Source organism: Podarcis filfolensis (genome assembly GCF_964270895.1).
Source record: "Podarcis filfolensis genome assembly, chromosome: 1".
NCBI lineage: Eukaryota > Metazoa > Chordata > Lepidosauria > Squamata > Lacertidae > Podarcis > Podarcis filfolensis.
In genome coordinates, this window is record NC_139604.1 from 87,084,633 (window position 1) to 87,225,457 (window position 140,825).

The following is a 140,825-nucleotide window of genomic DNA, read 5'->3' on the forward strand; positions in this document are numbered from 1 at the left end:
GGTACTGATTTAAGTCTTTTAATTCAGACATTAAGTGTGGTGCTTTTAAGGATGCTGATGCTTCTATTACCACTAGTATTCAGTTGTTGCTGAATAAGTGACTATCCTGGAGGAGGCTCCTTGCAAAGTGCTGCCTTATCCACAAGAGTGTCTCCCTAAACTCAAAGCTGTGTGCACAAAGTGTGTGTGCTAGGGCTCCTCCATTTGGGATTAGTGAAGAAGGATGTGCTGGTGCATTCCACGTGCACATGTGATGGTCTAGAACAGGCTGTTGAGAATTTTTTGACTAAGCAGAATTAAGAATTTTGTGTTGCAAGGTTTGCCTGGTTTTGCTTGGCAACAAAATATTCTCTTTTCCCCATTGCACACTTGACAAATGAGACACTGAAAGACGAGTAGATACTTAGATAATCTCAGGTTGTCTTTTATTCACTATTTTCTGCATTTCTGCTATGATCCATTCCCGGTATGACCTGAAAGACAGAATGAAGGATTTAGTGCTGCAAGCAAGCATGTATGATGTTTCAACAGTGAATTAATACTTCCCCTTTTTTTTTTACTATAGATATCATGACTCCTACATTTTCATTTAGCTAATAAATTAGACTACTGCAAAGCCTAGTCTACATGGAAAGTAGAATGAAATAGTGGAGAGAGTGGTGCCATTTCAGACTGCAAGTGGGGAATGCCATTCTTGAATACTATTCCACATATAAAGCTCCCTGTAAGCAGAATGCTAACACATCAGGGCCCTGTCCCTTCTGTATGGATTTTCTATTTGCAGAGAGATGTAGCTTTTGTTTGTTTGTTTTTTGGTGTAGGAGAATATTAAAAACGTGCCTTACACGTACTCTGAATTAGTATAGTCTAGTCTTCTACCTCATTGAATGGCATTCTAACTTTCCTGAGAGTGAGCCCTACAGGAAGCATAGGGCTAGTACAGCTTGTGTTTCTGGGAGCCAGAAGCCAGAATTTGTAAATGAGCAGAAGGTTTTGTGTCTGGTCTTTTATCTCTCTCATTCTCCATCCCTTTGCTGCTAAACCACCTGCTTCAGAAGCATCTGATTGCTACAGAATTACTTGCCTCCACATCTGGACTCGATGAAAGCCATTAGTTCAGAATTCTACTGTGGAACTGCAGAAAGCAAAAAGAGAAATACTAATTGACAATGCTGCAACCAGACAAAGTGTATTTTCTTCTTAACAATGACTACTAACTTGAGTGTCCCTGATCCAGAGGACTGTAAGCACAATGTGCTGCTCACTCACTACTGTAACTGCATTTCTCATAATGCTGGATATAGCTAGGTAAAACTGTTACAGCACAATCTCTCTGTTTTTATTTATTTATAAGCAGAATTTCTATACTGCCATATTATAAAATATCAAGGCAAGTTGCAGCAACAAAATACAAAACACCATTAAAAAACAATATATATATATATATATATATATATATATATATATATATATATATAGAATTATTAAAGTGAATAGTTAATTGAACCCCTGCTAAGAAAGGCATGGGCATAGCGGGGGGCAGCTGCTCCCCCAAATGAATCAAAACCAATACAAATCTGAGTTTTGCTCCCCCAACAAAAATCTTGGCTATGCTCATGAATAAAGGTATGCAAGAGATGCTGGAAAGTCAAAAGCGAGGGTGCATCCTGAATCTCTGCTGGAAGAGGGTTCCACAGCATGGGACTGGTGATATTAAATGCTAGGCCTCTGTAATCTGGGGGACAGCCAACAGCTCCTCCAAATATGGGAAGCCCCTTCTACCTTGTGTGTGGGTAAAGTACTGTACTCTCCACTACCCATCATGTTTTATCCTGACACAGTCATCTTTATCCAGCAGTTGACTTGCTTGTGCTGTGCAGTATGGGATATCACTGGATACAGGTAAGGTGGCCTATATAATATATGAATGGAGTGGGGTCAGCATAATTGAATACTGTCTTCCTCAATCCTTTATTGCAAATGAAGATGCACACAATACATATCCATGTATGCTGCTATGCACAGAAAATAGACAAAGCCCCGTATACATTTTGGGAGCACCGCCCACAGCGTTGTTCTCTGCATGTTGCTACAACCCTCTTCTGTGGATTGGAATTTGCATAGGAAAGCTCCTATGAAACAATGCTGAAAGCTAATATACCTACCTGGCTCCAAGACAGACTAATAAACTGCAAGGAAGCATCTAATCCAGTCAACTCTGCATAGGTTGTGCTCAACATTCACTCTTATGAAACAGCTTCATTCCTACTCGAGTCATGGAAGAAACATTGAAGCTGTCTTTTGACCCCAAAGGAACACCACTAGTTAGCTATTGTTGTTTAAAGGGACCCCTCAAATGTTGGAGAAACTTTTTTTGCTTAAGCTTAGAGTACTGAGTGTGTGGCATCCTCCTTATTACCTCTGACATCCAGCCGGCACTCTATTTCAGCTTCACCACATTCATTCACAGCCTTGCAAGTGTAGAGGCCTCCATCAAATGGGCTGGGCTTCCGGATTTCCAAAGTCAACACTCCATGCTTACTAAACATGCGGTATTTGGCATCTCCAGAAAGGTCCACTTTGTTTTTGAACCAGAAGATTTTCGGCTAAGTATATGATAATAGGAAAAGCAAAGATGAAACATGGGATGAGGGGTACCACCAACTGAGAGACCAGTGGAATATCTACATTTCTTTGAACCTTGTAAGAGACAAATGTTTCATCTGAGCAGCTTTGTTCCAAGGAATACCTTGCAAAGTAAAAATTATTGAAAAAGACCTGGGGATCTGCTGACGAGGTGGTTCAGGCCCACCAATGCCTCAAAAAGGGGAGGGGAGTCCATCAGCATGAAAGTCCTCTTCCTATTAGCCCTCTTCAGTCAACAGATGCCACAGGACTTTTTCATTGGCTGTATCCAACCACTTTCTATTATGCGTCAGTACTGTTCCTGCAGTCCACTCTAATTCCTTCCCCTCTTCTTTTCTTGCTGCTCTCCACACAAGGTGTGCAGGCTCTCTGCTCTTCCTAGACATGTAATGTTGTAACCTGCCCTGGCACCTGATAGTGAAGGGTGGATTATAGCAGCAGCAGCTGCTGCTGCTAATATTAATGTCTAGGCTGACTTCTGGTCCTGAAATCTTGCAATATCAGCACATAAGCTCGCTGCAGGTAAGAGTATTTCACCTGCTCTCTCTTGAGATCTCCCTGCTATTTAGCAGCTCTCAACCCCACCCACCCCATTTCTGGTCCACCTGCCTGTAAGCTCCCCCCCCCCCGCGCTTCAAAAAATATAATTTATTCAGCCAAGTCAACTGGAAGAATGGCATTATTTGCTCACTAAGGGTACCAATGTTCCCCTCGCTCACTTAACTGCATATTGAGAAAAGAGGTGTGTGTACCTTTGGGCTTCCTCTTACAGCACAGCTGAGCGTAGCATTGTACCCAGAGATCACGGAGCGATCTGGAAGAGGGTGAGTGAATTTTGGTGCTTCAGAGAAATCATGTTCTTTGTAGTTGGGGGGTTTATAATCTGTGCCTGTAGTTTAGGGTGGGTAGAAACAAAGTCAGACGCACACTTCTTTTAATCTTGCCCATGATTTAACATAATTTTAAAATTGGCAGCTGAAATTATACTGAAATATTAAGAACCAGGATGATATCTTCTGCCTGTCCTTCAGATTTTTTTTTTTAAAGAGAAGGAACATCCTCTAAGGTGTTCTACTTCTCTCTCTTGATATATCAGCGAGGCAGCAGCCTTTATTTAGCACATGGGTAGGAGAACCTAATATGAATGGGTTGGGAGCTCAAGAGCATTTCCCCTTTCCATCTTCTATCACTGCATCCCCCTTCATTTCAGGTCTCCTGCCCTCCTAGCTGAAAAAGCAAGAGGGCAGGAGACTCCACTCTCCACTCCTAAATTCCTCTGCCCCCCCCCCACCTTACTTCCCCTGTCCTACTCCTTGATGCTGGCTCTCTTCTTCTTTTCCCTGTAGGAATGAATGCTGGCCATTTACATATAGCATTTGGAACATCAATAGGGCAGGGTCTCATCCGATTCCTACCCCCTATTGGCTCCAGCCATTCAGAATCACACTTGTTTAAGGTCTCCTTGGAGTGGCAGAAGGTTCGCAACTAGCTGTTACTCTTCCCACATCGTGCTTTCACACATTCCTCCGACATCATGCTATAATGAGCTTTGGAATTTTTTGACATTCTGCCATCTATATTTATGAATGATAAATTTCAAAGCCAAATTCTACCTTGCATTACAGATTATGAATTGGAATGTTTTAGCCTTGTTTGCATTTGCTGATTGCTGTGAGTTTGGCAGGCAGCTATCAAATACTAATGGTTATTGCATGTTACTTATCAAATAATTTAAGAACACAAAGTTCCATTCCATGTCAGCTGTCAAAGACCAAATACAATGGTGTGCTAATCATCAAATACCACCGCTTTTGAAAACTACCTTCCAAGAAACCTGTATTATTTCAACACATATCAAGCATCTTGTCCACTTGTCTCATGTCTAAAAGCACAGGTCTAAACAGTTTTCCCATTACCCTACTCTTTCCCCACGGAAAACCAGCTCTTAGCTGTAAATCGGAGCAAATTTCAATCCGAATAAGCCCTGAATTGCCATTTGCTCTGAATGAGTGCTAAAGAGCAGTTTTCCCTGTGAGGGGTTGGAGGAGAAGCAGCAGCACAAGAGGCAGTGTGGATAAGTCCTTTGTTAAGATAATGGCCGTGGCCAAGTCAATTAAGCAGCCTATCTGCATTACCAAAGAATTGACCATGTCGTCATAGGAACAACTAGCTAATAGTGCTACCCAAAGGAGGGATGGGTCTCCCACATCCTTGAGCACTCTTATTTACCAATGACTTGTATACAGAAGCATGAAGCTTCTGAACTTAGGGCTTGAGTATAGCTATCATGACTAGTAGCTATTGATAGCCTTATCCTCTATGAATTTATCTAACTGTCTTTTTTCCCATCTGAAATGAACTTTATTTGCACAAGAAACATAACAGGACCAGTGCCTTTCTCTCCAGGCAGTGGACATTTAAGTTCATTAAAACAGTCTTTAAGTTGGTAGTTTCAAAACCAACTTTAAGCTTATGGTAGTGAATCCTACAGTTCAACTATGCACTATGTGAATTATTATTATTTTGCCACAATGTGCAAGTTGATTCTTTCTGAGCAAGACTTGATAATGTGCATGATAATGTTATCTTTAAAAATGCTTTCTACAATTACCCAGAACCAAATCCACTTCTAATTTCCTAGAAATCTTATTAAACTGGACACTTTTCCAGTCAAAGGCCAATCTTAGGAACAAGATACATATTTTCATTTGAAAATCAGTTTCAAATTGAGTCCTGTGACTCAACCACTTCTTGATTTTTAATTTACCAATAAGGCCCAGAGAACTTGATAGCTTTGCAACCAGTATAATTTGCTTTAGTTCTTCAGATCCCCTTCCTGAAAACGTCAATTTAGGTACTCTCTGTTACCTGTTTTTTTAATGTAGGCAGAATTTTTGGTGTTGGCAGCATTTTCACTCAGCCCATACAGATTTTCACTGAAGACCCGGAAATAGTACTCATTTCCCATGATCAAATCTGATGCTACACAATTAGTGCGCCGATAGTGCTCAAAAACTGTGTACCATTCCTGAAATGAAATAATCCATTGTCAGAAAATCAGATCTTGTGAAGGTCACAGTCTGGATTTTTGGAACATTATGTAGAATTACCAAAACATGTTCAACACAGGCAGGTGAAATACTGGGGTGCAGCTGGGGGGATAGTGGAAATAGCGGGATTTCCCCATCAGTCTGACTGGCAACCCAGAATTCTGGCAACCACTGTGTCAGAAATAAATCCAGTGACTGCCACTGAGTATGTTCGTGTTTTCTCAGCAGTGCAAAAGACCTCCAGTCATAGATGTTAAAGTCATAAATAGGAATGGAGGGAGTTTCTCACATCTTACATTTTTGCTTTTGCCTATCTTGTAATTGGAGAAGGAACTGGCAAACCACTCCAGTATTTTGCCAAGAAAACTCCATGGACATAAAAAGGAGAAGCTTTGAGAAGAAAGTGAGTTTCCAAGGCATGCTCTGGTTCATGGGGTCACGGAGAATCGAACATGACTAAGACTACTAAACAACAACGAATCTTGTAATTTATCATGGATAAATAGTCCAAGTGTGGCTTCTCAATTATGCCCCGCTTCTATATTTTGTGCAGCTCCAAGCTAGCCACTTGTATGGAGTGCAATTGCCTAAAACCACCATTCTCCTGCTGACATGATTTTGAGTCATGAGCTAAGACTCAAGGTATTACGGTTTCACTGTACATACTTTAGGGTGGATTCATACACTCATTCAGCCCATTACCCTTACCATTGTTTTTTTGTCTGCCTTCTGGACAGTGTATCCTGTGATTGGAGCATTGCCATCATCCTGGGGTGGTTTCCATTCCAGCGCAACATTGAATCCCCACACATCCACAATCTTTACATTCTGAGGAGGACCAGGCTTGTCTACAGAAAGTCATAGAAAAGGTATTCAAGATCTACCACTCAGTATCTTCAGGAAGAAAAAGGAGCAGGACTTAAATCGTCTACTGCTAACTGATGGCCATTGGTAATAGACAAACATCAAACATCAAAAAATGTTCTGTTACCTGAGCCAGTGTCCCAAAACAATATTGGCAAGATAAAGACTAACTCCTGCAGGCTGCTGTATAGATCAATGCACACATACCTTCCACAGACATTTAAGGTTGACATCTCCAATTAATATTGCTCCATTATTTGCTCCCACTTTGGCAACAATTTGCAAATGAATGCCAGTTTTTGTTAGCATTGCCATAACTAATAAAGATTCTCATTTATTGTAACCATGGCTGTTTGGAAGCTTAGAATAATTAATAATTTCTCTTGAAATTCAGTCCAGCATATCATCACTTTAATTTATGTCTGAATCCAAAAGGCAGCAGCATATGTCTATTGGCTACATCCATTAATCCCTTCTTAGCAAGACACCTGTCAAAGAAAGTTAGCTCTCTAACAGACTCTCCAAATGCTCTGTGAGTAATTCACTAGTTACCCCTGGGAATGTTGGACTGGGTTCTCAGCCTTCCAAATGATATGTACACCACTTCACAGTAACTGAATCAGTTCTTTCAGTTCTGCCTTCATCTTTTCTGCTCCCAAATCATACAGATCTGTTATCACTGTTTTATATACATTAGAAATTATTATTATTATTATTATTATTATTATTATTATTATTATTAATATCACAAAAAATCAAACTAGAAAGTTGATAGTACTGGGGAGGGACAAATGTAATCTGAGCGAAGCAAGCCTTAGACAACCAGGCCTCTCACTGAGGATTAAAATTATACGCCATGCTGCTGCAAACCTTGCCTATTAGCACTGAACTTGCAACTTCCTTAAACCAGAATTAGAGTCAAACTGTGGCTCTGTGTACACATTACCGACCTAAAAAGCATCTAGGTTGTTTTCCCACCCTCAATTTGGATTGAAGCTGGTTTGGGGGAAATCCATCAAAACACAGTATTTTGTAAGAAATGACAGGATATATATGATTGTGGGAAATGCCGTGTTTACACTATGTCCCAAACCAGTGATGGGAGCGTACTGGATGCAGGATAAGCAGGAGTGTGTAAGCAGCCTACATGTGTTGTGTGAATTTCATGGCTCCCGACATGTTTTTGCACAGGCAAAGGATGAGGCCTTTCACCCTGTACTGTGGCTCTCATCCAAATCTGGCATCCTTATGGATATTTTTTCACATTATGTATGTAGTTCAAATCTTAGAGAGCAGCAGAAAGAAACTCACAGCGCTAATCTTACATTGGTTATTACAGCTGGGAGCTGTGGCGTCAGTAATGTTAAGCAGGATTTACACACACACATGGAATAGCCTTTGTAAGAAATTTTAATAGCCAGCTGGTTTTTATGGGATCTGAAGGAGAAAATGCAATTAGCTGAACTGATGCTGTTAAGCTGCTTGAGTGACGTCACTCATTGCTCTCTCTCTCTTTATAAATTGTGTAAGTGGCTTCTAAATTTTTTTCTGAAGTATTGTGCATTTTATTGCTGCCAAGCCTCCTGCTGCCAAAAAGGCTGGATAAAAATGGGCCACACTGGAGGGGGTGGCTAGAGATAACAGAGTTCATGTTTTTGTCAGTCACTACATGCAGTCACAGCTTTTTTGAATTCATTGTATGCAGACGTTCATTGTCCTGGTACTGGGGAGTCACCCTTTGTGTACACGTGGGTGTTCCCATTCATTTCAGTGACAGAAGCTGCTCCATGCGTCCAAAAGAAAATATCACTTGACATTTGTATACAGCACTTTCAAGTAGTCAAATTGCTTCACATGCATGAACTGTGATCCTGACCTGCAGGTCCAATCAGGCTGGCCAGGCATCACTATTTGACTGACAAGGCTATGCACACCTGACCGACACCACATATGGGTGGGGAGGGGGAGAGATGGCAGGTTGGAGGGGGGTGGTAAGCAGCATCCTGCCCACGATATGGCACTTAGAAGCCCTGATTGGTGAGACTTCAAAATGCAACCCAGGCTATTTGAAAGCCCTTTCCAAGGCTGCTCTGCTCATTCAAACTGGCTTTAAACCTTGGAGGTTTAAACAAGCAGCACAGATGGAAAGTACAGAGTCTCATTCTCTGCCCTGATTTCTGCTTTGTCCACCTGGAGGCACTCGCAAAGCACTTTGTAAGCCCCAATGATCATCTGATCATAGGGTCAACATGCTTGCATAGGGCTATGTCTTTGCCCTTATGGCTTTGTTTGAAGCCATGTGGGCAACGCTGCCCACCTGTTAACTTGGCCTGGTGGAGGGAGACAGGGGCCAGAACCAGTTCCCCACTCCTACTGTAAGGTAAAGCAACATACAGTGGTACCTCGGGTTACAGACGCTTCAGGTTACAGGCGCTTCAGGTTACAGACTCCGCTAACCCAGAAATAGTACCTCGGGTTAAGAACTTTGCTTCAGGATGAGAACAGAAATCATGTGGCAGCAGCAGGAGGCCCCATTAGCTAAAGTGGTACCTCAGGTTAAGAACAGTTTCAGGTTAAGAACGGACCTCCAGAACAAATTAAGTTCTTAACCCGAGGTACCACTGTACTGCAGATCAGGGAGGGGGGAAATTTAGGTTTAGGTGCCTTAGGCCATCTAGTGGGTTCCTGGCAGAGATGATTTTAGAAGTAGCTCAGTCTGTTAGCCACCATACAGCTACACTTGCCTTTTTTTATAAGAACAGGAGCATTCCTGTGAGTACTTGAAGTGCTGTACATACACCTGCACCAAATCCCTGCATTAAAGTGACTGTGTTTAAATGGGAAATTCATAAGACTCCAAACAGTTCCTTACCCATTATCTGAATGGTAATAGTAGCCTTATCTATCATGCTTTCTATTTGCACCTCTACTTCATATATTCCAGAATGGTGGCGCTCAGCCTTTCGGATGAAGAGAATGGTGTCTGTATTGCTGTTTCGAATTCCCACCTCCTTAGAGTCTATTGGCTGACCATCCTTTGTCCAGATAACTTTAGGTCTAGGTTTTCCCTGCAGAAGAAAAAAATGGAAAGCAAAGCTACTGAGTACTTGGCACATAAAGTGCAAAGGAAGTCATGTTGGGCCATTCCAAAATGCAGAGCTGGACTAAACTTTTAGTAGGACCAACCAAAATGTCACAATATAGTGAGCAAGCTTTTGAATCCTCCAGTATTCTTCCTCAGCTTGGATGCTACACAAAGCAGTAGGGTAGGAAAGGGAAAGAGGGCAAAGCAAACAAAAAAGAAAACACTGGCTTGGTTATTGCCATCAGGTCTGTACTCAATCTCAAAATGGAGTTTGCAGATTGGATTAGTCTGCTAGGGACTGCAGGTCTCTGCTTGCCCTAGCAATGGCCAGCCCCCACTTTTGGAAACATAAAGGCCAGCAGTTACCCAGACTGAGCTGGCTCTTTGTTTGTCTTCCCTACCACTTCCTGCTTTGCATAACATCCAGCCTGATAAAGAGTTCTGGAGAACTTGAAAGCTTGCTCACTATTCTTTGACATTTTGGTTGGTTCACATAAAGGTTACTGCCCAGCTGTGGATTCTTGAGTAGTTTGTGCCTTTAATCCCCTATTTCATCTGAAGAAAATTATTATCTCTTGTTCAACTATTCCGTTTTTGCTCATTCCCTGTATCATTCATTTGACACTTTTGCACATAGTAATAACACACACATAAAGACATCAGATCCCTTTTATACCTGTCTTGTCTGTGACATGGTTGACTTAATAATTCTCACCTATATTTGCTCCCTGAGAATATGTCAAAACTTCATCTCCACAGTGTGGTGTGGTTGGATGAGACAGCATATTTGTTAGTGTCAAAATATTGTCATTTGGGAACTGGGAAAATGTGATTAGTCTCTCAAGCACAACTTTTAAGATAAGCCAAGTAAATCCTCCATAATAAGTGAGCAACATTTGATTATCTGAACAGACCTTAAAACCGATATATAGGTTTTGAAACCGTATGACTGTCAAATTGAATGAGCTAGGAAAGCACAGGACTCCAGGTTTATATAAGCCATGTAGACTATTCTGAAGTGAACATTGTTTTCTTATTCACTGAAATGGAAACTGCATCTCTCTCTCTGTGTTTAATGATGCACAAAGCTACCCTTCCATTAAACAAATAAGGAAATCTGGAATGGGGCAGGGGGAGAGCTCCTGAAGCACAGTGGTCTGCCGGGAATTGCCAGATTGAAAGGAAGAGTTTGAATAGCAGATTCAATCGAGTACCTGGAAAGGAACGACAATGTTGATTGTATCGCCCACTTTCTTCATTAAAGTCTGTCGGAGATTGCGTGGCAACCAGATTTTGGGACGCTCTGTGGATCAGAGGATTATGAAGTCAGGGTTTTTTCTCCAACTTACTAGGTATGTCATATGTATCAGAAAAATTGAAGGTCCACTGCAAGCAATTAAAGTTTGTAGAAATCCAAGAAATTCTGAAAGAAAGCTGTCGTGATCCTACTAGGGATACTCAGTAGCTGAATATGATTCTACATTATTGACTTCAAATGAGTTTGTACCAGTGGCAAATATTGTAATGATATCTGAAAAATAGAAGCCATTGAACCTCTTTATACAGCAGGGCAGAAGTATACAGCCATTATTGTTAAGAGCCATGCAATTAACATGCATAATCTCTTGTGGGCCACATGGGGCCAGGATGATCACCACCCCTGACTCTTTTCTTTCAGGAGAGGGAAAAGAGAGAGGAGGGTGGGGAGAGGGTTGTTGGTAACAATGTTGACATTCCCCTCCTTACCAGCTGCATGGATTTAGTCAGAGCGCCACATATCACCTACCCCTACGATAGGGGACTCTGGGATGTGTTCTAGGGCATGGCTGGCTGCAACACTGGACAGGAGTAATTGATGCTGCAACATTTTGTTATGGTTTGCAGAGTTGGCTGTCTCCAGTGATTGATGTTTTAGAGCAAGGTGGATTGAACTCCCACCATCCCCAACCACTACTCATGCTGACAAGGAATGATGGGAGTTGGAGTCCAACAACATATAGGATGATCACAGCTGGGAGAATGGGGATAATAATGAGTTGTCCGTTTCCTTGTGACTCACTGAAGGAGGTTCTCTTTATCTGTGGCTGCTACTCTGTCTGGATCCCCCTGCTTTTAAGTAAGTCCCTCTGGGTTTGGGATGCCCTGTGCTTGTAGTTTAATAATAGTGCTCTGGGTCATTCTGGTGTTAATAGAATCCGGGTCACGTCTTTTAGAACTCCAGACAGAAATAAGGATTGAGAAGTTATATCAGTTGAGCCGTCTTTCTGGGTTGCAGCCAACTGAATTAGACCACTTGTACTCTTGGGCTACAGACAAGGTGATGATTAATGACCGAGATCATGAATGTTCACCAGACTGACAGCCGGCTGTTTGGCCTCACTCCCCTAAGCAACAATCCACACCAAGCATGAAATATCAGAAATAAATGCACAGTAACCTCGCAGGGAGAAGGAGAGCTGTACTGAGGAAGAAAGTAATTTTAAAAAGCTGTGTGCAATTTAAATATTAATAAATAGGGACACCGGTTTATCGCATATCAGAACCAAAGTTCCACAGGTTAATACAGATCCATACCCCAGATCTCCAAGAGGTGAGATTTCAGTGATTCTAGTGCTGGCTTTCCCTAGATACTTACGCAAGATCTCTCGGACGGTAACTGGCTCTTTTGTAACAGCTGGCTGACTTGCACCTGCCAGGTTTACAGCAGTGATGCGGAAATTAAGTTTGTCTCCTGTGACCAAATCTTTAACCAGGACAGAGGTGCGCTCAATCAGGCCATGAAGTGCTGGGATCCATTCTGTGGCTGCAAATGCAAGATCACTTACTGTTAGGCAAAGCTTTTCAAGCAGAGGTTTACAGAACTATGCCTGAAGGCACAATCCCAAGCATTTTTACTCATGTTTTCTATTTGTGCTGCTGCTTCATATATTCCAGAATGGTGGCATTCAGCCTTTTGGAATCACAGCTAAAGCTTTTGAAATAACAGCTAAAGCACCTATGGCATCCAATGCACTATAAGATACAACAACTTCACAAAACGTTTCAAAGACATGCAAGATTGTGATGATCACAGAAATATAGGTAATCATTAATTCCTTTAAAAGGGAATCTCTGGGGCTTGACCCTACTGGAGAACAATATTTCTGTCCCCGTTAATCTCTGATGTTTGAAGACAGATGCACGTTGCTTTTCATTCTGTACCAATACCATCCTCCATCTCCTTTATCTGCCCAAGGCTACTGCCTTTCTCAGTTAAAAGCTGGCTAAACTGATTATCCTAGAACCTAGATAACACTCACACCATCCACTTCAAGTACCCTTAAACAGCAGCAGCCTGCTCTTTTTTTTGCCACCTGAGGCAAAATGGGAATTGCCACCTGCTGCTTCTGCACTGTGCCTCCATATCCAATGCCACCATGCCCTGGCTCTTGATGAACTTGGTAGGAGCTGGGACACTCCTCAAAATATTGCTGCTCGGCTTCTCTGCCTCAGGGTGTGGAAGACAAGTGGCAATGCCGCATGCCAGAATACTGTACCTCTCTCTTGGTGGTATAAGCAGCGGGGCCAGCGTAGCGCCACTGCTTGCACTTTTGCTGCCTCATGGGTGGGCAGCTCTGCTTTTAAGCCACTTTAAGACTCATCCTAGGAACTTTCTAGTAAGGCTCTCCTTGCAACTCTAAGCACCGTGGGTTTTTTTAACAGACTCCACTTCCCACAATCCTTTTGGAGAAACCATGACTGTTAAAGTGGTGACATCCACACCATGCATTTAAAATATGTTTACAGCATATGGTGCTTTCCACCAATCCTGGGACTGTAGTTTATCTCTCAGAGAAATACAATTCCCAATACCCTTAAGTTACAGTTTCCAGGAGTCATTGGGGGAAGCCTTGGGCTTTTCGTGTATGATGTGCATGTGACAACAATTCCGAAAGCACCAGGGGCTTACTCACATCCTTCTTTACAGTACTCAATGTTGTAGCCATCCAAGCCTCCTGCTCCAATTCGTTCAGGGGGCCTCCACTTCAAAGTAACAGAAGTATCACAAATGTCTTCTACAGTGAAGTGCGTTGGCTCACTTGGAGGAGCTAAACAGAATAGAAAATCCAGAGCCTTTGGGTTATTTTTTAAGTGCTAATAATATATTGTAGCATTCATATTAAAATTATCAAAATGGCGTACAAATGCTTAAAACTTCGCAAGATAGAACAAGCAATACAATCTATATCCAGTTAAAATGATTATCATCACAAAATACCTGTCAGAATAAAAATGCTACCTGTGAAGAGAATCCCTGCAACGGATTGTTGACTTCCACAAAATGTGGATCATAGTCCTGCATTGTACTTTTGTTGATTTAATATTTATTTATTCCAAAGGATAGCAAGGCTCATATTGGGATACGTGACTGATCTTTTAAGATACGTTCTGTATATCCAGCCTAGAGCTTTATAGGTTAAATTGGGACTGGAAGCTGTTCAGCAGCCAATACAATGTCTACAGGGTAGGACTTACAGACATTAAAGAAAACTTCATCTTTTGCTATCTCCTCTCACTGCTGCTTTCACCAGCTTGGCGAAGCTAGGCTCCTCCCTCCTTGTGAAGGCCATCAATTCCAAACGCCCTGTGAGGAACAGAAGGTTGGATACAAGCAACCTGCTGAGGCCTGTTTGGGAACTGTGAGCAGCCTAAGGCAACACATCCATCTGCTCTTTGAGGGGAGGAGGAGGTGCTATATTTTTACTAAGAACTGGTGCCTTTTCTTTTTCACTTCCAATCCCATTTCTGTAAACCTGAAGTCAGGGAGCCTTTTTCCATTGAATACTGGAGTAAGAACATGAGAAGAGCAATGAGATCGGATCAATGGCCCAACTTGCCCAGCATCCTGATCTCACAGTGGCCAACCAGATACATATGGGTGTTTTGGAAACCCAAAAGCAGGACTTTAATTTGCTTCATTGTCTTTTTAAGTCATCCAGTTCAGGGGGTATCACCAATTTACCACTTGTGGGAGCAAATCAATGTTGTTGGTGATTGGTTCCTGTCAGGAGCAAGGCTACTGCATTCTGCACTAATTGCAGTTTCTAAACAGTCCCACAATAGCCAGTCCTTGCAGTCATGAATTCATAGCTGCTAAACAAATGATGTGGCAATTACTAATCTTCAAAGTGAGATATTAGGAGGGAAAAGGCATTAGCAAGAGATTAGAAAACATCATTCTCTAGAATGAATTCTTGTGACACAAAGGTTTTCTGCTAAATTTATAACTGAATGAGACACCAAGCTTCTGCTTGAATGGCTCTTGATGAATGCATTTCAGACAAAATTAAAATATTGGCAAAATGATATGGATATATAATAGGCACAAGAGCAGTATATATAAATGGCCTTACAATTTTTTTTCACATTTATCCTATTTCAAAAAGATATTAGGATTGTTTTTGTGTGCACTGCTTAAAATGCAAATAAGTGGTATAGAAATGCTGTAGGTTAATAAATAGCATAAGACTTCATAATTAAGCAAAATAGCATAAAAAGAACTAGATGTACCCTAATTACAAATAGTGATTTACTTCATATTTCTGTACCTCACAACTAGCAAATGGCCACTAACTAGACCTTGATGCCTTATGCAGCCAACAAAGAATATAAATACAAGGCAGCTGTGGTCCTAGTGCTATAGGTCCTGAATTCAGTAGATGCACAGCAAAAGTGCATATCAGTGCACATCAGTTGGTAGTAGGAATTCTGCTAAGTTAGGGGAATGCCAATCTCCTGCTAGCTTTTGGTCTAAGACAGGGAATACAGTATTCAGTTTTTGAACTCACTTTGAGGATACATTGATGAGACCAGTGAAATTCAGTATGCATGGGCCCCAGGTATGACACCAGTAGGATCCATAAGTCCTAATGGATCTACAATAATTTCTGTGTGGTATGTGGAAAACCCCATAGTTCCTATATGCAGTGCTCATCTGTCTGCTCTTGGCCACAGTAGCCCGGGGAGAAGAGTGTTCATGTGTGAACACTGGGAGGGGAACATTTAAATGCTGCCCTGTGTGAGGCCATTTGACACCTTCCCACCAGCCCTTGCGGTGTTGGCTTAAGCTGGGCATTGGGAAGGAGGTGCTGAACTCTACCAGGGTCCTAGAGCCCTCCTTCCACATTCCCAAAACCCAGTAAGCTCTTGCCTGGCTTTGGGAAGGAGACAGAATTCTAGGACCCTGTCAGAGCTGTTACATCTCCTTCCCAAAGCCAGACAAGTGCTTACTGGGCTTTGAGAAGGCGCCTTCCTTGGCTGCACACCTGGTGCAACCATGCAACTCACATTGCCCTAAATCCGCCTCTGCCTCCAAAAGCCAGTGGTGGGTGAGGCCAGAGGCAAAAATAAGTGGAGAAACAAATATAAATTTATACAGTACAGCAGTTTTGAAACTCACCCACTCCACTGTACCCTCCATCCAGACAAGAGGCATTATAAGAGTTTAAGGATTCCATCCAGACAAAAACACTTGGGGTGCAAAGCAGGGGCAGTGAGGGGTGCAGGCTGGGGAGAATTGCAAAGGCCTGGAGGATCACCGGACCTCCAGATCCAAGGTTCCTCAGCCCTGACACAGGGGGACTCCAGAGTCTATCCTAATTTGTGTAAATGCGTATGTGTGAAAGAGTGAAAACACTATGTGAGTTTTGTGTCTGTGATTCCAGAATATATAGGACAGGGTACAGCAGATATTTGGGTTACATACAGTATAGGACTATCCAAATATTATAGTATGCCAACTATATATATATACCAACTATACAAATTCACATTTGGGGCAGTGGGTCAGTTTGGAGAAGTTCAAGATTATTACCTACATGGTCAGAATTGGTATTTGCCCTTTTGAAAAGTTTCCCTGTATCTAAAGATGCTGTGAATTTAAGAAGTACCATTTCCACCCTTCAGATTCCACTGTGCAAAACCAAGCTGTTCTGCTCCTTGGCAAAACATTTCACAAAGACTGCAAAGGGCCTGTCTCTACATGCAGTGACAGATACTCAGTCATTTTGGTTCATTTTCAAATCATTTAGATTTTGCATATTTGAAAAAATAACAATACCTGAAGTAATTTCCCCCCCATGCCATGTGTGTGGTTATCATAAGCCAGGGAAAGCTGTGGTATTTAAACACATTATGTGCATTATTTTAAATATTTCAAAAATACAGAATGTTCCCTACCACATAACACCATTTAAAAAATAAATAAATATCACATAGCAGATGGAGAACCTAATGTTAGCATCCCACATCATCCTGCTGCAACATTTTACTCACTTCTTAAACTATAATTAAAGCCAAATATTCAAAACAGTCTTTAAAAGCATGTGCATCACACATAGGAGTATGGGTGGATTACCACATGACGCATGTTACAAACCAGTGCCTCATCTCCATAGTTGTAGGATGGAGCCTTATTTCTAATCAAGTATATCATTTCTTATTGCAAGAAAACCCTGAACCTTTTAATTCACTTGATTCCTGTAGAGGTTCTTGTCTTTCTTCACTCTGCACAGCCCAACTGTTGAGTGTTGGCTGAAGATCAGAATTAACTGCCTCCTCCTGCTCTTTATCGTTCTCTGTTGGCCCATCGCTGGGGTTTTGCAGTGGCACATTCTTTTCTTCACAAAACTCATCCCCTTCCTTATGGTCTTCTGTGAGCTGAACCATCACTTTAGTCATTTCTGTTGCTGTTCTACCTCAGGCGCTCAGATTGTTCTTTCCTCCCTCAAAGACTCCCACAGTTTGCTTTTAGTTCAGGGACTGATAGAAACACCGTGGGGTCATCATGATTATTTATAGAAAATAATTCCATGGATATTTTCTTAATCAGCTATCCTTGCAGCTCCGCAGGGGGTGGGAGTAATGAAGCACTGGGTGGGATACGGTGATATTTGCACCCATAAGGGAATGGGGGAAGCTGAGAGGCAATGGGAGGTCACTGTCAATTAGTTCCCCTCTCTCATCGAGACCCAGCTTGCCTCTCACACCTCTAATTTTAACAGTTAGAAATTCATCAGCAATTTCATGAAATTGGAACCTTGCTACTCCCATTTGCGAAGAGGGTTTTAGAAAAAGGTTAGAAAAGATAAAACAGATCAAGAAGGAGCCACCTGTCTGACAAATATGGACTCTGTGTCCCTACTGAGTGGAGAAAGAGAATGTAATTGTGTGCCCATGTGTCTCTTCATCTCCTTTGGATGTTTGAGAAGTAACACAATGTGTGTTGACACTCACCAATTGGCATGAAGGGCTGTGAGGCAGCACTGGGCCGGGACATACCAACCGAGTTGACGGCGTAAATTCGCATCTCATACACAACTCCTTCAATCATTCTCTTCGCTTCATATGACAGGTCCTTTAGAAGGTCAAAGTTCAGCCTCATCCACCTGTAGCTCTTTTTCTTCTTCCTTTCTAAGATGTAGCCTACAAAGTGAAAAAAGACACCATGGATAGAGAGCCTGTTCTACAAGAGACACAAGTACAGCCATTTTGCTTTTACTGCACAGAAACTCCCAAAGCAGACTCTGTTTTACCAAATTTACATTTCAGAGCTTCTCCCATTTAGTTGCTCTGTACATAGGTTAAGGGAAGCAGTAAATTAAAGAATATTTTGCTGCTCAATCACCTGCCCTTTAGCTAATTACACAATCAATTCCATTTAAGTGTGTGGTATTACATCCACACTAACATTTCCACAAGCCAGCCTTGTACTAGGGAATTCTCCATCCCTCTCTTTGCTGTAGCCCTGTTGCAATCCCTGAAAAGCATCTTCTATTGATCAGGGTATCCTCAGCAACAGCACAGGGTGTGGTGTGGTGGATGATGACTGGAAGAGGGGTGGAAAATTCTTTGGTATGAATTTTTCTATGCTTGTGCTAGGTTGGGTGTACCCCAATTTTATACTACAAAAATATACAAGTTTGTGCCATTTTTATTGAATGAACAAAGAACATAACTTACCATTTAATAAGAAAACAAGGTGAAAGTAACATGGTTGGAAGGAAAGACTGTCTTTAATATTTTCTCCTTCGTTCCCTACTAGTTCTTAAGATGGGCATAGGCAAACTCAGCCCTCCAGATATTTTGGAACTACAACTCCCAACATCCCTAGCTAACAGGATGGGTCAGGGAGTTGTAGTCCCAAAACATCTGGAGGGCCAACTTTGCCTATGCCTTTCTTAAGATAATCAGCTTTGCCTTTAACTCACAGCTTTATGGATTTAACATTTGCTCTGGTTTATTAAGCCATTTCAGATTTATTTGCTTAATCTACTGGCATGAAACTGGATCCTAAAATTGTTTACTCAGAAATGTCCCGCTGTTTTCCATGAGGCTTACTCCCAGGTAAGCATGCCTAAGACTGTACCCTGAACCAACTAAGGCCTGATCCCTAGAATGGATACAATTCAAACCTTGTATGGACTATTTTAGATCCACTCTGGATCCCAGTAACAACCGCTCTCCTGCCTAATGTGCTAAGTTCAGCTGTTCGTCAAAATGCGACGATAACATTCTGTGAAAGAAAATCAACACTGTTAATCTCACTTTTCGGAAATGCTGACGACATTGTATAAAACGCATACCTCTGAGGCATTTTAGCCGCCTTACAACGATTCTGGGAAAGGACTAGCTTCTTAAGGAGAGTTGAACTGAAGGAAACTCTAATGATCACAGATGGACTAACAACTTAGAATAGCCACTCATCACTTGTCAAGAATATGGCTCAAGGGACCAAACTCTACAACAAGGCCAAGTACCAGACCTTTTTTTACATTTACTGCATCAAATCTATTACAGGACCTAATAACGTCAAAAAGATTATTAAGTGCTCACTCACCTGCACATCTTCTAAAATAATATATAACATCAGCCACCAGCCCAATTAGGTCAGTGCTTAATTAACAGTGCAATTCTATACACGTTTACCGAGAAGTAAATTCAACAAAGTTCACTTGCCTCAGAGATATGCTTTGGGCATTAAAAATAGAACCACACAGAAAGCAGTGGGGGAATGTTTCAGTCTACTAGGACACACTCAGACTTTCATTTAAGGGTAGCCATTTCCATGACTAATTACAGCAAGAAGACACAGAACTGAAGGTTACGAATGAATTTGATAACAGGTGGTCGTCGTATAGTGCAACTTGACACACTATTACTTAGAAGTATCTCACTCAGAAGAGAGTGGCATGGTGGGGTGCTGCTGAAGGCCCACCCTTCTGACAACATCACAGCTAGTTACCTGGATGAGGTACGGGTAAGGCAAACTCAGTGGTGAACTCATGCCTGAGCAGGTGTTCTGTCATGACTGCTGGACTGACTCTTTCGCTGTGCCCACACAGCGCTGACATCATCAGTAGCCTGCCCTGACCCTACAGTCCTGGTAAGTGGTAGCAACACTGCTGCTGGGAGAAAAGCTCTATGGCACCACCCTATCATGCTCACCACCCCTGATCCCACTGTGTTCAATGGGGCTTTCTCCTTAGCAAGTGTATTTAGGGTTACAGCCATTTTCTATAGATGATGTTAACAACACCTTTTACTATGGATCAGGGCTTTTTTTTTTTTTAGCCAGAACTTTCTGGAACTCAGTTCTGGCACCTCTCAGGCAGGTGCTATTGCCATTTATAAGAGAACAAGGGAGGTGTTCATGGTGAGTTTTCTTTTTCTAGAAAAATAGCGCTGGTTGATTTGATATAATAAGTGAATTCCTTATGGAATTTACAAATGCAAAAACTGATACAAGCAACCTCTTGATTCACTTCTTTTGTTTAGAATACTATCTAATGAAAGCTTTTATTTTATTACTGGGATTACCAATCACACATTCCCCGCCTCTCCCTGCACACACTTATTAATTATAAATTATTATTTCATTTCTACACCACTTTATATTTTCATACACTTTACATACCAACAGCTGGACAATACACCTCTCCCTCATTCTCACAAACCACATATACAAGCTCACCACGTCCACATACAGATCACACATCCATATCTCCCCCTCTCCCCCCACATGCCACATACACATATCTCCCTACCCTCCCCCTTGAGCATCCACACTCAAATGCAGAGAAATTTTCCACAGGTGAAAGAAGTACTTGCTATTACCAGATAAAAATCCATCTCTCCCCCAAATCCCCCCAAAATACATGAAGGCCACCAACTTTGCGCCCATGGACACAGGGTTGGTGATCCCTATCCCATTAAAACCAGGTAGCCATTGTAAAATAGCACTTTTGTGGGGCTTTGGCTAACATTTCACCCAAAGTTTGGCAGTGGTTTCAACGGCTGAACCATGCCAGCAGTGTGTGTCCTTTAACTTCAGCTGGTTCTGGTAACAGTTTCATCCTGTCCTTCTATCTTGATACTTGATATTCCCATTAGTGACCTTGTTCAAGGGTATTCCATTGAATGTGCCCCAGAGTGAGAGCAGCTTTGCACATTGCAGCACTGCCAGAGGAAGTAGAAGCGGTCTGAGCTTCCTCTTTGTGCGTTTCCTGAACAACAGCTGAAATTGGGAGAAATCGGCAGGCGTTTATGTGGAGCACATGCTTATCAGTAGTCCAGGTTTCCACTTTGAGCACCCCTGAGAAAGATGCAAAAGCTACCTATTAGCCTATTTGCAACTGAGCCGCCTTCAAATATTGTTATTAACATATGCCTTTAACTACTCAGGCCTGGATACCTGGGGCCTTGCCTCGTACAGATGTGTTCAGTCAACATTATCAGAGGATGCCGTGTTTGTTGTGCTATGATGGACTGACTGCTATCTAGCAGCAATGCAGAGGCAAACCTTTATTGCAGTGATGCCTCTGGAATGCTACCCAGGAGGCACCAACTTTGGCGTATTTCAGATGCTTATTAGAAACTTACTGCTTGGTGCTGTACGCACGTTCATATTCTGAATAATTTTACTTGTTACTGCCTGTAGATATTTGCAGACAGGAATTGTGTTAGAGCAGGGGTCAGCAAACTTTTTGAGCAGGGGGCCAGTCCACTGTCCCTCAGACCTTGTGGGGGGGGGGGCTGGACTATATTTTTGGGGGGGAAATGAACAAATTTCTATGTCCCACAAATAACCCAGAGATGCATTTTAAATTAAAGCACAAATTCTACTCATGTAAAAACACCAGGCAGGCCCCACAAGTAACCCAGAGATTCAGATTTATTTTAAATAAAAGGATACATTCTATTCATGTAAAAACACGCTGATTCTTGGACTGTCTGCGGGCCAGATTTAGAAGGCAATTGGGCTGGATCCAGCCCCCGGGCCTTAGTTTACCTACCCATGTGTTAGAGTTTTGACTCTTCTTCTTCCAAACCAATTCAAGGTTTGTTTGTTTTTATAGCAAGCGAGCTAAAACTTGATTAAACAGAATAAATAAAATGCAGTTCCCACTCCAGGTGGTCCACAGGAAGCAAGACTCACTCCCCACAAATCTTCTTTCAGCGCTGGTGGGGTATTTAGTAAACCACCCTTTCAAGAAATAGCAGCAATGCCCATATTGTCCTCAAAATGACAGAAAAACTAGATATATGGGAAATCAAAGAGATAATTGAGGAACTTTTGCCTATTTCACAGTGTCATGATTATATTGTAAAATATAATAATTCACAGTACAAATGTATTTCTGGGAATGTACAGAAAATCCTTCTCATTCTTAATACAGCCTCGGCCCAGTATACTTGAAGGAGCGTCTCCATCCCCATCATTCAGCCTGGACACTGAGGTCCAGCTCCGAGGGCCTTTTGGTGGTTCCCTCACTATGAGAAGTGAGGTTACAGGGAACCAGACAGAGGGCCTTCTCAGGAGTGGCGCCTGCCCTGTGGAATGCCCTCCTATCAGATGTCAAGGAAATAAACAACTATCTGACTTTTAGAAGACATCAGAAGGCAGCCCTGTTTAGGGAAGCTTTTAATGTTTGATGGTTTATTGTGTTTTTAATATTCTGTTGGGAGCTGACCAGAGTGGCTGGGGAAAACAAGGCAGATGGGTGGGGTATAAATAACAAATTACTACTACTACTACTACTATCATTACTATCATCATCATCATCATCCTTCAGGTGATGTTTTCACTATAGCAATTCTTACCCAGTACTGGCTGTCCTCCATCATACTTTGGAGGCTGCCACTGCACTGTACAGTTATCTTCACCAACATTAGTGATTTCGGGAGCCTCAGGAGGGTCAGGTACATCTGGAGAAAGAAAGAGAGGTAACAAGATTGCCTGTTTCCTTCAAAACACGCATGCACACCGTATTTCTATTGCTAGTGTTTAATTCACCACAGAATCTCTTCCTATGGAACTTGCTGTCACAAGATGTAGTAACAGCCACCAGGTTTAAGAGGGGATAACACAAATTCAGAGAGGGTGAGGCTATCAATGGCTACTGGCCATGATAGCTATACACAGCTTCTGAGGGTTATGCCTGATAATATGTGCATGTGCACCACACATTTAAGGCACATGGCTTTAAACAAAGAATCCTGGGAACTGTAGTTTCTTAAGGGTCCTGGGAATGGTAGTTCTGTGGGGGGTTAAAACAGTTTCCAGGATTCCTTGGGGGAAGTGATATGTTTTAAATATATAGCATATACACAGCTTCAGTTGCTGGGGAACACAAAGAGGAAAGGGCTATTGCATGCAAGTCCTGCTTATAGGCTTCCTAGAGGCATCCAGTTGGCCACTGTGGGGAAGTGGATGGTAAACAGACCTTTGATCCGATCCAGCAGGGCTCTTCTGACGATTCAGTATTCCCTATTCACACAACCAGATTTACTCCTTCATTTTAGAGGTTCCCATATGAATGTGCTGTAACCCTATTTATGTTTCTAACAAACTGCATAAAGCTCCCTCCTCATTGCAGGAAACATTCTTCGTCTTGATGCATTTGTCATTGCAACTTTTATCTAAAGAGTCTAACATTAAGTAGCTTTTTAAGAAAGTGTGACCTCCTGATAAAACAAATGCATGAATTGCACAGCTGATTTTGGGATAAATTCAAGTATGATATATTGCTTGGTCAACAGGGCAAAGCCACATCTTTGAAGCAATTAATGAATGAAGGAATGAAGGAAACAAGAGAAAGACAGAGACAGTGAATCTCATCTAAAAACTCAGTTTTCTCATATCTCTTCTCCTCCTGTCACAGAGAGAGGGCAACATCCATTTAAGAAGGTCACTGTGCTTCATGTTGTGTTTAGACAATGAAGACAACTACTTATTAGGGCTGCACTGATCAGCTAATCTGTCCATTACTCCTTTTGATTGACTATACTACCAGATGGCAAGTTTTCCCCCCTTTCACTCTGCCTGCTATGTGGCACACTTGGGAGTCCTACTTGCCACAGTAGGCCAGAGGGACATTGGCAGGAGAAAGATCATCTGCAGGGTCTCCTGCTCCATTGGAAAATGTATTATTCTATCAATGGTTGTGACTGCGTGTTAGGCTGGCAGAGAGAAGACTTGGCTCACTTGTACCAGGCTTTAGAAAGTGCCCATCTGCCTTGCTTACCAATCACTTTGACAGTGATATCAGCTGTATCTTCCCCTGCTGGGTTCTTAAGCGTAACTCTGTAGACTCCCTCGTCTTCCTTCTCAGCTCCTTCAATGGTGAACACACAATGGTCTTCATACATCTCTACACGGACTCGGCCTTCGGAATCAGAGAAGACCTGTGAGCAGTTATGGGGTGAAAGGTTGTTATGTTATGTTGCTTCCGTTCTTAGACCGAGGTAAAGTTCGCAAACCGGGACACTACTTCCGGTTTTGCAGAGTAAACCAAATAGTTCATAAACAGGGCTGTTCTTAAACCGAGGTACCACTGTATGTGTCATTGATCTGCACTGGGAACAGATTGAGCCACTTGTACTTTCTCCCTCACCAGCAGAGATCTGGGAAGACCAAATAGTTCCTGGTAGTAGATCTTAACTGATCCACACTGGATTTGGATGGGTGACTACAGACACTCCCTTCCTAGTTATCACAATGTGATTTTGGATGGATGGAGTTCTGAAACACTTTCTGGTTTTGTTCTTTGGTTTCCCTATGCCCAGTTTTAGAAAGGGCTCAGAGGGATCCTGCTCTAGTACTCTTCTAATACCAGTGTGAGATTACTGCCACTCCACAGATCCTTGCACACAGCAGCAGGCTGTATACACATGATTCTCTGCTCCCTCCCTCCCTCTCTCCACAAGGATCTCTGCACATTTAGCTGCGGAACAGATAAATAGTGCTTGGCTGGCAGCCCTGTAAGTTTAGAAGGGCTGCTCAAGTTCAAAAACTCTGAGTCCAAAGAGAGACAGATTTCAAGGAAATACCTTAAACAAATATTGTAAAATAGCAATTTGTTATGCAAGAGATCAGCTTTCCTATTTTCTCCAGCATTGTTAATTACTGAATTCATGACAGAGTCACCAAGACTCTTTATTAAGAACCAGATATCTCTGTTTGACTGGTTGAAGAACAAAGAACTTGCCTTGTTGTCGTTATTTAAATCTCCACCTGTGCCTGTAATATCTTTGGATGGGTCACTTAGCAGCACTAGCTCGTTGTTCTGGAAGAGACACAAAACACAGGAAGAGTGGGGAAACATCTGGAAGGCACCATGTTGTCTAGCCCTGAACTAGGAGATATAAGCAAGGAGATACACAATTTCTCCCCCATGAAGTACAATGGCAAAAGGAAGGGTAGCTCTCTGCAGTGATTGCTATAAGAGTCTCCCTTCAGGTTTTAAAAAAGCAGCAAGCCTAGTGCCATATGCAGTTACCATCTACTGAATCAGGCCATTGGCTTATCCAGCTCAGTCTTCCTTCTAACAAACCACAGCTTTTCAAGATGGAGGTCTTTCCTGGCATTAGTATCTGAGACCCTTTGAGCAACAGAATCCGTTCCAGAAGACTGTTCGACTTCCGAAACGTTCGAAAACCGAAGATCAAAGGGCGGTCAGCAAAATCCATTGAAAAAATGGAGAAACGGGCCTTAGAAGCTGTTCAACTTCTGAGGCGCGTTTGAAAATGGAAGCATTCACTTCCGGGTTGTTGGCATTCAGGTTCTGAATTGTTCGTCAGCAGAGACATCTGAGAACTGAGGTTCCACTGTATAAGGAAAGGAAATTAAAAAAGAAAGAATAATAATGAAAGCTGAATAGAAAATAAAGGTTGGATGTAAGGAATTAAACCATGCAGAATCTCCTTTAAATGGCCCAATATTTTAAATAAATAAATAAATAAACATTGAACTAGCAGGTTCTGTGTGGGTTTGCCAAGTCACATATCAGAATTCCCCCCAAAATGTTCTAGGGCTTAAATAAAACCACATGTTCTGAAGATGTGCAGAAAAGAATTGTGGTGTCAAAAGTTGTTCCCCAGTTCACAAAAGACCTGTAAAGAATGGGAAATAACTGCCATATACCCCCTCCTCTTATTCACCTTAAGCATGTGCAAGTTCTAATAATGTCCACTTGAAACAATGTGGGGGCCAAGATGCGATAAATGCTGACAGCTGGAAGTGTCTGGCCTTGCCAACAAGCAAGCGGGAAAAGCCTGTGGAAGGAAGACCCTCAGGAGGTGGGTTGGACCCTCAAAGCAACTGCCACAGAAGGAGCATTTCTCCCCATTCCATGACCACACACCTTGTTTGACAACATCAGGATTTCAAAGCGACAGAGAAGCCCAGTTGGTAATAAGGGCCACAAGAGGTCAGCCTTGCACTACACAAATAGAAATGTTAAAAAATGAGAGGGCCTTGAGAATCTTAAGAGATTCCATTCCATTTTCTCCCATTACTCTGTGGTCCAGAATATTCCTTTGAACTTCCTGCAGTTTTTCCAAACACATAATGCTGGGTGTTTTACTTTATAGTCCTAAATCTCCTTCCAAGTCTCATTGAGGGTAAGTCTTCTGCATTTTATAAATTCACACAAGCAATCGAAGCTCGCAGCATCCTTGTTCTTCAGATGAGCTCTATACGGAAAAGTCTAGCAGAACTGCTGCCAAGATGCTTCAAAAAAGGAAATGGTCCCACAAGAAGAAATGGGATTCTAAAGATTTCTATATGCAGTGAAACCCCAGAGGAAGGGGTGTGCTCTGCATGCAAAAGACTTGGTGTTCAATCTCTGACTTCACTGGTTAGGGCTGGGAGAAACCCCTGTCTGAAACCCTGGAGAGCAAACATTGGGATGGATCAATGGCCTGACTCAATAGAAAGGAAGGAAGGAAGGAAGGAAGGAAGGAAGGAAGGAAGGAAGGAAGGAAGGAAGGAAGGAAGGATATACATATGATCATTCCCTCACAGATTGATCCTCCATTGTTGAGTAACTGTTTGGATTAGTCACAAGAAGCAATGATCCATGATAAATGATCAAAACATAAACAGTAGCATTTCCAAGTGTTCATCAGATGGGAGATAAGTGCAATGAACATAAATGTGGGAACACATCCACTATCACAAGGGGGGTTGACCTTGTTGCTTGGACCGCTATCCTCAACAAACGCAGAACTGAAGCTGCTTTGACCATTTTGAGGTTGCCTTTTTTTAAAGTGCTTACTTGGAATGGTAAATGTTATATATTTTTTATTTTAGAACACACATTAAAGTCAATATCTTTTCAAGTAACAATTTCTTTTTATTTTATTAATCCAGTTATAATTCTGAAATAAAGTAAGGCATAAGAACATACGTGCTTGAGCTGAACCATCTTGGACAGGGTGACGTTTTTACCTTGTTTACTTTCTGCCAGATCACTGTGGGTACTGGATCTCCTGATATGGGTACATCAAGTCTCAGCTTGTTTCCCGCCACCACAATTATGGTGTCAGGAGACTGGCCCATGCAGTCCAGGCGGATTTTGGGAGGTTCTGCAGCAAAAGCATAGAGGCAAAGAAGCATTTTCTAGTATTACTGAGGATTACTCAAAGATTCAATTTTATTTTGCCTCTCTCCCATTTCACTGACTTGTGAATGGCACATATTGCCCTTACCGTGTCTAGGCACAAAGTCAATCTTAACCTCTGGAAAAGAAAGAAAAAGAATAAAATGTATCTGAAAGTTTTTATTTTATTGTCTATTATTTTTATATCCTACCCTTTCCTCCACTCAGGAGAAGAGAGTGGCTAACAACACAAATTCAATCAATCAATAATAAACCATCATCAGAGCCATAAAATCACAATAAAACACAGTAAAATCAACAACAACATATCTTTAGAACTGCACCCCAAAGTCAGTTCCTCTGCTGGATGTGAAAATGGACCATTCATAGGCTCATTTTAAAAATGCATAAACAATAACCTCTCATGATGTAAAGCTGTCAACATTAGGAGAAGCAGGTAAGAAAATCAGGATACAGTGCAAGGAACGTTGTCCTTAATTTTTGCCCAGAAGTGATTCATCTCAGAAGTTCTGGTGCCTTTATGACAACAAATGACTGTACTTTGTGAATACTTGGGATTATATATTTTCTATCTGCTGAAATAGTTCACACACTATCCTGTCACATGCCTTTCACCACCAGAGCTGCATGCTTGTTGTGGGACCAGGCATCGGGCTCCCCATACCCCAACCCATATAAATAAGAGACCAATAAGACTGGCTTGGGGTCAAAACAGGACACAACTTTATTGAACACAGATGAAAGAGGTTTGGCTTGGGCATGGGGCCATCTAAATACTTCTGGCTCACCAGCTGGAAGTGATGTGTGGTCAATCCAGGTGGGGGTTCCTAAGACTTACATAAAATAGGGCAACCCCCACAGGGACCATCATCTGGGGGTTTGCTTTTGGGCCTGGCCCTGCCTCAGCATGCGGCTACAATCACTCCCCCCCAGATCCCTTTAATGGGATACCCCAGTGTTTGGAGGGGCAAGTGGAGATTACAGCCTCCCCTCCATCCAAAACAAAGGATTGCCCCAATGCCCAACTGCCAACTGAGAACAGCTAGTGCCCCAGATGTGGGCTGCTTAAATGGGCAAGGATCTGAGGGAAACTAACCCACTCCGCCAGCTCCATCCCCTGGCACAGCCCAAGTCCCAGCCTGCATCCTCATTGGCCAAAGCAGGCTAGGATCTGGTTCCTGATAGGCGGTGGGGGTTAACTTTATATATTGGGTTAACTTATGAATCTTTACCAAACACAAATAATTTTCTTATGTGAGGGTACAATCTCACCAAAGTCAAGCACTGAAGACACATTAATTTAATTTCAATGGGAGAAATTTAAGCACATGTTCAGCTCTCCTGTTGAAATTAAAAGGACAAAAGTGCTTAACTTTGTCTGAACTGTGCTGTAAATAAGAGCTGAGCTACACTTTTTACATTGGACTGCAGACAGGAATATTTTTGAGTGCTTCCCCATATACATAAGCACATCAAGGAGAGGCTTAGGCTACCCCCCCTTAAAAGCTTTTTTTTTTTTAATACAAAGAAGCATTCAAAAATATAACTCTCCCAGCTGCAATTTGGAGTTGTACCATCCAGAATTCTACTTTCTTCAGTTCTGGCTTCTTTTCTCTTGCTAGTGCTACTTATCTTATATTCAGCCTTTCACTTGATATTGTGCCTTCTTCTATCATCCCGTATGACCCTGTTTCTATAATCAACACTCTCACACATTCCTGACTTTTCCTGTATCCAAACTGCCTCAGATTTGTCTCCCCAGTACACACACAATTAAATTTATTCACCAATTTGCATTTCTGTTGCTGCTAACTTAACCATGTCATTCGTTCAATGTACATAACACAGAATCCTAGATCCATGGAGCTGAGAGAGATAAAAAAATTAACTACTCCAAATGTTTATCCTTAGTCTGGATTCTCCATACATCAAACCATCTGTCATAGTTTATATCAATCCCTTCCCCTCAGACAATTAATTCACATCAACTAGCTTATAGGCAAGTATGAAGGAGTTAGCACACTGTCATAAATTTCCACAGGAAAGAAAGCATTTTGTGAAACAATGCTGATTGCTCAAAGAGATCTTTCCCATTGGCTCAGGTAGCCCAGATTTCTATTTCAGGCTTTGTGGTGTTGCATCAATGCAGGCGCACAGTATGCTATATTTAAGGCATGTACTTGCCAGTACAGGAAGGCTTAGGAATGGTCAGAAGTGACCTGCACATTTCCATAGCCATGACCATCTGTCCTAACGCTTCTCCATCTGGCACCTTCTCCTTTTTTACAATGAAATTCTTGAGACATTAGATAGCCACCACCCTTCTCCAACCATTGGCTTCAAGACCTCTACTGGAATTCCATCTGACTCATGTTTCTTTTCATTTTTAATTTGAACAGCTGTTTCTCCATTTGCTCAGTTGGATGGAGGCACTTCTTGTTTTTTGTTTCGTATTAGGTGTGCACTTGCACACACTTGACACTCAGCATACTTGAGCCTATTCCTTTTCTGATCACTGCTAGTCCAAACTGCAGTCCAGGGTCTAGAACAGGGCTGTGAGATAATTTCTTTCTTTCTTTCTTTCTTTCTTTCTTTCTTTCTTTCTTTCTTCGATATTTTAATAAGAAACTAATTCACAACTATACATAACACAAAGCACATTTTATTATTTGAAATTCACATATGTCTGAATTTTGTAGAGCAGCTTTCCATCCAAATAATAATAATAATAATAATAATAATAATAAGAAGAAGAAGAAGAAGAAGAAGAAGTTCTTGTTGTTATTTATACCCCTGCCCATCTGGTTGGGCTTCCTCAGTCACTTTGGGCAGCTTCCAACAAAATATTAAAATACAGTAATGCATCAAACATTAAAAGCTTCCCTAAGCAGGGCTGCCTTCAGATGTCTTCTAAAAGTCTGGTGCATGTACTGGAGGAAAAAATGCATTAAATGTATACAACCATGAAGTAATATACATTAGGGGAAAAATTGCTTGCAAAAATGTGTATCTGAGTCAAAACTGTATACCAAGGTGTTGGGGGAAAATTGTACTAAAAATGCTACTAAACTTTCATGAGGATTTTTTCTTAAATGGGCACACTGCTGTGGAAATGTGGAGGATTTAAGACTGGATAAATAAGAAATGGAAAGAAACCAAAACAGACAAATTTTTCCACATGCCCCTAATGTGTGGATGGACCAAAGCTAATCCTGAACAGTACAATCTACATCCTTTCAAACAGTCCTATAGAAAAGGTTAATGAATATGGTTTGTACTAGTTGGGCAGGGGGGGTCAGACATCACCAATGACACAATGATCAACAATTAAAAACCCTTTATATTTTGAGCATATATATCTGCCAAATGGGAATGAAACTGAACAGTACCTATAAAAATGAATGAGAGCAGAAGCTATAATGGATTTTCCATATAAACGCTGAAATAAATTGCTAGCACAGTACTGTTTGTCCTATGACTTGCCATAAAATAATGGGAAGGTAAATGCACACATTGAGCACCTACAGACTTGAGGCTCTCCATTTATTGCAGTAGAAGACTGTGTACAAAGACTGGTCCTCTACACCAAAAACAGTACCAAAGCTATTCAGAAGAGATTGCTGGCTTGGAGTAAGACTTTCTTGCAGATGAGCTATATCAGGGGTCTGCAACCTTTAAGACAAAAAGAGCCACTTGGACCCGTTTCTGAAGAAAAAAAAACTGGGAGCCGCAAAACCATTGCATGCGCGCCGCTGCCCTCCGATCTGAAAGCGGGCGGGAAGGTGACGTCGGGACGGTGCGTGACTAACGCACACACTGCCCCCATGCGACGTCACAGCCAGTACAGCGCCCGCCACAGTGGGGAGTGTTGGGGCACACAATGCGCCTCCTCCCCTCCCCGGAGCCACAGCAAAGGTGTAAAAGAGCCACATGCGGCTCCGGAGCTGCGGGTTGCTGACCCCTGAGCTATATCCTCCTGGAAGAATGCCCCTGCCTATTATTATCAAAACAAGGATAGATTTTCCTCTTATGGGTTTTAGAATTAGCTTCTAGGAAACAACAGTTTATAATGCTGGAATTGTTTCTATGAACTAAATTCAGAAACAACCTTTACACCATGGTGATAATCCAATGCACAGTTATGTGCACATAAATTCCACTGAGATCAATAGGCTTAATTGCACCTAATTCTGCTGGTTCACAGCCAAAACGATATGAAAGTGGAAGCTACTCATTATTGTTGTGTGCGCTTTTCTCTATATATTTAATTTCAGTTTAATTGTGGCACCCAGTGTTGACCTTCCCATACTTTGGTCAATACCACAATTCTTTTCATAACTTTCTCTATTAAGGTATAAGATATTTCTCCACAGAGTTCCTGTGGTGCTACATAAGGCAATTAGAGGGATTAAAAAAATCAGTTAAAAAGTGGGCTGACATTTTAAATAATAACATTTGGCTTGATCCAGCCCACCACAGGCCTAATGCCCGTGCTTGGAGATATCCCTATTAGTGTACAGAAGAACCTTATTTCACCCTTACTGCCAGAGTGGACACACAGAAATGCACAGTACTAAGGTGCTTTGAAGCTCACGCATCACCAAGAGAAAATCTCCCGTTTCATCTTCACACAAAGTGAACATTCCCACCAAGAACAGAAATTAAATTCCAGACCACTTACCCAAGAAACGAAGATGGGCTGAGAGATTATATGCAAATCCTTCGGGTATAAAAGAATAATCAGCTTCGTCCTCTGGAGTTACATCATCAATGGTTAGTTTATGGATTCTGATATTGCAAAAATACAAAATACAAGCTTTGTTTGGGTCCATTCACCTCTGTACAGGACAAATCCCATCCCCAGAGTAGATGGATAGGTAAGAAAGAATGCCACATGGATATATACGTATGCATATTCTATATTATAATAAGTAAGTATAAATAGTGTGGAACCTATATCACAAACTTTATTAAGATGTCACTTCATTCAATTCAACTTGACTAGTGTTTCAATCCCGTGAACTGCAGGTGCGGCACCTGTGCTCAAAGAGATCCTTATAAGGCATACGAAAAGCCTAATTTCACTCCTCCTCCATGATATCCATACACAAACACTGTGCTGAATCATTACAGGTCATGGTAGGGAATAGTGTGCCTTCAGCACACTTGTGTCTCCCTCTATGCTCTGCTTAGTGAAGGAATTCACTTTTCTTGGCCAAATTGAAGGAGAAAAACTTGAGAACTGTAGACACACCTCCCATTCCCTATAACAACCTTGCATACTGTCTGCACATACATGTCACAGAATAGGAGAATCCATCCTTCTATGGACTGCAATGGGCTTGGTTGAGCTCTAGGTATATTACTGTATGTTTGAGGGCATTTCATAAAGTAGCAGCCATTTCCAGTATACATTATGGGCAATTGTATTACCACAAATGCCACAGTGACCGGAATGCAAAAATCGTCAGCCTTCACAGGGGCTTGTCTGAAAACTGGAGAAAGATCTGTTCCCAGAGATTCGTGAATCATTCACTGCAACATAACCACACCCTTTGTACAACTCTTCCAAACTAATACACACACACTCCTCACGTCAATTTAAACACCCACAAAGCACAATACAAAGGCATTCCCAGATATTTCCTTATCATTCAGAGGGAAGGTTGCATTCTCCCTCTGAGTAAAATTAGTATATAATATTGGGTTATATACAACTGCTCTCTCTCACCACATACCATCTTATCACATATTCTCTCCACCCGAAGGAAAGTACTACTACTAATACCACCAATTTATTATTGCTACTTCTATTACTATTAGCAGCTTGTTACTCAAGCAACTTACAGCAACCTGGCTTAATTTTCTGAAGCATGACTTACCTGCCAATATGGGAGATTTTAGTCCGCTCATTTGGAATCACCTCCTTCCCATTTTTCAGCCAGATGCCTTTCACATTCTCGTCAGAAACCTCACACTTGAACACAGCCTGGTCCCTTGCCTTCACCGTCAGGTCTGCAATACTTTGGTACACCTCCAGCTTCTTCTCTGAGATCACGAATTTTGCGGATGGAGCAACACAAACACCAGAAGGTCAGAGGTCAACCAAGAACTGAAGCTGTGGATGTGTCTTTTACAAAAAGAAGAGGCTAAAGGAACTGTTTTGGGAAAGGTGAAATAGGAAGAGACATCCAGAGCACGTGGGACTTTAACAGGACTTGATAAGCAAGCACCTGTTGTTATCAGGATATCTATTACATCCGGCACATGGGCCTAACAATCCCCATAATATGCTTTGAAGGCCTGCACAATTAGCTGTCCTACAATTAGCCATCTAGCTATCGGCCGTTTCCCAGCCACAAAGTGGTTTACCAGCCGCCATACATTATAAAAAAGTTCCTTTTGTATCTCACCTTGCACGATCAATTCAGCAACAGACTCCCCACCATTAGTCTTTGCTTTGTAATGCCCATTATCCTCCTTGGTGGATTCATTAATGATGAGGTAATGCTTTTTCCCATCCTTTTTGAACCGGTATTTGAATGCTTCTTCCCGGGTCAGCTCCACTCCATCCTTCTCCCTACAGGTATGAAATATTGTTACACCTCTCCGTAACGCTCAGCAACAGGGCAGTCGACTCCTGTTCATATAGCACAAGTTCATGGTCCATGGGTATGTTACCCATGATCTTTGAAGGATTATCAGAAGTAGTGGATGCACCTGTGAACCTGCACATCCAGCCTCAGGCTGGGCGGACAGGATTGGAGACATTTTTTGGTACTTTTGTGCAGGCATGCTCATCAAAATGCTGTCTTAGCTTCCCTGTGTGATTCTAGTGAAACCAGATGTCTCCCTGCTTCTTCATATGTAAAATCAGCACAAGTTTATTCCAAGATATGTGGTATGGAAAGAAAAACCTTCCATGTGGATGAAATTTGAATGTAGCAGTCATAGGGCTAATTGTTTATTATTATTATTATTATTATTATTATTATTATTATTATTACTTCAGTTTATTATTCACCCTCCACATAGGGTCCCAGGTTACAATAATATATAGCACACAAACATTATATATGACTGAATATTCACTCTCGTAATAATTTTATGGTTTTGATTTTCCTTTTCAGAAAGGGAAAAATATTTTCTCCATGTTGATTTCATGTTTGACGCCAACAAGGATTCATTTCTGGTACTCTTGAAATGATGAAGAATGATGTTAGACCCTGAACTATTTTAGAGGTTTGGTGAAAATTTGAGAGTTCTTCCTCTGGCTTTGACTCCATTTAAAGCTGGGACAGCTGCACTTCTACCCTTGTCTGCTGCCCATTCCACAGCTATCAATACTCTATAATGAGTATTTATATTTCAGGGAGCAGCCATGAGCCACAGGATCAGATAGTGGCAGCTGCAATATGTTTTGGGAAGGATTAGATACTCCCATACCCATATACACCCACACACCCCACACAGTATGATATCTCCAGACATCCTTATATGAACACCAAACAACAAATGTACATCTGTGCTATATTTTCACACATGTAATGTACACACAGTCACCAGTTGCATGGGCCTGTTTATCTCCCCCCCTCAAAAAGAACAGATGATAACACTTAAGTTTGATGAATCCTATAAGTATTGCAGGAACAGCTAGCAGTTTTGTTCTTGCACTCTGGGTTGGCCCTATCATTAGGCAAAGTAAGACAGTGGCCACAGACAGGGGGTAGTGGGGCTCAGCAAATGCTTCTCCCTGGTTGTCCACACCTTGGTTGTAGGAGCATCTCCACCCCCATTGTTCAGCCCAGACACTGAGGTCCAGCTCTGAGGGCCTTCTGGCAGTTCCCTCACTGCGAGAAATGAGGTTACAGGGAACCAGGCAGAGGGCCTACTTGGTAGTGGCGCCCGCCCTGTGGAACACCCTCCCGACAGATGTCAAGGAAATAAACAACTATCTGACTCTTAGAATATATCTGAAGGCAACCCTGTTTAGGGAAGCTTTTAATGTTTGTTGTTTTATTGTGTTTTTAATATTCTGTTGGAAGCCGCCCAGAGTGGCTGGGGAAATCCAGCCAGATGGGTGGGGTAAATAAATAAATAAATAAATAAATTAGTAATGCTTGCTTGTTAATGGCCTGGACTGACTCGCTGGCTAACTTGTGAGGCTATATTGTTTTAGATGTCAGCTGAAAACTATTTTTATTTCAGCAAGCCTACCCAGATATACTGCAGAATTTAGTTATCTATGCTTGTTTCAAAAGTTTTACTGATTTCATCTGTGTTTTTATTAACAATTACCTTATGTATATTTGTTCTAAACAGTTTTGTGGGCTTCGTTTTGGCTGCGTTTTATCACAGCTTTGTGATTTAAGCGGTTTGTAAATCTTTCTAAACAAATTCATAAAAGAAATGAAAACAAAGCAATCAGGCAGAGAGGGAACCAGCCCTGTCCACTTTCTCCAGCACACACCCTGTAAGAGTGTGAGTGTGTGTTGTGTGTGTGTGTGTGTGCATGCGTATGTCACTCTGCTGCCATGACATATTCTGGTGCCACTTTTGATGCATTGCAGTATTTGTTTGATCAGGCAGTAAGCAGCTATCATGTAGAGAGGTGAGCAAGTGTTGCAAATAGAACTGTCTAGGGCAAAGAACCTGCCCTGCACCCACTCCAAGCTGTCCTTGGTGGAGGACACTGTCCCGTTGCCAATGTTCAAGTAAGACTCAAGTGCCAGTTTGGTCAGCTTCTTTTGTGTAACGAGGAGCACCCTCTTGCCCTTTTCCTCAGGAAGGGCTGGTTGACACATTAGAACAGCCACATGGCACCACACATCAGTTTTAAGGCAGTGATAGGGGTTGTTGGGGTGGGGTTTCCATTGATTTTAATGGTTGTTTTCTGCTTCACTGAATTTTGTATTGTGCCTTGTGAACTGCTTTGATTTTTTTTATGAACAAAAAGCTGTATTTAAGCTTTTTTAAAACAATAAAAGAAGGTGCAGATTAGCTTGCTATGCAGATAATGATGATGAATTTAAACCCTGTATTTTAATGAGAGTGCGCAAGGTGGCTTACATATAAGCAATACCAACAAAACAACAAAGCAACAGCAGTTCAAAAACCCATCTTAGGTATTAAAAAAAAAAGTCTGGGAAACTGCAAAATACTCAACAAAATCAAGATTCTGAAAAGACCTAAAATCTTCACTCCGTGCTTAAAAGCAAACAGAACAGGCTAAGCAGACCTCTCTTGGGAAGTCATTTTACTTCTTGGGTGCCACAACCAACAAGTCCTTCTCCCAGACACCAAACTGGTGCTAAGAGATTCTCTCTGTGAGTGAGCATGGGTGTGGCTGATTTTAGTGCTTTTCCAGATTGATTTAGGAAGAGGCACTGATGGTAGAGCATGCCCACTCCACTTCATGGTCATCTGTCTTTTTCTGCTTTGGGCAGCCATTTTGTGTTATGCGATGACAGCCATTTTGTGACTGCGGCCCTTCTCAAAGTCAAAATGTGCCCACTGACCCAAAGATATTAGCACCCCCTTAACTAAGTAACTTAAGGCAAATAAATAAATCCTTGCACCACACTTCAAATGTGTTATGTTTTCTTTCCTACTTGTAGATCTTCTTAGAAAATCACAACAGCCTTTAGACCTATCTTTAAAATGGAATGTGAGGGTCAGTTAGAATATCTTTCTGACCTTGGGACCCCTTCCTCTGCTTATTGCCTGTTCTGTCTTCTCTCTTTGGTCATGCAAGAGGGGTGATGGGCACTTGTGTGATAGTTTTGAGCCCCTAGGACTCTGGAGGGCAATTGTTCTCGTTTCTTAGTCATTCAGGAAGTAGGAACCCCCACTTCTCCCCAGTTCCTTACCACTTCACAGTAGCCCCTTCTTCTGACACTTCAATTTCAAACTCCACTCTTTCACCAACCATGACCACCTGGTCTTCCAGAGAATGAGTAATCAAGACAGGAGGCTCTAGAAACGGGGAGGAAACCTAATTTCAGAGAGAGAGGAATGCAGAGGAAAACAAAAACCTTTGGAACTCTCATCCAGCTTTCCCAGCTGATGGTCAGCTGTAGCTATATGAATAGCAGGTCCTTACACTCCCAGAGTTCTTTCCAATTTGACTGAGATGCCAAATTACATAACTGACTTTCTTACATAAACCATTTCCCTTCATATCTTTGTAACTGTAAATCAGAACTTTGGCACACTTGATTGTTCTTTGTAACCTAAGACTGCCTAAATCCTCCCTTAAAACTAAAATGTAGAAAATTCTGGCGTAAACCAGAAAAAAGTCTCAAAAGAAAGAGAATGGGAAGGTGGAAGGGAAGAAGCAGTTAAGTGTCTGAGTCCCTTCAAATGAAAATGTTGCGCTCCACTGGAACAACAGGACTTCCATTTCCTCTGTATACCCCTCAAAATCTGCTACAGACCAATCTGCTGGACCCTTCTCTGATCCCAATAAAATGGTGGTTATGAATTATGCTTACCTCTGACAAAGAGTTCTGTGAAAGTCTTCTCCTCTCCAATCACACACTGATATGCTGCATCATCAGCCAGTGAGCAGTGGTTGATGGTCAGAATCCTCTTGTTCCCAAGAGCCTCAAAAATGTATCTGGTGAAATGCAAAGAGAATTCAAAGGTATCAAAAGAGAAGGCGTTCCTAAATCTTCATCACCCTGTCTTCTATCATGACATAAAGCAGAGTTTTTGACTAGATGCCCCCATCCTGGTGTGGTTAAGTGAGAAGACGCACCTTATCCCTTCCTCCCTTTGCCTTCCTGAAGGCACACAGAGCTCCAACAGAAGTCATTTATCCCTTGGGACATGCATAAAGGAACACTATGGACCAAACGACACTGATGTTGATAATGGGCTTATTGTATAACAACTTTGCCAGGATATCGTAAAGAAAGGCAAATTAACTGAATCACAAATGGGAAAGCATGACATGAGAACTTACTTGCTAAGAGACAGACCAGTGATTGGGTTCAGTTCCAGGTGCAGAGATTGAAAGAGGGGGAAATAAAATCAGACAGTCATTAAAAACCTGCCTATTAATTCAATATCCTCCCATCCAATTATATCCACTACATTAGGCCCTTCATTATTCTCTCCACTTTTCTTTCTGATAGACCCTATTTTTCTTCTTCTCCCCCTTCTGATAATGACTCGAACTTCTATAGCCCACACTTTCCCATTAGTATTTATTGCTTTTTTTAAATACCCGCCGCTGACTTGGATCTCTTGCCCATTCTTCAGCCATTTCACTTCATCATCTGGGTTAGCAAGTTCCACCATTAATTTGATCTTCTGTCCTTTGTCAGTCTGGTAGGCAGGTTCCAGTCTCTTGGCAAAGGCTGGGGAAGAAACAGTTTATGTAATCAAACTCTGCCCACAGGGGTTAGCTCAGTCAGTAGAACATGAGACTCTTAATCTCAGGTTTATGGGTTCAAGCCCTACATTGGGCTAACGATTCCTGAAGGGGGTTGGTCTAGATGACCCTTGTGGTCTCTTCCAACTCTACAATTCTACGATTCTTCAAATACTGCTAATTGTGCATTGTAATTTTGAGTGGGGGAAAAGGACCAGGAGACCTGTAATACCCTTTTCATCTTCCTATATTTTAGGGCTTGTCCACACAACAATTTAGCACAGTACTATCTTAGTTTAAAGCTAATGGACAGTGACTGGTAGGGATGGGGGAGGAATTTGATTCAGTTCAAATATAAAGGCAAATCTATCTGATTCACATTTTCTATAAAAACATGTGAACTGAAACCCACCCATTAACATTATCCAAATGTTGCAGTGCAGTTCTCCAGGCAAAAATACATAAAGTAGGGTAAAAGATGCACAAATTGTGTATTTTGGTGAAAATAACATACAAAAATGCATTATATTAGGATAAATTGCTTTGCTAAAATATGATTATTATGCAAAATTGCCCCCCCAATATGTCATATTTGCACTAAAATTTGCCCTAAAATGCTGGTGAATTTTCATGAGGACTTAAAAAAACACCAATCACAGGCTGATGTAGAAATAAGGAGAACTGAACTTAAGATTGGAAAAATGAGAAATCAACATTGACAGGTTCACCCATCCCTAGTAACTGGGCAGAGGCTTAATTATAATGTCCACTTCCCAACTTTCTGCTTTATGTGTTTTAATGACAGTTACCTATGTTCTCAGCTAATTAATATCTTCAAATCATTATTGAATTATGGTAAACCACGACTCTCTTCCCTTATTCCATTTCTTCTGCTGAAGCTGCATTCTTCCACAAGACTTGCCAGAAGCATCCACTATTATCTCTTAATTTCGTATACTTCCTTTTAACAGCTACCTTTCTCATCTTGGTTCCTCATTTCTAATTCTCTAGAACCTACTGTTCTTTTCTTGATAGTAAATTGAAGCATGGGAACTGACACATACATGTGAAATGGTCTTTCATATTCCCCCCCCCCCCCATGGAAGAGTTTGAAAGCTGCTTCATACATTGTATTTCCCCCCTAAAAAGAGGCATTTCCCATGAAGGAAAAAAGAAGAGAAGCAATCATGTTCTCTTACCTGTGCTTTTCTTCTCCTCCTTCTTCATGCGCTTGAGACGCTTCAACATACCTCGCAGATCTGTGATACCATATTGGAAAGCAATTTTTTCATATTCTGATGCAGGAGCTTTCCGGAGGATTTCCCACACGTCAACATCTGGCTGTGCTTCAGTTTTTGCCTCAATTCTGTAGAAAATGGGCATATAGAACATTTTCTCATAAGGGACTTCAAATAGCCTGCCTATTAGATTGTGTCTCTACTGCATAAATTCCTATTTATATTAAAATACCTGTCAGTTTAGGGGACTCATTGTTAGTGAGGTGCTTAAGGCATAGAAAGACTAAGTGCCTTGATGAAGATCAGATAATGTGTCATAGTCAATGATCGGACCCTTATTTTCAAGTTCCTAAATCAATTCCTTAACAACAATACCAGTCTCCTTTACCTTGCAACAGGGGTCATGGAGACCATGATGTTAGGCAACAGGCGAGTTTTCTGTGTGGCTTTAGGGTGTGAGTTTTGAGCGAGAAAGCTCCCTTGACTTACAATTCTTAATTATATAGGAGCTCATTTGTTTAATGACGATGAAGGGGAATATAAGTATCATAAATAAATAAATTGGTTTTTCCATCTTGTGAGTAGAAAGTGTCAATTTCTCTTCAAAATGAAGCTTAGGCATTTATCAACCTTGTACAGATTTTAAAAACAATTAGAATGCAAGAAACTAGATGGGAAGATAGCAACTTTGGACCCCCTGAGCTGATAATTCACTTAAACAGTTTAGGCATCTTCTAGGCACATGAATCTGTTTATATTCTTTTTGTGAATCTATTTACTAACAAAAACAGCAGTCATGTAAAAGACTGATTAACAGTTAGCAGAGGCGAGGGAATGGAAAGCTTACCGCTGTACTGAGCGCAAGAAGCTGCTGGACTTGAGAACGATGCAGAGAAGCATTTGGATGAGCATGCAGCATCGCCATGAGCAAGAAAGAGGGCAACATGTGTTAGCATTAGCGCCATTACTAGAAGAAGGCAGCCCTTTGATGGTAAGGACTAAGGATTTACTATAATGATGGTAAAGAAGCCACAGCACACATTAAACAATCCAGTTCTACACAAGTCTTAGGCTGTGTACATACTACACCTCTAAAGCACATCTGAAGCGCATTTCACCCTCAGAGAATTCTAGGCACCATAGTTTATTAAGAGCTGCTGGGAATTGTAATTCTGTGAGGGGTAAACCACAGCTCCAAGAATTCTTTGAGAAAAAGAATATGCTTTAAAGCAGGCACCCCCAAACTCGGCCCTCCAGCTGTTTTGGGACTACAATTCCCATCATCCCTGACCACTGGTCCTGTTAGCTAGGGATGATGGAAGTTGTAGTCCCAAAACATCAGGAGGGCCAAGTTTGGGGGTGCCTGCTTTAAAGGTATAGCGTGTTCACAGCCCTACATTTATACCAACCTAGAGGGACCACGTGAGGTACAGCTTTGCTGGAAACAGGCCTCATTTAGGGGAATGGGAATACATCATGGATATGAAGTTTTTCATTTTTTCATTTCAGATTTTGGAAAGTGCACTACTCAAGTGGTCTCACATAGCCAAGAACAAGCATAAATGTAGCAGAGGAAACCTATGTATACTCCTAGGAAGAGGTTTCTTTTTTAATTATAATGTGCATTAATGGACCAGTCACAGCACAATTTACGCAGTAGGGTTTATGACTTTGCTCAGCCTACGATCAGTGAACTTGGTTTGTAAAGGCAGAGAAAATCTGCTTAAAACAAGAACCTAACTAACCTGCAATGCTAGATCCACATTTCCATTTCAACTCCTGTCCAGCTATCCCTGACAATTTGTTTTTGTTTTTTTTATAAAACATTTATTAAGGTTTTAAAAGTTTATATAAAATAGAAAAAACAAAACAAAAAACAAAAGCAATAAAAATACATACAAAACATACAAATCACATACAACAACAAGTATAATTTCAATCCCTTATATTCATAAAACTTACTTTCCTGACCTCCTCATACCTCCCCTTTCTGTATTCCAATCTCTAATTGTCCCTGACAATTTGTTTTGGTGGAAAGAAATGAAACACTTGGGGAGTCATAGACTGCAGATATTTTTCAGGGTATCTATCCTAATGGCATACCAAGTGATTATATGGCTCTTCATGCATGAAGGAGACAACAGACTGTACTCAATGTCTGTGCCCCCAATGTCCATGCGTTCAGCTGAAGATATGTATGAAATCCTATGTAGAGTCAACTTGTATACATCAAGGCTGTGTCCGTGGGATTGGGAACCATGCAGAAGGCAGGGCCCCTGATCAGGCAGATAGAGTCCATTATATTAGTATATATGGAGAATTTATGATGCCAGCATGAAGAGGGCTAATGTCATGCGGATCAGTTTGCCACACAAACAAAGGGAACAGAATGGAAGACAGAGCAATTGCTAAGCTCTAACAGGGCAAGTAATAAGCAATGGATACCACTAGCTTTAGCCTCCTGCCGATTCTTCCACTGCTTTCTGTTAGTAACAGTTAGAACTTGCATGAGTTTTACAAATAAACGGGCTGATTGTACACCAGGTCTACTCAAAAGCACATTTGACCTGCATAGTCCACCCAGATTGTCCTGTGCCTGACTTGACTCTATCTGTGCTACAAGTAGAGATATGGGGTTGGGTGTCACAAGCAGAATTTGCACTAGCACAGGTTTATGTTGAACACAGGATTTCTTCAAAACACTAGCCTTCCCACACTGGCTCCAACTAGTCACTCTATATTGGGAGGGAGGGGTATTAGATGCAGTAAGAACACCACAGTTTACCCATGAACTTGGAGGCATTGAGGTGTTTTAGACAGAACCTGTTCCACACAAAGTAAGCTGTCAATGTGTTCTAAACATGTGCGGGAGAGTTAAAAATAGTTGCATACACTCCAGCGATGGGTCTTTCCTATCCTATTACCTTAGACTGATTCAGACCTCTCAGCTGTCACCTCCTTCAAGGTCTCCCTTCACCATCCCATGTCAAAGCAGAGTGACAACTGTTCCCTTTCCTCCCAACCTCTTTCTGGCCTATGGCACCTCTGTGTCAATGTCATCTAAATTATTCTGCCATTAAATAGAGGTCCACACTCTGGAACAATATGAATAAAGTTTTACTCTTTCCAGCAGGAGCTCCAGGAACAGCATCACTTGCTGATTAACATGGGAGAGATCCATAGTTGTGACAACTGCAGGACGTATCCTGCACCTATGGGGAGTTCTTTATCATAGATTTCCTCTGTCTACTTGCATTTCTATCCTTTGAAGAAACATTGCACATTTCTGGCAACACCACTAGAATGGAATATAAATCCAGGAACGCCTTCTGATTCTCTGCTGCAGCAAGTATTAAAACGGAAACCTTCATCTTCTGAATTAAATAATTCACAGTTATGGCTAGTTAACAAAGGCTGTGAAATTAAGCACAATAAGCTAGAAATAAGTCCAGCTGATTACTTCTAAGGACCAAACCAGACATGTCACCGTTCACAGAATTAGCAGTTTTTTTATGGTGAATGGCTGGCAGAGGGCACCCAATCTAGCTTGGAACTCAAGTGGGAGGGTGTAGGGGACAGAATGCAGTAGACGGAATGCAGGGAACAAAGGGTTAAAGCCCCCCTATTCCTCTGTCTGCATTTCAGTCTGGATTGAGACCACACTACCTGCTAATATAATATAATACTAATTGTGTGAATGGTGTCACTTCTTCTTTTGTCCTAGACAAACGAGAACTAGGCTACACACCAGTCATGTAGAATTCCTCCAAGTTTTGAAATGATTCTCTCTCTAACTGTGAGTCAATTATGTGCCATCAGATGGAAGGCGCTATTCAGCATATTATTAATCTCAGGATATAGAGTTATAGTCAGCGTAGTAAGTACTACTAAGTAAGTAGTTCCATCAGACAAGGATTTGAAACTTTAACATAATAAAATAACTTTTCAATCAATTTTAGAATCGCACCAGTTTATTCCTTGGTGAGATATGCTTGAATAATAGGATGGAGATGCTAAAATATCAAGACCTGTATGACCACTGTATCAAAAAAATAAAATGAAAGGCAAAGTTTCGTATTAAACAGAACTTGGCGTCAATTTCTGGTCCATTGGCTTATACTATGACCACACATCTCAAATCGGCACACCTGAACTAAGATCCAGTCAAAACACCACTGGATCAGCATGGGATCTGGTCACAGGGAAGATGCTATTTCACTGATAAATATTATTTTAAATCAATTTACTTCATTGGGGATGTTTTAGGATTGCATTGAATCCAAAAACATGGTCAGCAAACTCTTTCCACCTTTGATGAGGAATTCAGTAGGGAAATAGGAGCACCTCAGTTGGTTAAGGGACCTGAGAAACGTCTGCATAATCCAGTAGGCAGAGGAACAAGGTTGGACGTTATGCAGGGTTGCAATGACATGGCGGACACTCTGGGGAGATGCACTGAGATAACTCAAAGTTCTGGATAATAGCATTTCTACAGCTTGGAGAGAAAAATAAATGAAAATCCTGTCCTAATTTTAAAATTGCTTCAAAAGTGATAATTAGAATATTCATGAAAGTAAACTAATTGCTTTCCATCTGTATTAACTGGATTTTAAAATAATGTCTGGGATGGGAAACCTATGCTGTTCCAAGTTTTCAAAAAGAAAAGCGGAGGTTTGTACATTCTGTAAACCCCATAGCCTTTTAACTTCCTCTGTTCCATGCAGTTCACACAGAAAAAGAAATAAAATCTTACTCTCTGTTCCAGACATCAGAATTCCAAGATAAGTTGCCAGATGGAAGACACAACAGGACAGCAAAGTACAGACAGGAAGATTATAAGGCAGAGAGAGAGAGAGAGAGACAGAGAGGCAGACGAAGAAGAGCAAGGGAAGAGGAGACAAAGAAAATGAAAATATATATAAGGAGTCAGAATGAAAAAGAAATCTTAATCAAAGCTGATAATTCTTTGTTACAGACTATGAGTCTCATCCCCTTTCTCTCCACCCCCACCAGTTGCTCAATAATTTTTGGAACTTGTTTCCTCCTCCCAACATCAGACCATAAAACAGTTTAAGCAGAGTGACGTTTCTCCTGTTTGTTCTCTGTGCACAAAAAAAGAGAGATCACTTTTCTTTTGGTCCTAAAAAGCTTCAGTTTCTTCCCTCTTTGCAAACTGAATAATTAAGCACATGCACAATGAGCAACAGGGAATCTCACATTAGGCACGTAATTTTCACAGACCATACAAATTGCCACAGCTGACAGGATTGAGAGACCTAGTACAACCACGTGAATGCAAATGTAAGAATGACAAAGACAGTTACTCTAGATTAGCCTCTCTCAACTTGGGTCCCTAGATGTTGGACTACACTCCCAATGTCCCTGACTGCTGGCCATGCTGGCTAGGAATGTTGGGAGTTGTAGCCAACAACATCTAGGGTCCCAAGGTTGAGAAAGACTGATCTAGACCTTTAGCCTTTTGTACCATCATTTTACAGATGGCAGCGTGCTCACCTCTTTCTCAGCAAGGCACTGAAATCCAACTCTCTGCCTTCTTCATGTCCATCCGCACTGTGCAGTATAGCAAGTAGCATTAATAATAAACAGAAGAGAAACAGAATGCAGTAAAAGCAGAAACAATAGCTTCACACAAAGATGTAGATTAAAGCATCTTCTTGCTGAAGATAAAAGTCAAATAAGTTTCACATGCATTTTAAGAGACCCCTCCCCACAAAAAGCGATATACTTCTGCTGATCCAACATTAGTAGCATAGAATTTTGTGATTATATGAGTACCGTCTCTCTAAAAGTGACTTATGGACATATTTTGTTCAGGCTAAAATGCAGTCAGGCCTTGTTTTCTCTGATCCTGCAGGATAGGAAAGATCTTGCATGCAGTGAACCACATCCACACAAAATGTTACACCTCCTACAACAGGCCATCCTGTGTTGACAGGAGAGAGCAGGAAGAATTGAGGAAACAGAAGCCTGTTTGACTCAAATTATAGTCCAGGAAAACCACAGTATTTTGCTTCCGTTATTGTTTCAGACCTTACCCACATAAAATAGCCCAAAGTTGTTCTTGCCTTGGGCCTCCATATATTGCTATGGGGAAAGTGAAAAATAATACAATAGCCCAAACCAATAAAAAAATTAAATGAACTAGAATGAAATTCAGCAGTTTATCAACCTCAAAGGGTAGATGAAACAGGTAAGTGTCAGTTTCCAAAAAGCTGCCAGTGATAAAGGCAAACATTACTCCCAAGGACAGTATTCTACATTATTGTAGCTAACTGGTAAGAAAGCCCTTATCCTAGTTTATACCAACCTAGAATCACAAAAAGAATGGAACTCTATTGGGGGGGAAACAGGGCCTCTGTGGCAGTTCTCAAAATGCAGGGTCCTAGTGGTGAAGATGTGAATGGTGAAATCCATGCATATTCAAGAGAAATAGGTGAATACAAAAAGCATTCATGCAGTCACTAAGAAAGCACCATTTCATGCCATACTGTGTGTCCAGAACACTCTCTTCAAGGAAATGAATCTGTCTCTCATGGATGCCACTGATCCCTCTCCCAATTGTTCCATCTGTGGTATTTTATCTTGTTAAGTCGCTTTGAGACTTTATTTTGTAAAAAGCAAGTAACAAATGCGATAAATTAATAAACACATGGCTTGTGATAGCCACACTAATTCAGGGACTATATGCTAAGGCTCCAATCAGCAGTATAGCTAGTGGATTTAAAAGTATGCTTGTGTTCCAAAGGACAAGCATTTTAATTAATCAGTGTTAGATTTCTATAGAAGTTAAAGGTAAAGGACCCCTGACAGTTAAGTCCAGTCGCAGACGACTCTGGGGTTGCGGCGCTCATCTCGCTTTACAGGCTGTCCACAGACAGTTTCTCCGGGTCATGTGGCCAGCATGACTAAGCTGCTTCTGGCGCAACGGAACACTGAAACCAGAGCAGCGCACGGAAACGCTGTTTACCTTCCCGCCGGAGCGGTACCTATTCATCTACTTGCACTTTTTGCCGTGCTTTCGAACTGCTAGGTTGGCAGGAGCAGGGACCGAGCAATGGGAGTTCACCCCATTGCAAGGATTCGAACTGCTGACCTTCTGATCGACAAGCCCAAGAGGCTCAGTGGTTTAGATCACAGCACCACTTGCGTCCCATTTCTATACTACCAATCAACTAAGTCCTTTGGGTAGTTTTTACACACAAAATTTAGGCAGTGTGGCCACTGAGCGACAGTTCATCATGAAGACCGAGGCTGAACACCAGATTAAATGTGGTTACCTGGCGAAAGCTCCAGTCATCCGTCTCCCTCCTCCCACCATGCTCCTGAATAAGAGAGTGACAAAACACAGAATTCAGTTGGGCACAACTTCACTCAGTCCAACAGCATTTTCTTACTCAACATCTTCCCAACTTTGATAGACAAACACCTAGGGATTCTAAAAGCAAAGGAAGCTTTATTCTGTGAATAATCGCGAGGCAATATTCAAATTAACTGGGTGGTGGGAATTGTCTCCAAGTAGATTATGACTCTGAGCTAGCAAGAAATCAGAACCTTATTTCTCACAACCCCAAGTTCAATTAAGCAGAGCCAGGTGTTAAAGGCATATAGTTGGAATTTAAAGAGACAGAATTCACAGTCCTTTCACATAAAAGTCCTGGTTATCCCAATCTTTCTTTCTTTCAGCAGCCCATTTAAGGGCAAAGAAGTGCCTTTTTGTTGTCACAACTTGAGGTTGTGTGAACTAAACAATGAGGAGTCATAAACCCTTGCCAGTCTCCTACTAATCCTCCAGGGACACACCAGCATATTCTGATCTACTTTTGTTTACCCTGACCTAGCCAATGGAGTCTCTATCAGCCTTGCATGATTATGATGGGGGCGCATTTTTCATATCCATTTTGTGATGCGGATGGGTTGCATATCTCTACCTGTTTTCTACTACTTTGATGTGTGGTTACTATGTATGCATCACCAGTTCTGTGCAACACCTTCCTGTGTCTAAAACTACCATTGGATCGTGTGTACACAGAGGTGGGACATATTTGATATTAGCAACCATGTTTACTTCCCCCAAAGTGTTCACTCACATTAGACCAGTACATTTCTGATGATACTCACCCTCGTCGGAGTGCTGAGCGGAAGTCCATCTCCCCTGTTGCAGGTGCCTCTGAAACAACATAGATTGCAAAAAGAAAAATTGTAGTAATGAAAATATATTTGCATCCAAGGCACCAACAGCCACACCTGAAACATTCTCAAAATCTTCCCCTCAAAAAACATGTTCATACCTTTCGTTTTGGTTATTAACTTGGAGGCTGAATAAATTATGTTTTTGTGTTCACCACAGCACCTTCCTATAGGCGTCTACTCTACTCACAACCACAATGGGACTACACAGGTGAGTGTGTATAGATTTCAGCCTTGGGGGCTTTCTATTTTATAGTTCTGGCATTGATTTTTCCTTGCTTTTCTTCTAGCTGTCCCCACTGGGAAAAGCTAAGCAATCATACCCCCATTTTGCTTATGTTCTAGTTCTCATTCTTCTTTTTCTTCTTTTAGCAACATAATTTTTATTAATTTTCATTTTTAAACTGATTGACATGCCTGCACTAAGGTATATCTTGGTTTACATTAGAGCATATGACCTGCAACAATTACATAAAATTAAAAAAAAAATCAGATAAACGTTTCAGGATATATTACCAAAGTTGTGCCAAAGGGGATGAAGTGGGTTATTGGTTTGTTTATGTTCTTGTTTTTAGTACGCATTTAGTGTTTTTTATCTTCTATTTTTGTGCTGTGAACAGCCTTGAGATCTTCAGATGGAGGATGTTATGAAAAATTAAATAAACAAATAATAAATATTTGCCAAAATTGTTACAGATATGAACTGATATATAATGATGTGTATTGCTTAGACTGGCGACCAACACATGGGTGAACGGTTTGGTTTTATATAGTATTTCATGCATGCCAGACTGTGCTGCAAACTATGGATACTGTTCTACCATATGCCTGGTTATTTGTATAATAGCAGACTGCATAAAATCGTCATGTTTCTTTTGGCCTCTTGCAACTTCTTCTAATAATATTGTTTGCCAATTTGCAATATACCTATACCATATGTCCATGGTTAATAATTGTTCTTGTAGTGGTTAACAGATATATTATAAGTTCCTTGTTTTTAATTTGCAACATATCATGACAAGTTGAGCCAGTCCTGGGGTCATGGGGACTGTCTGCCCATAATCAAATATATTTCTGTAAATACAGTTTTCCTGATTTTTTTCAATTTTTGGACACTCCTACCACATGTGTTGATATTCCCCAATAGTGGGACATCCTCTCCAACACATTGGGGAACTGTTTGGTTTTATATAGGCTAGAAACCTAGGTGTTAAATTCCAGCCATACACAATTTGAAGAACTCTTTCTCTGGGGGTTGCCAATATGGTTTTGTATGGCACTTCTGTCCACAGTCTGTTCCACGCCTCTTCTTCAATTTCTAAGCCCCAATTCAGTTCCCACCATCTTCTCAAATTGTGCTGAGAGCAAAATTGAACATCTATAATAGATGTATACAAAGATAGTATTAGTTATTTTGTTTTTTGTTTTTTGCTATTTTGCCAAAAGCCCATGATATTTGAACGGATGTAATACCATCAATATTTTCCAATATTCTGACACATTTAGGGCCAAATCCTTTTTTTAAACCACTCCAATTAAATACTTTGGTTTCACATAGTCAAATGCTTTAAACATATCTAATGATAAACACACCAGGGGTGATTTTTTTTTGTCCTATTTGATCTGTTTAAATGTGATTCTTCCTGTATGCATGGCCCTCTCATCAGCGCCTTTATTTCCCCCCACAATAGGTAAATAGACCACAGCCTAGCTCTCATTGTTCTGGTTTTGTACTAAGGTGCTGAAACAACAGTGCACACATTTCATTTGCCTTTTAATCAGTGACAGAAACTTTTGCAACTGAGATGCGTTAAAAGCGGTAACTGCACGATGTCTTTAGAGTAAAATTGTTGGTCAAACTAGTCATCTAAAAATACTGCAAGTTCCTGTATTTGAGGGGAGTCAGAGAATTGGGCTTCCAGCACAGTCCTACTTACTCTTTCAAATCTTGTGTGGGGAAGCACTATGTGCGGTAAAATTCATTTTCCCTTCTTTGCACTTCCTCCTTTAGAACTGAACCTAAATAGAGCCAGGGTTTATATTCTGACATTTTTTTTTTTTTTTTACTTTTGCTGACTTAACTGACCAGGACTAGATGGAGATACAGAATTCATCTCCATTCAGTTTGCTTGCAGTCAATTTCCATTTTTTAAGATTGTTTGTTTTAAAACAATTTGCTTGTTTTAAGATTGCCAAGATTAAAAAACCACAACCACAAACAAGACATGACTTTGATTTTTCAGATAGGTTTGTTAAATTAGACTTCAGAAGAGACAGTCCAGCCAGAAACCGTGTCAAGGGTTAGCCTAGTTAATATTTAAATACTTAATAGTTCTCTTAACTGAATCCACAATGAAGTTGTCATTATGTTCCTTAAAATCTGTTGCAAAGATAGGAAACATTTATCTGTTTTGTTTTAAAATGCATATTTTCTTTCTTTTTTAAGTGTTCAGAAATATGTATTTAAATGAAAAAAATTGTGCAGTTTTACAGATCAATGTGGAAACAGGATGGAACAGACTTATATGTTGATGCATTCAAAAGTGAAATGGAACAGAATAAGACTGATTCACCATTCCTAGTTTGAAGGATCTTGGAAGCTCTTAAATGTATCGCTTAAAATAAATGCAACCCTTTGAATATTAAATATCTCCACAACAGAGGATGTCTGGCAACTCAAATGACAAGTGGGGAAAATCTTTAACTACAGTTAATTGTACCATTTCTCGCTCGCCCACCCAGAAATCTCATTCTTACTTTTTTACCAAGTGGCCTCAGTGATTCCCCTCCCCAGTTTATGTAGCTTTTCTAATCAGTGCTTATCTCAGAAATATTACCACCATGAAGAAAGGAGGGATAGCTACTCCAGCAATGCAAGGCACCTCTGCCGTTATGAAAAGTCATCTTACCATTGACAACGAGGCTAAAATTACAGCTATCAAACTTGTCTTTTGTAGCTGCTTCACATCTGTATGCTCCTGCGTAAGCCATTTTTGCTTCAATGATTTGCATTTCAAAGACATAAATCTTAAAAGAAGAAAAAGAAATAAATGGACCATTTCACACAAGACATTTTGCATTCAGATCTCCTGCATTGCAGGGGGTTGACTAGATGACAACTCTGTAATTCCACGATTCCATGTGTGTCTGCCTGCCTGCCAAGAGCACTGAATTCCTATTGTGTCTTTGAGAAGCCCAACAAGGATTCTTCATTCTCATCTATAAAATACCTACACATTCACTCTTTCCTCCTCACGTCTCCAAACTGAAAATGCTTTTGCATCTTCTTTTCCAAACCTTCCAGTCACCAAACTTTCACGATTGCAACATATAGATTGGCAGTGTATCTAATCTTCTTTTAAAGCCATCCAAGTTGACGGCTATCACTGTCTCCTGTCAGCAAGTTTCACGGTTTAACTCTGCACAGTTTTTGTCCAATAGAAAGCGTAGCTTTTAATAAACTTTGTGACACAAGAGGAATGTAGGTTAGCTAGTTTATGCAACTCCTGGCATTTCTACAGCAGAGGAAAGATTCTCTTTAGCCTTGAAACAGCAAAAAAAAGTATGCTAAAAATAAAAAGAGGGAAGGGTCAGTCTGTGAGTTGTACCTTGTTATTTCGGTCATAATTCTCATGAAGCTGGAGGTGTTTCCCCACTTTGCTTCCCAGGTCCATCCACTTCCCCTTGAACCATTTCACAGAAGGCTTCTTCAGGAGGCTTTCGCCTGCCACTTTGGCAGTGAATGTAATGTTCCCACCTTGAGAAGGAAATATATTAAGGTGAATGTGTGATCTGAGGTGTAACAACTGGAGAGAGAGACAGCCAGCCAGCAGAAGCATCATTTCCACCCATCCCAGCTCTAGGTTATGCACTTACCAACAGTCACTTCTCCATCTTGTGGCCGAGTCACAAAGACACCAATAGGATCCACAGGTGCCTCTTGCTGGGCTTCTGTAGGAAGAACTGGAAAGCAAATGAATGACCCTGGCCTTTGATATCTGAGATACGGGTCTTTAGGACCAGCCCAGTGCATTGTATCATGTGTTCCAGACTACAGTGTGGATACTTCACAGTATATGTTTCTACGTATAGAGCTATCCCTCTGGAGATGCTCCATTAACTCTCACTTCGCAGGCCTATTTCTAATCTGTTTCAACAAATCTTGCCCTCCACGTGTCCTGCCCTCTGGCACATGCCATGGGGAGGAGGCAGAGTGCCAGCTCTTCCTCCCCGCAGCATGTCCCACTAGGCGGGACACATCACATGACACCATGTGCTGTGTCATGTGATGTCCATAGCTGTCAACGTTTTCCTTTTTTTAAGGGAAATTCCCTTATTCTGAACAGGATTCCTCACAATAAAAGGGAAAAGTTGACAACTATGGTGATGTCACATAATGCGCCCCCAAAAATGTGGGGGGCATGTTTGTGTCCCTGCCTGGAACCCCTGGAATCACACACTGTTCAGAGACTGGGGTGCAACAACACAATTGGTCAAGCTATGCTTGAGATGTTGACTTGTCAAAATGGTCCCCTTCCCTCCAATACACTGACAGACTTTAATTCTATGGGAAGGGGGCCAAAATTCCACAGATGACAACTTGAGTGCACATTTGTGCGTACCGATAACATTTTGACAGGTTAGAGTGGGGTGACAGCTCAGTGCCAGAGTACATGCTTTGCAATTAGGGATATAAGAAGGCATTTTCTGTTCTGCCATGGATTCACTGCATGCAACTCTATTTCCATTCCACTGCAATTCATCTTCTACCAAAATCTATGTTATATTTCTTGCTGTCTATTGTGACAAAATTATGTAACATACATTATGTCATCGTTACATTATTGCACTCCATTCATTTCAATGTAAAGAAAACACAATGCAAGTAGATTGCATATTGTTTGAGGACTGAAAGCAACAGCTAATACTGATTGTATTTGCTGGACTGATTCTCCAACATCCCTATTTGCAACTGAAAGGCCCTGGGGTCAATCCCTGGCATCTCCAGGCAGGCCTGAGAAAGACTCCTGTCTGAAACTCTAGCTGTTGCTAGTCAAATGAGTTTGATAGACCCATTATATGGCTTTGGAATGGAAACAGAGTTGCATGCAGCGAATCCAGGGCAGAACAGAAAATGCCTTCTTATATTTGTAGAAGATGGCTTCCTATGCCCCTACCTGTAAAAGGAAAACAGTGTGTGATTTACAATGTATTTGGACCAGTAAATAGGGACAGTTGAAGTGCATGTAGAGGCCTGCATTTTGTAATATATATATGGTGCTGCAAGTCTCTTTGTTTTTCCCTTTGTTACAAAGACACATTTATTCAACACATGTACGAAGTAATATATGAACTGGTGCCCATTTGTACATTTAATATAGCCAGGGCTTTTTCCCCCAACAGGAACTCACTGGAACTCAGTTCCGGCACCTCTCAGGTGGGCGCCACTGCCATTCTAAGAGAACAAGGGAGGTGTTCGTGGTGAGTTCCAGCACCTCTTTTTCCCAAAAAATAGCCCTGGATGTAGCTCACAAGTTCATTATTGTTCTTCTCTTGCTAGTTACTATTTTTAACTGTTCCATTTTTCCCATTGAGCCTATTATTTTATTATTTTCATTATTCCATTATTCCAACTAGAGGGAGACTACTACCATCACATCTTTTTACCTTCTGAACTCTTGCTATCACTTGAGATACTTGGCTGAGGAGTATCTGCTCCTTTAGGTGCATCTGAAACAGCTGGTTGAGGAGCAGGTTCAGGAGGAGGAGGGGTCTCTTCTACCTTTTCTAGAAAGGAAGGGAATCAAAGAAAAGTAATTAAAAGCCCCATGTTATTTTCTATATATAAAAATGTTTTATTTCTGTTTCGCAATAAGAATGAATAAGGGACATGCTGAAAACCTGGTGCTTTTCAGCAAAGTATAGTATATTATTTTAAATGGTGTCTCATGTTACATGCATGATCCTACGGTATGTGCACAATAGGATCCAAATCAGCAATGAATAAATTCATGCTTTTTGAGCAGAATGCATGCTCAGATGTTGCAAAATTTGAGCAAATGATGCAAAATTGCATCATTTATGCATCTGTCAATAGAACTGGTCTTACATTTTTGCTTTTTAGGGTTTGAAATTTTATTTTAAGAAGGCTTTAATGATATAAGTTACAAACTTGGAAATATTAGAGCAGCTAAAACACTTGATGCTAAAAGTGGGGGAAGTGTGGCTGTAGAGCACAAGATTATTATTATTTGTGGGTTTTCTTTCCTGCTCTTACATGAACTTTGCAATGAACAAAGTAGACTCTTTTTAGAACAGTTAAGCCCTGGCCACACAGGCAACTCAGTTTCTGAAGAAGGCTTAATATCTTTGAAGGAATATACCGTAATGAGAGAAAAGATGAAAATGAAAAAAAGATTAGCTGCCCTGTTTCTGTCAAGACACCCAGACAAGAGTGTATCGTACAATTGTTTTCTCAAACCTGTTCTCTGTAGAGTTGTTGTCCGGAATGATTTAGCTGCATAAAACTGCAAGTGAACTGGGGCAGCATTCTTGCTTGTTCCTTCTCAGGGAAAACTGAAATGCCTTTCACCCTTAAAATTGATGTCTCAATCATGCCCTTGACTGCAGAGAGACCAATATGCGAGGGTAGATTGCTGTGGAGCGCTGGGTCATTCACGTATTGTCAGGGCCATAAAACAATGCTTGACTGTTGAGTTTACGTCCAAGACAAAACCACAACCCTGGTACCATGCATTATAATTTATCCCATTTGGACTAATGGCCTTATTTGCAAATTATACCCAGTTAGCAAGAAAGTAGTTTCCCAGTGAGGAGAGAACCATTAGCTCAATAATTTATGTCTTAAACGCTTTTGAGAAAGGCCTGATGAAATAACCACTCCATCATAATGTCTCTAATGAGGCTGTGTGCATCCACGAACCATCTTCAACCCCATTTACCTGGTTCTTTGACTTTGAGTTCAAATTTGACCTTCGAACTTCCAGCAATGACAGCATATGTCACATCATCCTCTTTTCCGACACTATTGATGGTCAATGAGTGTTTGTTCCCCTCTGACTTGATGACATACTTGTCACTTGCAGCGATTTCTACTCCATTTCGCTGCCACTTCACCTTGATACCTGTCTTCTCTGTCTCTGCTTCAAAAACAGCAACACCTCCTGCGACGACATCTGTTGTCTTTGGCTTCTTGATGAATGCAGAAGCTAAAAGAGGACATGAAAAGGTTTATTTTCCGCAGCAAGGCTGACAAATGCATGCAGATCTGCCCTCCCCACCCCCTCTTTGTATTGGATAACAAAAAGAATAAGACTAATCTGTGAGTAATCAGAAGAATAACTTGAGCATGAAACATCTTCCTTTGGGGGACTGTTGCGTTTTTAAGATTTTTTTTATATGGCGGTAATTTCATCTCATTTAGTCTAGTTAGAAATGTTGACAATTTTAAATTTATTGCTCATAAAAGCACATCATTTTGACATATGCTTGCCAACACCCTATCCCATTTTTGTGTAGAATTCCTCATTCACAACTTGTATTTGTTTAAATCACTATTTCACACTAAACTGTTTCCAGCTTCTACAAATCCTGTTTATTTTTTGCTTGAGCAGCTCTATTAATTCCTGGCAAAGCCCTAATGAGAGAATTGGTTTATATTTTCCATAATAGTTTGTCTATGAAAGAGATAATGTTTTAAATAAATGTTGTTGTTTAGTCGTTTAGTCGTGTCCGACTCTTCGTGACTCCATGGACCAGAGAAAGCCAGGCACTTCTGTCTTCCACTGCCTCCCGCAGTTTGGTCAAACTCATGCTGGTAGCTTCGACAACACCATCCAACCATCTCGTCCTCTGTCGTCCGCTTCTCCTTGTGCCCTCCATCTTTCCCAACATCAGGGTCTTTTCCAGGGAGTCTTCTCTTCTCATGAGGTGGCCAAAGTATTGGAGCCTCAGCTTCACGATCTGTCCTTCCAGTGAGCACTCAGGGCTGATTTCCTTCAGAATGGATACGTTTGATCTTCTTGCAGTCCATGGAACTCTCAAGAGTCTCCTCCAGCACCATAATTCAAAAGCATCAATTCTTCGGCGATCAGCCTTCTTTATGGTCCAGCTTTCACTTCCATACATCACTACTGGGAAAACCATAGCTTTTACTATACGGACCTTTGTTGGCAAGGTGATGTCTCTACTTTTTAAGATGCTGTCCAGGTTTGTCATTGCTTTTCTCCCAAGAACCAGGCGTCTTTTAATTTCGTGGCTGCTGTCACCATCGGCAGTGATCATAGAGCCCAAGAAAGTAAAATCTCTCACTACCTCCATTTCTTCCCCTTCTATTTGCCAGGAGGTGATGGGACCAGGGGCCATGATCTTCATTTTTTTGATGTTGAGCTTCAGACCATATTTTGCACTCTCCTCTTTCACCCTCAATAAAAGGTTCTTTAATTCCTCCTCACTTTCTGCCATCAAGGTTGTGTCATCTGCATATCTGAAGTTGTTGATATTTCTTCCAGCAATCTTAATTCTGGCTAGGGATTCATCCAGCCCAGCCTTTTGCATGATGAATTCTGCATATAAGTTAAATAACCAGGGAGACAATATACAGCCTTGTCGTACTCCTTTCCCAATTTTGAACCAATCAGTTGTTCCATATCCAGTTCTAACTGTAGCTTCTTGTCCTACATAGAGATTTCTCAGGAGACAGATGAGGTGATCAGGCACTCCCATTTCTTTAAGAACTTGCCATAGACTGTGGTCGACACAGTCAAAGGCTTTTGCATAGTCAATGAAGCAGAAGTAGATGTCTTTCTGGAACTCTCTAGCTTTCTCCATAATCCAGCGCATGTTTGCAATTTGGTCTCTGGTTCCTCTGCCTCTTCTAAATCCAGCTTGCACTTCTGGGAGTTCTCAGTCCACATACTGCTTGAGCCTTCCTTGTAGAATTTTTAGCACAACCTTGCTAGCGTGTGAAATGAGCGCAATTGTGCAGTAGTTGGAGCATTCTTTGGCACTGCCCTTCTTTGGGATTGGGATGTAGACTGATCTTCTCCAATCCTCTGGCCACTGCTGAGTTTTCCAAACTTGCTGGCATATTGAGTGTAGCACCTTAACAGCACCATCACTTCCAGTGGCCTTGTTATTTGCAGTGCTTTCTAAGGCCCATTTGACTTCACTCTCCAGGATGTCTGGCTCAAGGTCAGCAACCACACTACCTGGGGTGTACGAGCCATCCATATCTTTCTGGTATAATTCCTCTGTGTATTCTTGCCACCTCTTCTTGATGTCTTCTGCTTCTGTTAGGTCCTTACCACTTTTGTCCTTTATTATGGTAATCTTTGTACGAAATGTTCCTTTCATATCTCCAATTTTCTTGAACAGATCTCTGGTTCTTCCCATTCTGTTATTTTCCTCTATTTCTTTGCATTGCTCGTTTAAGAAGGCCTTCTTGTTTCTCCTTGCTATTTTTTGGAAATCTGCATTCAATTTCCTGTATCTTTCACTATCTCCCTCGCATTTTGCTTGCCTTCTCTCCCCCGCTATTTGTAAGGCCTCGTTGGACAGCCACTTTGCTTTCTTGCATTTCTTTTTTATTGGGATGGTTTTCGTTGCTGCCTCCTGTATAATGTTGCGAGCCTCCATCCATAGTTCTTCAGGCACTCTGTCCAGCAAATCTAAATCCTTAAACCTGTTCCTCACTTCCACTGTGTATTCATAAGGGATTTGGTTTAGATTATATCTTATCGGCCCAGTGGTTTTTCCTACTTTCTTCAGTTTAAGCTTGAATTTTGCTATAAGAAGCTGATGATCTGAGCCACAGTCAGCTCCAGGTCTTGTTTTTGCTGACTGTATAGAGCTTCTCCATCTTTGGCTGCAGAGAATATAATCAATCTGATTTCGATGCTGCCCATCTGGTGATGTCCATGTGTAGAGTCGTCTCTTGTGTTGTTGGAAAAGCGTGTTTGTGATGACCAGCTTGTTCTCTTGACAGAACTCTATTAGTCTTTGCCCTGCTTCGTTTTGATCTCCAAGGCCAAACTTGCCAGTTGTTCCTTTTATCTCTTGATTCCCTACTTTAGCATTCCAATCCCCTATAATGAGAAGAACATCCTTCTTTGGTGTCACTTCTATAAGGTCTTGTAAGTCTTCATAGAATTGGTCAATTTCAGTTTCTTCAGCACCAGTAGTTGGTGCATAAACTTGGATTACTGTGATGTTAAAAGGTCTGCCTTGGATTCGTATTGAGATCATTCTATCATTTTTGAGATTGCATCCCAGTACAGCTTTCGCCACTCTTTTGTTGACTATGAGGGCCACTCCATTTCTTTTACGGGTTTCTTGCCCACAGTAGTAGATATGATAGTCATCCGAACGGAATTTGCCCATTCCCGTCCATTTTAGTTCACTGATGCCCAGGATATCAATATTTATTCTTGCCATCTCATTTTTGACCACATCCAACTTACCCAGGTTCATGGTTCTTACATTCCAGGTTCCTATGCAATATTTTTCTTTACAGCATTGGACTTTCCTTTCGCTTCCAGGCATATCCGCAACTTAGCGTCCTTTCGGCTTTGGCCCAGCCGCTTCATCAGCTCTGGATCTACTTGTACTTGTCCTCCGCTCTTCCCCAGTAGCATGGTGGACGCCTTCCGACCTGAGGGGCTCATCTTCCAGCGTCATAACTTTTATATGCCTGTTGTCTTTGTCCATGGAGTTTTCTTGGCAGGGATACTGGAGTGGCTTGCCAGTTCCTCCTCCAGGTGGATCACGTTTGGTCAAAACTCTCCACTATGACCTGTTCATCTTGGGTGCCCTGCTCGGCATAGTTCATAGCTTCTCTGAGTTATTCAAGCCCCTTCACCACAGCAAGGCAGTGATCCATGAAGGGGTTATACAAGTGTTATTGGACTCCAATTCCCATTCGCCCCACAGGCAAGCATGGCAAAGTGCTGGAGCTGCAGTCTAGCAGCATCTGTCAGTCCACCCTGTGCTCTTGCTGTTTAAACATCTGGGAAGACTCATACAAAACAAGTCCCCAGAAGGCAGAACTCTATTTGTGCAGCTGAGTGAAAGCACCAGACAACTTGATCCATTGTGTTTGCACTATGGGTATTAATATTTAAAATCCCCTTCCAATGGATATTAAGTAGCTCTTTTAATACTCATTAAATTCATATGATATGCAGAAATTTACACATATCACAGATGCTAAAACACAGAAAAAGGAGGTGCAGGGACACAGGGAGATCAAAGCATATGTGGTTATTGGTACTGTGCTGCTATGCACCAGGGAGCTTTTTCACAGTCTCTCTAGCGCAATTGGGAGTCAAGCCATTTTGGAAGATTACCAGGAAGCACAAACATCTACCATTTGGCTCCTTTCCCCATAGCATTGGGTTTAAAAAGATTTAGGGAAATATTTCTGTCGAAGCCCAGTCATCATCACTCATCCTATTAGCCTCAAAAGCTTTTGTAAATATGTTAACTGCTTGACAACAATGCAGCCTGTAAAAGTTCCAACTTTTAAATGGCATCTTTTCAGCTGGAACTCCCTGCTGTGCTGCAGGGCTGTTCACAAGAGGGAGGTTTTCTATTTATATGCTTTTTTAAAAAAAATCAAGCTGCTGTAGAGTTGAAACACACTGCAACTCACAGGTAAGATTCACACATTATGTTTTTCTATCATCATGATGTTATCTCACATTGTTCTTCTCATACATCACTTCAGCTATTCTGTAGAAATGACTCAGCTTTACAAACAAATAAAAATAGTCTCCTTCCCTGAACTTGGATATCTAATATCTCTTTCTCTTAATCATCCTGTAATATCCAGTCCCATTCCATTTAAGGTAATTCTTAATAGTTCTTCCTGAAGTATAGCCATGTCAACATGTTGCTGCCAAATGATTAGTCAAGTGCCTTCTCCATAAAGCTTTCGTGTTGTACTCTGGTAAACTAGTACAGCGTCCAGCCAGAAGGACACTGAGAATTTGTGTCCTCTCAGATGTCTCCAGTTCTTCCATGGCAGTTATGCCATGCTGTCCCCGAACCCCTGGACTGCTACCATCTTAAATCAAATATTTAGATAACTTCCAATTATTGTGCAGTTGATACTCTAGCCTTAGCTGTGCAAACATACTGATTATTGAGAGAAAAAATTGATTTCATGCAACGTCACAGTCAATATTAAGGATATGACAGAATATGGATCAATTAACCAGAAAATTGTGTATTTTACCAAATCACATCTCTTGGTTGCTTAAATTTGCATTGTCACAATTTCATCCAATGAGCATAAAAACTAGTTCCAGAACTTCTTAAAAGCCAACAAATTAACACATGGTTTAATTCCAGCCCCCCCCCTTTGAGCTTGCAACCCTGCATCAAATGCCCCCTTGGCCCCCCTATGATTGGCTCCGGGGCCATAAATACCCCATGCAGGCTGCATACCTTAGGTGATTTCTCACTGGGCTCTGCAGACTGCAAAAACTACAGTCACTGGATTGTTCTGCATAATTTTGCCCTTGGACCCACTCAAGACTGCTAGCTCTTCCCTTAGCCAGGACTTGAATTAAAGAAGAAAAAAGTAAGGTAATCGAATTATTGAACCCCCCCATTTTAGGTGAGTCATGGTCCCCCCTCCACCCATTTAAAAGGGGTTTCCCTCCGGCCCCTCTTAATTTGATGATCCCCAGCAAAGCTCTGGGCTTTAGTTCACTCAGGCTCATATACGCATTCCCCCCCTCCAAAGATTAGATTTTTGAATGTGAGAATCCCTGTTCCTTTATTTAGTTTTACTTCCTGTGAATTCCAGCACAGCCATGGCACACATGAAAATAAATGATAATAGTGTTTTCTTCCAATTTGCCTCCAATCAACAAAATAACTGCCCATGAGTTTGGCATGTACATTTGAATGCTCCAAATGTGTCAGTGAAGGAACTTGTCTAAGTGTTTTGCTCTGGAGCTATATAACGTTACTATAAATTCCTTCGCTGAAAAGAGGCAAAGGCACTTTCTGCACTTATAGGCTTAGCTACCCCTTGATCCCAACTTGTCAAGTCTCGCTATCTTACATTCTTCTTCCCCTTCAGCAGCTGAGGCTGTAAATTCCAGTAACATGAGTAAAAGGCTAGCAATAAGATGGACACACACACACACACACACACACACACACACAGCCTTACTTTATAACCTTGTGTATATAATTGTTCTGTACATCTGCTGTGCCACTGGTGCAATAATGCAAAATAATTATATTTATATCCCCCTCCCTTTTTACAGTTCTTCTAAATCTGCAGATAAAAACAAGTAATACTTAATGTATGACTAAAGAATTACATAACCTTCAAGCTCTTCAAAAAGAAAACCTAGTAAAACATTCCAGTCTGTGAATCTAATTATGCCTCACTTAGATTCCGAGAGGAATTTAAAAAGCACAAAGAGACTTACGGCAGGTTAAAGGCCAACAAATGTATTACCGCATAAGCTTTTATAGACTAGAATCTGAAAGCTTAAAAGTAGTGCAATAGTCTTTAAAAGTGCCATGGAACTCACATATCTTATTTTTTTTTTGCATTCTCGTTATTAATTTTCATTACACACCAATACACACAAGACAAATTCATCACAAACAAAAAATAAACCAAACAACACGGCTAAATAGAAAAAAAAAAAACAAAGAACAAAAAGCAACATATAACTAATTGACTTCCCTCCACCTCGGTTTTGGGTTATATAATAAAGGATTTTTTCTGCAGTTTATCTTTAAGACTTCTGCACGTCGGAGGGTTATATTTAGCCTACTGTGATCTTTAGATTTTTTAAATCTGCTTCAATATATGTTATGAATTTATTCCATTCCTTAATAAACTTTGTTTCTTTCTGATCTCTGATTTTTTGTGTTATTTTTGCCAATTCTAAGTATTCGAATAGTTTACTTTGCCAATCTCTTACCGTTGGGATACTAATTGACTTCCAATTTTGTGCTATTAATATTCTAGCAGCTGTTGTTGCATACTGGAATAAAGTCATGGAACTCACATATCTACTACACTGGAAATTATTACAGAGAATGCAAAGGTTTTTCTGAAAAACGTGAACACCACTGCTGTTTGCAAGTCTCTCTCTCGTTTACTTATCAAAAGCAGTTTTCTTCTTGAAAACCCAGTCACAGTGCCTAAAGTTCAAACTTTGTGCTCTTCCCACAAAACTTTATAAGATGATTCCGTATTTGGAAAGTCCATTTTATTGCTTCCCTGTTTGACCCTGTAATTGTTCCCAAGATAACAGATACATTAATAAAATATAATAATGATTTCAGAGCACTTTATTAATTCAGAAATCATTGCAACCCACTAGATATGTCTTCTTATCCTATATTGCAGATGGAGGTGCAGGGATGAGACTAGAAGCCTGGAAAATAGCGTGTGCATGACTGAAGTAATATTTGATAGGAGATATTGTATACTGTATGTTGCTTGAGGGGGCAAAACCTTACTACAATCAGGGAGCCCAGAGAGAGATGGTAAGCCCCCATCAATAACAACAGGAGAACACAAGAGCTCTGCAGTTCAGAGACCTGTCTGGTCCAGCATCCTGTTCTCGCAAGGGCCCAACTAGAGGGCAATGAAAAGCCCACAAGAAGGATTTGAGCACAACAGCACTCTTGCAATTGTACTCAACAGCAACTCGTATAAAGAGGTATGCCACCTGCTGCTTCCTCTTCTTCCTCCTCCCCACTGCCACTGACACCAACACCACCAGCTCCCTGCCCAGTTTCCTTTTTCTCATTGATTTTGGGTGGAGGGAGGCTGTGGAGTTGGTGGTGGCAGAGCCATTGGCAGCGGGGGGAGGGGGCAGGGGTGGGGCAGAGTTGTTATCGGCAAGGGGCAGGGAAAGAATTGGCAGGGGAGCAGCTGGTAGAGGTGGGGGTCGGCATTTTCTCAGTGGCAAAACATCCTGGGCCAGCCCTAGCATAAGCCCCAAGTAGCAAGGCTGAAGTGGGCAAGCTGTTCCAAATGCATTTGGAGACAAAATTCTCCCCAGATCAGGTCTGAGAAAAGACAGGACAATGTAGAAAAATACTAGAATGCAGCCATGTTCTCTGGAGACACACACATACACACACAAACACACATACGAGTGGTACCTCGGTTTACGAACTTAATCCGTTCCTGAAGTTCGTTCTTAAACCAAAACCATTCTTAAACTGAGGCGCGTTTTCCCTAATGAGGCCCACCGCCAGTGCCTTTCTACTGTTCGGATTCCGTTCATAGACCAAGGTAAAGTTCGCAAACTGGAACACTACTTCCGGTATTGCAGAGTTCGTAAACTGAATAGTTCGTAAACAGGGCTGTTCATAAACCGAGGTACCACTATATATAAAATTTGTAAAAATGGAGTTAGCTGGTGTCTAGTCTAGTGTGGAAGCAACTCCTAAAAAGCTGTAGGTTTAAATTTTCCACCAAAGCTGCTACGTAAGTGAAAAAGACTTCAAGCCCTTTTGCCAGCATGATATAGCAAATGGCAGGACTTGTCCTGCACCTCAAGGGTTATGCAGAAGAAAGAATTTTCTAAAGGTGCAGCTTGTCTCATTCCCGCAGAAGTGCAGCTGCAAAACCTTCCTTCTTTTTTAGAACATTTGAAGATACAGAAAGAAGCACTTCTACTGCATCTGATCACCCAAATGATCTGGTTTTGGAAGTTGATCAGGAACACAGGAAGATACATGTCTTATCCAAGGTCAGACTATTTCTCCATCTGGATTATGACTATTTACTCTGACTGGCAATAGTTCTCTAGAGCTCTTGGCAGACATATTTCTCATCACTTGCTAACGGAGCAGTTTAACTGGAGACCTTACTCATGCAAAACACGGGCTCAGCATTTGGTTCCACAATGCTTGGGATAACATGACAGGTCAAACTCAGAGAAGCAATAACATAGTTCCCATAAACTAGGAATTGATTCAGATTTTAGGACAGCAGACTAAATACCCTTAGGATCCCAGGTATATTTCCCTATTGTTTAAGTTATCTGCAAGTTGAATGTACATACTGTATAAGGAACAGCTTCAGTCTTCCCTGTTCACACCAGTAGGTGTTCACATTTTGTGTTTGCCCCTGCCTTCTAATTTGTTGATTGAATTATGCTGATTAAGTTGCAACTGGGCATGCACACAGATAGCTTGCAGGCACACACTGTCTTAAAAAAACAACACCCCCATCCAGGAAGCGTGCAAAAGCATACAGTAAGGCAACTGTAAATTCTCAGCACACAAGTTTTAATATGGTTTGCTTCTGCTTTTTTGGTCTTGTGCAATCTGAGGGATCAAAAGGGAAAGAAAAAAAGCTCCTCCTTCAAGAGCCCTGGGAATAGAAATGATTCTCAGCACACGCATTTCAAGGATGATGGGACTTGTAGTACACAAAATCTGGAAGGTACCATACTGGCTACCTCTAGTTTACTGCATAGTGTGAACGGGACCATTACAATCAAAGCTCTTCACCATTAAGTGTGCATGGTGAAGAACTATGGTAAGTCACAGCCCTCTGACAAAATCATCTATAATAAACAGATTTACATAACCATATGTACTTATACATCACACTTTTATGTATATGCATACAGCCTTTTTCAGATACCTTTTAAAAACATGTGTGAGGCAGCTTAAGTCACACAAATCATATATTTCAAGCACACTTACATGCAAACAAGGCAAAAGGATACAACCTGTTAACACAGCAAACACTGTACCATGTGTGTGTGTGTGTGTTTGTGTATAGCTAGACAGACAGAAAAGAAAGTGCAATATTCAGAAGCACTATATGGAAAAAAACTAATTTAAATCAGGGAAATATCAGTTGTTGGGTGACTGTACTTTCTCTGCTTACCAGCTGCTTGGAAATGAAAAAGAGACTAGACTTATTCACTAGCTTTTATATTCTGGCAAACATTAAACAATTAATTATATAAAACATTTCAAATGCAACAATGAATGCCACCTTCTCCAGTCATTACATTACAGAGACAGAACTTGAGAAGAGTGTATGAATACTGTTTTCAGAACAGCAGTTGTTAAATACTTATAGGTAAGGTCAGTACTTTTTTTCTTAAAAAAAATGTTTAGGGGTACTCTCATTTTCCTACTTATATTTCAATACTGCCCCTCAATGAGGCCAAATGTAGATTCACAAAATGTTTAGGGGTATACGTACCCCTGCGTCACCCCAGAAAAAAGGCACTGGGTAAGGTCCAAAATTATTTAGATGCTGCAGTTGTAGACAATTAAAAGAAGATGAATATTTACAACCATAAATTTTGTTTTCTTTCTCTGCATTACCCAGCCTTTCAGAGAAGATATAAAAGTGACTTTTCTGGTGACAAAATCTATTCTGACCCTATACCACCTTTCAACAAGGAGGAAGGATGTAGAAGGATATACATTTACTATTTAGGGATCTCAGAGTGGCAGACAAGAACCAATCTTATAGAGAAAAATGCCTCGTTTTCTCATTCAGCTGTAAACTTACATTTGCCTGAAAGAAAGTGATGGAGAAAAAATAACAACAATGGGAGTCACTTTTCTCCCCCACAAAGAAAGCTTCCAAGAGACGTACCACACCCTGCTTCCTCCAACTTGAAGGTGATGAGGAGAACCTAAGAACTGGGAAATGAAAACTATTTTACTTTTGCCCTTCTTGATTAGATGTTTGTGTGGTGGTGATATGTGTTTGTTTAAATGAAGCTAATCCCAGTTAATTTAATTATCCTTGAATTAGGCTTCTATGCGCTTACTTCAAAAGAAAGCCACCTGTTTGTTTCCCCTTCAGTACAGTTGTTGCTAAGGCATCTTGTTTCACTGCCTGATGAAGAAACCTGCTCCACCTAGCAGTCTCTCTCCCAAAGAGGAAGGCAATGCTCATTTTTCCCCTGTCTCTAGTTGAAGTCCTTACCTGGTTTCTTTACAGGTTCTGGCATCTTAAGGCTGGCTCACCAGGAGCTGACTGAGTGAGACTGCAAGGAGACTGAATGACTTCCAAGCCCCCCTGCTAAAGAAATACTACTGGGATGCCCCCTCCTGCTCCTCCCTCTTGTTCCCCAACTGTTGTCACCACCACTACCTTATCAACAGCACAGAGCACTTGACAGAATTCTTCCAGCCAGGATAAATATAGCTGGGTACCATGCGTCAGGGAGTGTGAACCACTCAAGAACAGGCCCTGCTGCTCATTTGATGGAAGACAAATCCAAGCGCACACCATGATGCTCTTTGCCTCACCCTCTCTGCCACATGCAATTTGCATATTTATATGTGACCACGCACACTGAACCTCTAAATACACTGGTTTCTTCCAGGCGACGCTGCTTATTGGGCACCATCCTGACTTGTTTTCACGAAGCTTGTGAGGAGGTCAGATAACATCAGCTGTTGAGCATTCATTCTGATTTCTTTAGAAGGAAGTTGTATGATGTTGCACCAAGCAATTGTTATCCTACACTTTCCAGTACATTTCCCCATGCATTGCAAGAAGTAAAAAAAAATTATTATTTTGGAGGGGGGTACATGGGTTTTTTATGTGGAAGACGATCAGAGGAACTTTAATTGCACAACCTGAATTTGCCGGCATGTGACTTAATCACATCCAAAAATAGTGACAGCCTGGAAGTGCCCACTATGGGCATGATCCAGCCAAAGTTAGGCATTTTCAAGTCCCCTTCATTTAAATGGGAGAGGTGATGAGTGAATGCTCAAATCTCTCCCACTGAAATCAGTGGGATAGAAACAGGCTTAACGTTGGCTGAATTGTCTCCTTTGTTTTTGGAACGACAGTGACAAATGGTAGACTTGGGTACCCAAACCTGACTTTGCAGCACACTTGAAAGAGAGTTGACTCCCAAAGCTTGGACAGACTTGCATGGGAGAGGAATATAACAGGGCTTCACTCAGCAAGAGTGTTGGGTATCTATGATCCACACATTATAAAAACTTATATCAACCTTATAGATTACAGTCAGGCTTTTATCAAAAGTTAAGTTTACTTTTCATGCTTGCAAAAGTTTTCCTCCCTTTGTGCATTGGCACTAGGCATCATTTTTGCCTAGCATATAGTTTCTTCTTTTGAAAGTGAACCTGTAAACCATGGTTTAGGACTGAGAGGTTTTTTTTTCATATCTACCTTGCCAATGCAGACTCCTCTTAAATAGTTTAACTCCACCTCCCTCCATTATGAAGATTGGGCTGGGAACTGGCAAGCAGCCCAATCATATTTGTGGCTCTTATATAAACTTCTCAGCTGTTCTGTTTTAAAACACATATTTATTTCTTTGGCTCAGATCTCATCCTCATGCTCAAAGGACAAATGGACAAGGAATGATTTATGCCCCCCCCTGCCCTCCACTGCTACTGTGCTGCTAGCTACCAGATGGCAGCATTGTAATGATATAATACATATTACCCAGTCTGCGCTGAGTTTTATGTTCCTTCACAGACATACTCCGATTTTCAGAGCTCACTCATTTCCCTTTGTAAGGAGTTTTGAGGTCATTAACTGGACACTTTATAAGGTTTGCTTCAAGCCATCAGAATCCGCCTCGGTGCAATGGATAACATTTCTTTTGCCACCCAGAGATTGACCACTCATAGTGGTATATTATCACAGCTAAGAGACTGAGCTATGAATCTCGAAGTTCCCCACTCAAATCTTGTTTCTGTCAGGAACTCAGTGGCCTTTTCCAAGCCACTCGTCCCCAGCCTCAACCCCACTACCTAAAAATAAAAAATAAAAAATGGGAGGGGGTTAATAATGCTGATTTACCTTAAAGATTATAAGTAGATAATGCATATGAGGCATTTTGAGCACTTGAAAGTGATGTAAAATTTTATGGAATTATTACTATTAATTATTACTATTGCATCAATTAAGTTTTTAAAATTTGTTGTTAGCCGCCCTGAGCCTGGTTTTCTGAACCGGAAAGGGCGGGGTATAAATAAAAACTTCTTCTTCTTCTTCTTCTTCTTCTTCTTCTTCTTCTTCTTATTCTTATTCTTATTCTTATTTTGATGTTTATTTATTTATTACATTTATATAGCTGCCACATAACAGCTGCGGCAAAGCAAAAGAATACAACATTAATTTAAAATACAGTATAAAATAAGGGAGGGGGAGTATAATAAATTATTTTTGAGAAGCTGAAACACGATGAAAACAGTTTAAAATTCAATTTAAAACAGGGAGGCCTAGGCCTGAGTGAATAGAGTGCGCTTCACCTGAAAAGTCAATGAAGATGGTGCCAGACAAACCTCCCAGAGGTAGAGTGCTACTACCAAAAAGGCTCTGTCTGTAGTGGTTACCCTACTTACTTGGTTTGGTGGAGACCCCTGGAGTAGGACTCTTTCCAGGGAACTATAGGTGAGAAAAAGCAGAGATATCACCTTGCCAACAAAGGTCTGTATAGTTAAAGCCATGGTTTTCCCACTAGTGATGTATGGAAGTGAGAGCTGGACCATAAAGAAGGCTGATCGCTGAAGAATTGATGCTTTTGAATTATGGTGCTACAGGAGACTCTTGAGAGTCCCATGGACTGCAAGAAGATCAAACCTCTCCATTCTTAAGGAAATCAGCCCTGAGTGCTCACTGGAAGGACAGATCGTGAAGTTGAGGCTCCAATACTTTGGCTTCTCTTCATGAGAAGACAAGACTCCCTGGAAAAGACCCTGATGTTGGGAAAGATGGAGGGCACAAGGAGAAGGGGACGACAGAGGACGAGATGGTTGGACAGTGTTCTCGAAGCTACCAGCATGAGTTTGACCAAACTGCGGGAGGCAGTGGAAGACAGAAGTGCCTGGCGCGCTCTGGTCCATGGGGTCACAAAGAGTCAGACATGACTAAATGACTAAACAACAATAGGTGAGAAAAGGCTGTCATGTAAAGAACAAAGCTGCTTGGGAACAGCATATTAGCTAGATAAGAAAATGCTTGGAGTCGAAGAGTTGGACTCTACCATGTCCAAAATGGCCAGCAACAGGAGCTCAGACTAGGCAAGATGGTGACCCCAACTTGTCAGAAAATGACTCTTAAGCAACCAGAAGCAGTAGGTCTTAGGGTTGAGCCTTAATCTTCTGGGGCCTAGCTCAAATCTGTCAATTTCTTGCCACTCCTATTGCAGCAGGTGAGCTTGCAGAGCCTAGTTGATATCACCACCTCCAGGGCACAAGGGCCAGGTGGAACTGATGGAAGGGCCCAGTTCTGCTGCTGAGAGGTGAGAAGAGTTGGCAATTGCTTGCTGTCTGTTGGACTTGGCTAGATATCCTATACAGTATTCTTTGCATTTAAGTATGGTGCTGCAGATCCCATAGTGCTACATGGATCCTGTAAGTCCTTTCTCCCTTCCCCTAAACCAATAACTTACCCAGGTGGTGGGGGTTACAACAATACTTCCAGGATCCCAGGAAATCATCCTTTTTTTAACCAGGCGCTGGGGCTAGTCTCAGAATTCCTGGCTAGAAGCTGATGCTAGCTTTATCGTTTTTTCCACAGATTCCAAGCCTTTGTAGAAATTGAGAATCTGGCAGAATCTGGCAGTGCCTGCCTCCACTGTAATCATCTTCCCAAGGGTAAGTTTGGGGGTTTGGTGGAAGGAGGGCAGCAGAGGTCACTGCTATGCTTCAAATCTTTTGCAAGAATTGCAGTTAAACTGTTGCAAACAGGAGTGCCAACCTGAATAAAATATGGAGGGGGGGCAGGTAAGCCCCACCCCACACTATCGATCACATGATGCACTGCACACACACCATTTGAATGGCAGTGCCCATCAACTTGGGAGGGGGGCAGCCCCATCAAATATTTTATTGTGGGGAAAGCCCCCTTGGCCCCCAGGAGTTAGCTCCTATACTTGCAAAAGTCTGAGAACTGCTGAGGCTGCAATCCTGTACATACTTACCAGGAAGCAATCTCATGGAATTCAGTGGGGCTCACTTCTGAATAATGTACAGTTTCCTTGGCATGAATCTACACTAGAAATTCAGCGGGGGTCCCTTCTGAAACAAGGTAAGACACTTAAGTGCTACGTACTGTATTAACAAAAGTGCAGTGGTTAAGTGTCCATTGTTTCTTTGCAAAATAAAAGGATAGAGAAAGAACCAGAAACAGGCATGGGGCACATAACTTGTCTCCCAGCAGAGAAGCAGCTGTGACAGCAGAGACGCCTTCTCTTCTTTTTTATGTGTCTTTGTGTTATGTAGGAACACAGAACCTAATATTGAGTCAAACCACTGGTCAATCTAGCTCAGTATTATATAGATATAGATAGATAGAAGATAGATAAATATAGATAGATAGATAGATAGATAGATAGATAGATATAGTTTATTTTTGCATTTTCAATTCTACATACAGTAACAGAAAAAATAAAGCCAAACTCAATAAAAACATAATTCCCCCTCGTCTTCCCTCCCCCCCTCCCCTTTGTGGGTCCTTATGTAACGTTTTCCCCTCTGCGTCTCCTCAATAACTCTTATTGTTATAAATCCTTTGCTAAACCATCATTCAGATTTTGGCTACAAGTTTTCTGTCAAACCTACTAATGAATGTAATTGTTTACAATAATTTTTCAAATACATTATAAACCTTCCCCATTCTTTATTAAAATTTGATTCTTCCTGGTTTCTGATTCTTCCTGTAAGTTTTGCCATTTCAGCATAGTTTAGTAAAACTGAAAACAGGAGAGACCCCTTCTCAGCCAAGGTGCTTTCCATGCTCAATACTCGTACTGTACAACTGTTCTGCTTGGGTGTCCACTGTTTCATGATGGGAGGCTGCGGACCTCCCAGGCACCCCAACAGGTCTAGGTTCTACCAGCTTCCACTGTTGCCTTTTACTTCATCAGCAGAGAGGGAGTTGGCTTTTTGTCCTTCAAGGGTCATTTATATGGGTGTTGTGCTATGGTTACAATTCTCTGGTAACGCTGTTTTACACACACTGTGTGGAGAAGCCCTAACTACATCAATTTTTTTTATGCCCATCTTAAAAGCTTGCAAATTGCATTCTGGTTACTTCTCAACTAATGTTACCAACAGCAGGGTGAAAGGAAGCCCTTGCCTCAGTGTTAGATTTCAGCCTTTCTGTCACAGTTCCTGTATCTTGCGTGTGTTACGTCTGCAACTGAACAAGGCATTTGCCTTTTTTGGAAGAAGTTTATATTGCTGACTCATACGTAACATGTAATCCATTATAACCCCAAGGTCTTCCTCAATAAGGCTGAAACATAATCATTTAATGGTTGCTTGTTCCGATGTGTGATATGGGAATTGTGAAAGTAATAGACACCAGTGCACTAAGAACACAGGAAGCACTTTGCTGGGGTCTTGCTTGTCCTTAGCATTTGTTACACAGAAGTGTAAACTTTTTGATGTGTTGTTTCTCAAACAAGCTTTGCTCAAGTTGGAATCCTTAAGTGGTTCCTAATTAACCTCTAGTCAAGGTGTGGACACCTTTGCACAGGGTAAAGTCATCCCTGCCCCATCAACGCCCCCTGGTTTATACACAAACTGACATAAATCTGACACTAATGAAGCCGTGCTGATGTGAACAGTTGGGAGAGAAAGAGCTGTGAAACACACTGCTGGGGTGGGATGACAATTTCCCTGTGCTCTAAAGTAGCAATGTGCGCACAGAAATCAGGAATCCCTGAATATAGGAGAGTGGAATGTGTGTGTAAGGATAAAGAACTATAGTACTAGATCACAGTGACAGACCTTGGATGGAACGGTTGCCAGTCTGGAAAAATGCAGGTGTGTAAAACAAATGTAGACTGATAAATGCAGCTGGATAGAGCATGAGGCTCCCTTCACAGCTGTGGTGGAAACTCTAACCAATCTCAAATGTAGTATTTTTAGAAAAGAGGAGGAAGGGGGGGAATCTTTGAAATGAAAATGAAATTATATCCACAATTATTTTTAATGTGTGCTATCATAAAATGTCTGATTTTTCTAATCTGACATTGCGGTACCCGTCGCAGTGCCCACCCTCCCCTATGCAGTGAGTGAAGTCCTGAAATTTCATTGCAGTTACTTTCAGTGAAACAATGTTAATGAGTGAAAACAAGGGATGGAAAGATCCTGCCAATTTTGCTTCCAGTTTCTCATTTTTCCAGTCTTCAGTTCAGTTCTCCACATTTCTGCAGCAATTTGCATGTTTTATTTGTAGAAATTACCATGACAATTATTCAGCATTTTAGTGTGAATTTCTCCCTGGTGAACACATTTTTGCATGTACTAGAGTTTTGCATGCAATTTCTCCCACATAGAATGTGTTTTCTGTATGTTATTTTTACTAATATATTGATTTTTATGCACCCCTTTACCAAAATATATCACTCAGTGGCATGAGGGAAGAGTGCAGGTGTTAACTCTCACCCTATATATGGAAAGGAAGATTGGAATGAAACAATATAGAAATCTTGATGTTTGCATGAAACAGAGACTTACAAGGTCAGGTGGGAAAGATGCTCCAGCTCTGCTACTACTGTGGCTGCTCTGGCTTGTCATACTTACATGGTACAATGGTGAAGAGTATACAGCCTGAGGGCTGGGTCTTTAGCACATGTTCTGCACATCGGGTCCTCCCTTAAAGAGAGCATGTATTGCGGTGAGACCTGGACAACCGATCCCCTGTGTTGTGGGTGGGTACGAGTGGTCAGCCACAACACCTGATTGGTAGGTCCCTTGTAGCTGGGTGCAATCTGGCCAATGGGATGCAGTCCAAACAGTTTGAGGGACCTATTTATACCCATGCACATGACCAGGAGCTTCCTCTTTTGGCCCATGCATTCGGAACACAATGCATTCGCCCACCTCTCCCTATTTTTAGGGCTTTTGCTTGACCTTGCTATGCCGTCGTGTGTTGTCTGTTGTTGGGACAGGGGCACGGCAGGAATTTTCCTCACTTGGCTGATTGGCTGTTGCCATTTGGGTTTCGTCTACCGCGTAGCAATTGTCACAACTTGTAAGGTTGCGGATAGGCTCTGGTTCTGGTGATAGGGATGGGAGAATGCTCTCGCCATCCCTATGTGAAGGGTATTCCATTAAAGGAATCCAAGGACTTGATGGTTTGGTCAACCCCTGAGAGGGGGTTGTGCCCGTGCCTGAGTCCAGGGGGACATTTGGGTGGCAGAGTTAGCCCATTCCTGGCTTTCCGCTTATCCAGGTGTTCACCCTCGGCTGACCTATGCTGGAACCCTGGGCCAGCGCTACCTGCATGGCAGGGAGCTAGTCGAACAAGAGCCTATGCAACCAGTCACTTTCTGTAATCAATAAAGTTGTGGCCTAAATTCTGCCAAAAACCAAAACCAAAATTTGAGTCAAGTGTGAATTTATTTAGGGGGGAGGTTTCTGGGTCTGAACATGCAAAAAGAAAACCCCAGGTACAAACCTTGCTATCTCCAAGTCCAGACAGTGCAGGGAAGGAGCCTTGTCTGGAAAACCCCTTAAGAGTGTACACAATACTGCTGGTATTGGACCACTGCTTTGACTTGGTATACAGTGGTACCTCGGGTTAAGTACTTAATTCGTTCTGGAGGTCCGTTCTTAACCTGAAACTGTTGTTAACCTGAAGCACCACTTTAGCTAATGGGGCCTCCTGCTGCTGCTGTGCCGCCGGAGCACGATTTCTGTTCTCATCCTGAAGCAAAGTTCTTAACCCGAGGTGCTATTTCTGGGTTAGCGGAGTCTGTAACCTGAAGAGTATGTAACCTGAAGCATATGCAACCCGAGGTACCACTGTACTATAAGTCAACTCCCTGTGTTCTTATGGATCTTTCATTGCTATGGTATTCTTACTGGGAATCACTTTTCCTCTACAGTTTTTTTAAAGAGGAAAAAAGGGAGACTATGAGAGTTAAACCAACACTTTAACAACCTGAAGATTGCACTGATGAATCATATATCAGGAAACTGTGAAAATAAAAACCTGAAATCATCATATATTTCGTTCTAAGTAAATGAATAATTCCACATTACAATTTAACCATTTTATGCTTGAATGATTAATAATAAAACTGGGCTGCAGATATGCACCATTACAGATTAATTAATAATAAGTCCGTGTTGTGGATAGATACTAAGTGATTGCAAGACTTACTCATGAGCCATTACAGATTAATTCAGGAATACGCTTTTCTTAAACCTGATTTTATTAAATATTTACACGTTATTAATATTTGCACAGTAAGATATTCCCAAGATCTGCAAACTTCTCTCTAGCCATGGAGAACTATAGCAGAGCCTGTATTAATGCTAGTTTTAAGCTGTAAGCTAAGGCAAAGTCTTTGAAGGTGAAATGCGACTTGCCTGTGAAGGACAAAAAACTTCGTCAGCTGCAAATTTTAATTACAGCACAATGAAATATTTTCTGAAAATAATATATCTATACATTCCCTTAAAAAAAAGAAAATCCCTGCGGTGTCCAACCTGTTGCATTTGGGTTCTGTAGGAATTTCAAAGCTGAAGAAGGGAATTCGTACCAGAAACACTGTTGAAATTTCGCCTCAATGAGATAGAGATGAGGGCTTTGGAAGCATAGTAAAAGATGTGTTTGGTAACCTCTGCTGCTAAGTCCAACTCATGTGTCTTTATTATCTGGCTTTTCATTATTCGGGGGTCTCTCCTTCAAAGACTATAGTGCTTCCTATCCATGCCACTCCTTCCCATCACCTCTCCACTAAACTGATAGGTCAACTTCTTCTTGACCTTCTTGACCTCCCCAGTCTTGCCGTAGTTTCTCAGTGCCCGTGCCATCTTCTGGTAGGTCATTTTCTTGCGGTTGCCTTTCTGAATGCCCCAGCGGTGAGCCAGTGCTTCTTTGTGCTTGGAGGAGAACTGGAAAGTGCCCTTATCCTTATCCACCCACCAGATGCTATCTTTCATATCTCCATTTCGAAGGAGGTCAAGAAGAAACTGGTACAGTCGGATTTTCTTTTTACTGCCTGTAGGAAGAAATAAAGTAAGCCGTGTTCGAAAAGGAGCCAAAACGTCACATCTTTTAAAGAAGATTCCTGGGATTTTTCTTCTTCTCATTCCCTCTTCTAGAAAAAAAAGGCCACATATTTGTGGCTGCTGTTATCCCCCACCCCAAGCCCAGAACAACGCTAGATTCAGAGCACTGGAAGAGGCTGCAAAATGGTGGCCAAACTGCCATCATAGTTGCTGCTGATTCCACTTGCAGCAATGCACAAACACAAAAACTTACAAAAAATGAATGGCACAATATTATTGCCACTGTTGAATGGGGAGCACCACCCTAAAGAAACAATTAGAGAAATTCTCTTCATGCTGAGGTAATTCAGTTAAATGATTCCCCCCAATTTTTCTCCTCACAAATGAGGTGGGGAATTTTGAGAGGCAAATTGCACACAGCTCTAGTGAGGACCTTAGAAACTGCTTTATACCAAATGAGACAATTTGTTGAAGTGTTGTCTAAAATGACTGTCTGCAGCTCTCCAGGGTTTCAGACAGGAGTCTAAGTCCTACGTAAGGATGCCAGGATTGAACCTGGAATTTTTGCATGTGCAGCAAGGGATGGCAAGGGAGTTGCTCAAGAAAACAGGAGGTTTTCAGTATAGATGAGTTGGAAGAGGGAAGTATGGCCATTGGCAGGCTAGAGAAGGAAATAAGGACAGAAAGGTATAATGGGGCAAGGTGTTGATTAGGGATGGTAGGGAATTTTGCAATAATCAAACAGGGACACGAGCTCTGCAGCAGTTCACTCACTTACCAGGCAAGCAGGTTGTTTTTATTGATACCACACACACACACACACACACACACACACACAATCTGATGGAATGAACAATGCTGCTTCCTTAAAACCTTGCCATATTGAACAATTATTTCTTAAACTCTCTTTATTGTCATTGTTTTGGTTGTGCAATTCAGATATGCTGAAGTTTATTTCCCATTGAACTCTATTTTATTGAGGTGACAATGGTAGCCATTAACATTCATTGTTGTATTTCTTACCCTGTCTCCCTACTTAAATAGTTCTGCATTGCATCATTGTGTGTGGGAATGTTTGGGCAGCGAGTTAAAGTAATAACATTGAATGGGAGTAGTTTTATAAACACATATGCATTCTTTTTAAAAAATAGATGATTATTCTCTGAGTTTCTCCGAGCGTCTCATACATTGCTGCACAAAAGCTATGTCAGTTTCACTATTGCAAAATGCTAAGGAAAAATCCACCCATCTAGCCTCTGCAACATTTCACTGGGCGGAGGGAGACGTTACCCCATCTGTGTACTTTGTATCCTTCCTTTCATCATCATCAATGAACATTCTGTACCAGACTCAAACACATGCACTGGCGGAGGAAGAGGAGGGCAGCAGGAGTGCACCGCCCCTGGCAACGCGATCCTGGTGGGGTTCCGCCCATGCTGGGCACCACACCCCTGCAGGTGGCACACCACACCCCCAGGATGCACACCAGCCATGCCCCAGCCTGTTCTCTGCCCCCCAGTGCCGAAGCATGAAGCTCTGCCGCTGCACACATGCCATAATCCAAAATATAGGTCAGTTTAAAATGCTGCTTTCTTTGCATTTTGCAGCAATTGCCCTGCCACCTTTTCTTCTGCGTGAGGAAGGGAAGTTGACAGAGATTTGTTGCTGTGTTACAATGCCCATTCCCGTCAGGGATGTCTTGCTAGTGATCTCTGTCATTTACATGCAAGCAATGTTTTTTAATCTTTAGATTAAAAAACCCACCCCAAGTAAATATGGCTTAAAGTAAAACTGCTAGGGGGGACAGGGGACGGCTGCTTGATAACGGGCAATCAATAGCAGTAGCAGTATTGTAAATAGTGAAAAATATAGGAATATAATGATATCCGTTATGTAAAAGGGGAACATGCTACTGTCAAGAGAATAACAAATATTATTTTTGCAAATCACTATGCCAGGCTGGGATGCTCCAAATTTGATGAAATGTGAACCACAACAGACCAAGTTAGAGTAATGATAAAGCAACCAAAAGATGAACTGGTACACAACAGTGAGTTGCATCCCTAGTGCTGAACACCTACCTGCTTCTCCACTTATAATCCCAGGGCCAGGTTCCCTAACATCAGTCTCCCCATCTGATACTTCCAGTGGTGGACTCTGTCTGTCTGGATCTTCGTCATCAGAACTGCGGTGGTGAGAGGGATACACACACACGGTACGAGGCACAAATGTAACCTGTCAGAAGCAAAAAAAGTATTGGGGATAAAGGAGTGTGGTGGGAATGGAAAATACTCCAATTAAAGAAGGTGGATGTCGCTGCAAGAGTGACACGGGAAATTAAAGAACTCTCAGTCAATCACATTTAAGTTATTTCTTTTCATTAGCATGCTCAGGATCCATACAGACAAACAATTATATTATTATTATTATTATTATTATTATTATTATTATTATTATTCCCCGCCCATCTGGCTGGGTTTCTCCAGCAACTCTGGGCAGCTTCCAACAAAATATTATAATACTAAAAGGGTCTCGTAGCACTGTGAGCATGCTTTGAGCTCTCTTCTTAGTGTAGATGTGGCCCTTTCTTACAAACAACTCATGAGCAGTTGAGAAATATGTCATTTTGATTGGCATGTCAACTCACAGGTGCATTTACCTGCAAAAAAGGCACAGTAGCATTCACTGGGGAAAACAGAGAGAGAGAGAGAACTGTTTCATTTGTCCATAAAAGCAAATGCCTGGTCCTTGTCTTTGGTCATATGTACAAGAAATATGTCACAAGTGTGTTTGGAACAAAGAGGGACAGAAAGGGCACCTTGAAAGATAAGATAGTAATGGAACTTTGCCCATGACTTTGGTTGCCCAGTAGGTCAGGCATTGGACACCTGATGTTTTTCTGTTGATGTTATTCCGAAATGCCTCAGTAAAGAATGTGCAATTATGTTGCTTCAGGGGCACAGCAACAAGCGGTTAATGACTTGGCAAATTGTCTGGAGATGAGTAAGGTTGGAAGGGCTGGGATTGGGTAACTGTGTGTGCACATTTCCTGCCAAATATTCAAGGGTAAAACTACTGACCTTATCCACTGAGTCACACTGAGCACCTTATAGTTAAACAAAACTGCAGCCTTAGAGATGGGGTGTGTGTTTGTGTAGTAGAGAGGCAAGGGAAGTTGAGAGTTTCATGCATTTTTGTAAGTTATTTAAACTAATATATGCTTCTATATGTCTGCACATGAAGGGTGTAATTAATAATGATAATAATAATAATAATAATAATAATAATAATAATAATAATAATATCTCTCTGCCAAGAGGGAAGACAATGTCGCCTGTGAAATTTTGCCCCTCATGCAGCCAGCATGTCTTTTCCCCTTCTAGCATCATTTACTGAGGTGATAGCATGTGGAATATTAATTTTCAAGAGGTTTCAATTAAAGCTATTGTGGGTTTCACATCTGGGCTGAGTAGCAGCAAGATAATGTAACTGTTTCACTGTGCCATGTAAGTAACATGTTTATTCTCCCTCACATAGAACTGCAGATGCTTTCCTATGAAAGCTCTTAGAGGCAATGAAAATGTATTCCTTCACCAGCAATGCCAAGTGGGAAGGAGTGCAGATAAAGTTAGTGTGATGCCCTAAGGCACAAGAGGATCCAGTGAGTGTGGAGTTAAGAAACTGTGTTTTAATTTGTAATATTTACACACAAACACACAGCCAGTTTCTGAGGGCCTACATGTTATTTTACTATATATTTTGTGAAATTTATATTCAACTTGATTGCAAAAAAGACAACAACCCTCAAAGCGGTTGAAACCTTGAAGTGGTTACGTTACGTTATGTAATGAGGGATTCTAGGTAGGTGGGTGCATGGGGGATTTCCTTCAAGACTGCATCGTGCAAGGAAAGGATGTTTAACTCTTCCCTGCCTAGCTGCTCTTCTTGTGTGCTCATTTAATTTGTTTGTTTGTTTGTTTGTTTGTTTGTTTGTTTATGGTTTCTGCTCCGCTTTTTTTCTTTTTCAAATCAATTTCAATTTACAGTCCAAAAATATTAGTGCCTTTCCTCTTTTTGGTGAGCTGGTGTTCTCTGCCATGGAATGGAAATTCCCATCTCTACAACAGAGTAGCCATAACAGTTTGGTTACACCCAATAGTGGTCACTGAATCCAGCTGCTCTCTGAGTCACCGTGTAGGCAAAACCAGGGCTTTTTTCCTGGGGGGTGCAGGGGTATGTATACCCCTCAACATGTTGTGAAAGTTTGGCCTCATTGAGGGGCAGTATTTCAATATGAGTAGGAAAATGAGAGTACCTCTAAACATTTTTTTTAGGAAAAAAGCTCTCGGCAAAACATTCTACAGTGGTACCTCTGGTTACGTACTTAATTCGTTCTGGAGGTCTGTTCTTAACCTGAAACCGTTCTTAACCTGAAGCACCACTTTAGCTAATGGGGCCTCCCGCTGCTGCTGCGCCGCTGGAGCACAATTTCTGTTCTCATCCTAAAGCAAAGTTCTTAACCCGTGGTATTATTTCTGGGTTAGCGGAGTCTGTAACCTGAAGTGTATGTAACCTGAAACACATGTAACCCAAGGTACCGCCGTACTTCTCTTTGCAGGCCTACTAAGGCTGGGTAGGAGGGAAGGCATGGAGGGGGGGGTAAGCTTAGCAGTGTGTGGGATTTGGATTGGATAAAAGAAATGTCATGCAATTCCTTCCATCCTGTCATTTCCCCATAAGGAGCCAATGGGTACTTCCCTTCTGGAGCTAATAGCACCTTCAGGGGGGTGATTATTGTTGGGAAAACAGCAAGGAAGAAAGGGGCTATTAAAACTTCTATGCCCTAGAGCAGGCATGGCCAAACTTGGCCCTCCAGCTGTTTTGGGACTACAACTCCCATCATCCCTAGCTAACAGGACCATGGTCAGGGATGATGGGAATTGTAGTCCCAAAACAGCTGGAGGGCCAAGTCTGGCCATGCCTGCCCTAGAGTCTGGGTCCTAATGTCCTCATGCCTACTGTTTCTAGTAAAAAAATAAGTATGCAAATTCAAGTGCTGCATTTAATTTGGCTCTTGAAGTGACAGCTTGTATTGTGTTGTTGTTCAAGTCAAGGGAAGGCTACAAACTACTGCAGGCAACATCTATCTCAACCCTCATTTGGTATCTCTGTTCATCTATGTCAGTATCATGGTTTGATTGAACAGCAACAGTTTCTGCTGTGGATCAGATTTTCCATAACTTTTCCTGCCAGGGTCTCTTCTCCCTCATACTGAAACCTGGTGTTCAGAAAAGAAAAGAAAGAAAAGCAATAAGGCATTGCTAGAGGTATGTAACAGGGTGATGCTTGTACCTGATGGTTGTGGTTGATCCCAAAGTGTGTGGCAGGGATCCCAGGATCTAGAACATGCATCTGTTCTATCTCCATATGCCGGTACAGCTGCTGCAACTGAGGTGGCTGGACGTTTTGGAGCTCTGCAAAGTGGTTGTCCCCAAAGGTCTCAAACTCCGGGTGCAGGTGGTGGGGGTGATATTCCCAGCAGTGGTCTGATGGACATAAAAACAATTCACCTGCTAAACACAGAAGCAAATCATTCAGTTCTCTGTTTATGAACAGTACCAAGGAGCTAGCTACAACTCTTTCCAGTATCGTTCAACATGGATCTTGTTTCCAGACAAACACGTGGAATTTGAACTTGATCTTGTTATCTGGGGCAGGATTTAGGTTTCTGCAGATCTCAACAGGTTTGAAACACAAACTCAGAGCAATGAGTCATTTGTGCGTGTGCGACTTACTGTTGGCAGTGAACAACAGCACTGCAATCATCAGCAGGCAGCTGTGAGCTGCTCTCCACTTAAAATTCCCCACAGTGCCCTGATAAAGTGCCACTTTGGAGCATTGTTGGACATTTAAAAGGCAGTGCACTCACCATCGTCTGCCACTGGATCAATCCTTGTTTGGTAGGCCCAAGCAAGTACAGGGAGCAGCACGACAAGCACTCAGTGCCTGGATCTCAGTTTTGATCCATCAATTTGGAATGCACTGTCTTGTGTAGATGGATGACACTTATCTCTCTTTTTCATTCCACTCAGGTCGGGTGCTAAATCAGTTCTTGCCCATGGTAATGGATTAGGTGATGGCAAAACCCAAGTCAATGTATAGGTGCCATAACTGTGTGATCTGTCTGCCTGGTTGGGTAGTGTACAACATATTAGAGGGGGTTTCATGTTTAAGGAAGGAGTTTCATAGTATGGAGCTGCTTGGTCCCTAGAGACACAAGAAGGCTCAGAACACTTTCATTGGCTTAGGGTGGTATGCCAATTATAGACCAATCTAGACCAGGGGTTGTCAACCTGGTCCCTACTGCCCACTAGTGGGCCTTTCAGGATTCTAGGTGGGCGGTAGGGGGTTCTACGCCACAAGTTGAATCCTCCTTCCATCAAGCATTGGTGAGCAGTAAGGAAATTTTACTATCAAGAAAGATGCATCAGTGGGTGGTAGGTATAAAAAGGTTGACGACCCCTGATCTAGACAGAGAGAGCCTGGCTTCAGTGAGCCATGACCTTGTAACCTTCTGGTTGGAGTTATTCACTTGGACTGCCTTTGAAAATGGTACAGAAATTTGAGTTGGTTGGAAACTTCAGCATGCTAACAGATCGGGTGTTAGAAACATGTTATGCCAGTACTTTATTATCTTTGCTGGATCCTGATTCATTTCCAACCCAACTGAAAGTTCTGGTTCTTTCCCACCCCTCCAGTCCCGAGATCCTTCCAACTGGAGATGTTAGGGACTGAATCTGAAACTCCCTGTGCATGCAAATGTGTTTTGCTACTAAGCTATGACACTTACACTCCTACACATTCTTTGCAATTCACAAATGTTCACTGGTGGTGGTTGTCTGTTTTCCCTCGCTTCTAGCTCCAGGGGTGCCAACTTGAATAAAATATTGTGGGGGCCCAGGTAAGCCCTGCCCTACATAATTGATCACATGATACACACACACACACTATTTGAATGGCAATGCCCATCAACTTTGTGGGGGGCCCAGCTCCCTCAAATATTTTATTGTGGGGGCTGAAGCCCCTACAGCCTCTAGAAGTTGGTTCCTATGTCCAGCTCTAAAGATGGTGTGGAGAAACGGTGAAGTTTTTGTTTGTTTGTTCTCCAGTGAAATATCCGTACAAGTTGGGTGGCTTTTAAATGCCAGAGTCATTCTGAGAAATGTCATGTGAAATGAAAGAGGATGTGAGAGAATTGTTTGCTGTAGAGACAAGGAAAGTGTTTGTCTAATGTAGTGAAAGGTTAAAGGAAGGACAAGACCCACTTCCCCTATCTCTACCCATGGAGTAGAGTGGTGGTATATTTGCTCCCCACTTCAGCTGTGTACACACTGTATGTTTGAAGCCCATTCTTCCCCTCAAAGAATTCTGGGCAGTGTAGTTTACCCCTCAGAGAATTAAAATTCCCAGCAACCCTTAACAAACTGCAGTGCCCAGAATTCTTTGAGGGAAATGATGTGTTCTGAATGTGCTTTAAAGGTACAGTGTATCCGCAGCAACATAGAAAATCATTCATACGGGAGGACTTTTACATGTTTCTGTCTTTTATTAAATATTAGCTACTAGCTACCCATAAATCATCCATATTTCTTATATTTCACTCTTGATTTCATCAAACTTTAACAAAACAATCCAAAATCAAAATGTGACTTTTGTCAGGTATGATCGGCAAAAATTTTTGTGGCCTACCCCTCCCTCTTTCTAGGTGACTGCTACACATGGGGTGTTTCTGTAACCCACTTCCTTCCTTCTTTGGAACTTCAAACAAAAGTTGGTCAGATTTTCATATTGACAGTAGTAACAAGATTTAACCCAAGAGGAGAGACTGAAGGATACAGAAAGTGGGAAGAGAAAGAACAACAACAAAAGAGAGAAATACAAATTAGCACGGACCTTTCTCTTTTCTCTTTCTTCAAAGAAGTCTAGTTCCTCTGCATATATCATAGTTATTTGACAAGAGAACAGCTCAGGTGGCTTGTTTCTCCCATGTGTTAATTAACAGGGCAACTGTTATGGGCAAAGGCAATTGGAATTGGGGTGTGTGGGTGTGCGGGTAAGCCCCTCAGAGGCTTTGCTAAGTGGCGGTATATAAATCTCGCCTCAAGCAAGGCAAAATATTTTTACACAAACAGTGTTTGGGGACATTTTACTACCCTAAGACAAATTAAATGCATCTCAGAAGAGTAAAATGTCTCAAAACAAATCCACATGTGTGGTGGCAGAATACATTAAGTTTGTCTGAGAATTCCCATCAAATGTTTTTCTATACTTTCCATTGGCTGTGGTTGGGGTGGGGTGGGGAGCACTCCAGTGACAAAAATCAGTAGGATTCTTGGGATTTGTTTTCCATGCACTTAAGAAGGTTCATATATTCATGTGCCTGTACACATCAGTCTTATGGGCTGACTGGATACAAAGGAGTGGTGGGAGGCACTAGCTGGGGAACCCCCAAGGGAAACCCCCAGGGAAAGAAGGCTCAGATCTAGGGGACTGGTCATGGGACAATGGTGAGTGGTCAGAAGGAGAAGACTGGAAGGAGGAGGTGTCAGAAGCTGAAGGGGCAACAGGGTTTAGTGAGCAGGAAGAGTCTGTGGCAGAGAGCAGTCCAGGCTCAGAGGCAGAAGTGGATGAGGGCCAAGAGGCAGCGATGAGGCAGCTGCTGAAGAAGCCAGAGAGTCTCCCCCTCCTGCCTCAACAAGCTCCTCTTCCCCTTGGTGTCCTAGAACACGCAGAGAAATGAAAAGAGATTGGTTGTACACAGTCGCAGTTTATGACTGCTTAGGGAAAATGCTGGAGAGGAGGGGACTTAGGCAGCTGTGGGAAGGCAGGGACCTTCAGTCCTCGCAACTGCCTCATTGGGGCAATACCTACTGAGAAGAGTTGCTGTGATCACTAGGCCTGTGTTGTTTTGGCTTCTTTGAATAAAAAGTTAACTTCACTGACACCGGGTGTTTATTGCTAACTTACGCTTGACTCCTTACAATCAGGATAACAGTGTGCAGATAAACCCATTTTAGTCTGACAGCTAAAGATGAACCAATTAAGGCAGGGATGGGGAACTTGCGTCCCTCCAGATGCTGTTGGACTCCAATGCCCATCAACCCTAGCCAGTACGACCAACAGGGTCAAAGATGATGGGAGTTGTAGTCCAGGAACACCTAAATTAAGACATTGCTCTTTTTCGTAGACACATGCATTATTCCTTAGCAGGAATGGGGAAACAGCCCATGATTTAGAGCTCCATTCCCTATTCTCTTCCATAAGGGCAGAACCTGTATTATTTCACAAGGCCAAGAAATTTTAGACACCACCACCACCATCTGATTATTAGATACAACAACAATCTGCATATTAGATGGTTGGCTATCTAGCTATTTTTGCCAGTTTAGAAATGTGTGCTTCGTCTCTGTTCGCTTTTAAGTGGGTTTGAAATGCCTTTTTTATTTCAATTCAGTTGAAATGATGAGATGGGATTTGATATGTCTTTTATCTGTTTTAAAACAATGTAAGGCTTTTTGGCTGATTAGAATGTGTTATTTGCTGTTGTTTTAAGTTAAATATTTTTAGAAATCAGTTTTAGATGTTTCTATTAATTGCAAGCCACCTTGAGAAAACTCTCTTTTGAAAGGCAATATATAGATTCTTCAGTAAATAAAGTTGTGTTGTGTCTCTATAATTTCGTGAAGGCTCTGTAAAGGGAACTAGCAATGGCAAATGTTTGGGCACCACTTTAGGCCTATTCACTCTCTTATCCTCTATGTGATTGTGTCCTCCATTGGAGTGGAGGAACATAGTAGGGAACAGGATGGTGGGGTCAACTCTAGTTGATTGAGTTCTGTTTTCCCTCTCAATAAAGTTACAGTTTTGTGGAGGGGAATGCCAAACAGGGCTAAATGGTTAAAAGAATTTTTTTCTTCCTAAGAAATAGCATTCATTAGCTTCTTGGAAACAGGAAAGCCACTCAGGAGAATAGTCACAAGAATCTGGCCTACTCACTTCAAATATTGCTTAATGCAGCCATTTTAGTCATAGTGGAGATGGCGGGGTGAACACTTCCCTTCCTTTCTAACAGACATAGGCTGCAGTCACACTAATCCATTTGTAGCACACAAAAAAAATGTAGTTTTTCTCAATCCGGTATCATTCCTGTTCGTCCTCAACATGCTGCTTTCAATCTAGATTGAGTCTAGATCTGCCATCTACAAGGATGGTTATGGTTTCTTGATACACCTTTGAAAATTCTCCCCTTGATTAGATTATCCACATCTTTTCCTCCCTGGATATGCCCCAGGTGAATAAAGAAGGAAGTGGTGATTGTGATCTTGGTATACACCCACCAACAATGCCATTGGACAGGTGTGGATACGCCCCCTATTGTGGTTTTCAAATGAATACACTGCTGAGTAATACAGAATCAGTTTTAACAATTTCTCAGTATGTGCTTTTCAAGGGCAAAAATATATACAATAGATCAGGCAAGGCCAAACTTGGCCCTCCAGATGCGTTGGGACTACAACTCCCATCATCCCTAACTAACAGGACCAGTGGTCAGGGATGATGGGAATTGTAGTCCCAAAACATCTGGAGGGCCAAGTTTGGCCATGCCTGCAATAGATCTAGACAGCGTGGACTTGGATTCCATGGATTCTAGAATAAAATTTTGTGTGTATGCAGCTTTAGTCTGACTTCAGAATGTTGTTCTAACAATTTCAGAGGTGCCTTTACAGCAGGCATCCCCAAACTCGGTCCTCCAGATGTTTTTGGACTACAATTCTCATCATCCCTCAACACTGGTCCTGTTAGCTAGGGCTGATGGGAGCTGTAGTCCCAAAACAACTGGAGGGCCAATTTTGGGGGTGCCTGCTTTACAGCAAGCAATCCCTTGTCACCAATATATTGTGTTGTGGGAGCTGCAATGAAAACAAGCAAACAATCTAGCTTATGGTTTATGACTGGAGCAGGAAACGTTTGACTCCCTAGACATTGTTGATCTATAACTCAAATCATTCCTAGTCATTGAACATGCTAACTGGGGTTGATGAGAGTTGTAGTTTTGCAACATCTGGAGGACTAAAGATTCCCTGCACCTGGTCTATGAGATGATGGTGCAACAGTTAACTACTTCCTGAAAGTTGCTTGTGTTCTTTAATGTAATCTAGGTGGTCTGGAATTGCTTTAACTCAGTGCCAGTGCTAGCATAAAGCATATGAAACATCATTACTGAAAAATGTGCTTAATAGACAAGACACATCATTCCTCCTCCAGATGTCCCCAAACCCATCACTCTAGTCTTCCCAGAGGCCTTACAGCTCACTTACCGCCATGACTATCTGCATCACTGTTCAGATACTGGTAACTGTCATGGGACTGCCTGTAGATGTCTGACTCATAGGATATCAGATCTTCAGAGGGCTGCAAGAGGGAGGAATTGTTAGACATGAGCATTCGAAGACCAACATTATGTCCCCTGCCCATCAAAAAGGATAGGATTGGGGAAGATCAAAACACTGCAGATATGTATGTTGGCTGGAACAATACATATCAGCATGAATGGTGGAGAAAGTATTGAAGCAGTGTTTGGAAAGCATTAAAACATTATCTCTCCGATGTGGTTAGACCATAGAATAGTTGAGAGCCTTAGCTGGGGCATATCAGCAATTTTTAGGGATCCAGCACAAGAGTGCTATTAGTAGGGAGAAATACAGTAGGGGGCAGAATATGTATCATCACCACAATCAGAAGGGTATAACGGTACAAACTATAACATCATTAGGGAGATTACAGAATCCAAGCTAAAAATTAAAAGTAGTTTGGTATTACAGATGCAGGGGGTTAATAAGTAAATCAGACCATGGAAGTATATTGGGGGATTGTCCCAGCCCAGTTTTGACAGAGCACCTGTAGATCTCCTTATTCTTATGCCAAGAGAACACAACAGCAAAAAGCTTGTGTATCTGTCATTTCATGGAAACAGGACATTCTTTGAAACATAGGATTCGAACTGGCTTTCAACTTTTGGGGAAACATTTTTGAGATGGCAGAGAATCAAAAAGAATGGATGAATGAAACCATTTCATTTTCTGCATTTGAAAATTTGATCCTTCAGTCAGTGCATTGCATTTCTCTGAGTATTTTGAAATTTGGCCCTAGTGCTTCTGTAGACAGCTAATTGTCACAGTATGTGTTTTCTGGGACTTTCTGCCCAGTAAGACACAATTCCCAAACAGTGTTTGGTTTTGTAATATGATTTATGTTTGTAACTACCACAAAATTTTAGCTCTTCTGCGATTCTCTTTTCAGTGCTCCAATTCTCTTTCCATTTTAAATATTGCAATATCTTGTCCATGCAAAGTTGGCATGGACTTAGTTCAGAATTCAACAAAGATTTTGAAATAGCCCAACAGTAATTACTGTTCAGATGCTTGGCAATGGAAAACCTTTCCTTATTGAGCAATTTTATTAGAGCTGCTAAATTAGTCTAAACTAAAAGTTAGAAGCTGAATGCAGAAATGTAGCATTTTTCAATAGTTATAGAAAGGCTTGGAATATTGTGAATATTATGAAACTGATTTCTATATTTACCTGCTACAAGTTTTTTTAAAAGCTACTGATCTGGAAACACTGCAGCTTTCAAATTATGAAAACAAGAATAGCATACAAATGCCCACATTGGGTATACAGCAAAAATCTTCAATTTATGGCTTTAGCCCTCACCAGAAATAATAATAGATAAGTAGATTTGGTATTACGTATCCAGTGAGTAACAGTGTATACTGTGTCTGTATAGCAGTTTGGTTACACCCATGTTAAAGCTCTTTAATGTTGCTGAGGCATTGCTTTTCCGAAATTGAGAGTGAAATTAAAACGGAGGCCCCGCAATACACTTTGAATGGAGTTTTATTATCCAGCAGTGACTTTCTCCATGCCCCCAAGCCCTCTGTTATGTTTGCTCACTTCTAAATTCCATTCAGCCAAAGATCATTGCCTGTCACGCTCACATTAGATGCCTCCTCTTATGAAGCAGAGACAGAATATCCCCCAAGAGCAATAGCATCTCAAGAGGCACACCGAGGTCCTCACAGTAATGAGAAGTGCTCAGTGCACAGAAGGACTCCTTGTGAGTAAAAGGCTCCTCAAGAGTAGGGCCCTCCTCATAAGGAGGGCTTTCTGCAGAAAACTTGGGCTTTAGCTGGGCTCTGGGTTGGGCTCTGTCTTAAAAGCCTCAATACAAGTCTTGGGATTCAGCTGCACTGGCAAAGAAAAAGTGCTTTATATGCGTTGTTTATGCATTCTAACACTGTGGCACCAGATGGTACTATGGAGTTCTGTTTTTGCTAACCTGATTTCTCATACAAAGTTTGCAACGTGTTTAACTGAAACGCTTCTTTGATGTGTCTAGATCCAGCATTTGAGTAACCTGGAACATTGTATTCCCATCAACCCTGTGCCTCCTCTTGGACACTTAGCTTGGCCTACTGTTTATGGGCCCTTGACTGAACTACTACCTCTGTGTGACCAGACTGTGAACTGGCTCTTGACTTTGCTTGCACTGCTTGCTGTATACTCAGTCTCTGGACTGCTTCTACACCTTGCTGTGGATCCTCACCAGTCTGGGTCTAGCCTGAAACAAGACAGTTTCCTGCAGGTCCTGCCTGTTTTATAGTTTCCTATTGATTGATGGTTGGTATTGATTGTGGCTGGGTGGGATTAAAGAAGAATAGGGTCTCATTTGCTCTTGAATGACCTCTGTTACTTGAAGCAAAGTCATTTCTGTTCTTATATAGAGGGGAGGTCTTTATAGCTGCTTTCCTTGTCAACTTATTGTGTGTTTTTTACAGTGTAGTTCTGTTTTATGTGAGGAAAAACAAAAAGAGAATACTGAGAAAAAAGCAGTTTTCAAAGCCTCCCCTCTGGGAATGGATTCTGGAGTAATTACAGGAAGCTATCTGTAAGAAATCCTCTGTAGGAGAAGCAATTGCAAGGTTAGACCTGCAAACAGGAGATATTAAATTAAAGGTACAGAAGCCCTGAGATGCATATTTCCCTGCCCACACTGGACAGGCTGGTGCTGCAATTGTATTGTGTGGAAAAATAATTGCCACACTTAAGAGAAAATACAGAAAACGTTGAATGGTGATGATTGTATAGGAAAGTTTTTAATATTTGATGTTTTACTGTGTTTGATGTTTTAATTTGTTGGAAGCTGCCTAGAGTGGCTGGGGCAACCCAGTTAGATGGGCAGCATAAAAATAAATAAATGATGATGATGACAATATCTAGATTTCTCCATAGAAGGCAAGTGAACAAAGGCTGAAAAAAGGATGTTTGTGTGGGAGCAATAGACACTCCAAATAAGTTATTAAAAAGCAAAAAATTTAAAAGGAGATACGGTAACATAAAAGGCTAACAAAATGATAGGATATTGCAAACACACACAAAGGGGAACCACAAAATACCACAAAATATATCAATGTACTTCCCAGACGCTAACAGGATCCAGTCGTCGTGGAACAGCAACTTTGAAGGACTGTTGGATATTTGCAGAGGGGCAAAAAAGTTTTAGAAAAAAGAGTGGGGGAACATACTTTTCCCCCTACCCCTGCTCTGAAACCTCTCCTGCCTTGGTATGGGACTGTTTTGGGACTGTTTTGGGTTTGGGACTCAGGTTTGGGACTGTTAGTGTCAGCCCTGAATCTGAATTTTTTATTTATTTCTACGTAGTGTGGAAGGGGAAGTCCTAGAGGGTGGGAAAAGTGCTCTTTCCTCTTTCTTCCCTCTTGAAACTCCCTGTATCATGTAGGAAGGGGAATTTAATCTCATGATGTGCATCCCCCAACCCAATTGTCAATCAATAAGAAACTATAAGCATTTAGAGGCTCAGGGAGGCAGAAGGGGCCCGCCTTGATCATTTTACCACCCTCAGAAGCTGGGGGGGGGGTAGCAGCCCAGGAGGGGGCATTCTCTGTCATCGCCTCTAAGGTGTATAATTTGCTCCCCACAGAAGTGTGTCTGGCATCCTCATTATGTAGTTTTCACCTGAAGAAAACATACCTTTTCACCCTGGCCTTAGACCAGGCATGTCCAAAGTCCGTTTTGGGGGCCTAAAAAAAGCTCAGCAACTTTGGCCGGCCCTCACACATGTGCACTTCATCAAATCTGGCCCTCTTTGAAAAAAGTTTGGGCACCCCTGCCTTAGACCATCTGACAAAGTTTTTTTTAAAAAAAAAAACGTAATCATGGTGAGAAGGACAGAGTATGGAGCGGCAACCCAGCTCCTTCACCTAGCATGACTCACAGGGAAGAAGACACAGGCAGAACAAAAAGGCTGGAATGGATCTGCATCTTCTGCTGTCCCTGGAAGTGGCACAGGCGGCAGCTGCAGATTCATTCCAGCATTTTTGTTCTGCCTTTGTCTATGTCTGTCTGATGGCCCTTTCTTCATCTGAGCTTTGCTTGCCACTGTTTGTGGGTGAGGGGCTGCTTTTATAGCATGAAACTGGGGGGAGGAGCCATCCCACCCTCATTCCTCCAGATATGCCCTGCCTCTGGTCTCCTGTTTTCGCTTCTTGACCCTGTTTATTGTGGTTGCTCGGTTAGTTTTTTGCCTCTTTACCTCTTTCTTGTCCTTATTTGTTTGCATTGTTGTCTACCCCACCCTGACCATCCTTCATTCATGATTTTGTACATTGAACAAGAATTGGCTTTGTCAGTTAGTTACAATGATGTGATAGAGGAATTTAAATCCACAACACCTAGCAAATGATGTCTCATGCTCTAGAACATCCATGCCAACACAACCTTACAAGGGGCTGCTTGGGACTTTCTGGAAAGCAAGGCCTCCACGAGGCTGTCCCAGAATAAGTTTGGCCTGACTCATTGCCGTGGACATGCCTTAGATCTGATGTTTACCTCTGTGGACGTGGGTGATCTGACACTAAGTTCCAGCATAACAAAGAAGTGCATGGTCAGATCGCTTCCTGGTGCAACTAGACTTTTCCATGACCTTTCCCCTCTGCAGGGAGGTGGGACTGATCCACATGGTCCACCCCCACACAATAAAAGGGTCAACTAGAGGTGTTCCAAGTTGCTTGACTGCAGTCCCTTTCACCCCAGCCAGCATTCTCAAGCACTGGCATTGACATGGCTTTCCTAGACTTTGTCTACAAGATGCTTCTAAGAACCTGTTCAATATAGAAAGATCAGCTGGGCTTCCTAAGTATGCAGCAGTTGTGAAGAAGCCATTCTGCACATGGAGTAAGCAGCTCGTGCCTTGAAACTATAAGCTTCCAACTTACCTGTGTCTGGTATTTTTCAGAAGAGCCCTCTGGGGTATCACAAAAGTGGATCTCATTAGCACCCTCTGCGTAATTTCAGTGTGATATACCAGTCTAAGACTTTAAAATGATACATGGTCTTAGAACCAAAACAGAAACTTAATTTACAGCCTTCCAGTCCAAAGTAACTATGTAATTCTAGGAGAAAAGAGTTATTTAAAGGCCCTGAGCATTTTTTTTGCAGTTTTGAAGTGGGATTTTTATTCATAGCTCCATGGCTCAATCAGACTGCAGTGACAGGCACTAAAGTGGGCATGTACAAATCATGACCAAACAAGAGGAATAGAGGCCATCAGTCCATGCACAGCACCCAACAGGGAGCTCAAGAAACCACCTGTGCATGCTGTCTGACTAAGACTGTGTAAGCAGGAAGGTTGCTTAACACCTGGTGGACCACAGTACATTGCAGTATTTGGCTTGGTGAGTCACATGTTTTTGCAGGTGTGGGTCAGCAGCACGCACTCCTTTTGTGCAAGAAGAGGCGCCTTCAGCCTAAGAATGTGACAGTAAAGCCCTGCAAATAAATGCTAAGAACGTGCTACTCACCACTGAAGTTAGATAGCAGATGCAATGGCAATCAAATAGGTACAACTGGAGAGGTTGGGTGATACAAAGTCTGCCCTGAAAACCCTCCTGCAAGTCGCCACTTAGGTTTTTTCCATTCAACATTTGTCTTTATAATGCCAAGAAAAGAAAAGCCTATGTGCGTTTCAAAGAACTGTAAGTCAGAAAGGGATCTGAAAGTTGCCTGCTGTTTCCTCTCTCTGGTCTTGTGGCCAGTCTTTGTGGACTATGGGCTCATCCAGATGGAGGCTTCTCACGCTTTCACTAGGAGCTCAGGAAATGCGCTGGGGAAAAGTCTGTTTTCTCATTGGGCAACCTTGTAATAAGCTGAGGAAACAAACCCCGAAGGCAGCACAAGGCCTTGCTGACAGGACCATATCCGTGCCAGCTGGTGGACAGGCAGGAACCAGCAGGAGTTCACACACCCTGAAGATCTAGACTCCTGGAAAATGATACCTCTGAAACCATTGGTGGGCGGGCAGCCTTTGGGTGTCACTTTTATGTATATCACACTACATTCAAAACTTCCTGTACCTTATGGAGGGTTTGGCTCCAGGTACCAGGCTGGAGAAGAGTTGGCAACACTCCACAAGAGGGGCACAGTGGAGTGCAACCTGGGCTCTGTGGCATTCTCACAATATATAGGAAGCTGGCCTATGCCAAATTGGGCCATTGGTTCTTCTCCTCTTGACTGGAGGCAGCTATCCCAGTCTTCAGGCAACAGTCTTTCCCAGAACTACCTGGAGTTGGCAGGGGTGGAACCCGGGACTTCCTGCATACAAATCACGACCAGAGCCACTCAGCTATGGCTCTTCCCCCCAAAGTGCCACAACATTTCCTATGCTTACACATAGGGATAGAATACAGCCCCACCACAACTTCCAAGAGGCATGTTTGACTACTGTTAGAAAACAGGATTCTTGACTAAATGGACCTTTGGTCTGATTCAGCAGGGTTCTTGCATACAGAGAAGCATGTGAGCTTCCATCCCAATGCAAGTGCAGTTTTGGAAGATCAGTTTTCATCTGAATAACAAGAGGGCAGGAAAAAATTAAGCACTCCCTCCACATATGCTGCAGTCTCAAACACTTATCTGCCGGGCTCCTGCCAGTGGCTGTTTGCATTTTAAAAAATATGCATATTAAACACAAATATGTATTTATGGTGTATTTGGTCCTTGCAGATCAACAGCCATCTCCTACCATAAACTAAATATCAGTTCTTATTCAGATCACAAGAAAGTATATATCTAGAAGGCATCCTATTGTGATAACAGTTTTTTAAAGTCCATGTGATTTTACTTTCTCTAATGCAAAAAAAGAAAGAAAGTAATGCTTGATGTGGTTTTTTGCTTTGAACTGTTGCACCAACTGTGCTTCCTGCATTCTGCCCCCCCCCCGATTCTTTGCTTATATTTCTAGTCTTGGTGGGGTCTGCTTGTATTTCCCCCATAAAGTACATTACAGTGACAAACAGTAAAGTAAATCATATCACCCTGTTGTCATTAAGAAGCAGAGTTAAGGTGAAACGCTTAACCATCTTGTAGGTTTCTTTCTTTCATCGTAAGCCTTATTAACAGCACAAGCAGCCATTCTGGCAAGGAAATGAACTGGAATGCAAGTGACTCTGTAAAAAGTTCATACTGGAACCCCATGACAGTGCGAGCTGGGAGGTTACTCAGTGAGAACATCCTAGCTGTTGCTGAAGGAGCCTTTTAAGTTCATACACCAGATTACAGAGCTACAAGAATACAAGACTGTAGACACAGCCGCCATGATGGATGGCTTTAAAAGATTGTTGGACACATTTATGGAGGAAAAGGCTCTCAATGGCTGTTAATCATGAGACAGTAAACATCTGGTTGACTATTGCAAGAATTGAATGCTGGACTAGATAGGCCTTTGGTCTGATCCAGAAGGTCTCTTCCTAGGCTCCTATTTTCTTATGTACAATTGGAGTTATTATTTTGATGTCAATCCTGTTTTCAGGAGCGCCGAGCCCCTCCCCACAGAATTAGCTCTATTGCATGCTGCATAAATCTCCTAGATTCACATCAGTGCATAAATCATTATAGTACAGATTCACTTTATTTTTGGCATTAGTTGTTCTACCACTATTCTAAGTTGGTAGTCCTTAAACTATCAGACAGGAATCCCATATTATGTTGTGCACGGGCAAAACTAGGCTTTATTTTACCCGGGTCAGATACCCAATTTGGTACACATACCCATGCAGATTTGCTTACACAGGCTGGGAGCCTCAAGGGTGCCCCTCTGGAGACTTCACCCAGGGCAAAAAAACCCCAGCTAGCTCCCTGCCCCCAATAGCTACGAGAATGACTTGTGACTGTATGTTTTTAAAGAGTATCTGTCTGCAGGTCAGTTGTTATGCACTGAGAGAAATTGTAATATAGAAGACTTTTTTAGGGCACAATCTGAACGTTAGTCAAGATCATAACTATGGGAGACAGTGAGTGGCAACAATATATGACTTATGCAACCCCTGATACAGCTGGGGAGAAAATTGATTCTGTTCACATCTAAAGGTGAACCTACCATATAAAATAACAATAATATGCAAACTGAAACACAACTACCATTCAAAATTCACACGTCTTCAGATTTGTAATGAGGTTCTCCAGGAAATGAATCTGAACTAATAAGTGTATATACCAGGATAAAGTAAGGACGCGGGTGGCGCTGTGGGTTAAACCACAGAGCCTAGGACTTGCCGATCAGAAGGTCGGTGGTTCTAATCCCCGCGACAGGGTGAGCTCCCGTTGCTCGGTCCCTGCTCCTGCCAACCTAGCAGTTCGAAAGCACGTCAAAGTGCAAGTAGATAAATAGGTACCACTCCAGTGGGAAGGTAAACGCCATTTCCGTGCACTGCTCTGGTTACCAGAAGCGGCTTAGTCATGCTGGCCACATGATCCAGAAACTGTACGCCGGCTCCCTCGGCTAATAAAGCGAGATGAGCGCCACAACCCTAGAGTTGGTCACGACTGGACCTAATGGTCAGGGGTCCCTTTACCTTTACCTTACCAGGATAAAGTGTGCATAAAATGCATATATTAGTGAAAGAAGAATACAAAATGCATTATATTAGGGGAAATTGCTTGCACAAATTTGTATATTAGTCAAAACTGCATACAAAAATAGGTTTATTGGGAGAAATTTGCACTAAGATTTGATGATGAATTTTCATGAAAAATTTAAATTTACACATTGTTGCAGAAATGTTGAGAACTGAATCAAAAACTGAAAAATGAGAAACTTGGAGAGCTGAACTTGAGAGATTTGTCCATCTCCAGATATAGCCAATTCCAATTCCTCCATAAATGCACCATATTTTAATCTTGCTATTTTAAATTATGATATGAATTTTCTCTGGCAGATGATTCAGAAATACCCAACATGACTCCCCGTGATGCACAGCTGAGGCTGGTTTAACGGACAGACCTAACCTCATTTCCTTGGAAAGAATTACAAAATAACTGTATGGTTTTTAGAAAGGATTAGAAGATCATATTAAATGTTCCTTCTCGGAGCATATCAACCTCCCTGGCTTCTGGATATTATTTATTTATTATGCACATCTCTCATCATTCGTCCTGGATTTCTTTCTTCCCTGCTAAGTCTTACATTTTGAGCATGTGATATTGACTGCATGAGCAGCACTTCCAAACATCTTCTCAGGGAAAGGTAGGATTCAGTGATGAAGCCAAAAACATTAGTTAGTTAAAGGGCAACGTGCAACCAACCATTAAGCTCTGCAATAAAAACAATACATAAAATAATACATAACAATACATAAAATAAAAATAAAGGAAAATAAAAAATTAACTGAAGCAATTTTTTAAAAAAATATAAGTAACATTTAAATAGCAGCAGAACAAGGGGAGCAACTTCTGCTTGGTGTTTTTTTAAAAGCCCCAGTGAACAAATGAGTTATTAACTAAACAGTGAAAGGCAAATGAGAAGGCAGATGAGGAGAAGCCTGGGGAGCTTTGCTGGCAATACTGTTTTTTAACACTGAGCCACTACTCTGGTTTGTGACCCAGCCACAGTCTGGCCAAGGCATTTTGGTGCCTGACAGGGGAAAGCCAAATGTCTCATACAATGGTGTTAAAATATAGTACTACATAAACTTAAATAATTAGGAGGATGTACCAGCGCAGCGGGCGGCGCTGTGGTCTAAACCAATGAGCCTAGGGCTTGCCGATCAGAAGGTCAGCAGTTCAAATCCCCGCAACGGGGTGAGCTCCCGTTGCTCGGTCCCTGCTCCTGCCAACCTAGCAGTTCAGAAGCACGTCAAAGTGCAAGTAGATAAATAGGTACCACTCCGGTGGGAAGGTAAACGGCGTTTCCGTGTGCTGCTCTGGTACACCAGAAATGGCTTAGTCATGCTGGCCACATGACCCAGAAGCTGTCTGCGGTTTACTCGGCCAGTAAAGCAAGAGGAGTGCCGCAACCCCAGAGTCGTTCATGACTGGACTTAACTGTCAGGGGTCCTTTACCTTTACCAGCCCATCATCTCCAAGGTAGGGCTGGGCAAGACTCCTTCCTGAAGTCCTGGAGGTGCTACCAGTCAGTGTAGCCACTAGTGAGCTAGGTGGACCAGTGGACTCACTCAGTACAAGGCAGCTTCCTGTGTTCCTATTGACTAGTCACTGCTATTAGAAATGGTACCTCAAAATGTGTGGCTTGTGGCCAGTCACCTTACTTACTTAGCCTGGCCCTAATCATTGACAGGTAGCATGGCAAAGGACCCTCGTAAGGTCTAATGACAAATAGATGGGCTGTCCTGGGAAAATGAAGATATTCATGTCCTAATAAAAGTGGGAGCGTGGGGAATATCCCTGGAAAAGGCAGGACCCCACCCCAGAAGACTCCAGTCAACTATATTATCTACACTACTTCAACAAGGGTATCTGTGAGCCATGTCGGCCACCTGGCAGTGGAATACGCAGAACCACTCTTGCCCTCATATACAATGGGGTTGCTTTACACTAGGGCTGTATGATTAACCTAGCATTTCTATGGCAGAAAGCTTGGAGCTTATCATTTTATTGGGGCTGCAACAATTTGGAAAGGCAGGGTTTGCACCTATGTGTTATTGGCGAGTAGGGTGGCCAGGTAAAAAAGAGGACAGAGGTCCTGCACTTTTAATAGTTGTGTAAAAGATGGGATTTCAGCAGGTATAGCTTGTCATTCAATTGTTAAAGATGCAAGAGTCAAATCCCCACCCCCACCCCTCCCACAGAAAAGCCTCAAGTGCTTTATCCTGTCCTTTCCTGTAGTACTTTATCTACGTAAAAAAAAAAATACCCTCAGGATTGTGGAGAACAATTTATGGGCCTTCCCTTGCCCTCGCTCTCTTATGCATCCCTTTTTTAAAGACTGAAACGGTTATAAAAAGAAAAAGAAAAAGACTTTTGTTCCCTCAACTAGCACCAAAACAGGAGTTTCACTGCAAAATCAAAAACAAGCTCTATAGCTTGCTTTTTCAGATGCTTTGTTTTATTTGTTGGTTACATTTGTTTCCCAACTTTTAGCCAAAGTGGCGCTACATGGAAATTGGTTGTCCACGTCCCATTTCCAGTGAAAATCTGTGAACAGGTTTCAACAAATTTTTAGGGTTCTAAAAATGTATCTCCCCAGAAGGAGTTATGCAAACTGACAATTCTCTCATAACATTTCTACATGTATGTGCACACAGAACCACTTAAATGCCCCTATGACAACAACAACAAAAAATACATTTAAAAAGTGCACAGAAACATGCTTAATCTTTAGAGGGAGCTAAAAAATTGTAATGGCACATCATGAAACCTGCCTTGGCAGCCATACAGCTCTCTCAGTCCAAGTGTATGCATTTTTACACAGAAGTAAGTTACAATGACTTCAGTGGAACTTACTTTCCAGCAGGGTTAAACCTACCAAAGGTCAACGTTGGGCAGCTACCTTCTGGATATCATGAAAGGATAGCAATTTTTAAGATTTCAGACATGTTCATTTTTATTGCCAGGGAGGGGTGCTTGTGGAATTCTCTGCCTCAGATGAAAAATAAATTGGCCACCCATAGCATGGAAAAAGTGGGTCAAGAAGCTTTTTCTCCCTTTCTCACAACACTAGAAGTCATAGACATCCAATGATGCTGAATGTAGGACGATTTATGACAGATAAAAGAAAGCTCTTCTTCACGTAGTACGCAATTACTATGGAACTTGCTCCCCCAGAAGACAGTAATGGCCACCATTTTGGATGGCTTAAAAAAAGGATTATAAAAATTCATGCAGTACAGTGGTACCTTGGGTTACAAACACCCCGTGTTACAAACACTTCGGGTTACAGACTCCACTAACCCGGAAATAGTACCTCAGGTTAAGAACTTTACCTCAGGATGAGAACAGAAATCACACGGTGGCAGCACGGCGGCAGTGGGAGGCCCCATTAGCTAAAGTGGTACCTCAGGGTAAGAATGGTTTCAGGTTAAGAATGGACTTCCGGAACAAAGTAAGTTCGTAACCAGAGGTACCACTGTATAAGGGGATCAATGCCTATGCTTGACCTCCACTGTCAGAGGCATTATGCCTCTGAAGACCAGTTGCTGGGAATCGCAGGTGAGCTGAGTGCTGTTTCCACTGTGATAATATGATGCTGGACTGGATGGGCCATTGGCCTGATCCAGCAGGTTTGTTTTATGTTCTTAACTTTCTGTATTATTAACTTCTTTGACCTGGGGGAGAGTGTAATTTGCTGTCCTGCCTGTAGTGGTGATATGCTTTGAGCTGGCCCTGCTTTCTGGTAAGTGTCCATAGGGCTGCCACTTTAGTAACACTTAACTGGAAAGGGTTATATCATATACCCCCATGACTGCTTCTGGTTACATCCTGTTAAACAGGATATTGCCTTATGCGACGTGGACACAAACACACACACAAGAATTTGCAACCCCAACCTAGGGTAAATACATGCAAAGCTACAAGATGTTGGGGATTATGAATTATAGATAACTTCTCATCAGAATATAACTCCAATCATCTTTAAATCAGGAAAATCCCAATATGCAATTCTCATTCCATGGGAAGCTGTCACAATTGGCACTCGTGACTATCCACAATTTGGCATTTTTAAACTGAGTAAGCATTATTTAATTTTTCAGCGTTCTGTAACTTTTTCTTTTTAGCAAGGAATGGCTTGAACTTTAAAAAATTATAATTTATCAGATTTCTATCAAACCCTTCCAAAGGAGGAGTCCAGGGTGGGACATTTGCCCCTGACGTTGACTAGAATGTACATTTTATTTTCAAAAGTCATGCTACGTATTTTGTGTACCATTCATAAGTGGCACATGCCGCATTACAAAGCAGTTACTGCAACCTGATAACACTGAATAGAATAGAACCTACTCCCAAATAAGTGTACATACATGAAGTTATGTGGTTTTAGCAATAATGTTATAAAGTGGCATGTAAAAATGGATTCTTAACAGGTAAAATGTAAAGTTACAATATATAAAGATAAAATATCAAGATAAAAGCAAAAATGGTAAGGACTTGCTGAAACAACTATTGAACTAGAATACAAAAAAGGGAGGTGTGAGGAGGTCAGGGAAACAAGCAAATGAAAGATAAGACATGGAAAGACTGATTTGTTTTTTAATTATTATTTTTTTGTATTTTGTATTTTTTGTTTTTTGTTTTTCTTCTTTTCATTTTTGTAACTTCTTTGAAACTTTAATAAATATTATTTTTTTAAAAAAAATAAAATAAAAATAAGTGTACATACAATTGCAGTCCAAGCATCCTTTGTGAAAATACTCAAAGGCCACTTCCAAACTGCCACTATTTTGTGGCTATGATTAAATCAGATGCTGCACAAATATGGTGTATGTAGTGCTTTTTTAAAAACCCAAACCAAAAACAAACATGAACTTTTGTGATGAGAAAAGTGATAGGAAAATGCACCAGAAAGTGTGGGATAATTGCAGTGCACAAGCAAGTCTTAATGAATGCTCCATGAACAGCAAAGTTAAATAAAGTAAGTTTACAAACAACTACAGTGGTGCGGTATAACTTCAATGCAAAATTTGTCCAAACAAATCAGGGTGAATGCTCGATAAAAAAAGACCAAGTAGGCAAGTAAACCAGCAACACAGAGTATTAGGTGTATGTTTTGTTGGCTCTCGGTATTCATGGAGTATTCCCATCCTGGCAAATAGTGCAATGAGATATATTAACCTGTAGAATCTTCTGCAATAAAAGTACTTTACAGTGCAAACCTACACATGGTCATTCAGAAGTTAAGCCCACTTATTTTAGTGAGGCTTCCTTCTAAGTGTGCAAAAATAGTAGCCTGAGATAATGCAAAGTAGTTCATATTGACTTATTAAGGGGTGGTTTTGCAAATGCATTGAACTATATGCCAAATAATTTAGTATTCTACATAGTCTAACTACTTTACAGTGGTGATGGTGATGTTGATGAAGATACATCCAAAATTATTTAGTATTCTACTTACTTTCACTGCATCCTAAAGTGCAACTGAAAACGTGCCTGCCCTGCTCAACCACACAGCCATATGTCAGGTGATAAGAAAAAAATCAAATTTGCTTATCTTGTTTTTCCTAATATGTACTCCTACACAGTTAAGCAAGATTCATTGGCACCTTTGAAATTAAATATGCATTTGTTTAAATTCTACAAACCTAAATATTTTTACAAGGAAGTCCCACTTGATCAAGAAAGACGTATTTCTGAGAAAACATGTTTAGCAATGGGTCGTATTTCAGTGGACTTCTGGCCTGCCAGTTTTCCAAGCACGGATGAAATCTACTCCAAATATATAAGACAGCATTTGTGTGCTTAGAAAACTACAAATGCCAACCAAATTAATTATTAATTTGATACTAATTAACATAAATAAAAATAAAAACGACCAAGAATATTGGAACAAGCATATAGTAAAATATTAATGAATGCTTCAGTCTGCAGGAGGAGAAAGAGAGAGAATCGTTTTTATCCCCTGAACATTCCATCTGATCAACCTAAGCAGGAAAGTCTTGCCCCTTTGTCTCATTTAAGATGGAGGAGTTGGGAAAACCAGATGAGCTCAAGAGATTTTGCTTCTGTTTAATGTAACAGCTAAGAGTTCTAAGCAAAGATGAAATTCCTCTGAATTATCCGGATACTGACAAGAAAATACAGTCCCTAAAAAGAGAGGACAATCCTAAAATGCATAGAACATAACTCTCTTTCCTTTGTATTTTGTTTTCTCCCTTGTCGCCTAAAACTATATAGCATGAACACCAAAACCTATATTTAGCTATAGATTACAATATACCTACAGTATCACACAAAACCAAACAGTCAACCACAAAGCCAAGTTTCCCACCCCTAGATGCCTGCTGGCTTATTATACCCATAAAATAATACTGTATGGGGTCATATCAGTGAAAGGCAGAAGAGATAAAAGAAGCAGAGGGGAAATGTTAACTTCCCATCCATTCATTAAATAACAAATCACTAATTTTATACACCCACGAGCCAGCAGAAAACCTTCTAGTATTATAAATAACAAAAGAACGGCATTTTTCAACAACAAATCATACATATTTTGTTTTGCAGTCTGTTGGCAAAGCCAAAGACACAAAACTGGAATTAATGCCATATACTCACAGGGGAAATGAGGGAAAATCCTTCCATCTTGCAAGTTTGCAACATTCAGTCAACTTCTTTGTGAACTAATTTTCTAATTTCAGTTATCCAGCTTTGTAAAAAGACATCAAACAAAATAAAAATAAATAAAAATTAAAACATCGATCCTGTTTTTAAAATTAAAACAGAACTCCTTGAAGGCCCTTTGCAGTGATTGACCTCAGGACAGGAAGGACCCTAATTAGTTTTCATACTTTCCCTCAAAAGGTCTGGAGGTGAGTTCTTCCCTTCGACGTATCTGAAGTTCCTGATTTCACTACATATCTGTAGGATGGAGATAGCCCTTGAGCTGTTGTAGCCCAGTGTGACATCAGAACAAAACCCGGCCTTTCAACCAGTTTGCATAAATTACATTTAAGGAGTTGTGGTGTTGTTAACAGGAAGTCTGTCGCCAGCCTGATCGGGTACTTGCTTCATAACCAACAGCAAACATTATTGCCCAGTCCAGGCAAGAACTAGCAACTTGGTACAGATAGATAACATTTCTAGATGAAACCATGATGAGTTTATATTGTGATATTTGCAATTCTCTCCAGAATAATCAAGTTAGGCAGGCTGTCATTTGTGACAGCTGTCTATAGGACGCATTCAGGAACATGAACCCGTTTCTGTGATTCTGTTCTGCCAGGGTGATAAAAGACAGAAAATGTGATCTAAAATTGTGCAAGAATTTAGAAAGAAACTTGGTGAATGGGTAATTAACATTTATCATACTGTGTATTAAGACCTGGAAAGAGGCCTTGGGTCTGCGAGGCCCTGTTAGGAACCATTTGAATAATATTATTGAATATTTATTGATTAAATTTATATGGCCATCCACCAATAAATATTCCTCGGGGAGCTAACAAACAATGGTGAGGGAAACTTGCATAATCGTAATGGACAGCCATGAAGAGTGAGACCTTATCTGTTTACACTGCGAGTATATATTGAATTATGCCATCTCAACTGTCATGGTTTCCCTCCCCACGCTATCCCCCAAAAGGTGAGGACAGCTTGGGATACTGAAATCTCTTAAAAATCGTAATTCTCCTCAGTGTTTTTTTTTATTAAAAAAAATGTTTAGGGGTACTCTCATTTTGACTCAAGAAAATCACCATTTTATATTTCAAATCAGGAAAAATAAATACAGTAAATGTACAAAGATTCACAAGATGTTTAGGGATATGCATACCCCTGCGACCCCCCCCCGAACAAAGCACTGGTTCTCCTTCACAGAACTACCATTCCCAGGCTCCCATAATTCCATAGGAAGTGAGAATTACTGTTAAACCAGTTTAAATTAGTGATGTTGTCATGCCTTTACATATGCAAACTTTTGAGGAGACCTTTAGATCTTTTGTGTTCCTTCCTCAGATAATACATTAAATAAATTTTTTTTGGGGGGGCACATTTCTCCCATATGCCTTTATCTCCTTCCTGCACTGAAAATTATCCCTTTTAGGATTCCAACTTCAACATACAAAACCTGTTAGTAACTATGAGTAAGTGAGAGAAACTGACTCCTAGTGTTTCTGGCTGAGATTCTTCAGTATATTCCAGTATGTTCATCAAATTCCTACTCTCTGTATCCTGAATAATGCAACTAAGTGGAAAAACAAATCTTCCAGGAGAAGAAGCAATTTCACATCTGAAAAGAGATTGCAGTCTTGTTACGGAAGCGACCAGCTGAATACATAAGCAGATCCTGATCAGAGACAGAGCAATGGTGTGCATGAAAGAAAAGATGTAATTGGCTATCAAATGAAGTGTTTCTCCTGGTACATTTCACACCACACAATAGTTCCTTCTGATTACAAATCAGTTGAGACCAATACAGATAAACCTTTCCTCGGTCCACCTCAATGGTTGCAGTCAGCAGTGGTCAGTGGGGTGGCACAGGTAGGGTGGCTTTGCGTACCTGGCTTCCTGGCGGCAATCATCGCTGCCGCTTACCCAAAAGGAGGGTGGTGAGGCACAGGGAGCTCTGCCTGGTGCAGGGGCAATGGCAGAGCCAGTCTATCACTCCTGCCACTGTGCCACACTGAGCCCCCTGTGCCTTGCCCCTACTGCTCTTGGTAAGCAGCACTGACACTCAGTGTTGGGAAGACAAGTGCCCTGCTTGTGCCAACCCACGAATCACTGCTGGCTACAGTACATGCTGGTGTATCTAAAGAAGTTTCAGGTACCTCCATCGTTCTGCCCAGACTCTGAGGTCCAGCGCCGAGGGCCTTCTGGTGGTTCCCTCGCTGCGAGAAGCCAAGTTACAGGGAACCAGGCAGAGGGCCTTCTCGGTAGTGGTGCCCGCCCTGTGGAACACCCTCCCACCAGATGTCAAAGAGAAAAATAATTACCAAACTTTTAGAAGACATCTGAAGGCAGACCTGTTTAGGGAAGCTTTTCATGTTTAATAGGTTATTGTATTTTAGTGTTTTGTTGGAAGCCGCCCAGAGTGGCGGGGTATAAATAATAAATTATTATTATTATTAGGTAGAGAGATCAGGTTCTGCCCTGAGAAATTTTTAGTGCTAGCAGTTGTGCATATTCATTCCTTCTGAATGAAAAAAATTAACATGGAAACTATTCAAAACGTATGCCATGAGTGATGAATGAGTCTGCATGAGGGTTTTTTGTTGCCTATTTATGCACATAAATAGCTTACTCAGCAGTGGGGGTTACTTTTCTCCAGTGGTAGCAGCTGATATCATTGGCTGCTTCCTTGCAGCCACCATGTTCTTTTTCTAGAATGCCCACGATGTTGTGCTTGCACATGCAGGCTGGGGCTACTGGAAGTTGTCGCCCAAAACTTCCAGTGGGAACCAAGTTGGAGAAAGGATGTTCTAGGGCATTCTAAAGGGAAACTGGTTGCTGCCATTTTTTTGGAGACACCTGCTCTACCAATTCTCCCCCACACATTGAATGCTCTGGAATCATGCAACAGTGGGGGAATTTGAGGAAAATAAAATGGTGGCCACCAGACGTTGACTGAAGCAAAACGAAACAGCAAAACGAAAGCAAAACCACTACATACTAGCAAGCCTGTGCTGGGTTGGGCCATAAATAGGGGTGAAGGGGAATTTTGATTCAGTTTGGTTTTAAAGGCAAGCCTCTCTAATCTGCACTTTCCAAAACAATACAAGAACCAAAACACAAATATCCTTTGAAATTCACACTCCTCTGAATTTTGCAGTGCAGTCCTTCAGTCAAGTAATGTGTACAAAAGTGCATACACTGGGGTAAAGCGACCGTAAAAATGTAAATGTTAGCAAAAATAACATCATTTATGGGAAATTGTTTTGCTGGTGTATTTGTATTATGGGAAATTGCATACAAAAATGTGTACATTAGTAGAAATTCACACTCAAATGCTGATGAATTTTGACGATGACTTCTTTTTAAAAATGCAAACTGATGTGGAAATGTAAAGAACTGAACTAAGATTGGGAAACTGAGAGTCACAGATTTGCCCATCCCAAGCAAGAATTGATTAAGATGTACAGTATAAACATTTATTGTTTCTATATATTTAATGCATTTTTAAAATAGAAAAGATGGAAGTATGTCAAAAGACTCAGATTCCAGGGATGTGCAGGGAGGAATTAGGGAAAGAACTAGGAAAGCTTAGACAGGAAGTATAAGAGAGACTACCTAAGTGTAGCTTCCTGGGGACATTGGTACATTAATATATTTGTCATTTCACTTCTTCCTGCAGGGAGTTCACACATTGCTGTTATAGAGTGCTGTGCAACATGGGATTGTGTCAGTGTGAGAGCCATAGGCACCTACTGAACAGTGCCTGTGGGGCAGCATTAGTGATGAGCCCCCCACCCAGTACTTTACCCCTTTCCATTCTGTGCTTTTTAAATTTTCTGTTTTCATTATAACTTCTGTCGAGGCAACTCTAGTAAGTGTGGAACTCTGAACCAATCTGCATATCTCTAATGCCGAGGTCTCAACACCCTTAGTAAACTATAGTTTTCAGGATTCTGTCAGAAACACCATGCTAGTTAAGCTGGAATAAAACCAATATATATTTGTGAAGCAGATGTGTTTCATGTGAAAGTGGTCTAAGCTTTGACACCTGTGTTGTTAGATTTGGTGTGGAGGAACATCATATTCCTTCAACATCACTGTACTGAATAGTTATGATCCGATGCTGCACATCAGAAGCAAATAACAGTGCAGAAATGAAGAGCAGTTCTTCTACCCCCTCCCAATAGCTGCCAGCCACATCAGACTGAGGTGGTTTCCCTGCAAATCCTGCACACAATTTAAGGTGCTTTCTTTTTCCTCCCAACCAAACCACATCAATAATCACCTATCTGATTTTTATTTCATGTACTTTCTTAACAACCAGATTTTGCCTCTTTCATGCCTTCTCTGTGCTAGAATAGAAGTATTCTCTGCACAGTGCAGATTCTCAGCCATTATTATTACAATTACTACTGTTATTACTATTACCTGGCCTTCAACAGCAGGTCCTAGGGTGGGTTACAACAATTTAAAACACAGTATTAAGACAGTTAAAACAAGTCACAGGACAAAGGAATAGGAATGATGAGATTTTCCGCATATCTCATCCTTTTCACAGATATTGATCTTCATTCAAATCTTGCTTACATGTCTCTCAGCTGAAAGGTAATGTGTGCATTTCAAGACAGTTAAGGTGCAGAGGACCAAAGCATCCTGAAGGTCACTTTTCACTGACATGATTTGCATAGATATATTTCCACACACAAAAATACATTTAATCTCATTGCATGTGTGCCTGCATGCATGGAAGTGATCTTGGATATATCATTCATATATATATATATAAGAATTAAGTTCCATTCAGCTCCATTAGACTTATTCTCAGCTAAGTATATGGGCAGGACTGCAGCAGTGCAGCTCAACGCTGTGCATGCCTACTCAGAAGTTAGTCACCTTCAGTTCATAGAGTCATTTAACTGGAAGGGACATCAAAGGTAGTCTACTCCATAGAATCATAGAGCTGGAAGGGGCATTGACGTCTAACCATCTACCAATGCAGAAAATCTACTTCTGCAGCATGTCTTATAGGCAGCCACCCAGACACTGCTTTAAAAATCTCCAATAAAGCCTACCACCTTTCAAGATAACCTGCTCCACTATGCCAAACAGCCTGCATCATCAGGAAGTTCTTCTTGACATTTAGTCTAAACCAATTTTCTTGTAATTTGAACCCATTGCTTTGCTAAGAAAGCAGATCTGCTCCATCATATTACTATATTACAGCACTTCAGCCATTTGAAAATGGCTATGATATTAGCTCTTAATAATCTCCTCTCCCAGTTAAACATACAGTAGTACCTCGGGTTACATACGCTTCAGGTTACATACGCTTCAGGGTACAGGCTCCGCTAACCCAGAAATAGTGCTTCGGGTTAAGAACTTTGCTTCAGGATGAGAACAGAAATTGTGCTCTGGCGGTGTGGCAGTAGCAGGAGGCCCCATTAGCTAAAGTGGTGCTTCAGATAAAGAACAGTTTCAGGTTAAGAACGGACCTCTGGAACAAATTAAGTACTTAACCTGAGGTACCACTGTACTCAGTTCCTTCAACTTTTCCTCATAGAAATTGATCTCTGAGCCACGCACCTTCCTCAAGACATGTTCCAGTTTATCAAAAGCCTTCTTAACTGATGGGATTTCCTCCCATGTGTGTTTAGCATTTCAGCCTAAATCTCCCAGGGTCTATGGATAGATCATGGTATCTCTTCCCCCTTATACTATGCTTCTTGCATAGCTACTGTAGCATAAAGGTTAAGAAACTGACATGTGATCCATGAAGTCCCCTGTTCAAATATACAGCAATCTCTGCCACCAATTCAGTAGGTGATCTTAGGTAAACTGTTATCTCTTAGTCACATTTTCCACCACAACTGCCGTACGCAGACAATAATACTTCACGGCTGTTGTAAGGATTGTTGACATAATGAATGTGAAGTCATATATGAAACTCCTCCTCACTCACGTGCAAATTTGAGATTCTGAAGAATTGTCAGCCCTTGTATGTCAGCTTTCACCAGCTGGGTGCTCTCCAACTCTCATCAGCCTCAGCCGACATAGGCATGGTGACTGAGTCTGATGAGAGTTGTAGTCCAAAACATCTAGCACACACCAGATTGGCAAAAGCTTCTCTATGCCAAATATAGGAATTGCTGTTGTAGGCCAATAAACAGACCAGGATTTAAAGAAAACCTACTTTTTGAATGAGGGTTCTAAGTCTCTTATGACTGAAGGAGGAGAGGAATACTGGAGTTTTGAAGGAAAGCGATTGGAAAAGAGGAAAACACTGGGTGGAATTCAGCTAGTGAGTTCTATGCAAAAGGGCTTTCCTATTGCTCTCTAGAGTTCCCTGGGAAGAGTGATCCATTGTTAAACCACTCTGTGAATTGTAATTCGGTGAGGGGAATGGGAGTCTCCTAACAACTCTCAGCAGCCTTAACTAACTACAACTCCCATAATTCTTTGGGGGAAGCCATTGCAGTTTAAGTGGTATAATGGTGCTTTGAATGTATCATGCAGATGTGGCTTAACTGTCATGGCTTCTCTCAAAGAATTATGGGAGATGTCATTTGTGGATGGTGATGGGAATTCCCTGTTAAATGTCCATAGACCACGAACCCTTTCACAGAACTATAGTCCCTGCAATTCCCTCTCCCAGGAAGTGGGAAATGACTGTTGAATCACTTTAAGTCTATATTGTAGATATGTCCTTTCCCCCTGCCCTCCCTGCCCCCCACCAAAAACCTTTACTTGCTATTTTGCTAGTTTCTGGATGTGGAGAACACTGGCTCACCAACCCCACAGGAAACATCTGTGAAATACACGTCATTCTACTTTTTACAGTTGGTGCTTGCTTGGCTGGAAGCTTTGTGTGTGTCTTGATCCTCTGTATGCTGGTGTTCTTGAGTTATAGAAATGCCATTTAGTAATTTATTTTCAGGAAGAAATACAAGGCTCACTTCAGTAAACATTTGCAATGTTGGCTACTACTATGAAATTATGTATTTTGATGTCTTTCTGTATTAGAGGAATGTGTGGTAGGTCATTTATGCCTCCTGCTGATGTTTTATTGCAGCTTTATGTTGTCTTTAGGTTTGTTTCTTTTTTAAAAATCTTGCTGCAGACAGCCATGAGTGACAAGGAAGGTATATTTGAAATTTATAAAATTGTTCATCATAAAGTGTGGGGTTTTTTTAAGTCAGTGCAACTTCTGTAAAGCACCTAGAACTTTGTATGTCATTGAATAAAACTCAGGACTGGTGTGCAGAGGTAATTCCAGTGGGGCCAACTCCAGGACTTTGGGGTGGCAGTCCAGAGCCCTAGTAAGAAGTGTGAATAGGAAGGCCCAAAAGGCAGCAAGTTTGGCTTATTGTGTTCCCAGTCACAGCACCCTCTACCCCAGGAGCCAGGCCACTCCGGCCTGTTTAAATACACCGGGAGCAGACCTGAGTGAAGACTGTGGAATCAAGGTCTGTTCCCTGGCTGCCCCCAGGCCGCTGCAGATTGGTTCAAAATTGAAATTTGGGTTTGGCAGGAACCAGGATGCACTATGGCGGCCAGGGAGAAGGGGCCAACAGCTGCAAGAAAATGGTGTGGCTCTGGGGGGGGATGAAGGAGGCGCTGTGCTGAGTCGCAACCACTACTCATCCATGAACTGGGTAAGCAGCCATTACCACATTCTGAAGTAGGTTAATTAGTAGTGCACATTTCTACCTAAAGAGGAGGGGGATAAGACTGTCCCAATTTTTATTCAAGGGCATACAAAGTTCTGGGTGCTATGCAGAAGTTGCACTGACTTTTAAAATTCTGTAGCAATGTACTGTACTTAAATTCTTCTCCAACAAGAAACTTAAAATTCATGTATAAATTGTGAAAATGAAGCCTATTTGCTTAACGAACATAGATTATTTTGTTTTTGCCAGTCAAGTGGAGAGGAGTAAGGAGTTGTATGAAACATGCTCCTTGATTGCTCTTCTCTTTACCTCCCTTTCCATTCTGTTCAAATTATGTTGCTCTGCTACCTTCCTGACCTGCTGTTTGAGTTGCACATATAAACAGGTACACTATTACTTTCAATCTGTCTGTGTTTCCTGCTGTCACTTTTACTTTTCATCTCTGCGCTGGTCCCCCTGCTTTAAATCCCTAATTCAAGGCCATTAAATATATGATCAGTAGCATGTTAGGTCATTTTAAATGATTGAGTTTTTAAGTTTCTTGGTGAGAATAATTTAAGTACATTGCTACGGAATTTTGTGGTTTTTATAAAAAAATAGTACAAAGGACCCACAACTTGAGCTGTGTGCACAGTGTTGTATCTATTGGTTCTACATTTCCTATGGTGTGAAAATTCAAACTACCCCAGAGAGGCCTGTTACTTTGCCTGCCCCTCATGCTCAGGCCCTTGGGTGACAACAAGTTGGGACATTAAGATGTTGCATGAAATCTGACAACAATCAAACAAAGAAAAGGGAAGTCGCGATATCTTTAGCGTGCTGGACTGGATTCGCTTGTGGCAATTCCCAGAATGAGTTAAATCCTTGTGGGGGTAAAAGTGAATCAGAATTTGCACAGCATATTCTGGAATTTCCCTAAATGATGTGTGTGGTCACTGAAAAAAGGGAAATGGTTTGTTTCATAGCAGGAGATGGTGGTAGGAGACGAGGAGGAGCCAACACTAAAACAAAACCAAGGCTGTATATTTATAATTCTTATGGCTTCTCTTGTACAAAGGCAGAATTCCTGTTAATCAGATCATTAAGGAAGACCTTTTTTTAGTCACCTTCTTTGCTGCAGTATTCAGCAGTTAATACTAAAGAAATTACTATTCTCCATTTTGTCTGGGAATTTGTCCACACACAAATTCTACCATCAGGTCTGCATCCAAATAACCACATGACTAGTATGACATGGGGGCTTTGGACTCATATTTCTTGTGGCTTGCAATGAAACACGGGGAAACCTCTTTTAAAACTGAAGGGTGGGAGTTCTATGCCATTCAAAGGGAAAGGGTCAATAGGCCCACTTGGCCTGCCCAAGCTCTTGGGTGACCTTTAGGAAGCTCTTTGGATTTTCCTCCATAACTAGTACTAAGTCCTAGCTGGGCATGTTGAAAACAGTTTGCAAATGGCTCATTATGAATCATCAGTATGTTGACGACAACGTAGTGTGTGCACACTCAGAGGATGACCTTCAAACCAAGCTAACATAAAGCTTGGTCTATCGCTCAACATCCATAAAATGAACATGCTGCACCAACAAGTAAAAAACAAGCCGTCTGCAGTGCCACAAATCCAACTCAGTGGTGTAATGTTGGAAAATGTTGATCACATCTTCTACCTGGGCAGTTATCTTTCCACAAGGGCCAACATTAATGCTGAAATCCAGCATCACCTGAGCTCTGCGAGTGTGGCTTTCTCCCAATTGAAGTGCAGAATATTTGAGGACTGGGACATTCGCGGGGAAACCAAAATGCTTGTTTACAAAGCTATCGTACTACCAACCTTACTGTATGCTTGTGAAACATGGACCACTTATAAACGCCACCACCAACTCCTCGAAAGAGTCCATCAACGGTGTTTCCAAAAAAAATTACACATTACTTGGGAAGAACTAATGCCAGTGTACTGAAAGAAGCAAAGTGTCAAAGCATTCTTCAACATCAACTTCATTGGACTGATCATATTGTGCAGATGTCTGATTATCGTCTTCCAAAGCAACTACTCTATTCTGAACTTTACAACAGAAAGCCTAATGCTGGTGGTCAACAAAAGAGGTTTAAAGACTCTCTCAAGGCAAATCTTAAAAAAATGTAGTATAAATACCAACAACTGGGAAACACTGGCCTGCGAGCACTTCAACTGGAGAACAGCCTTACCAAAGTTATCATGGGCTTTGAAGACACTCGAACTCAGGACAAAAGGGAGAAATGCGCTAAGAGGAAGGCATGCTTGGCAAACCCTTACCATGATCAAATCCCACCCAGAAACCTATGTCCCCACTGTGGAAGGACGTGTGAATCCAGAATTGGCTTCCACAGTCACTTACAGACTCATTTTTAAAACCGTGTTTATGGAAGACAATCTTACTTGGCTACGAGTGATCGCCAAAGAAGAAGAAGAAGATGAATTCACACTTTAAAACCAGCCTGAATTCTGCTGAAAGGTTCTTATGTAGGCAAACCTCTATGATGCCCGCAAGTTCTGAACCAGGCCATGCCTTGCATTTATTACTAATCATATTGTTGCACGTCATCCCACTCTCCCAAGTGGTGTGAGATTCCAGGGGTTTCAGATGCTTACCCAGGGTTTGTGTTCCTTTTTCTTCCCCTCATGTGGATGAGAGCTCCATTTTCTAAATGAAGTCTTCTTGTCTCTAACAGCTTGTCTCTATTAGACTATAGTCATTTAGTATATCTAGACATTTTACCTCTTTGTCGTGAGCAGAACACACATCATACTAAGTCTATGTAAGGGTTATGGCAGTCACCTGTAACTACAGCATCTCCCCTTTTGAATACCTCCTTGATTTCATTCTCCATCTCAAGATTACCCTGAGCATTTTCATCAGGGGAATGACAGCATGTCCACAATGCTAAATTCCTTATCACCACCCACAATGATTCTGTGAAAGAATCCCCCTTTAGGATTTCTAGTTTGTTGGTCTCTGTGTCCTCTTTGAGGGATGCGGGTGGTGCTGTGGGTTAAACCACAGAGCCTAGGGCTTGGCGATCAGAAGGTCGGCATTTTGATTCCCCACGACAGGGTGAGCTCCTGTTGCTCGGTCCCTGCTCCTGCCAACCTAGCAGTTCAAAAGCACGAAGTGCAAGTAGAAAAATAAGTACCGCTCTGGTGGGAAGGTAAATGGCATTTCTGTGCGCTGCTCTGGTTCGCCAGAAGTGGCTTAGTCATGCTGGCAACATGACCTGGAAGCTGTAAGTCGGCCCCCTCAGCCAATAAAGCGAGATGAGCGCCGCAACCCCAGAGTCATCCACAACTCGACCTAATGGTCAAGGGTCCCTTTACCTATGTCCTTTTTGAGGGAGATTTGTTTCAAATCAGAAAGCGGTGGACGAGGTGAGGGTGCCAAATCCTTCCTCAGCCCATCATCTTCCCTCCAAAATCTTTTCCAACAACCTAGTTTCCCTTGTCTGGGCTAATTTCCAGTCTAGGAGAACAACAGAGAAGCAGTTGGGGAGAGAAGGAGAGATGACGGAAGGGCTCAGCACCTCCCATCCACTTACAACAGCTCTAGAGGAAATCCTAACCCATGTTTTACTGCTGCTTGACTGAGTGGTTCAAAGAAGCAGGTCTGCCACTGTCACATGTAGTTCCTCCACAGGTGATAACAATTTGCCAGAAGCTATCTGGTACGTATTCATTAACATGGAACTCTATTCTTCTGCATCAGTGACGTTGACCAACAGTTATGCAGCTGGGAAAGCAAGATACTGTAACTTCACACAGTCTTCTTGCTATGTAAGAAGCCTGAGTGGCTGCTTTGTAGACATTTTTGCACAACCATGTCCTGTGAGTTCCAGGATGAAGCAAGAGAAGAAGTCCTCCTTTAACAATGCAACAGCATGAATATGAAACCGAGGGCTGTATGCATTCTGGAAGAAAATTCAGACTTCTGGTGCTTCTTCCACACTTAGCTTTTTAAAGGTTTAGTTCCAAAACTGTAGGACAGGTGGAGAAGCTCTGGAAAGAGAGCATTGTTTCATGAGCCCTGGAGCAGGCCCTACCATGACATAGAGAACCCCTCCAGATGAGTGTTTTGGAGTTGTTGTTTTTCCAAGGGTATCCTGTACATGATCTTCACACAATAATAGTGTATTAGTGGTGGATTTATCAGCTATTCTGAGATGCTTCCCCAATGTTAACACATTGTTGCTGTCTGCATGGCCTACAGAACAGCAAAGGTGGGACAAAAATAAACCAGAACATTTGTGGTAAAAACATTGTGTGCTTTCAGCAAGAAGTTCTGAGATATACACTGATTGGAAGTGAAGCAGTGTGACCACTCCAAAACATTTTGCAGGAGCAAACAGTATTCAAAGCAGGGTTGCATGTGACCACCCTAATGGCATTGTGAGTGCAAATAATCATGAAGTGCAATAAAAAGGATGTGTGGAGGGGCCACAAAGTGTAGCAGCCACCTCTGGTGGCAAATGTAGAGTGGTGGGGAATAGATAGAGCTGTGTGTGTCACGTGGCCTCCCCCATACCTCCTAAACTAGCCCTCTGGTGTGATGGGGGACACTGCCCTCTTTCATTGTCAATGGAAGAGCCATCTGGCAGTCTGGCCAACTTTTGCATGTGTAATGGGCAGGGGTGTCACATCCTTTCCTTCATGGTCTAGGGGCAGCCCCGAAGCACCCCTTCCCCTCAAGCGTTGGAAAATTCAGAGCAAACTTTGCATGGTCAGCTTAGAATCAAACTAGACATGATACCACAGACTTGGTTATTCAGATATCTAAAGCAGAAGTCAGTGTGGGGTTGACTTTTTAGGACCAAAGGAGTGCATGGGTAAGAGGCAGATGAATGGTCCCTGTATTTTACACTTTCCTCCCTGTAACCTCTCCTCATAAATGTTTCTCTTCTAGCCATGCTTGCAGCTCAGCTGAGAACAGAATGCAAAGGAGTAAACGGTGGGTGGGTACAAAATTAGCATGCCTTACCAGTGCGCCTTTTTTGCTGTAAAAACCAGATCCTCCAAATTTAATCATATTTAAAGAAGACCAGGCTTCTTCAACCTCGGCCCTCCAGATGTTTTAAGACTACAATTCCCATCCTCCCTGACCACTGGTCCTGCAAGCTAGGGATCATGGGAGCTGTAGGCCAAAAACATCTGGAGGGCTGAGGTTGAGGAAGCCTGGTTTAAACAAATGAAATAGCCACTGTCACACTTGGCTTGGAGGACATTGCTCTGGAGAATTCAGAACTGCATTCAGATATGATGCCATGACACGCTTTGTTTCATGTCCTAACACGTCAACTCATGGCTCAGGACTGAAACACCGCAAGGACTGCCTCTCCCCATATAAACCGACCCAGACTCCCTGTTCACCTTCTGAGGCCCTTCTTCATGTGCCTCTTCCACAAAAGGTTGAGAGGGTGGCAACATGAGCATGGGCCTTTTCTGCATTGGCTCCCTGTTTGTTGGATGCCCTCCCCAGGGAGTTTTGTCTGGCACCTTCATTATATATCTTTAGGCACCAGGTGAAAACATTCCTTGCTGATTAATATTTACAGCCTTTTAAATGAATGTGTTTTTGGGAGGGGGAGTATTGTTTTGATGTTTTCTTTTTAACTATTTATTTGTGCTTTTACCTTGTATTTTTATCTTGTGAACCACCCTGAGATCTTATCATGAATATAACAACAGCAGCAGCAACAACAACAACCATTGACAATTCACAGTTATGGCCACTGGTCTGTTTCAAGAGGTTGCTGTGCCATGAAGATGATGTGAATTTAGGAATGTATGTACAGTATAGCTAAGTGTTAGGTGGGAAATGAAACCAACCAAATAGCTCTAAACTGTGGTTTGACTACTATACATCTAGGAGATCCACCCATGGTGCTGGCTCTCGCCTATGGTTAGCACAAACTGATCTGACATGTCTGATTACCAAGAGGTCTGTTTATTTACAACTGAACAGAATAAGTAGAGATAATGAGACTCCAGAGGGACGGACAGAGATAGGCAGCAGTAGTTCCAAAGCAAAAATTGCTTCTCCCCCAAAATCTCTTAATAGCTCTGCCAGCCTGAGCAAAGATTGGTTTCAGCTTCCACCTTGGGCAAGTGCCTCATATTTCAGATGCTTATGGAAGGTGCAGTCTGTTGTCAGTGATGAGACCTCACCAGGAATGAAACAGGGCATTGATCCATCCATCAAGACGGCATGGCCCACAGAAGCATAATGTGACCTACTAGGAGACTTGTAGGTTTACCATGAAATATACTGATGAAGCATCTCATTCTGGCTTTCCAATGTAATTTCTACATGATATGCAGGTGGAGAGTGGTGCTAACAGAGGATTAAATTATATGGCATATGGGAATAAATGCACAGAATGGGTGAATTTGTTTTCTCCTCTTGCTCTCCTCTCCCCTCTCCCCACCCTTTTGAGCACTTTAAACTACAGAACACAACTGAACATGGAGTTGCTAACTGAGCTGACAGCAGTAGGAATCATGGTTTATAAAAAGCTACAAGCACTGCTGAGCTGGTGAAGAGAAAAGAGGAAGTGACAACCAAGGCAAATGAAAAGGAAAAAAACCCCCAACATATTGCCTTTAAATAGCCCTGATTCTGAGTTGTTTTTTCTTTGGACTCTGAAGGACATAGAGGCGCCAGGTTGCCCCCAGGTTTGAGAGGGCCCAGGATGCCTTGCATGCGTGTGACATCACTCACGCCTCCCAAGACCGCACAGGTTGGTGCAGCCTTCTGCTAGGCCACACTAGTCCCCATGTTGTCTCCCGATAAGTGACGTCACATCCTCAACATTGAGGGGGCCAGGGCCCCTTCAAACAAATATCAAGGGTGCCGAAGACACCACGGCTTCCTAGAGTTGGCAAGCCTGGGAGGACCACAATAACCCTTCAGAATTCATTATCACCCTGCCTTGTTTCCTGCACTGCAGTGATTCCTATCCCACCTTAGACAGTAGTAGAGTACTGTGAATGACTGTGTGGCTATATGCTTGTTCTTAAGACACAAAACCTGTCCTACTGGCAGAGGTACCAACTTGAATAAAAAATTTGGGGCCCGGTAAGCCCCGCCCCGCATAATCGATCACAAGACACAGCACTCACACACCATTTGAATGACAATGCCCATCAGCCTTGGAGCGGGCCGGCCCCCTCAAATACTTCATTGGGGAGAGTTGGCCCCTATGGCTACTGGTTAATTATGAACGCAATGCTACTAATGTATGTCAGGTGTTCCTTAGAGTTCTCTGCGCTGCCACAGGAAGTTGTAGGGTGTTCACCTCCATTTGTGTGGGGAAATTCAGCCTCTATCTTCCTCGGTATCTCTCATCTTGGCCAGTTTTCAACCTCCCACCTAACTCTTTCCTCACTCACCCACCTTTATCATAGCATGTTTTGCCTTCTAACAAAGCAGGGGGGAAAGCTAAGTTATATGAAGAGTGCTTCTGGTTTGCTTTAGTGAATGAGGTGAGGAGAAAGTGGAACGCCTGAGCTGCACCAACAGGAAACTGGAGGCTTCTCTTTCTTTGTTTTCTGAACAGTCAGGAAGGGCCCATGATAGAATTTCAGAACACAGGTGGGCATTCAGCCATACTAGATACACCATAAGGTTTTGTGTGTTGTTGTTTTTTAAAAAGAGTAAAAAGGGGGAGGGGAAAACGTTCAAAGCATTTCACATATTGTTACCACAGGGCCAAACTAAAAGTCATTCTGAATAGCATGTAGCTTTCCCCAAGGTTTGTATCCAAAACTGTATTTTAGACTGTGGAGACTGTAATCTGATGCAAAGATTGGCATGGATGGAGAGGGGCTTCTTAATCCTTTCCTCTTGGGCCATTTCCTTGCCAAAAATAATTCTTCTCAGGCTGCCTCCACTGGTCTGTCTGCTGGGGAAAAGACAGATGAATCTGTACCAAATGCCTTCTGCCCATCCTCTGTTATAAATATGTGCTTATGTGATCTGGTGCATATGTTTCTGTCTATTTTTAATTACTGTTAATTGCCATGGGCCTTTGGGACAGAGGCGTGTGGGTGGACTACAGAACTGAATAAATAAATGTGACAAGGGCAGAACAGTAGCCTATCTTTTCCCTGTTAGCCTGAAAATAAGCCTAAGCATGTGCACTGTAGCAATGAGATGTTGCTTCCTTGTTTACCTCTGTTTTCACTTCCTTGCTCTTTTCCTCTTGGATGCACTGTATTCATTTTATTTTATTTTAAGCTCTTAGGACAGGGACCTGTCTTCTCCTCCTCCTCCTCCTCCTCCTCCTCCTCCTCCTCTCTCTCTCTCTCTCTCTCTCTGTGTGTGTGTGAGAGAGAGAGAGAGAGAGAGAGAGAGAGAGAGAGAGAGCGCTATCTAGTTCCAGAAGTCCTGTTGGTTTGGAACTGAGAAATAGCCTTTTGGGTTAACCTTTACCGTAATTTATGCTTTGTCCATCAATAAGTCCTGTTCGGGTTTTTGGGGTTGGGTGGCAGCAGGTGGTACTGGAAACTCCACAGGAACTAAGATTTTAACCATAGTTGCAGCCACATACATTCACATGAAAATGTGTTTGTCTTGCTCCTTCCATTGGGTGAAGATATCCCCTTAATATTCTGGTAGGTGCATTTACAGCTCAAGACAGAATGTATATCTGGTTGATTTAGCCACAGCCATCATTGCCCTACTCATCTTTCATATTGGAAAGTGAGGCTCTGCACCTTCTCAATTCCAACTTTGGATTTTTTTGTGAGGATGATGGTGGTGATTCATTGTTCCCATCTTGACTCTCACAAGGCGATCATGCAGTTGTCCTGGTTTCAAAATCATCAGCCCCGCCAGCTCGTCTCCATCAGTCTTGAGAAAACAGGAAGTGCCACCACCACAGGAAGCAGCGGGCTCTTACACCCTCCCAGTGAACTGAGCTGCAGAACCTGTTGCAAAATGTTAACAGAACACTTGGTGAGCTCCAGAGGGAAAGCAAGGAGAAATCTGCTGACCCATCAGCCTCTGTGCAATTCCGGGCATCAACTCCTCAGACCCGTAATACTCTATGTGGTCAGATTGTTGTCACTTGAATAAGCTTCATTGGGTTTTTTTGCTTCTTAATTAACAAAGCTCAGGCTGTTCGCTTGTGAATTGTTGCATTTCGCCAGTATATACATTTTGACTTAATTAAAATATTTCAGAATTTTCACCATGCTTCTAGTTCCACTATGGTGTAAAGAGCATCGCTTTAGAAAATGATTGCTCTCCTGCTTGCTGTGTATTATTGATTATTATTTATTAAATGTGTATGCCACCCTTCATCCGTAGATCTCAGGGTGGTTCACAACATAAAAATGCAAGAAATAAAGCACAAAATACATAATAAAAACAAGAACAAGAACAAAAGAACAGGTACAGTTCAGTGGCCTGTCCAGTACAGCTTTCTCCCATTTCTCACAGTAGCCAAACTGGTGCCTATAGGATGAGGTAGGGCATGAGCACAATGGACGTCCCTCTCTTGATATTTGCTACTGTCCTTCAGCAGCCTCTGATCATAGAGATTGTGTGCAGCCATCTATGATCACTCATAGCCACTGGTAGCCTTTCCTTCTGTGAATTTGTCTAGTCCCCTTTTAAAGCTGTCCACGTTGGCAGCCATTGCTACATTTTGTGGTAGTGAATTCCATCATTTAACTAAACACTTGGGGGGATGGGAATGCTTCTTTTTGCCTGTCCTGAATCTGGCATTCAACTTCCTTGGATGACATGAGGTATTATGAAAGAAGAAAAACTTCTCCATGTGCATTTTCTCCACACTGTGCACACCAAGCTAAACTCACCTTTTTTCTAAGCTAAAAAGCCTTTCCTCACTGGTGAGTTGCTCTAGCCCCTTGATCATTTTAACTGCCATTTTCTACACCTTTCCCAATGCTACAATATCCTCCTTGACCAGGGTGGGGGACCTTTTTGGCTCCATGGGCCAGATTTTTTTCAGGACTGGCCTCATGAGTCGAATTTTGACAGGTGGAACTCTGTTCATTGGACCTGGTATCAAAACAATTGTAAAGTTATCACCAATTGTTCTCCATTCTTCATTTTTATGCCTGTCTTGTATTGTCAATAAAGGCATGGGATGGTAGTCAAGTGAATTTTACTCAGAGTAGACCCATTGAAATTAATGGACCTAACTCAGTCCTGGTTATAAATTTCAGTGGCTCTACTCTGAGTAAAACATATTTGAACACCAGATATAGTTTTTGGGTTCTGTGTATTTTCTTGTAGCCTGCTTTTTGGTTTTACTTATAGTAAGGCTGCATTGTCATTCTTTTTTGTTCCAAAGAGACCATTCTTCATTAGGATGTGAATAATAAAAGAACACTCAGTTGTTAATTACCCAACAGCGTATTGTGTTATATTCGAAACCAAAATGATGTCATCTTTTGTTTGGAGAACTACTGGCCCAAACAGTAACCAGGAGAACAGAAACAAAAGTGCTAAGAGATAAGATTTTCTCTTTGTGTATAATAATTTTACTAAGGTAATCATCCAAAGGCATTTAAAACAAATAAATCCATACAGGAGAATCGTTGCAGAATGCGGTGAATAGTGTTGGGAAAGCAATTATATTCATGTAGGTGGAGCGAGAAAAGATACAAAACGGGGAATGGAGGAAGGAAAACCTTGAAAGTGTGCAGAGGTGGTGTAAAGGTAAAAAGAAAAAGGTACATGGGATTTGGGGTGCTGTTCATCATCACATCCAGGTTCCATCCGTAAAAGGAGATGCACTGCAGCTCCTCCTGACAACAGCAGAGAAATACTGACAGTCAGAGAAGTGGGGAAAAGGAGAGGACTTTGCAACACCTGCCATCTGTCCCCCAAGCCCCCCGACTGCTTATGCTGATTGCACCACCCCTGGCACCTGAGAGGAGGAAAGTGTGCTCTGGGATGCTGGGAATTCTAGCTCTGTGAGGGCTAAACTACCATCCACAGGGTTCTTTGGGCGAAGCCATGTGCTTTAAATGTGCTTTAAATGCATGCATTTCTTTTTATGTACAGTATTAAACCACTCCTAACCCAGCTCTACATGGTCAAAGAATTTGGAGGAGAATCTCCCCCCCCCCTTGATAGGGAATGTCCTATCCTCACTGCAGAAGTGCAGTCTTGAAGGAAGATGGGTTCAACAAATGAGAAGATGTCCTCTGAGGGAAAAGGCGATTGTTGGGAATGGCTTCTAGTCATCATTCTTTAGCCAGGCTCTTGTTTACAGTTGAGAAGGATTTATGACAACTCTTGGGAGGCTTTTTATTCTGTGCTCTGCTTCAAAGTAAAATATATTGCTTTCAGGTCTGCTCTGGGATAAGAGTGGGTTAGAAATTTTGTAAATAATAAATCAATTACAGAACAGAGACTGAATTAGTAATTCAGAATTAGTTATTTTCTCTGCTGATCCACCTCATCAGGCTCTTACTAGAACGTGTTTTGGAAAGTTTTAATTATGATTTTCCCCCTTCTGTCAGTTAATTTGATCTGAAGCATTAGAAAGTTGCAACACAACATCTGTGGTACTGTGAAATTGCCAAATAGCATATGAGAGTCTTTCTGGTCATTGCTATTACAGTTCTGTTGTGAGGGAGGCCACATTTTCACAGCACGCAAACTGCAGCATTGTGGGGGGAAATGGGAGACATCCTTGCCGGCCAGCATATTCCTTTTGTTCGTAAGTGCCACCTCAAACAAAATTTCATCACACTTATAAATTTCATTTCCACACTCCCATAATAGGTCGCACACTGTCACAGTGAAAATATGACTCCTGCTCTAGAGGATTCGTGGTTCCACAACTGAATTTTTCAGTGCCATTCCCAACAATATACGAGCAGGCCATTGTTACTTGACTGGCCTGCTTTGTTACAAGTGTGATCTCACCTCTTGCCCAGTCTAAAGGACCAGACCTCCTATTAATGACAGAGTTGACATAGGGCCAATCTGTTAGGCAGGGTAGAAAGGTGTGCTGGAAAAGAATAGAGAACTGTTTCCCTCTGAATATGTATACCAATTGATCTGTGCTAGTGGGTTTTTAAAACCACTTTAGAAAGAAAGAAAGAAAGAAAGAAAGAAAGAAAGAAAGAAAGAAAGAAAGGAAAGAAAAGAAAAGAAATGAAATGAAAGTGCTTTGATTGGACTCTTTATCTGAGAGACAACACCCATCCATTGACCCTACAGGGTCAAAGGGTGCTCTTCCCAGCCAAAGAAGGCATTCTAAACTATGATTTGGACAGGAAGGGACAAGCAGAGGAACAGTGTGGGCTAAAGACACTGATGTCTTGTGACTACATCCAATCCACTTCAAGCCAGCTACATAGACGTGTTATAAGAATTTAAGGTCTCTAATATATAAATTAAAGATTCATAAACGTGCAAGGCAAACACATACATAAATATATAAACCACATGTCTGAAACAGTACAGCAAGACCGTCCTAAAACCATTTTGACTCTCCCAAATTGACCTCAAATGTTTCTCTGCAAGGAGGAAGGAAATGGGAAAGCCTGCCCATTGTCTCTTTGCTCACAAATCCTGTCTTAACGGCATATCTGTGTATGAATAGGGTGAGCCTGTGACCTGGATTCAGGAACTGAGTATTTACCATCACAAAAGAATGGCCAGGATGCCCTGGTAAAAGCAATCAGTGACCATTATCAGGTATCCTGGCAGATAGGATTCTGCTGTAGACTGCCTCTTCTGTGATGTATGTATGATTTATTGGGGGGGTGGTCTTGAGCTACAGGGTGGCAATTTCAAAAGTCTATATAAGAGCTTGCACACCAATGATATGGGTCCCTACTCCTTCCTGCGTTGGGGGGGGTGAGCACCCTCTTGCAACAGTTTAATAAAGATCAGGCTTACTAGCTGCTTTGCTTCTCAGTATTCTCTGGTTGGTCTCTGTTATTTTCTCCTACTGATAGAGAACCTACATAAGGACTCTATAGGCTCTTGGGTACCCTATAAGGGAAAAGGAGCAGTTTTTTCTTCTAACAGACACATCTGTTGTATCATCCTCTCAGTGAACAAAGCATAGTCTCTCGTTTGGTTACATACTTTATTCTCTCTGACGCATCAGCAGACTATGTGTTCTCTTAATTCTAGTTCTTTCACCTTGATAGCTTTTCACGGGGGGGGGATCACAGAAAATTGTGATATTGTAAAGACTAATTAGTTTATTGAGGCACAGACATTTACAGGTAAACACCCTAAAAGGCAGGCTAGAAATCTGTGACAATAATAATACAGGTAAGCACCCACTATCAATTTTTTCATCAAATGTTCTTCAATCCAAATGCATGTGCGAGACACAAACACCTCCTTGCTATGGAAATCCATGCAACAAGAAATATGAACCTTTAAGGTGTTGTCATACTCTTTGTCTTTTCCTTGTGGTGGATTGACAGGACTGGTCCTCTGGAGTCCAGCGTTAATATCTTGAGGGGATAAAGGGTTTGGAAATGTACTGCTGGTTGCCTCAGTGGAAGGAATTTATCAAAATAGTGCTGATCTGTATCGCTTAGCCACAATAAGGTTATACAAAGAGCAGCAAATCCCTTGGGGTGTAACAGTTGGTCTGTTCCTAACCTCAGCCTCTTATCTCTCTCAGACAGCTTCCAGTTCCTCCCTTTCCCACAAGCACTGTGGCAAGAGGCCTGTCTCCAATGGGTACAGGAGAGGATGAGGGCATACAGTGCATGCCATCATAGATGATCAGGCTGTGTGTGAGAGAGTCTGTGTACACACAACAGTTTACCATGCATACCACGTGCGCATGTTTTTTGTGTTGCCTTCATCCAAATGGAAGCCTGTACTTTTCTCCTGTTCAATTCAGATTTCCCCTCATCTGCAGGTAATGTAGTAAGGGGGGGGGGGAGGGCAGGAATCCAACATAAAATTGCATGTTACCCAACTCTGGACTTCTTCTTCTGTTATTTTTATTGTTCTTATTGTTATTATAACACTCTAGACCTTCAATCTAAGGTCCCAGGGCAGGTTACAACAATTAAAACACAACATTAATATTAAAACACAATATTACACAGTATTAGGTAAAGGTAAAGGGACCCCTGACCATTACGTCTAGCCGTGACCGCCTCTGGGGTTGCGGCGCTCATCTTGCTTTATTGGCCAAGGGAGCTGGCATACAGCCTCCGGGTCATGTGGCCAGCATGACTAAGCAGCTTCTGGCAAACCAGAGCAGCACACAGAAACAATGTTTACCTTCCCGCCAGAGCGGTACCTATTTATCTACTTGCACTTTGACGTGCTTTCGAACTGCTAGGTTTGCAGGAGCAGGGACTGAGCAACGGGAGCGCACCCCGTCGCGGGGATTTGAACCGCCGACCTTCTGATCAGCAAGTCCTAGGCTCTGTGGTTTAACCCACAGCGCCACCCGCGTCAGTTTAAAACAACTTATGTGCATTATTTGGTAGGTGTTTTTTTAAAAACACATTGTGCCATCTATCATGCATCATCATAACTTCTGCCTGTAATGGTGAGGTGCTCCTCAGTGAGCTGTTGGTGGGGCCGGGTGTTTTAATTTTTCACCCATAATTTTGTGCAAGTCTGGTATATTGGAACTTGTACCTCAGTGTTGTTGTCTTTTAATGGCCTTGTACACACAATGGACCTTAGATTACTGGAATTCAGGGAGGTTGTGGAAGCACTAAGTGAGGGGAGGGGACAACGGCACACAGTGCAAATGCATCCCATCGAACACAAGCCACTAGTTTGGAGAGGAAACATTGGGCAGGATTGACCTAACAAGCCTGGTCATTGAAGCCCTGCGCAAGGATTTCCACTTGTGCAGCAGATTGTGCCCCCCCCATCCACATTCCGCAAAATTGGCTCTGGGAGGATTGGGAGAACCCCAAGAACAGTGTGGGGTAGCAGAGGGGTTTGTTCCATCTGGCAAGCTGCAAAGAACAGGGCAATAGTGAATTCCACCCGTTGAGTTCTACTGAAATCGCACACTGAAAAATTGGTTCTGTGCAACTCATGTGGACATTAACGTGGACATTCTGGTGTGTACACAGAGTGTAGAGGAACTGGCTGGTTCCAAACTGTCATGCACAGGAGCTTATTGGAGTCTTGAGTATCACCACTGATGGAAGGAAATAGGTTCAGTTGTTTTACATCACTTGCACAACGGGGGGATAACAGGGTATAAGCTTGATAATGACCAGTACTGGCAATGCTCTAGCAAATACATGCTCCTGAGCATGGGCATAACCAGGATTTTTTTGGGGGGGCAAGCTTTTGTTAGGGGGGCAGTTTTTGTTATGAGAGGCAGAACCACTGATTTGTATTAATTTTTACTGATTAAGGGGGGCAGCTGCCCCTCACGCCCCCTTGGCTATGCCCATGCTCCTGAGGAAGATTTATAAAACAGTAATGACATAAAAGAAACAAAATCACAAAGTATCATAAAAACTAAAAACCCAATCAACTAGAGGACCCTCCCCACACACATCTGAAATAGTGCCAAAACCACCTGGTAAGGCACAAAGCAAACTTGAATTTTTTTGCAGGGGTGTCTTCTGGATCAGTATGGCTGCCTTTGTTTTTTATGTTTCCCTAGGGAGGAAATTCTTTCATTTTGGTGCCACCATTGAAAAGGCCCTGCCCCAGTAATCACCCACTGTGCATCTGATGGCGGGGGCACATGACACAAGCCCTCTGAGGCAGATCTTTACATGAGATTGTTCCTTTCATGTGAGTACATATCTTATCCTAACACCAACTTGCCTAGCGAGTTCAGAGAAGATGTAAAAATTGAATGGGGGACTTCTTGACTCACACTCTAGACAACTAAGTTAACACCAGTTGCACAACTCTTTTCCTGCTTGTGGAAGGAGAATTGTATTTTCCCAGCAACCACAATTTGTGGTTTGAATTATAGAAAAAGGCCGTTTTCCTGCAACAGAGGCAAAAACCTTAAAATGAGATGTCTGCATTTCTTATAACATAGGAGTTACACATTTGTGTTAGTGGTGCAGCAATAAAACGGCTAACACATTTGCAAAGCTCAGCAGGGTCCAGTATGGTTTCAAATTGGATGGAGGACCATGCATTGAGATTTCTGCATTGCAGGGGGTTGGACTAGATGACCCTCGGGATCCCTTCCAATTCTATGATTCTGTGAAAAGTAATTGTCCATGTTGTTGTTGTTTAGTCGTTTAGTCATGTCCGACTCTTCGTGACCCCATGGACCAGAGCACGCCAGGCACTCCTGTCTTCCACTGCCTCCCGCAGTTTAGTCAAACTCATGCTGGTAGCTTCGAGAACACTGCCCAACCATCTTGTCCTCTGCCATCCCCTTCTCCTTGTGCCCTCAATCTTTCCCAACATCAGGGTCTTTTCCAGGGAGTCTTCTCTTCTCATGAGGTGGCCAAAGTATTGGAGCCTCAGCTTCACGATCTGTCCTTCCAGTGAGCACTCAGGGCTGATTTCCTTCAGAATGGATAGGTTTGATCTTCTTGCAGTCCATGGGACTCTCAAGAGTAGTTGTCCATGGAAACCCTTCAATGGCTCTCTTATAATGAAGGAGTTGCACAGATGGAAAACTGTGTGGGAAGGGGAGGTGCGTCTGAAAGGCAAACTCAGGCCCTCTACTTCTAGACAAAAGGGAAACTCTGAGCTGTGGAGAGGGGAGAGAAGATCTCATAACTTTTCTGAGACTCTCTCATCTCATGATTCAGCAGCTCTTGTGCCAATTTACGGTAACAAGGGAGACAAGAGCTGGCCTGTATGGGAACGAGTGTTGACCAAGTGTTTTTGTATAACTTCCTCTGGGCTCTGTCAGGAGTGCTGTGCAGCTGCGTAGCCCAACTCCAGAATGCAGCAAGAGAGGAGGATGTGAGAACCTTTGACCTTGGGTGTTGCAATCCATGGAGTGGACTTGGGCTGAGGGCAGGCAAGGAGGAAAGCCCTGTGTGTTCCAGATCCTTCATCGTCCGAGAAAAGATGAAAATCTAAGAAATGAAAGAAAACCCACAAATTCTGTTACTCATGATGGCAGCCTGGATGTGTGAATCTGCTGTCATCTCCTCATGTCATTGTCTCTTGCAAAATCAATCAGTTACTCAACAAAAAGAGCCATATTGGGGGAAGAGAAGCCTGTCACAGGTTGCCTCTTGCGTATCATGCAATGAAGGCATTATCAGTGGAGGCATTTTCTCTGCAAGAGCCCTAATTTTGCTGTGAATCTTATAGCTCAGGGTACCCTGTGTTGCTCCTCTCAGACAACCACCATCAGTCCTGAGAGATTACATAGCATTGGGTGGTCCACAAAAAAGAAAAGAAAAAGTTAGTAACAGATTGTCCATAGGACAGAATCATCCCTGACCTGCACGGGACATTATAATAATAATAATACTGTGTTTATTAAGTTCATTTGTATGGGTTTTATGTGTTGATGTTGTCATAGTTACCACTTTAGAAAGGGGTGTGTGATGCACAAGGGCCAGTAGGTGGCGCTGTGCAGATGGAGGTTTAAGGTTTGCAAGCAGAGAAATATGTACAATAGTTATATTTTGCCACTCCCAACATGGTGCCATCTAGGCTCTCTGTGAATCCTACAGTGCAGAGCTTCTTTGTTTTGTAAATAGGAAAACAGCATAAGCAAACCATTTCAAAACTAGAATTCTGAGGAGAAATCAACTGCTAAAGCAAGGCTGGAGAACCTTTACAGCCAGAGGGACACAAGGAGAGAAATACAGCTTAATTTTTACACGGGGTTACCTGCGAAACCACAATTAAATCATAGCGCACTTCTGTGTCCGCATCTGTGTTCTAGGAATTGATGGTAGTTTTGTTGACAATCTAGGCAAACATGAAGATATATAAGGATCCATGTCTTGGGTCAAACTTTTTGTGGTGCTGGCAAGCAGGTGTATGTGTTCATTTTTTTGTGTGTGTGTAGTCTTCCAATATAAGATTTCTTAATGTTATAAAACCTGAAAATCAGATCCCTCCCCACCCAGTGTACCCTAATAGCTCATCTCACATTTTAATACAAGCAGGAGAGAGAGAGAGAGAGAGAGAGAGAGAGAGAGAGAGAGAGAGAGAGATGTATGCAGCTTTGACTAGGATGTTATTTTAGATCTCTGAAATATCAGGTTCTGCAACAGCAGTGTTGTTTAGGTAGTTCTGATCCCATAATTCCCAAAAGAAAAGCTTCTGGTTTTTTTAATAAATGTTATCTTAAACATCTTTTTCAGTTCATTATATATCATTTCCCAGAAAACTTTTATCTTATTACAAGATCATCACATATGAAAAAGGTACCTTCTTTCTCTTTACATTTCCACCGTATATTTGATTTGGATTTATACACTTTAGCCAATCTACTAGGTGTTAAAGGTAAAGGGACCCCTGACCATTAGGTCCAGTCATGGCCGACCCTGGGGTTGCGGCGCTCATCTCGCTTTACTGGAGTCGGCGTACAGCTTCCAGGTCATGTGGCCAGCATGACTAAGCCGCTTCTGGCGAACCAGAGCAGCGCACAGAAACGCCGTTTACCTTCCCGCCAGAGGGAAGGTATTTATCTACTTGCACTTTGATGTGTTTTTGAACTGCTAGGTTGGCAGGAGCAGGGACCGAGCAACGGGAGCTCACCCTGTCGCGGGGATTCGAACCGCTGACCTTCTGATCGGCAAGTCCTAGGCTCTGTGGTTTAACTCACAGCGCCACCCGCATCCCAACCCCACCCGCGTCCCAACCCTACTAGGTGTTAGGTACCATCTATATAACATTTTCAGATAGTTTTCTCTTAAATTATAACATGCTGTAAATTTTATATCCACATTCCATAAACATTCCCATGCATCCATTTCTATATCATGATCAATATCTATTGCCCAGTGTATCATTGAAAAATTCACTTTTTTGTCTCCCATTCCAATAACATCTTATACATTTTAGATATTACTTTAACATTACAATTTAACAAGTCTCTTTCTAATTGTGATGTTTGCTCGCCAAACTCCCACTTCATAAGCTTTTTAAATACTTCATTCAAACAATGATATTGTAACCATGTTGTTAACACCTCTGATAAATCCTTAAATTCTTCTAATTTAAATTCTCTACCTTCTACTTTTAATAAATTTCTGTAAGTTGCCCAATTTTCCATCATATTTTTTCTTTTTCATTGCTATGGCTTCCAAAGGTGAAAGCCATAGTGGTGTTTTGGTCTCCAACAAGTTTCTATACTTATCCCATACTCTATACAATTTCCCCCCTGATTATATGGTTTGTAAAACCATACTTTCACCTTTTCATACCACAAATAAGCGTGCCAACCAAAAATATTATCATGACCTTCCAAATCTAAAATATGTTGATTCTTCAATAACAACCATTCCTTCAACCAGCACAGACAAGATGTTTCATAATATAATCTCATATCCAGCAGGTAGAAACCACCTTTCTCTTTCGCATCTATGAATATTTTATATTTTATTTTCAATTTTTCCCCTTTGCCAGATATTTTTAGAAATATCTTTTTGTCATTTGCTGAAACAATCTGTCTTGACAATCACTGGTATTGATTGAAACAAAAATAACATCCTTGGTAATACATTCATTTTAATGGTTGACACCCTACCCAGTAATGAAAGTTTCATTCTACTCCATATTTGCAAATTTCTTTTAATATCCTCCCAAGTTTTTAAATAATTATCTTTATACAAAATTTATATTATTTGCTGTTAACAACGCACCCAAATATTTAATCTTCTTTTCCAACTTTAAGCCTGATAAACTTTGTAATTTATTTTTACTGTCATCATTCATATTGTTTACCAGGAGCTTGGTTTTATCTTTATTAATTTTAAGACCTGCTATTTCTCCAATTTTTTTTTTAATCTCTTTCAGTGCTTTTGGGATTGACTCTATTGGTTCCTCTACAGATATCACCACATCATCTGCAGAAGCTTTTAATTTATATTGTCTCTGTCCCATCCTTATTCCTTTAATTTCTTGATTACATCTTATATTTGTGCCAAAACTTCTAAAACTGTTATAGACAATAAAGGTGACAGCCTTTAGTTCCTTTAGTTATTTTACAATTCTCACTCAATACAATATTTACTATCAATTTTGCTGATTGATCAATATATATTGTCTTAACTCCATTTATAAAATGTCTCCACAACCCATATAGTCCAAATCCTTAAACATAAATGCCCACAAAAGCATTATCAAATGCTTTCTCAGCGTCTAAAAACATTAAAGCTGTTTGTTTTTCATTTCTCACTTCTAAATATTCTATTACATCAATTATGTTTCTAATATTATCTTTCATTTGTCTGCCCGGCAAAAATCCGGCATGATCTTGATGGATTACCTTTTTAAATACATTTTTCAATATACTAGCTAATATGTCTGCAAACATTTTATAGTCATTATTCAACAATGAAATAGGTTGATAGTTCTTAACCAGCTCTGGATCTCTATCTTGCTTATCAATCAAAGTTGTGTACTGTATGCACTCTTCCAGGATTCTGGTAACTCCTGTATTCAAAGTTATATTCATAATATATTTTAAAGGTTGTAGTTGGTAATCTTGTAATTTTCTATAATAGATTGCTGAAAGTCCATCAGGTCTGGGTGCCTTCCCTAATTTTGCCTGTAAAATTGCTTGCTGTAATTCCATCATTGTCACAGGTCCATTCTGAAATTACATTTTATCTTTTGGTATCTTAGGTAGTCCACTGTCTTCTAAATATTTACCCATTTCTTCTAAATTACCTCATTTGGCTCAATATAGTTCTGTATAAAAACTCACAAATTGATCTTTATTTCTTTCTGATTTTCCACAATTCTGCCTCCTGTATTTATTCTATTAATGCAGGTGTTTTTGTTTTTTCTTTGCCAAGCTTATAGTTTCCCTGGCTTGTTAACCTGTTCAAATTGTTTTTGTTTCAAATATTTAGTGTTCAGCTCTATTTCCTGGTTTATTATAATTGAATACTGCATTTGCAACATCTTGATATCCTGTTTCACTATCTCTTTTCGAGGAGAATGCATTGATTCTTTTTCTTTTCTTTTTATTTCTTGCAAAATTTCTTGTTTTTTTCTGCTCTCTTATCTTTCATTGGTATGTGCTTTGCTGTATAAAAAAACCTCTGCATTATTGCTTTACTGTCAGGGACTGGACAGAGGAAGAATGATGGAGACTGCCTTCCAAAGCCTGACCCTTCCAGAGAAGAGGAAGACAGTTTAGAATTACAACAGGGGTTTAAGGGAGGTCACAGCTCAGAGGTAGATGAGGGGAAAAGTTGGGAAATAACGGGAGAGGAGGAGGAGGAAGCACCGGGGGGTGGTGGTGACAGCTGACAAACACGTGTCTTTAGAAAGTATTCCAGACCCTCCCTCTCCCAGAACTCGGCGAGCATTGAAAGTAGGAGAGCAAAGAGCTCACAGACAGAGGGCACTCATCAGCACCCATCATAGCTGTCAACCTTCCCATTTTTTGTGGGAAATTTCCTTATTCCAGCGCCATTTCCTGCTCCTTCCCACTGCTATCCCAGATTGTTAGATATCCTGTAGACTGTCCCCGGGACAGGTGAGGCTGCTGATCCCTTATTTTCGAGGCTGCTGATCCCTTATTTTCAAATCTGAAAGTTGACAGCTATGGCACCCAGAAAGGAGGTGGAGGATGACGAATGAAGAAGTGGGAGAGACAGCGGAGAGGGAGATTCACTTGGGACACCATTATCCAAGAGGCTGGGTTCTAAAGCCTCTTCTGTAAATACTGAATAAAAAGCAGATGGTAAGAACATTCCTTGCCTTTGTATGTTCCTGGGCAACTGGCCGTGGAAGTTGCTGACAGCAGCCTGACATCTACATGCATCCCATACCACCTGAAGCACTGGAAGGCCCCTCTGTCAGAGACCAGCAACGTTTGGCCCCTCCTCCTTCTCCTCCCTGAGTTATTTTCACTTCACCTGATTATTACATGAACCCTGAATAGTATCTAGCGAAGTCATCCTATGAGCAGTGGAACTTCCCCTCCCTCTCCTCCCCCCCACCACCTGACCCCCCAGATGTGTTTTGGGTTTCCCTTTCTCCCAACCCACTGGAGCAGATTTGGTGGGGGCAGCATACAGGCATGCGGGGGGGAGAGAGGAAGTTCTGTCACACACTAAGAAGTCCTTGCACGAAAAAGTCACCTTTGTGATGAAGACCTAGTTCCAAAGCCGGACATACGCATTTTCCAAATTAATTTTTGTCTGATGAAGCACTCCATGGTTCCACACCTCTCTCTCTTTTCGTGCTGCTTCTACTATTGTTGTACAAGTAGTAAACTGTAGTTTAATCCTCGCAGAGTTCTAATTCCTAGCATCCTTTAATAAACTATAGTACCCAGAACTCGAGGGTGGGGTGGGGGAGATGTACTTTGTATGCCGCCTTAGATTGTAGTTCTGATATTTTTTAAGCCACTCGAGAGACCAAAGTTAAAATGCTTTAAATAAACAACCAACCATCTGGGAGATGCCCTTCATACTCACAAAGCCACATTCCTCACAGCCCTCAGCGTGAACCGGCTGTGGGGGCAGGGAGAAATAAGTATTTTTCCCTAGTGACAAAATATTGTGCTCGGAGCGCTAGGGAAAATGTGACAAATCCCCGTAACACAGAAGCTGCCTTGAGGAAAGAGTTCTGGATTCCCCACAGCAGATTATTTAACCGCTGCGTATCTGTTACCCTGGCAAAGGTACTGGGAATTAGGAATCAAGGCCTCTGCTGGGTGTGGGGCAGTCAACTCAAGAGTTAATGCGCTGACAGAAGCCTTGAGGTTTACATCTGAAAAACCAGATATAAAAATAATATGATGAGTAAGACTAAAATTCCCTGGTTTGTGCTTCCAAGGGGCAAGGACCCTCCTCCTTCTCCAGCAGTGACTTCTCCTTTTCTGCTGTGCCTTGCAGAACTGCATCCTGGGATGAGTCAGAACAGCACAGCCAACCCATGATCTTCAGGCACTCTGCTCCCTCAGCACCCACAAATTTGCTCCCCAGGGCTCATTGTGCTAAACTACAGGTTGTCTGGGAAACCTGCCATTGGATCTCCCAAAGCTTTGTGTTGGTGGTGATGGGTAGTGGGTGTCTCTGAATTTGATCAAAGTAGCATGGACGTGTTTAATCCAGTGGTTTTCAACCAGTGTGCTGTGGCACGCTGGGGTGCCTTGAATGATGGCCAGGGGTGCTGCGGGCAACACTAGCCTCTGTTCCTCTCTCCTCCCCTCCCTCCTCTGATGCCCTCTCACGTCTCTGCCTCCCAAAAGCTTGCAGAGCTGTTTGCTGCAGCAGCCCTGGGTACAAGCTCCCCAGGCAAATGGTGCCTCTGGGGCTGATCAGGGGGCACTGGTAGCCAGGAGCTGAGGCAGCGCAGAGACTGGGGGCAGGGCTGTGGTGGCTGCCAGGAGGACTCCCAAGGAGGGGGGAGAGGAGGCTGAGGGAACACTCCACAAAGGAGGGTGTTTGAAAAAGGGTGAGAGGCTGCCAGCTCTCAAAACTGGGCTCCTGAGCCCCACAGGGGTGCCACAGAAAAAATGCAGTTGGTCAAGGGAGCCATGGACTCAAAAAGGTTGAAAACCTCTGGTTTAATCCTTTCCCTGTACAGTATATGTTTTCTCAATCAATGGCATCACCTCATTGCCTGGCAAGAGAAAACATATTCTCCCCATCCTGCCTTGCAGGACGCACAACAGTCAGGTGTATGAGTGTAATTTTGATCAGGACTTCTCTGTCCCCGCTTGATCTGATCAAATGCAGAGCGTCTCACAGCTACATTTGAGATTGTTTCTTAAAAGCTCAGGAAATCTGACGGCGGATCGTATCATGTTGGTTCCTGGCAAACTCTTGAGAGTATTGTTACATACCATCCCAATCTCTGAGTGGTGTGAGATTCCAGGCATTTACCCAGGATTCAGTTTCCTCAGAATGAGAGACAGTCGAGACTATGGTGTCTTTAGGCTATATAGTTTATTTACACATATATACAACCTGAGCGTGTAATGGAGGGGCTCACAGCAGTAACACCCCAAGAGGGGCTTTCTTCTCCCATAGCCACAGTTTTAGGTTCCAGCAGAAGTCCAGCATGGCTCTGTCTCACAGGCTTCAGCCTGCAGCCTTGCTTCCAGATTCTAGCTTACACACACACCAGCTCTATTCTGGCTTTTGTCTTTCTGACTACCAGTGAGCTGAGGGAGGGGACCCATGCAATTTTCAACTGGCATAGAGCCACTTCTTTTGTTACCTTAATGGCTCCGATGGTGCTTACCACAAAAGTTGTCTGGCTCGTTCAATAATATTAATCCTTGCTTAGATATTAACCCTTGATGGAGCCAGGAATTTGAAGGGGGCTCAGGCATACAGCCTACACTCGACTCACAAAGTCCTAACAGTATCCTTTGCTATACCTTCCTTTATGCAATCTTCCTTTATGGGAAAGATGCCCTGATCATTGCTCAAAAATGTCAAGCATAACAAAGTTGCCTGACTTTTTCTGCATCCTTTCCCTCTTGGTCCTCCATGTGATTACAAGTTGGCACATGTCTATTTTTATTTACAAAGCAGTGGATAGTTTGCACAGTACTTGGAAGCGCCAAGAAAATGTATCCTAAGAGCTCTGAATAATTTGCATACAACTACCCATTACAAATCACAATGGATTCAGACGGTGCTAGACATTTGCATACTCATGTTCCACTTCTGTCATGCCATTTATTTTCAGAATAAAGTTTTCTGTAAAAAATAACTTCCAATTGTTCTCATTATACTTTTTCTAACACAAAACTTCTCAGACTCCACTAAGACCAGCAGTTTACTTTTAAAGGGCATGTTGGGATTCTTTCCAGGAAGCGGTGACTTGCTTCAGAAATACATCACTGAATGGTGCACATAAGGGGAGAAATTTGGATCGGTTCGCATTTATATGTAAACGTACGTAACTCATTCAAACTTCCCAAAACAATATGTGAACTGAAATGCAGTCATCCTTTAAAAATTGTACTTCTCAAAATTGTGCAATGCACTTCTCCAGCCAAAAAAATGTGTACCAAAATGTGTACATGTTTCTGAATATCTGGTGCTGGAAAGTCCAGGAAGGGAGAGTGCTGTGGTGCTCGTGGGTTTCTCATAGGCACCTGGTTGGCCACTGTGAGAAAAAGATGTTAGACTAGACGAGCCACTGGCCTGATCCAGCAGGCCTCTTCTCTTGTATATTAGGGGAAAGTGAGTCTGAATATATATATAAACATCATAAAAATGCATTATATTAAGGGGTTTTTTGTGTGAATGTGTGCATTTTAGGCCAGATTGCATACAAAAATGTGTGTATTAGGAGAAATGTACATTAAGATAATGCTGACATTTGGAGGGGTGGGGGACTTTAAATATGAAATTTGCCAACTGATGTGGAAATAGGGTGAACTGAACTTAAGACTGGAGAAACCACAGGTTTGTCTCTCTCTAATTCACATGTTAATAATAATAATAATAATAATAATAATATATTTATTGTCATTGCCCCCTCTCAGGGACAACGAAATTACTTGACTGCTCCATAAAAACACTAATTAAAACAATACAGTATAGTACAGCAAGGAAGATTAGATGACTTTCAAAGTCCAGGCTTCCCATTCAGGGCTGAGATCGCTCTGGAGAAGAAGCTGCATGTGCAAGTTTCCCATGCACATATGAATATCTTGCTGCTCTGACAACTTCAAGCAAAATAGGAAGAAATTTGAATTTTCTGTTTCTCCAAACTGTACTTTGGGTAACAGTTTATTTCTGTCTAGTTTCCCATCCTACCAACAAGGTTGCTTCCAGACTGTCGCTATTTTTCAGGTGGGATTTAGTTATAGCCGAACAAACTCAGGCTGAGCAATTAAAGCTGATTTGGAGCTCTTGTGAAACAAACCCTCTTCCTCAGAAGATCAGACATTTTGCCATAAAAAGTGACAAGAAGATGCACCGGAAAGTATGGGATAATACTTGCTTGGCACAAGTTGTCTGGTCTTCCCAAAGCAAATCAAAATGAATGCTCATTAGACCGGTCTCTAGAAATCAATAATAAGCTTAAAAGTGTTTAAAGAATTCTGGATAAGGGTAGGGTGTTTCTAGATAAGCCATGTAGAGGAAAGAGAAAGTTTGAGCAATGGGGTTTGATGAACACTAACTTAGGAGACCATCCCAGCTGGTTTTCAATTGTGGTGCTTGTTGGGTATGTGTTGAAAGAAAGGCAGTGTATCCAGGACAAAGGCTATGGAAGATCACATGATGTGCATGAGTGAGATCCTAGTTTCAGTTTGGGCAACTCAAGGATATTCTTTTGCTCACTCCACTTTTTCTCTAAGTCATGAGAAGTTTCAGGGGTTTGGTTTCCTTTGAAAGCAGGTCACCGGAGGGTTATATGGTGTTTTGTAAAAATGTGTCCTTATTTACAAGTATGTGGCTTGGGCATCGTTGGAGGTGCAGCATCAAACACCCTAATAGACCCCCCCAGTTCACTGCACCCATATCAGGTCTTCTGGGGAACAGCCAGCACCTTCAAATCCCCCAAAAATTACAGAGTCTGTTTCAAGCTACTGGCTGTGTCCTTTCTGACACACACACACTTGGATTAGAGGCACCCCATTCAGAAATTTGCTGACCATTAAGAGTCATCCGCCTACTGTCCAGTTCCAGTGACAACCTACCACCGCTAACTGATCTAGCAACGGATGAATCTGGGCCAAACCTACCTGGTTTCAGGTTCATTAACCCTCTCTCTTAGAAACAAGAATCCTCAGACTGGTAGGTGCAGACGTGGTCCAGACCAATATCAAGCGGTCAGGCTGGGCAAGATCCTGACCTCAGCCAGCTCAGTTAGTATTAGGTGAAAGATGAAGGGGAAAGGAGTCTCACCTTTCCAGCTTCCTCCTTCAGCTCCATGTAGGGGGGTGGGAGGGTGAGGTAACCACCCTTGCCAGCCTATGGTAAAGGTGGGAGTAAGGAGGATTAGGAGGAGAAGGGGGCTCAGAGATGTCTGAGTCCTCCTCACTGCTGGCATTCCCCCTGAACAAGTTAGCAAGCTGGAAGAACCCCTGGAATAGCACAGCTCCACAACCCCTTTGCACTCTCGTCACCCCCTGAAGTGAACAGTGAGTGAAGGGGGCTAGTAATGTTTAGGGTTCTGGAAATGCAATCTTAGTGCAGGCTGGACAAACCCTGCTTACACAGATCGAACTATCACCCAGCTCTTCAAACAGGAACAGTGGGGCTGGGTCATGTCAGTGAGACTAAAGACACAAAGTTACTCCAAGAAATTTAGAGACATTAGAAACTCAAACATCATGTATACCTTACTCCCAACTGTAGAAGCAATTAACTTGCAACTCATAAATACAGTGGTACCTCGGGTTACAGGCGCTTCAGGTTACAGACGCTTCAGGTTACAAACTCTGCTAACCCAAAAATAGTACCTCGGGTTAAGAACTTTGCTTCAGGATGGGAACAGAAATCGCATGGCGGCGGCGGCGGCGGGAGGCCCCATTAGCTAAAGTGGTGCTTCAGGTTAAGAACAGTTTCAGGTTAAGAACAGACCTCCAGAACGAATTAAGTTCTTAACCCGAGGTACCAATGTATATAAATTCCGCACGTTTCCAGGACTATGGCAATGGTTTGTCCCCAAGGGAGTATGCTACACAAATTGAAATGTGACTGAGTTATCTGTATGAAGTTTTAATCTGCTGGTGGCTTTGACTTGTTATATTTTAGCATTGTTATAATATAAATATTTTGAAGGAAGAGAAAGAAAGGAGTGAAGTGTTAGGAATATAAAACTATATAGATAAATGGTGCCTCCATGTGGTTATTCTGTGAAGTTACAATCTCTGACTTCTACTGAATGAGCAAAATAGGAAGTTGAGGACTGTAGCATCATAGAATAGCCACATGGAGGCACCATTTATCTACATGTTCCCCATTTGGTGTTGGTTCACTAACGAAATAAACTTTAAGCAAATCTTGTTTGAGGCTTCATCTTTGAGTATTGTGAATGGGTCTATGACTGCTTACATACAATATCTCTAAAGCACATTTAAAGCACCCTACTCCCCCCCAAATCCTGTGAACTCTAGTTTACCTCTCACAGAGCTATAATTCCCAGCACCTGTAACAAATTACAGTACCCATAATTCTTTGGCGGCAGATGTGCTTTGAATGTGTTTATGGTGTGTACACAGTCTATATCTCTATGATTTGCCATAATGCAAAAGTGGCAAACCTCTTTATGTTGTGAATACAGTTCCCAATCATTCTTGTTATTAAGGGTCACTGTGCTCATTTAGATATATTTAAGCTATAGCTGCATAGTCACTTTACACTGTACTAAGATGACTGCATTATAATGCTACTGCTGCTGTGACAGGACATTTTGCATACATTTAAGCTCTGATTAAATCATCACAGAATGTATCTCTGCATTCCATTGCCATTTAACATCAACCTTTATGTTTCTCCCCTTTACAACTGAGGATCACACTGCTTTTATCTAATGAAGCAGGCTCCAATCCACACCACAAAATCATGTTATAAGAACATTTATTAGTCTTTAAAGTGTCACAAGAAGCTTTGTTCTACTTGGCATTTACTTCCTTTGGAGAAGATGGTTTTTAAAATTTATTTCCTTTATTTATTACAAAACTAGATAAATGTAGAACACAAGTGGAGGCAAACAGCAAGCACTCCTTCAAAGCAGGCAGACCCACTACCCTACCTCAGATTTCCAGAGAGAGGTCCTGTATGGGCACAAGATGCTTCCAGCCTTAATCTAATTCACATGCTGATTCTGTTCCAAAACCTACTAACTCTGTTTCCTGTTCATGAATGCATACTTTATAATATCCACACTGCCACAGAGTGGTGGTGGTTCAGGTGCCAACTCCTCCAAGCTTGAACGATTGAGAGGGATCAGATATCAAAAGAAAGGCATCCTAACAATTTAGCTCCCATTTAGGAAACATCAACCAACCAACCATACAAGGCTCTTAGAAGCAGTTCCCATCAGTCCATAATGGTATTTTCCAGTCCTTGCTCATCCCCTGAAAAGGAGGGATGCGTATTGGGAAGGATAGACAAACAGACTATTTTACTAAAGCTGCAATGCTAACCCCTCTTACCGGGGAGTAAGCCCCATTTAACTCAGTGGACTGCGCTGTAAGGATGTAAGGCTGCTTCTCATGCTGCTAACAACTGTGAGGAGATACAAAGCAGGTGAAAGCTCACCTTTCATTGGACCAACGTAGGCTACTGTGCAGAAATATGCAAGTGTTTAAACTGTGCAGCTGTTTCAACTAGGGGGCAGGGGGGTTATTGGTTTATTTTTGTTATGTATTTTGTGTTTTTTATCTTATCTTTTTATGTTGTGAACTGCCCTGAAATCTACAGGTGAAGGATGGTATATAACTTTAAATAAACAAAAAATATAATAGAGTGTGCTATTGTTCAAGAATCATTTTATGAAGGGAGATACAGTGGAACCTTGGTTTTCGAACGTCTCAGAAGTTGAACGTTTCGGCTTTGGAACGCCGAAAACCTGGAAATAACTGCTTTGGTTTTCAAATGCTTTTCAGAAGCCAAACGCACCGTGTGGCTTCTGTATTGAGCTTTCCAGACGGAAATACTTCCAGAAATGCATGCTTTGGTTTTTGAACATTTCGGAAGTTGAATGGTCATCTGGAATGGATTATGGTCGAAAACCTATGTACCACTGTACTTTGTAAACAAACACCTGGAGGCATCTGATAACCCTCAGAAATTTCCAGTCATTACCAGCACCCAGGTTAAACCTCTCCATGCTTTCAGTGGCTCCAACCTTCAGATCTTTTCTCCCCTTTCCTCCCCTCACAAACCTTTCATGTTCACTCCTCAATGATTTGCCTTATCATTCAGACATTGCTTTTGTGAAGGCAGGCACTTTGAAAACAAAGGTTTTGTTGAAAGTTTAATTGCAACAATCTACACAGGTTGCTGTTTACACATATCCCTGCTTTAACCCAATTGAAAGTCTTAGCCAGTTCCAGCATTTTAAAGATCAAAGAATAGACACGGAGAACTAGTTTCAGGTAATAAATTAAAAAGCACTCTAGGTTACAAGAAACGTGCTTGGCCACTCTTTAGAAGAGTTTTCCAAAACCTGGTGCCCTTCAGAGGTTTTGAACCACAAATCCCCTCAACACCAGCCAGTGGGAGTTGCAGTCTGAAACCTCTGGAGGGGACCAGTTGGGGAAGGCTTCTTTATAAGGTTTGCAATTATTATTATTATTATTATTATTATTATTATTATTATTATTACTGCTACTGTTATGTACTGAGTTGAATAGGATCCAAAAGGCAGTAGTCTGATAGGTCCTAGAACAATAGGATTCAGAATGCAGCAGTCTGATTGGTTCTAGAACAATAGGATTCAGAATGCGGCAGTCTGATTGGTCCTAGAATAGGATCCAGAATGCAGCAGTCTGATTGGTCCACAGAAGCCACCCAATCCAGCTCCAGGTGGAAGTGAATCTGCAACCTGATTGGCCTACAGGAGAATCCCGGAATTAGCCAATCACGTGGGGCCCATTGTGTAAATAATGTATATAAAGCAGACATTCTAGGGGAACTCCATTCCTCCTCACCACTATGAGCTGAATAAAGAGCATGAAATCCACTCTCGACTCCGAGCATATTTCAATTACTATTTATTAAATTTGTATACCGCCTTATACCTGCAGGTTTCAGGGTGGTTCACAACATAAGAACACAAAATACACAATAAAAACAAGAACAAGAACAAGAATCTCCTCTTCCAAAACACATTTTAAAAGGGCATCGGATGTCTATCAACCAAATAGAGCCAAAAAGGGATTCTTCCTGAGTCTTTAACACAAATGCTGCCCCAGAGGGAGGCGCGGCGCACGAGACAGCAACAGCAGCTTCTCTGCGCGTCTACCTCCGCTTT

At 41.7% G+C, this 140,825-nt stretch overlaps 2 protein-coding genes across 8 annotated transcripts; both read right to left on the bottom strand.

Moving 5' to 3' along the window:
* Positions 1 to 400: 400 nt before the first annotated feature.
* On the bottom strand, positions 401 to 66,575 carry MYBPC3 (myosin binding protein C3). Of its 4 annotated transcripts, none has more exons than XM_083604229.1 (33): positions 66,385 to 66,575; positions 55,373 to 55,639; positions 54,078 to 54,197; positions 52,287 to 52,373; positions 52,019 to 52,167; positions 51,320 to 51,437; positions 48,342 to 48,390; positions 47,501 to 47,545; positions 45,717 to 45,773; positions 41,050 to 41,073; positions 40,164 to 40,330; positions 38,818 to 38,950; positions 38,081 to 38,205; positions 37,457 to 37,562; positions 34,001 to 34,167; positions 33,470 to 33,635; positions 32,269 to 32,375; positions 27,676 to 27,705; positions 27,416 to 27,552; positions 25,173 to 25,250; positions 24,210 to 24,369; positions 22,786 to 22,890; positions 17,920 to 18,108; positions 13,599 to 13,733; positions 12,281 to 12,448; positions 10,860 to 10,948; positions 9,433 to 9,628; positions 6,405 to 6,544; positions 5,515 to 5,674; positions 3,399 to 3,535; positions 2,420 to 2,606; positions 1,085 to 1,135; positions 401 to 473 (listed from the first exon to the last, which is right to left on the bottom strand). In XM_083604229.1, exons 1-32 carry the CDS (start codon positions 66,407 to 66,409, stop codon positions 1,125 to 1,127), a joined length of 3,834 nt encoding a protein of 1,277 aa, XP_083460355.1. In that variant the 5' UTR covers positions 66,410 to 66,575; the 3' UTR covers positions 401 to 473; positions 1,085 to 1,124. The 4 variants fall into 4 exon arrangements, with proteins under 4 accessions (XP_083460355.1, XP_083460353.1, XP_083460354.1 ...); XM_083604227.1 differs by having other exon boundaries at positions 25,173 to 25,319; positions 66,385 to 66,573; XM_083604228.1 differs by having other exon boundaries at positions 401 to 1,135; positions 66,385 to 66,573.
* An 8,027-nt stretch (positions 66,576 to 74,602) lies between these two features.
* Positions 74,603 to 102,457, bottom strand: SPI1 (Spi-1 proto-oncogene). Of its 4 annotated transcripts, XM_083605719.1 has the most exons (6): positions 102,293 to 102,343; positions 102,060 to 102,150; positions 86,801 to 86,894; positions 80,775 to 80,995; positions 77,504 to 77,657; positions 74,603 to 75,412 (listed from the first exon to the last, which is right to left on the bottom strand). In XM_083605719.1, exons 2-6 carry the CDS (start codon positions 102,102 to 102,104, stop codon positions 75,096 to 75,098), a joined length of 831 nt encoding a protein of 276 aa, XP_083461845.1. In that variant the 5' UTR covers positions 102,105 to 102,150; positions 102,293 to 102,343; the 3' UTR covers positions 74,603 to 75,095. The 4 variants fall into 4 exon arrangements, with proteins under 4 accessions (XP_083461845.1, XP_083461846.1, XP_083461847.1 ...); XM_083605720.1 differs by having other exon boundaries at positions 102,060 to 102,457; XM_083605721.1 differs by having other exon boundaries at positions 80,775 to 80,992; positions 102,060 to 102,402.
* Between the last annotated feature and the right edge of the window lie 38,368 nt (positions 102,458 to 140,825).

Coding starts and splice junctions, on each gene's coding strand:
- SPI1 (XM_083605720.1), bottom strand. CDS start 102,104: ATGTTGCAAACTTGCAAGATGGAAGGATTTTCCCTCATTTCCCCT. Junction 86,895..102,059: donor GATTTTCCCTCATTTCCCCT/GTGAGTATATGG, acceptor TCCCTCTTGCAG/CCCTCTGAAGATCTGATATC. Junction 77,658..80,774: donor GGATCAACCACAACCATCAG/GTACAAGCATCA, acceptor TGCTTCTGACAG/GTTACATTTGTGCCTCGTAC.
- MYBPC3 (XM_083604227.1), bottom strand. CDS start 66,409: ATGCCAGAACCTGTAAAGAAACCAG. Junction 38,951..40,163: donor GGAGGAGAAGAAAAGCACAG/GTAAGAGAACAT, acceptor TTTCTTCCCCAG/CCTTTGCCAAGAGACTGGAA. Junction 27,706..32,268: donor AGCCCATCTTCGTTTCTTGG/GTAAGTGGTCTG, acceptor TTTCTTTTCCAG/AGGTTAAGATTGACTTTGTG.